Source organism: Synchiropus splendidus, chromosome 5 (assembly GCF_027744825.2).
Source record: "Synchiropus splendidus isolate RoL2022-P1 chromosome 5, RoL_Sspl_1.0, whole genome shotgun sequence".
Classification (NCBI taxonomy): domain Eukaryota; kingdom Metazoa; phylum Chordata; class Actinopteri; order Syngnathiformes; family Callionymidae; genus Synchiropus; species Synchiropus splendidus.
The window spans coordinates 6,612,035-6,716,927 of record NC_071338.1 but is presented as its reverse complement, the minus strand read 5'-3'; the positions used below and the strand labels follow the sequence as shown (position 1 = coordinate 6,716,927).

Sequence of the window (104,893 nt, the reverse complement as noted above, 5' to 3'; positions counted from 1 at the left end):
CCACACAGCGTCCTCAACTGCCTTCATGGAAACTGACGGGTTGCTTTCAAGAGTTCATCTGAGAAGGAAACTGTCACAGAAGAGCTGGTGAGCAAGAGAAATCCACCAACATATGGACAGTTGAAAATTTGTACTTTTGAGTAGGAGCAGACGTCAGCTTTTTTTTTCCAGCTACCATTAAAGAACCTGCTGACAAAGTGTCAGCTCGTCTTTACAGAAGTACACAGAATATTTTTACCCCATGTTTCGATGCCAACTGTCTGACTCGAAGAAATAAGACTCTTTTTTTCCAGATTCTTTTCAGAGACTGTGATATACTTTTTTTATTTCTTTAAATAACCAATGATATTGTTTGGTTTTCCAAAAGTTCAATGAATATTTCCTATTTAGAAGATAATGTATTCCTCATATATTATTGCTCTTTAAATATTAGCTCGTTGTAACAGTCAGTCGCTAGGGTGCAGTATGCTGTGACTCTGTCAGCACCCTAAACTGATGCATCATCCCATTGAATGGGTGGTTTTTTGAGAACACATCACTCATTCATGTGGACCAGTAGGCTCCTCCTGTGCCAACTGCTTGGTATCTGGTATCTGTTATCGTCCATTCTATGAGGGCCTCCTAGCTTTGCTATAACCATTCCTTGAGTATGGTTGGATTTAGGATCAGGCTGGACTGGGCTGTTCATACCATAATACCAATTTCATGTCACTTCTTATGAATTTAGGATCAGTAGTTATATATGCTACCTCATTTAGCCATGAGATTCAAGTCAGGGTAGCCAAAATGTTTGTTCTACCAACTAGGGGGCACAGTAATGCGTTTGAATGGGTAATGCGTACTATAAAACCGCCCATTAAATGTGTCGGGTGCTGTCAGCAGGGCTCAGGTCTGCATGTAAATATTGTCGATGAATGAACGGCAGGAGATTAGCCAGTGAATATGTTATATTAATGATTTTCAGCGGCCGCCATGGTCCTGCAAGCCGGGCTTGAATGGTGTCATCACGATCAACTATTGCTGTCTTTGCACAAACTATCATAGTCTTAAGTATACATTTCAAGTTTCACTTGTTGCCCAGTTCTCTACAATACAATATACAATATCAAAATGTATGATGAATAAATATAAATGAAATGAATCATATAATCTGGTGAACCTGACTGGAGCGCAACTACGCTCACAAAAGAGCGCCGACCTACAAAAAGCTCATTTCAATAAAAATAGTGCAATAATGGTAAAATTGCAGCAGTTGCACTCCTGCACTCATATTTAACATTCACTTTGAAATATCCCAGTTATATTTTTTGGGTGTCCAAATTATTTATTGACCAATCCTTCCTGTGGCACAGACCTGGAAAAGTTAACTGCTTCATTTACAATGATATGAATAATAATTCTGACCTGGTAACATGAGGCACCGCTTATCTTTTCTCAGTCCGGTCCACCTTTGACATCACCAGTTGGGACAACACGTATCCTGCTCTTCTCTCATCCTCTCTGCCTCGCCTCCCCACGGATGTAAAAGAAGGTTCGCTGAGGTTCAATTTTCCTGCATATTGTATTAGATGTTGTCTGGCCAGTGAGTTGAGCCTCTCTAGCTGTGTCCTTACAGTCACTACGAGGACACACACGTATTACTTTTGTAAAGCAGACATAATAGAGAGTGAGCAAGTGTATGCAGATAGAGGAACTCAGTGACAGTGATTCCTAACAGCTGAAAAAGATTGAGGAAAAGACGTTTTAACTGTCATCTTCTGGAAGATCCTTGATAATAAGTCCTGTATTACTGAGGTTAAACTGCAGGAGGCCTCACGGTATTTGAACAATGTGTATTTACAAGTTAAAAACGACACAGCAGAGCACATCATGTCATTGATGTTGTAACTATTGTAAACAATGACAACCATTCATTTTGTTCTATTTGATGGCTGCGATGGACAGCAGCACCTTTTTCATTGCTTGGACCTCCACCCTCTTACGGATGGCCGATCATTCTTAAGAGGGTGGAGGTTTGATGCAGCGCCACATCATGATCATCCCAAGCTTATGCTATTGTAATGTCCGGAGATCTCACACACACACACACATCCTAACCATTGCACTATGCTGATCATCCTTTGCAAGTCCTTTGATCATTGTCCATCAAGTTCTTGCGTCCTGGTTGCCCTGTGTATGCCCTGCGCCTGAATGTTTTCCTTAGTCCTGTGCCATATTTTGTTTGCTTATCTTTGCCTCCAGTTTTCTCTTGTGCCCAATCTGTTTGTGTGTTTTCCTCCCGGACTTTGGTCATTGTGTTTTCAATGTTGGGGACTCCTGTGGCTGTTTTGGACCTAGGGCCACATTCCATTTACGTTGGCTTATTCATTTGAGATAATATGGTGTCTGCATTCGTCCCATTCCTGTTCCTGGCTCTCCTCCTCTGTCAAATCTCAGCCACTCCATTCACGTTTCCCTGGCTGGTTAAAGAACTGAGAAAGATCCATACATAGAATTCCAACATATAACTTTTCCCCCCCAAGACATTCAGCCGCATCTGTTTGTCTAGCTTCCTCAAAACTGAAGAAATTAAAGACAAAAAATGCACAAAGCTTCTGATGTGAACCTTCATAAAAAAAGTATGGATAAACTGTTGGAGCAGAATTAGAGCAGAAATGTTCTGATGAAAGACAGGACTGGAGTTAGTGATCAAAGACTGGTTGCCATTCTGACATCAAAGCTGTGGACTCAATAGCACATCTCTCTGCTATTTACCAAACAAACTGCCTAGTTGAGGCTGTTTATTGCTTTTTCCTTTTTAAACTAGTCAGTGTGTGTGTTTGTGAGAAACCTGCTCACAGAGTTCCAAGAAACTCCCCTTTTGACCCTGAGAGACACTTTCTAAGCACATACACTTACACAGTACGAGTTGTCTCTTTCAATTATTAATGACATTCTCTCATCCACATCCTTCCAATTTATTCCAACAGGATCTTCAACATGGTTTCTTATTACCCTCATCTGTTCATGCTCTCTCTGGGTATCATCCTGACTGCTGCTAAAAATAATAAGTTGCAGCCCAGGCCACTTCATATACTACATGGAGGTACTCTGCGTGGTCAAAGAAATCGGGAGTGGCAAAAAAAATCCAGGTATTTTAAAGCACTGTGACAAGACAGAGTTGCTAGTTTTGGCTGACCATGACAACCGTCATTCCTTCCTTAAAAAGTTGTTTTAAAGTGGTGGACATCTGGCCCAATTAGCAGACTGTATTCCAGACACTGAGACAAAGCTTGTGAAGGCAGTCCTCAATAAAAGACAAGTGGTAAATGAATGAAAATGTAACAGTTTATTTTGTCAGATCCAAGGTGTAATCTGCTCTGTAGATGGACTGGCAATTAATGACGCCGTAAGATGCTTGCTGCTTCGTGGGTATGAGTGGGTTGCTAAACAGCTGCTGGTTGTATTGGCTCATACGATGAAAGGTTGGCCGTTTTGGGCAGGCCAAACTACAAGCTAGCAAGCCACAGCCTCCAGTAGATGGAGGTGTGCTGTTTAAAGAAATATGTTGTATGTCCAATCTAAAAATTCCTGTCAACTTGTAGATGTCTTAAATTGGGCACATACTCACTGGTAACGTACACGTACTGTGTGAAGGTAAAAAGTAGGTATCGTATGCCAACCTTAACACAGTATCAGCCACAATCTGTGACAGGAATCAGTCATCAGCAATGTCTGTTTTATAGAACTGAAGATACTGGTTCACTAATATGTTCTCTAGCTGCTTGATCTTAAATATTCAGGTTCAACAATCAGATATCGCAGTTTGTTGAAAAATGTTAAAGAGATAATATCAGTTACTTCCATTTTCATTTGACCCTTTCTTTTCAATAATATTTTCTATTGAGTGCTTTGGTGCACATAAATCCTATTCAAATGATTGTATCCATGAAACTGACATTACTGTACAAGAAGTTCCATGTTCCGTGAAAGTGGCCCGTTGTGTTCCAAGAGTGATTTCTATTCAAGTGTTGTTGTACACCTTTTGGTATGTTTGACATTGTTACACTTGTTTCTGAAGGAACTCAGTTATCCAGGTAACTACGCTGCATGAATCAAGTCAACCGGACTGGTATGAGTCAAATAATACCACATTTCTTACAACTTCCTGCCTCTGGATATTTTCAGTGATGTGAGCAGTGGATGAAAAAGTTGAAAAACATTGTGTTAACCATCAGTGTTGGCAAGAGTGTTGGCAACATGTTTCAACAAACCATCACCAACCATCATCACTAATACTATAAACAACAAGCCTGTGGTTGGTTTGTACTACAAACACAATAAATACTTTAAATTACCCTGGTAGATCAAATAAATAATTGTATCTTATGCGGTAGTGGTCTTGGTCTTTAGATGCCATGTTTTCTTGCAGGGGCATTGGCCAGTGATCCATAGTGATCTGTAGAATGAGGCTAGTGACAAGAAAGATGAAGACAGTGACAGCAGAGCCCAAGATTAAATGCTGGTAGTTGAGGCAGGAAGACAAGAAAGGAAGACAAGGAGACTCGGTGGTGCAATGACGAGGTCCAGGAGTGGATCAATAAAAAGAAGGAAGCGAAGAAACTGTGGGATCATCAGAGAGATGAGGGGAGCCGAGAGGTGTGCTTGGATTGACATCAGGCTAAGAGAGTGCTTTCTGTTGAGAGACTGGATAGTAAGGAAGGAAAGAAAGATGTATTCAGGATAGCCAGTTCAGAGAGATGGCAGGCAAGGATGTGCCACAGGGCAGGTTGATCAAGGACAGCGATGGAAATGTCTTATCAATCAAACAGAAAAATAGAAGGAGTGCTTCAGAGAACCGATGAAAAAAGAATAATGACAGTGAGATAGTGGAGTTGAAGAAATTAGCAATGTAGAAGTGAGGGAAGCTCTTAAGAGGATACAGGCAGGGAAGGCAGGTGGCCCAGAAACAACTTTCTGTCCTATCTTTGAGGCTGAGAGGATGCCAAGTGGAAGTGGAATCCATTTTCATGGGATTCTCAGAAGTGATGCAACTACAAAGGGATCAAGTTGTTGAGTCACACGAGGAAGGTGTAGGAAAGCGTGGTCGAGTCCAGGCTTTGAGGGAGCATCAGTAAGCAGCAGTATGGTTTCATGTTGAGAATGAGCAAATGAGGATGCTAACAGACAAGTACATAGAAGTTGACAGACGGTCGTGCAGGACATGTATGAGGACAGTGCTCCAAGCAAAACATTCTCACACTCATGGCGTCATATATTGACGCTAGGAAAGTGAGCTTTTGCGTCCTATACTGACGCCAAAGGCAGCCTTCATGTTGACACATGGGTGTTTAAATGGAGTTGATATGTATAACCCCTTATGTGACTCTCCTCCATAGTGATGGTGGATGTTTGAGGGGCTCTAAACAGCAATTGACATGTTACATGCTCAACTAAAGGAGTGCCATCCCTCACCTACAGTAGCCCTAACCTCCATCTTTCTTTTACGTAAAGGGCTGCCCACGGCGTCAGGATGTCATGGTCATGGGAGTGAGGATGTGTTGCAACCACCAGGTTGCACTTCATTTTGTGGTGATTCATTTCTATGTTTGAGACATTATTCATATCACAGAAAAAGTAGGAACATAGACATCATTAAATGATGGAAGGTCAGGCCCTGACAACATTAAATGCAAGTAGTTCTGTACTAGTTCACATGCTGCTAGCAGAGCGCAGCTTGTGTCTGTGCAAACCCGCCATCAAACATGCGATCTCAAATTTACACGCCGGTGTCTTACATACTGCTGGTTTCAAATGAATCACAGACCCTCAATTTGTGGTTCAAATGTTAATGTTATACACAAGCTGCTGAGTTTGTCCAAACAGAGATTATGGTAACTACTGTGCGTGACTGTTAACGCCAAGCAACTAACTCTGCTTTAACAGTCCCCTTGGAATTGAACTGTTAAAAGAAAGTGTGGTTGTGAGGTAACTGCTGAGATATTCAAATTTGATTGTACACCACACATACGACTAAACTCCCACCACACACTACATAGAACAACCATGAGAGTGTTGCATGTTTGGTGGAGAACACAGCCTCTGTGAGACAGGGTTTCACAGTGAGGAGTATAAAGTAAACCTTTGAGCCCTGGGGACACTTTCAATACATCTTGAACGTTCTGTTTGAACTGCTCTGACTTAACATGTTCCACCCAAACCATCGGCTTGTTTCCATTAATCAAGTTAAATAGATCCTCTGCCTGAAAACAAGCAAGATAAGTTTCTGTGTGATCGCCGGCACCACGTTCGGAATAGTTAGCAGATCACAATCTGGACGGATCAATTATGCCTCCACTGTTGTTACATTTACGCTTAAGAAGCAGCAACTGATCTCAGATGTGTGTTTGAGCCTGAGGGCAGCTTTATTCACATCACTGCAGCAGTCGTGCCGCTGAGTTGAAAGCTAACAGTCCAACTTTGGGCTGCTTCAGAATGACTTGGCTCAATGATAGACTAAGTCAAAAAGGTTCAGAAGAGAAGTTGCCAAGCACAGATTCGAAATACAATCAAGCTTCCCGGATCCTTTCATTGTCTCATTGTCTCAACGTGTTTAATATGGTGCAGGGACAGCCACATGCCCCTGCCTGCCCATCAAGTGTTTACTGTCAATGTGTTCTCAAGGTAGAGATGTATGAATGTTTTTTTTTGTCTGGTGTTAAGATTTTATGTGTTTCCCCTTACAATTTTCTACCATGCGCTTTCTCTTCTTGTGTTATCATAGTCTCCTTTAGCCCTCTTTTTTTAGCACTTTTGCAACTGTGGCCACATGGTTATCACTGCGAGTTATTCGTAAGTTGAGATTTTAGATTGATCTATACTGTACAGAAAGTTTTGTGGTCATTCTCCACTGGAGGTTTTGTCAGAGGCCCTCCGTTCAACCAATCCTCTTTGTGCTGTAATATACTGACATTGGAAAAGTGGAATTTTGTGTTTCATGCTGACGAAAAAGGCAGGCTTCAATGTAGAAAGTCACACATAGGTGTTTCAATGGACTGACAGTCAGAGTCACGTCTCAAGTCTTTGGTCACGAGTCCGAGTTCTTTGACTGGAATGAGCAAGCTATGATTTGGTGCCAATACGCAGCCTACATGTCACAGACCATTGTGTTTTCACCATTGTATTGACAACAATCTTTTGCTGCTCTTTATAATGGAAGAAGATTTTGTGTTGATATTTTCCAGTATGCCGTTGCCAAAGAGATCAACGAGGTGTATGCTACACAGAACCTGATACAACTGACTTCATCTCCAAGTGGAAAGCAGCCAAGCTAGCTGAGGTCTAGCTGAGGTCTAGCTGAGGCTAATATTAATGCTGTTGTTCATCACGTGACTGACTTATCTGGCTGCGTTTAGAGATGTCTGATACACTTGCCATGGTCGATGCAGCATCTTTGAATCTACACCCGCTGACATTGCAGTTGGCCCCCCGTTATTCACCAAACAACGGGCGGCCGGCTGCGCCGCCAATTTTGTCGTAGATTATCTTCTAACCAACCCTCAGAAATCACACTATCAAGTCATGCAGAACGAAGGCATTTATGAATGAATGAATGAATGTTTGTTTCGGTCTCCTCTAACATCTCGTGAATGGATTACATGACAATTTACATTTGTATGTTCATTGCATACAATTCTGTTCATATTCTTCATTCATTTCACAGAGATTGAAAAAGACAAGTGTGAAGAACAATTTCTGCCTCTTATTCCCGCTTCCCCCATTTTCCCGATGAGTGGTGTGACCAACAGAAGCTATCGTAAATCCACATCCACTCAAGCATTCAAAGGAGCAGAGTCCTAATGACCTCCATGGCTCCATGCTTGGTTGAGGTAGTGAGCAGAGAGTTCCATCTCTGAAAATGTCCATTAACAGAGTTTGCGAGGTCCCAAAGGAAAGAGGGTTTGGATTTAGGTCAGTAGACACTGACACCTTCTCCTTAGATCCATTCTTCTGTGTGAGTGTTTTTGATCACAATAAACTCGATTAAAACACTGCAAAAAGCGCAGCGACGTCCAGTGGCCTCTCCGTCATTGAAAGTGTGGTGAAGAAGTGGTTCTGCTTCTGTCTTTCATTTTCGAGCGAGGCACAGTGAGGGTTGAGGTGGCCACAGTAGCACCGACACCATGACAAGTTTCCACCCCCGGCGTGAGCACGCGAAGCCGCTCCTTCCTCATCATACATCTTTCATGGTGCAGACGCTACACTTGGACTTCCTGCAGACTCCCTGCTGCTTCTCTCTCACTATTAAATCATGAATGAGAATCTTCTCAGGGCCTGCTTCAAGTTATTTGACAGGAAGACGTAATAGTTAATATTCATATCGCTGTCTTTGAAATGCTCTTACATATCAGCTCCATTCATCAGACTGTGATGCGTCACACTGATGTATGACGCGTCTTATCGTTCCACCAGTTCTGTCGCTGGCTGATGTTTTTTATTTATTTTTATTTTTTTATTTATTTCACGACCACCATCTTTTCTGGATTACTAGCTAAAGTCTGCACTCTAGTGGACAGCTTCCATGACACCTCCCTGCATCACACAGCCTCAGATTATGAAGTGCATAGACGTTGAACATTTACTTAAACATGATTAGGAGACAGAACAAGGTCAGCCACTCAGATCCGGTTCAGCTGCAGCTCATCTTAAGACTGTTTCACATGATGAATAATCTCCTAATCAAAAAAACCTGTGGTGGTTTCCATGGAAACCCCATAAGCAAAGAAGCAAGTCATATTAGTGAATGTGTGTGCGACACCGTTGTGATGAGAGGAGCATCTGCATGTATAACCGCCTAACAATCTTAGAATAAACTTACAAATAAAGGCATTTTTAACATGAATCTGTGAGCCACAGTTCAGTTTCATGCAGCTTTCAGACACTCCAATGATCCTTTCTATCGCCTCCACCTAAATTAGAGCAGTAAACACCAATCCCTTTCCCCATCTTGGACAGTTTGACTGCAACAGTGGTTACAAATGCTTACAAACTAGGCTTTAATGCAGACTGCCAAGTGTCTTTTGTCTCACGAATGCTTTAGTATCTTAAGATCAGGTCTCATAAGCATCACTCTGCAGCGTGCTTGAGGTGGTCTTTGTTTTGTCTTCATGTTTGTGCTTCTATACACAGCTGAGATATCAGTCAACCCTAAAGCTGTTTGCCGGATATGTTTTCAGGCATGTTTATAGTTTCTACATGTTTCTAACAGTCGAGTCAGAAGATGTCACAATAAGATCAATGCCGTGTCAGACGCACGGAAGTTTTGAACAAGGTGTCTAAAAAATCTCGTTCTCAAAAAAAAAAAAAAGTTGTTTGTTGTTTGTTTAAAAAAAAAAGTTGTTCTGGTTAAGAAGTCAGAGAGAGCGGTATTGAGGCAGATTCGCCAAGTTTCTATTATTCACGTAAATAGCATTCACCAGCAGACTAGAAGTCAATAAAATGTGATCAAATGTAGCCCAATTAAACACACTTTCCGCAGTCAAAACCTGTTCATGTGAATTTTGAAATGCCTTTCATCCATCCTTGTGGTTTTATATTCAGTGTTTTATAGATATTTATATTTATTACATCAAAATTCAAAGTGTTTCTTTGAGCAAGCACATCTTCTCTGAACTTGTTGGCTACTCTCCCGCTCCACATTGTAGCCTCCATGCTAGCATCAAACTGAATCCTCCAGTAGAGGCTTGAGTGTCTTGTACAAACACATTGCAATCTTTTGAAGGTTCCGTCTTGGTTCAGTGCATAAGAAGATGAAACCCTCCTATCTCTTGAGCGAGAGGTCAAACAGACAAGGACCTCAGGGAGAAAAAAACTGATTCATCTCCACAAAATTTGCACATATTTCTTTTTCGCTCGTGCTCAAACAGCTTCTGTTCTTCGTAGTATCCCTAGAGTTTCCATCAAGAACGTCAGACAAGACTGGGTGGTGAGCGTCCGCCTGCCCTGCAGCGCTGACAGACCAGACTTGAAGTAAGTAAATTAAGAGGATAGTGCCAGGCTGTTTGGGAAGAAAACTGCTGATGTGGCGTGTCAACTCCAAGTGCAGCAAGATCCAGAAGAGATGGGCAAAAGACGCTTCATTAGACATTTGCAGTTGGATGGTGAATTCTGCATAGATTGACGAATGTCCAGTTTCCACCAAAACCTGCGTTTAAAAGTCCATTTGATTTATTTCAGACAAACAGTCCAACATAAAGTGAAGAAATAAAATGAGGGCTTACTGTATGCAAGGCTTTATGGTTCCCCACTGGAGGGAAGTGTTTCTCCTGCTGCGTTAAAGAGCACAACTACCTTCATTGAACGTAAATCGCCATATCACGAGGTTGATATGTTTATAATCACACAAATTAATTTTTGTGCTACTCATAAATCTCATAAAAGGTAGGGAGCAAGTCCCTCTTGAGACTTGCGTGAGAGATCTAGTGGATTTCTGACAGGAATATTTGCCCTGCACCCAGCGACGTCTGGAGATTTTTATTTTTTTTAACTCACAGGCTCCACCCAAAATAATTTTTAAAAGCCTTTTAGCCGAACAATATTCATCAATGCGATCCAGTCAAGCAAACAGAGGCTTCTATATCACAATTTTGAGGTCACCCTTATTTTGTCCAGCTATCTTCATGCATACATTACATATCACAGAAAGGAATTCATATATTCTTTTCTGTCGTGTGAATTTTTCACTCATTATACTGAGGTGAAACTCTTCTTTTTAAAAGATTCAATCAGAGCAGCAGGTAATTCCCTCCTTCGACCTTCGCAGACATTATCAGGAAATTCCTGGTGAGTCTATAGTAGCTTTGGATAATAGACATGTAATTACATGCATTTTATTTCAAATGTGATTATCACCAAAGGTGTTTTACTCGTGAAATGGCTCATGAAATCATTCTAATCCCAGTCTTTGTCTTCCAACCGTTCTTGCCAATCATTTTCCTTCAGAGGAATGTCACCTGCATCTCTAATCTCTATTTACAGCCTTAAAATTCAGGGGATGGATTGGGATGGCAAAAGAATCTGCACCGGCATTTGGCCAAGTAAGTTTGAGGTTTGTGCCCAACCAGAGGTTGAGATGGAAAATGTGGACTCCCTGTTTATCAGTCATTCATTTACTCATCAGTTTTCATGAGTAAATCATGCCTCATAGTGCGAAAGTGCAGCAGGATGAGCTTCTTGAACAATGCCCTCATATTCAGCGCTCAGTAGGTGGCGCTCTCAGCGCAAAAGTTACATGAGGCTACGTTAAAATGGTATGCAAAATCCAAAGATTAGTGAGCGATGAGTGCCATCTAGTGGAAGCCTCATCAGCCCATCACAGTGTATCATAGGTGGTGGTGTCGGTTCAAAATTCTTGACTTTGAATGGCTCATTTAATGGAGGCCCACAGCACTTTCGAAGAGAGCACTGTATACTAACACTGCAGCTGCTGAAATCACACGTGAGAGTGACCACCTACAGGTCAGAGACTTGTTCCTCACTGAAGTGCCTTTCCGAACTCTGAGATGAAGGCCTCAAAACTGTGCTCAAAGTGCTGATCTTACACTCAGCAAGCTGGGGTGCTAGCAGACACAGGAGAATGCTGACAAAAAACATGATAAGATTTATTAATACAACAGCAAGGATAGTAGCTTCAATAGATGGGGTAAAGCAGAAGTCGTAGTTTCACCTTGACAGTGCTTGTTTTGTGTCTGTTTACAAACAATTCACGTACTGCAGCGATGCTAGTTAAAATGAATAGCTGTTCAGGAGTGACAGCAACCAGCTGGTGAAACTGAAGAGAGCACCCCCACTGTCACGATGCTGTCACTTAAAACGGCAAGGAACAGCAAGAACACTCTGTTTTCTCTGGTTTAGTGTTCCATGTTTGTGTAAGAACATTATAAACTCTTACTCTGCATCTGACATGTGAGAGAAAACAAACACACGGACTGGATTTATAAGCAAAGCTGAGTTCCCACAAGGTCAGGCCGTTGAGTCCAGGTTTTGCTCAGGATCAAGTGAGTTCATTAGCAGAAAGAGACGTTTAGAGAGTTCTGGTCCGACCCGGCGAGTGGTGGAAGTGACGCCCTCTCCTCTGCGGATCAATAGGTCAGCCAGCAGGGAGATCTTCTCAGCGTCTGTCCGGCAGAGTTTGTAAGCCTGTGGAAAGAGAGGTGCTCAGCAGGTAGAACGCTCCAGTAAATGGCTCCCTCCCATCGCAGCATCATCGTGGCAGGAAGCAATGCAATGTTGAGTGGCACACAAACCTTGGCGAGCAGCTGAGGGGAAGGATAAGTGGCAAGGATGGCCGACGCCATATCTGGACTGACTCTGTTCAACTGCTGAATCTGCCTCTTCCACACCTGCAGCAGTCCTTTGCCACTCTTGTCCACCCGGTGTCCGCCAGCCCATTCAGAGTCCAGGTGGAATGTGAAGCCTGTTTTTTCCCGCTCCAGCCTGCAGGATAGGCGACACATCAGGGTACATGTGGCACATCGTCACGTCTTAAATAAGAGTGGCCATGTCTTCAGAATAATGATTGATTTTTAAAGTAAAGAAATCTCACTTGATCAAACGTATGCAACGTTAAAGTGGAAACAGTGAAAGAAGCAGAAAACACATAACGCATCATGGAGGTGGACATGATTATGGTGGTTTTCAGCATGCTGCAAGAAACATGACAAAAGGACATGAAACATGATAGAAGTCTGAGGCTCGAGGAACTGCAGTCGCGCATCCAGCCAGACACATGCTGGACTGCATGAGGACGGCTGCAGATTGGTTAGAGATTTACTTCTCATGATTAAAAACTTGTGTTTTTAAAGTCACCAATTCAGTAAATTTCAGTAACTTTCCACATGGCTTTCATGTTTTTTCTAACACTTTGTGACTGGCGATTTCTTTTTTTTTTTTGGAGAGGGGGTTAGGTGAATCTCCACCCTCAGAAAAGTCGTTTTGTAACACAAAAGCTATATTTGTGTAGAAATAAAGAGCACCCAGTCGGACTTACTTGAAGGGTCCTTCTGCTACTGCTTTGGTAGCCATGGCAATGTGTTCAGTAAAGTCCTTCCATGACGGCAGGAAGCGCACACAGACACCAGTGTGCATCTGTAGGTGGACCATAGCCTGATGACAGGAAGACTGTGTAGTACACTTCACAAGCAAACAGCCGTCTCACAACTGACCCACCTCCTCGATGTTGACCCGTGACACCTCTGGCAGAGCCTCCACACCATCAGGCTTCTTCTTCTTGGCTCCTTTCTTCGCCGGTCCTGGTTCGTCACCTGTGACAGCCTCTCTGAGCCTCTTCTGGCTCTGACCTTTGTGGTGTCTGAAGACGATAATGTGAAAATTCCAAATGTAAAAAAAGCTCCGTTTTTAAGTAATGTAAAACTTGCCAGACCTCTATTTTATTTAATTAAATTCCTGTTTATGATGGATATTTTTTATTCCTGCAGGAAATGGTTGTGATGATGTGAATGCTACAGGCTATACTTTACAAAGCAGGTACACTTGCTTCTTTGTGGAGAGAATTCATCTTCGAACTGTCAGCCATGAGCCACAGGCAACAACAAACATGTTGGCTCGATACAAGCTTAAACAAGCACAAAAAACACTGATCCAATAATATGTCTATTCTGCAGCAGTATTTTTATCATCCAGGTGAAGTGGACCAGAGCCTCAGATCCATATGACAGCTATGAGATAACGATCTAGAATCATGGCAAAGACAGGACGCCTTTTCTGGACATGCAAAAAAATATGGAGTTTTAATTTTGGAATTACACCACAATCGTGTGTTACTGTTAGGCATAGGACTTTGCTGTCAGAAGTGGGAAGAGGAAGAGAGCATGTGGATCCAATCGAATTCCCTCTTCAACGTGTACCTGAAGTACTTCTCCAGGTCGACGACCGCCAAGCTAAGGATCTTGTCAGGTTGTCGCCTCTGGTGCGCTTGCACCCATGAGGTCAGCGTGGGGCTGCACTCTGACCTCCCGTGCCTCTCTTCCTACATTGTAGTGCACAGATGATCGAGGGAATTAGAGTCAACAACAAACAAATTAGGAAGGTTTAAATGAAGTTTGAAGCTATGAAGCTATGAAGTACTCGTACTCAAAAAAGCTCCAGTATCTAACACTGATATACCTCAGCGTGAATGAATGAATGACACACCTGGACGTAACTGTGGATGAGAGTGATGAAGTCCTCCACGGTCATGTGCATCACCACGTGAGCTTCCGGCAAACACACACTGTCTAAAGTCTGATAGGGAGAGATAACATTAATCTGACATTCAGATTAAAAGATGTTTGTTTATGTCAAGTGGCAATATTGAGTTTTACATCAAAGGGCTCAGTATTCGCTCACACTGGATAATAATAATAATCAGTAATATTATAAATAATAGCGCAAAGGTTTGAGGTTTTGTGTATTTATTTTGTGTATATTACATATGTGACAGCAAGGTAAGTGTAACTCCAACATCCATGCAACCTGTTCCCGTGAACAGGTGTTCAGGTTCTGAAAAGGCTACTTCTGTTGTATTGTTCGCCAAGTATTTCAGCAACTGTCTACATATGCATAAGCTCATTTTTCTTTTACCTGATTGATACCTAAGGACATTACAGACGTTGTCACTCGCAGAATGAGCTTCCTCACCTGAGCGCCTGGGGCCCTCCTCATCCAGGTGATGCTTCGAGGCAGGGGCTGTTTTTCAATGGCACAACTGGAACCAAGCGCCTGTATTGATGCCAGTAAAGCTCCACCTCCTTCCAGCTGTAAGAGAGCTGAGAAGACATTCATACTATTCAGGATAAGATTTTCACGAAATCATGCCGTACATGTGTTCTTACCTGGATCCACAGCAACAACCATGTGCTTGATACACTCCTCAGGTCTTAAAGCTTTGGCAGCTTCCATCTGAGCTTTCCGCTCTGCTTTTTTGGCCTCATTCTCCAGTTTAAGCGCCTCCTTATCCCGTCGATGTGCCATTCCTGCCTGATTCCTCTTCACTGCCTCTTCCCTGGAGCCATGGAGTTCCTCAGCAGTCCTCTTGGTCGGCCGGGACTGAGCCTTCATATGTGCAATAGTCTGAGGCAAACAAAGTGGCTGGTACGCATGTGGTATGGTACTCTGCGCCATGAGGCCGTGACTGGCAGTGCTTGGAGCCAGAGGAGGCGAGGTTACTTTGGTTAGTCTCTGTGCCAGAGGGACATATGGCTCATCATCAGAGTCACTGCTGATGATCACTTCTACTTTTCTCGGGCAAGCAGAACTCTTGGCCTTGCCGGTACCGTTTACATGAATGTTGGGTCCTTCTGCATGACTCTGCGGAGATTGGTTGACGGACTGCATGGGCTTGAGGAAGTCATAAACTGGCAAGTCGTCATCAGTATCACTGTAGTCACTGCAATCCCCCATGTTGGTCAGTGAAATCTGCTGCTTAACCTGCATGGAAATACATAAACAGAGGGACGGATTATTTATTAATACGCCACCTATTGGACGATTAAGGGGTGTTCATAAATTTGGCTGTAAAGTGAGGAAAAGTCTCAAAATACGGCAAAACTAGTGGAATTATGAGCAATGGCTCGCACATAAAAACTGGAAGTTCAATAAACTTGACAGTTGACCAAAACATTCGAATGAATGTCGACGTGTTAAGTGCACTTGTACTGTAGAATAACAACAGAGCCCGAACTGTGAGCGTAGCCGGAAAACAACACCTACCTGACCTTTTCAAAATCCGCGGTAGTTTTATTCAGCGGGTAACTGACATCTACACACTATAGTGTCCGCGTGCTGAACGCCCCAAAAAGAACTGTCCCTGTGGCTCTCCCGAACTCCCAACCGAACCAAACCAACCGTTTGATTTACCCGGGCCGATAGCTAGTGGTGCGTTCACTTGTCTCAAAGTTATCGCGATTCTGAAGGTCGGTAATTATATTATTCGCCCCTAACCGCGATTAGTTATTTCTGACGCAGATATGATAAACTTAAGTTTATTCTGCGCGATTTATGTTCTGCAGCACAGTAATTACTCGACAAAAATGTTTTACATCTGATTACGATCCAATGCAAGTGAACGCACCATCACAATGAGGAAGTGAGGTAAGACTGACGTAATTGTCGTCATTCAAGATGGCAGCCCTGGCGTCCTTGATACCCAAGTGCAGAGCAGGTATAAACTGTACTGTTTTATGGCTGTTGTCTTACCCATTGTTATTGCCACGTTTCCCAAAACAGGCTCTCTTATACTGGTGTCTCTTAGATTTCTTTTTTCATTTGAACTCGCCTTGCTTTACCATCCCATGTGTATGTATTCAACCCAGAAGGTGTTGATATCATCAATTCAGTTCATAATTTCGGCGGTCTGCTTCTGTCAATCAATATTTTCACGAAAATGACAGCAAAATGTTTTAGATAATGCTTCATTCGATTATTTAAGGAAACTATTTGTAGTCAGATTGGTCAATACAAGAACCGATTTTTCAATTTTCTTTTCAAAAGTTGGTGAGTGAAGAAGAACGCACCTATAAATTTAACTTCTATGTTTCCAGGTCTGCTTGTACCAGCTCAGTGCTCTCGATTGGACTCTGTGAGGTTTGCGTCAAAGAAGTCCGGTGGAAGCAGTAAAAACACAGGGGGAAAGAGCCCTGGAAAGCGATATGGCTTCAAGAAACAAGATGGTATGTTGACTTTATGTGGGTTTTACTCGGCTCTGTTTTGATCTCTTCACCCACAGAATTCTTTATTTGCTACATCAGTCACCCATGTTAATATTATGTTATCACCAAATAAACCATTTATGGATTATTATTTCAATCAGAGTATAACACCTCTTTCTCTTGTGTAGGGAACTTTGTACATAGTGGCAACATCTTGGCTACTCAGAGACTAATGCGGTATCACCCCGGAGCTCATGTGAGTACAAACAGTCTTTTTTTGTCAGGCCGTCCATTTCTACCTTCTAGGCAGGGTCAGCTGAAGCTAATAACATAAGGTGAAGAGGGCCTTGTCTGGTCATCAATTCAGCCAGGGTAGACAGCGACTAAAAATCTTATTCAGAACACTGAACAAAATGCCACTCATTTAGGAAACCTCAGGAAACCTAAGCTATTATGAGCCAGATATGCAAGATATCTGACCGAGTTACTAAGATTCACTTGTGCCATTCAAACAAATGCTCCCTTTCAGCTTTAGACACAAATTAACTTGGAACATTGACTAGGGATGCAGAGTTATCTGCAGCAGTAAATTAAGAATTTTCCTAGAGCACTGTGGTCCACTGATATCTCATGCTCGAGAGAGGGAGGAAAGCGTGAGCTCTCTTGCATGTGTACATTTTAGCCAGACATTACATCAATTTAGCAATTGAAATGGTGTTGGCATCATTGATTCATCTAAATAAATGGTGTTGTAACAACATGTTATAATAGTGCTTGAACCGACCAGCACAGCAAGCTGATCATTTGATTTGTGTGTGTCACTGGGATAGTGTCTCCTGTAACTGGTGAGTCACTGTGCACACATTCATGAACATGACTGGGTTGAACCAAAAATACTTTTCTTCATCCAACATTATTTTTCATCATTGTGCTGAGGAGGAAGTGAGAGTTGGGAGCAGCCTGCATGCAGTGTGGGATGCGCATATATAATAATATAATTTTGAAAGTGAAAAGAGGTATTTTGTTCATACTGCAGTACAGTGAGGAAAATAAGTGTTTGAACACCCTGCAATTTTGCAAGTTCTCCCACTTAGAAATGATGGGGGGTCTGAAATTTCCATCACAGGTGCATGTCCACAGTGAGAGCCTTTTTTTTTTTAATCCTGAAATCCCAGTGTATGATTTTTTTAGCCATTTATTAGTACGATACTGCTCATATACTGCTCAAAATCATTGATACAGTAGCCTTTGTTTGCAAGAGGTCAAATGTTTCCTGTTAGCAGGGATTTTAGCCCACTCCTTCACACAGATCTTCTCTAGATCAGTTAGGTTTCTGATGATGCTACCACCCGCATGCTTCACACTAGGGATGGTGTTCTTGGGATGCTACTCCATTTTTGTCACATCTGACCACATGACCTTCTCCCATGACTCCTCCATAATTTCTAAGTTGGAGAACTCGCAGGGTGTTCAAATACTTATTTTCCTCACTGTATATACAGTTACCTTGGAGGGATTGGCTTCATACTGCGCGTGTTGATGCATAATGCCCATTAACTGCCACATGGTTGTATGAGAACAAACCAGCTGAAAGTATCAAATGCCATTTTTATACGCCGTTAAGTTATAATTTATGTGGCGTCGAAGGGAAACAAATTTTTATTGTTCATTGCGACGCGATGCTGTACCTTATTTTGAACGCCAGGTGTCTCTCGTGCACTATTTAAAAGTCGTCATTCTTGCTTGGCTTGTGTGGACCAATCTTTGACAAGATACTGAACTTATGAGGACCTTTTGCGTTATGCGAACATTTTGGACGGTCCACACCAAGTTTGAGATTGAAAATTATTATTATTAGGTTTGAGTTTGGTTCATATTCCTGGTTAAGGTTAGCCATTTGTTTTGGATGGTTAAGTTAAGGGTGAGAGGCTGGGAAAGGTATTATGGCGATGAGAGGTCCTCATAAGAATAGAGCACATATGTGCGAGTGTAAGTTAGGGTTTGTCATAGTATTCATGTCAGTGTCACTTTTATGGGTTGAATCTTAAATGTGTCTGCTGCTGAGTGTCATCATTTTAGTTCAGCATCTGCCGTTTCTACCACCAGGTTGGGATGGGGACCAATAAGACACTGTATGCTCTGGAAGATGGTCACGTCCGATTCACAAAGGAAGTTTACGTTCCACCACCACGCTCCCCGGAAACTACACGGGTCATCACCAAGCTGCCGAAGGGAGCAGTTCTCTACAAGACCTTCATCAATGTCGTGCCGCTGAAGCAGGAAGGCAAATTTAAACTGGTGGAGCTGGTGTGATCTTAGAGTCAGTCTTGTATCTCATATGTCCAAATGCAATGAGACAATACTGACTCAACCCCAGCAGCATCTTTCTGATATTGGTGGTTAATGTTTTTGGACTTCACCTGTAAATGTCATATGGTATTCAGTTGTAATACAGATTTCTGTTGGCCACAGTGGATTATTTTATGTCATTTTCTGAATTATTTTGAACAATAAATAAAACTATTTGTATAAATGTTGCTGTTAGCATGTTAGCATTTTTGTCATCAATATAGGCAGTCCTGTTTTCATGTGTGAAAAAACAAGTACCAATTCCGTCCACAAAATGACAGCTTTAGCAAACTGTTTTGGTGTTTCTTGGCCAGATAAACTGAGTGCTATTTTGTTGGCAAGACAAGTTTGCCAACAGCTTTCCAAAATCTAACAAAGAATTTTTCCGCAGAAAAGCTTATCAGGCCTTTTGTCTGGGTGCCGAGTGTTCGCACCTCCCGGTACACTGACACTGGTTCAGACTTCAAGACGGCGGATCGAAGTCTGGCAATGATTTCACATTCCATGTATATCATCAGGAGAATGATATACAGTCGGTACTACATGGCTGTCATGGTATCGATAGATGGATCTGCTTTCTATCTCATGCTTCTGGATTGTTTGTTCTATAAGGGTGTGTCAGAGTTGAGCTGCTGCCATTGGTAAGATAAAGTCTGAATGTTGCAGATAAGGTTTTCAGGTCTCTCGATTGTCCACACTGAAATGGTGGAGATTATAATATACCTGCCAGGCCTTGGTACTGCCACGTGCCATCTAGTTTAGCTAGCTAGTAGCTACTTTGAAAATGGGTGACTAATGGAGAGAAAGGTGCTTGTTAATATCTGGAGAATTAAAGTGTGGAACACTGACAGAGGATGCAGTGGGACCACAGAGGACAGAAGTGAAGGGCGCTGGATCAAGCAAGATTTTCAAAGATTCAAAGCATATTTATATTAAAGGCTGAGAGGGTGTCTGATGAGTGGAGGAAAAGTGTGGCAACTGTAGAGGGATCGAGTCGATGAGTCAAACAATGAAGGTGTGGGAATGAGTGGCTGAGTCCAGGCTTGGAGGAGAAGTCGGCCGAGTCCCTAGAGAGCAAGTGTGGTGCTCCATGAAGAAGTCATGGATCTGAGAAGCATGTGAGGGTTGTACAGGACGTGTGAGGTGAGTTAGACACTGGTGAGATGTGTTGGAAGGCTTCCAGGTGAGAGGAGGAGCTGGATTTGATCACACAGTTCCTCAAAGTTGTTTATAAACCCTCCAACTGTCACTATGTCCCTTTTCAATATTAACGTTCCACTTTAAAATCTGCCAGATCTTTTCAGCTATTTTCATAAGAATTTTTCACATTATACATATAATATATTTCACATGACATTCTACCTCACAGAGTCAACAGCCACCATTATATTGATTGTACTGTGTTGCAAATCTTTTTTCCTCACTTTGCACCTGTCCCTGCAGTCCCCCTTCATTCAGTATTGTCTTGTGCAATGCTCACATTTATTTCATAACCTTCATTTTCCAGGCACAAAAACTGTCCTCACTTTGACATCAGAAAAAACGTTGGTTTGTTACTTACTACGACTGGAGATTTTCATAATTTAGGCTGTAGTCTTCAAATTACAAAACAACAACAAATAAAGGACATCTAATCTAATTTAACCTGACAAAATGACAGTGGTGAAAATGTTTTACAATCAACTAGTTCTGTGGCCAAGTGTACCTTCACATTCCACTTACCTCACTTAAAAATTAAGTTGCAAAATGATAACTGACATCTGTCCATTATGTGTCACGGGGTGGTAATATTAAGGTAAACAGACAAGTAACAACCAAATAGTGTGTTACAAAAAGAGAGAATGATTTTCGGTATGTCAACCTTGGCTCCTGTGTCTTCCACAGATAACAACACACAGTTTTCAAATTACTTGCTGTTTGATCAAGAAAATATTATTGTTATTATTATTTTCCTGAAGAAAAGCCCATGGTGGGGTTCAGTGAGATGAGATGAGCGGATGTAGTCTTCAGCGGTCCTCCCCCTTCCACTTCCTCCTCCTCCTGCGGGCTGATGTGTCACGAGCATCCGTGTAAATGTGAAGTGAAGTGGGCAGGAGGAGCCAGAATCGGAGGAGGAGGAGGATGTGAGGAGCCAATTTCATCAGCATCCACTGCGTCAGCGAGCACCGGGACGGCAGGATGGAGAGAATGGAGTCCATGGAGCCGATTTCGGCCTCCTACACCACGGATTACCCGGAGATCCAGCCTGACGGCGGGTACCGACCCAGGCAGAGCAGCGACTCGCTGGCGAGGACGCCCCCCGCGCCCGCGTATGACGAAAACCTGCTGCACAAGGTTTGGCCGAAGCTGGCTGCTCGCTTTTCCGACTCTCCCTTCGTTCTCGTCAGCTGGACCACATCCGGTTGTCATGTTAAACATGCGTTTATTATTACATTATTACAATAGTTTCACATACATTTACATTGTTAAATAGATGTCAGTGATGCCGTTTTACAAAACAGAAGTTACCAGGAGCGAATTTAAGTTTGTTAGAGGAGAATGACGTTCTGATGTGACATTATCTAACGTTCATTGCTTGTAAATGAGTGACTATTGTGCCAGTTGTCCAGTGTGATTTTTATTCTGCTGATCCATAACATTGCCTTTAATGATCGCAAATTATTAAACAGTCATTAAATAGACGCTAAATTATGTTCAAATAAAACAGTCCGTGTACGCAACTATATCTTATGGAATCCTAACACTGGACTTCAAGGTGGAGGTCTGAGAAGTTTTCAGAATGCACAAATATGGATGAATGTATTTGATTCAATTCCAAGTCCCTTGAACTTCCTTTTTGTTATTGAATACACAACAAGATATGATTTGTCAAATGCAAATCACATTTGTATCTTTTTTTTTTACACAGCATACCCCCCTCCCTCCCACTAAATTATTATTAAGGATTATGGAAGTAAATAAACAAACAGATGTACGTGCGTTTACTCTTGATTTTTTCCAGAGGTAGAAAATTATAGGCTCTTGGATGAACCATGTTAAAGCTGGAGGGTGTGAAGCCTTCCATTCAAGTAACATAAGACTTCTTGCCAACAATGTGGTAAATATTACGATCTAGTTCAGATGTTGGTCATGTGGGACACCGATTACGGCTGACATCATGCAGATCATTGGATCTGTCAAGTGCATCAGAATGAATGCAAAAATGATCTTCCTGAAAAAGTACGCTCGGGGACCGGACCAAAACATGTGAAGAAGAGTAGCTGGGGATTGTTTACATCAGTCACAGGTGGGGTTGAAGTTGGCAAGCTTAGCTTTGGACAAATGGAATCTATAAAGAGCCGTGACTTGGATAACCAAGCTCCTTGAACTATTTAACAGAGTGTTCTGCCACATTCTAAAAGTAAATATAATCTGAATATCTGTTTCTGTACTGCCTTTTGGGACGGTGGGAAGCTGTTTTGTGTTCTGATTGAAGTCACAAAAGTCTGAGCAGGTTTGTAGCTGTGACACTTCTGACTGATGTACATGTATCCAGGTGCTGATTTATTGTTAAATGGTGGTCATGTGTCATAAACATGATGGTTGAACCAGATGAGATCACATTTTTATAAGATCAGAGAAGGAAGTTATGATCATCAGAGTCTCTGTTTTAATTCAAATCCATGAGATGAGTGCACACAAAAGAAGGCCTCAACCACTGTCAACAGAATGAGCTCACTTCAGTTTCACCACAGATGAAAGAACGAAACAATAATGGGGATGGCAGCTTGACTGGCAGCGCAGTGATTTTATCTGGATGAGTTTTTATTTATTTATTTTTGCTAGATTTGTGCCCTCCAATTCTGCCATTGTCATCTTTTCTTTCTCTCCATCTGTCATGTACATTAGTAAGTTCTGACTGTCAAGCATGTTGGCTCAAACTCTGAATTTACTGGTTTGTCTGTGTATTTTAAATCAAGTCTGTTGTGGTACGAGGAAAGAAGGATGGCTGATATAGGCTACACAAATTGTCTTCATCATTTTTGCCAATCAGACAATAAGGATAAAAATATGAAGATGAATAAATTGTACCTTTACTATGCATTTACCTCACTACTGTACATTCTCTCGAAAAAGCCTTTCTCTTTCTGACTTCTTAGCATTACTGCAGTCTTTCTCCAATATGTATAGCAATCCACAGATCAATGTTTCTCCCACAGGATTCAATTTAACACCTTTGCAATTTGAAATTTCCTTCCACGTTACTGTGGACACATGCGCTGTGGTGGAGTTATGACTGTTTCCTCCAGTGTTAGTGTGCCTCTTTTATTCTGTCCAGAACACTGTGTTCTATCGCACATAACAGCATTACTCATACCTGTATCGAATTTACTGGTTGACATTTCAACCGGTGGCACGCCGGTGGGCAGACGTGGCACCGCAACGGACCATTACTGTGATTGATTTGGTGTGACTAGATTGGAACACAAACTCTGCATGTCTGATGCTGTGAAGTTTGAATATGACTGCTGACAACTGTACTTTCATTTCCAGGAGATTGTAACAAGCAAACAAGAAAAGATTAGAGAAAAACAATCCAAATGACTGTCCCCATTGGTTGAGAATGATCGTTTCTGCGACTGAAGTAGCTGAGCCCGAGTCTCAGCTGGATAACTACGCTCCTCACTCCATCACTGACTCACCCACCAGAACCTATTTCAATCGATGATCGGAGATTTCAGCCAAGATTCTGACCTTGAAAAATATAAGGCCGGAAGTGACTCTGCCTCGCACAGAACGTAGAAGCTTTTTCAAAGATTTATTTTTGCTCCTCAATGTATCTGCATTAGTGCTGTCGTTGAAAGTGTAGCTTATCATTTCCCATTAAACTAATCCAGATTTCTATGGAACGCTTAGCTGTGGAATTTCCATAAGCTGTGGGGAAATATTTCCTCATGAATACAATCTAATTGTCCTTCTACATGATCCGTCTTATACCCACTGGCACTGTGCACATGACATCAGCTGGGTCTAATTCCTGAGCATCTGTGACATGCTTACCTAATTTTCTTCTCCATACACAGTGGTTTTCTGATGGCTGAGTGGTTTGCTACTGAAAACCTGTGTTGCCACGGTTACTGTCCTTCCCGCTATCGCCAATTACTCATATATGAATCTTGAAGCTAGAGTCAGTGACGGCTTGTATCGACCCAAATATAGCTCTAAACAGAGACGATGGACGTTGGCTGTCCTAGTGTTAGCATGTTGGTGTTTCCTCTGCTATTTGTGTTCGTCGTTGCTGCAGAATGCGCGTTACATATAAATATATAGAACACAAGTATATCATTTCCCATACTAATCAAGCATATTTTAGGAGGAGCAATTATTTAAGAATTTGTTCAGTCAGTTCCTCAAGCCACTGGTCATTACGGGGTTTCATTTTTCTGTGAAAAACATGCAGAAAACCGCCATGTTCATGTCCACCTCCATGATGTGTTATGCGTTTAAATACGTTTGATCACGTGAGATTTCATCTGAAAAAAGAGACAATTTTTCTGAAAGTATTATGGCTCTCACTGATGCCAAAATTAAGGGGCACCACACTTGTTAATATGTGGCAGAAACCATGCAATGAGTGCCGTCTAGTGGACTCAGAAAATAAGGACAGTGTTTCATGAAGCCTCACCAGCTAATTTTGTTGTTAGTCTTCTTGTGTTGCGACATTCACTCTCAGCAAATCGGTCTCTTCCACCGCAGCCTGTCTTGATCATCCCACTGGGTCACTCACATCCTCTCCATGTGCTCTTCTTTTACATGAATGAACCTCACACCTTACTGGTATCTCCCCACAGAGAGGCGTGATAGTTCAAGTGGCCCCTACTGTGAAACCAGATGTGGTTATACAATAACCATTACCGCGCATTAACAGAACTGTATTCACACATTGTCTTTCGTCTGTAACCTTCTCCCTTGTACTTGCAACAGTTGATAACAGACCAAGGCAACGTGTGATTAGTCCTCCGGTCCTCTGCTTGTATTTATGTGGCCCTCTTCAAGTCAGAATGAAAATGTGAAACTGATCACTGTTAAATGTTTCTCACAATAGTTTCTGTACAGTATTACTATCTCAATTCTAAGCATGAATTGTGTAGGATTCAGGTGTTACTTTTCTTTTCCCCCTTTATTTTCCTAATCTTCATTGTGAAGGATTCAGGTGTTACTTTTCTTTTCCCCCTTTATTTTCCTAATCTTCATTGTGAAGGATTCAGGTGTTATTTTTCTTTTCCCCTTTATTTTCCTAATCTTTATCTTCTTACATTGCATCATCATAGTTCATGGAGTATTGGCTTTAATTGACCATTTTGTGAAGATGTATTTCTCCTCAAGATTATTTTGATTTATTTTGTAAGAATGTGCCTTGCTATTTTTCATGCTTTGCACATAACCCTTCTGTTTTAGTATTTGTTACTTAAACATAAAACCACACATATCTATTGATGAACAATGAGAATCTTAAAATAAAATTAACATTAGTATTTACATTTTTGTTTACATTTTTATTTTGCTTTTTTCTGTTTCACTTTTCTTTTATTTATGATACATTTTTCCAATATTCTTCCGTTTCTTGTACATTTCTTTTGCTTTGAAGCCGTCTGGCTGATGAGGCTTTAATAAACGAACATCCAGTTCAATGAAACCTCACATGAGTTTCCAACAAAGAGTGCCATGTAGTGGGCTCTAAAAATAAGGACAGTATTTCATGAAGCCCGATCTGCCCATCACTACCTGACAGCAGGCCCAGAATGCATTATGGCTCCCGCGGAAGTTCAGTTGCCTGCCTTATAAGTTGTTTGTCTAGAGCAGAGATTCTTAACCGTAGGGCCGGGGCCCATGGTTGGGCCACGAGCGCCTCCTAGATGGCCGCAAATTTTTTGGGGAGCGTGACTGTCTTTAATACATTAGTCACATATGATGGCAGTGGTCTGTCACTGAATTGACTTGACAGCTGCAAATCTATGACCGCTTACAACAATGGAGGAGTTCTTGAAAAGAAAAAATGATAAAGAAAGTGATGGCGCCCTCCCCAACAGTCTAGCAGTTTTGAAAATTAATGAGAACATTTTATGGCAATACTTTCATTTACACTTTACTTATATCTTCTTTGGAGTTTAAATACAATATATTAGTTTTATTTCATGATATTTAGACACAGTTTTATTATATTTATTTTATTCAGTTTTTCAACAGTTTGCATCAAGTGTATTTTTTTCATTTTTTCTTTATTAAATTTGATGAATATGACTTGGTTCTGCTGCTGCTTGGACTTTTTGATGACAAATAAATATCTTTGCTATGATCACATGGTTTCATGCCATTTCACAAGTTTTTGGTTTGTTTACGTGGAAGTAGATTCAATATGGTTATGGTTCAGTCATGAATCAGTTCATTACTCGAATGGGCTCCGGGCCCATTTGTTCTGGGAGAGGTGGACTCCAAGATCAAAATGGTTAAGAACCCCTGGTCTAGAGCTTAAATCCCACATATCTGACCAAATCAGTGCAGGTTTATATCACCAGCATTGTCATCCAACTCCATCACCATCTGGAATCACTAAATATGTCATGTACTGGCATGGATTTCAGACGTTCTGTCCTCAAACGTCTCTCTAAATGTTTGTGATGACTCAGACAGTGAGGTTGGCTGACATGAGCAAGGTGATTAAATACGCATTCAGAAGTGTCTCCAATATTGTCGGAAATTTAATTTGAAAATTCCTCCATGTAACACTGTTTTTCCAAACGAAACGTTATCTGTTTAGCCGTGTGATAACTGTGAACAAGTACTGGGTTCTGGTATTGGATTGTACGCTATACATCCTGTGTTTTCAGGTGGTGTGTTATTGTATACATTCTAATGTATATGAAGGTGTTTGAGCCAGTGACTTGGGTAAATGCTCTTGTTGACATGGCAGGAATTTAGCAGGAATCATACCGAAATAAAAACAACATGAAAAGAACAGAGAACACACAAGGCAGCAAGCGGTTATATAACGTCTCCCTGCTTGAACTGGAACAAAGCATTTGCTCGCTCAGTGACTTTTGGGCAAAAACCGTCAAATTGATTTGAAAAGACTGAGCAGAGCCAGACTTGAAAAATATTAATGTCACGGTCCTTGGCAAATGTCCACGCATGATCTTATCCCTGTGCATCCGTACAAGCAGAGCTTTGCCTCACTGTTTTTCCAACTGAAAGAGCTTTAATGAAGAGGGAGGCAGTGTGGGTGGTGTTGGTCTCTACCACCACATCAGTCCTGCAGAGTGACAGGGATGGTGACTTCTCTATGCTCTTGTGTTGATTTTTGACATTGACTCGAAATCTTGACTCACTGGCGATGCCACTTTTCATTTCCAGTATGAATCGAGAGAAGGCGACACGTTTGCCTGAACTGCCACTTGCAGTTGGCAGCAGCAGTTTGTAGCTGAGTGACTTGCTCAAGGACATTGCACAGACACAGGGGGAGCGGAACGATAAAACCAGTGACATTTTGATGTATGGCCAAGACTGTTTCACCGTCAGCTGTGTGGCCAAAGTCCCAAATCCGCTGGTTTACATGCATGAGCAGTCCAAGGAAAGGCTCTTTGCTCAAGGATGCATTGTTGGTAGACTGATGCATTTGTATGGCTGGTCAACGTCTTGAGTATGGATGGATAAGATTTGTTGCCATGATGCCTCCAGCCAGGGGAGCATGAAACCTGCAGGCTGAATTCAGACAGATTCAGCAGCACCACCAACTGCAGAAGAAATATGCCTGAACATTAATACCCACTTTGACATAGTGTGTATAAAATGTGAAGCTTACTGAAAAACTAGGAAAGCCATTCCATGTTGTATACTAAAGCCTCCTGAAAAATATGTAAATGATTTTGCTTATCACAGAATGAAAATGAATCTCTACAAATGACAGTGAATCCTTCAATATCGAGTTGGGAAATATGGGCAATAAAAATTATATTTTCATATCATTCAACCTTGTTTATGCTCAATTTTTTTGTCGATTGTTTTCGTATATCAGTTATTGAGGCTAGTAAAAACTGGAGAAATCCCTGTTATAACAGTATGACATTAAACTGAGCAAATTGATCTTTAAAAATATTGTAACTTTTCATAAAGAACACAAGAACACTGTGGAAACGTAGGAAAATACAGAGCGCTCTTTAGCAATGCCGCGTCGGATCCGGTTAGGTTGGTGGCTAATGTGACTGACAATACTCTACAAAAAAACACCTAGAAACAACCAATCTAACAGATGAGTTTGATACATGTACTGAGTTTTAGCATCACACATTCCATGAAAAGCAACGCCTGCCACAACAGAATTCTCACGATGAACATTTTCCATTCTCTCTTCGGCAGTCAGATTCAGAACGTAGTGACCTCTGGTGGTCAGAGTGGAGACGTGCATCCCATCAGACTTTACTCACGATACACATTTTTTTAAGGTTAATTTCTGAGATTAACCAGTAACGTTCCATGATTGTTAATTGTGATGGTAAAATGTCCAGCAGCCTTCAAGAACTATGTACCTTTTGTCTCCTTTTTTTCTAATAAATATCTGAGAAAATGTCAGGTTTTTGATATTTTGTAAATATAACACGAGTAAATTGTATATTTACGTTAATCTGGGAACATAATGTCTTAATAAAGAAGTGTACATAATGAAAATTTGTTAGAATCAGAATCTGGGCGAGTTACGTTTTGGCTGGTGAAGGAGTTACAGTACATCAACTAGGCGGGTCACTGTCAGTCACCGGAAGCTTGACAAGGCCAAGGTGGTTAATGATGTTTATTATATTGGAAGTCAGTAACTGGTAGTTTCAACTTGACACATGTATGTTTCTTTGCAGACGATCCTGGTCGGAGACAGTGGCGTGGGCAAGACATCGCTCTTGGTGCAGTTTGACCAAGGAAAGTTCATCCCTGGGTCCTTTTCTGCCACAGTGGGCATCGGATTCACGGTTAGTGTATGACTATAATTGACCAAAAATAATTTGTTAGTTTACCAAGAAATGCTGAGTCATGTCGGCTGGGTTTTCATATTGCTGACTGCATGGTTTGGCTGTTGCCATGTTTAAACTGGACAGCAATGGTGCAGTCTTCTATGAGATAGGAGCATAATAACTTCACCAAGTGTTTGGATGAGACTGTGTGTTGTGAAAGTCAAGAATATAATGGACCTAAATAATTTTTGTCCACAATAAAAATGCTAATTAAATGAAATCAAATCTAAACAAGTTCATTGGCGTTTCTCCCTGAAGAGACTGGGACCATATCATATACTTCCATCGTGATCTTAGAGCCCTGAAACCAGGAATCAACTGGTTTTCAGATCCCTGTCTTTGAAATGTATTCTTTCATTTTGAAAAGCCATTTTCTATTTCTTGCAGAATAAAGTTGTGACAGTCGACAATGTGAAGGTGAAACTACAGGTGAGGAGGACTGTTCTCTTCCATCATCATCATCATCATCATTTATCACCACTTCAAACAATGAAACCGATTCATTGTGCTGAGTCTTGTTATAGTCTTTTTGTCTCCTCCAGATTTGGGACACAGCGGGACAGGAAAGGTTTAGAAGTGTGACACACGCATATTACAGAGACGCTCATGGTAAAAAAAACAAAAAAAACAAACTTTTAATCAATGTTTCTTGCTATTTCTGACCATGCAGCATTGTGTTGCTCTCTCTCTCTCTCTCTCTCTCTCTCCAGCCTTGCTACTTCTGTATGACATCACCAACAAATCCTCGTTTGATAACATAAGGGTAAGTTTCCTGTGTACACAGTGGCAGGAAAAACATTTCGGAGACCCTTAAAATTTGACACAATCACTAATATTAAAATTATAAAAAATAATTAAAATAAAAATGATAAAATATATTCAAACGTTGTGGCTATTATTCATTCTTTTCAGTCAATTCTTGACAGTCAGTATCAAAGTCAACAGATCAAATTAATATTTAATAACCCTCCCACTAGCTCACAGTAGAATGCATGGGGAGAACTTTTCACTTCCACCACTACATACATAAAGAACAATACTGAATTGTATTTTCTCTGACCGGTTCCTCAGGCGTGGCTAACAGAGGTCCATGAATATGCACAGAGTGATGTAGTCATCATGTTGCTGGGCAACAAGGTAAGACGGATTTTTTTGACCAGCGCGACCGCATGTCGAGACAGTCATAAGAGAAAAGAAGCTGAGGAGAAAAATGTTCGCTGTTTGCTTGACTTCCATAATTGAATCTATAATGCCATCATGTTCAACCATACACCAAAGTCAATTGTCTTCATAGCAGGTAACATCTATTCACTCTGGATGCTGCTTTACATTTTGCATACTGTATATTGAAACATGCTAAACTGTTTGCTGACATGGAAACATAAATGATTTGTAAAGACAGGAGAGGATGGTATGCGTCTTTGTAGTTCTTAAGTGTGTTCCCTATATGTTTACATTCACGGTAGTTTATTTTTGATTAACACCGTGTACGTGTAATTGAGCACATGTGTGCAGTGAACTGGGTACATTGAGGTGTAGCACCTCATTTCTGGGAAAACCAACACAACAATTTCACTCAGCTGACATTTCGAAACAGGTGTTTTAGTATGGGCATTTTGCCATGCTAGCGGAAATAATGACCTTAAACATGCATTTGCGACAAATCGAATGAAGCAAATTCTTGTAGTTTATTGGAGAGCAAAAAGAATTGAGGCATGGTGATCAGTTAAAATTTTACTTGCACAATAAATAAAGACACAGATGGGAACAGAGGGTGTCACAGGACTAGGGGAGAAACACCAACAGAAGTAGGAAGAAATTTGAAAACACAAGGCCAACGAGAATCGCACTGAACTGCTACACAATCACACAGCTGTCAGCACACACTCGTGGAAGCTACAAAGTGGACAGGTACTCAAGCACACCAAGCAGCAAAACAGAACAGAAGATAACATGGAGGACAGAACATAGTGAGTGAACGTAGGAAGAAGCAGATTGCAACTGTCAGAACTCACTCCTGGATACAGCAGGTGGTCTTGTTGGCAGAATCTGTCTCAGGTGTGTGTTATTAGCAGGTGATGCTCAGGGCAGAGGGTAGACACAAGTCAAAATCTGATATAAAGCCAATACAAAAGGGAAATCATGGTAGTAATAACTAAATATTGTCTTTGTAGGGTAAGTTAAAAAGAAGAGAGATTTGTTTTTTTTTTACATTTTGAAGCGCCGACTTGTTGTACACATGCAGACTGGTTTCCTTCTGAAATTTGGATAGAATAATTCAGGTTACTGTAGGTCAAGTTTCGTCAAGTCGTTGCTGACATTGCTGCTCTTGTTTTCGCTGAAATAGTTGTGTTGTTGGAATGCTATATAATGTCCTTGTGTAGGTTCACTCCACACTTCTCGCCATCGCTCATGTAAGCTCTCGTTTAACCAGATAAGTTTCCAACTTTTTGCGCCTGTTTGAATTTGCACATTATGTTTTAGTAACCTGCAACCTGTCAGCACTCTGTGGTTCATCCCACCGTGCAAGATTCTAGACATGCTATTTGGTATAGGCTCCTGGCATCGTAGTTAACCAGTCTCCTTACAAGAATATAAACAGAAGAAGAACTTCAGATGTTACAGAAACATGTTCCCTCTATTACTTGCGTCCCACAAAATACACGCGCATGTGTGTGTGATTCTTGCAGGCAGACATGAGCAGTGACAGAGCGATCAGAAGAGATGAAGGAGAGAGACTTGCCAGAGTAGGTTCTTCTTTCATGAGTGGACCAAAACGGAAACACTCTGCTCACTGGTTTGCTTGCTCTTTTTTTAATAGGAATATTCCGTTCCGTTCATGGAGACGAGTGCAAAAACAGGAGTCAACGTAGAGCTGGCCTTCAACGCCATTGCCAAGTAAGTTTTTAAATCTAAAAGGCTTTTGACAATTTCCTCTGTACAAGTGGCAGAAATTAATTTTCTTAGACGGGTGGTGGGCATCTCCCTTACAGATACTGTAGAAAGTTCTGTCACTCGGGAGAGACTCGGAGTAGATCCGCTACTTCTCCACACAGAGAGAAGTCAGTGAGGTGGTTCGGGCATCTCATGAGGATGCCCCCTAGAAGTCTCCCTTTGGAGGTGTTTCAGGCACGGCCAGCTGGGAGGAGACTGAGGGGTCAACCCATGACCAGGTGGAGGGATTATATGTGTTCACTGGCCTGGAGGTAGCTCGGAATTCCCCGGTCAGAGCTGGTGGAAGTTGCCGGGGGGGCAGGACCTTCTAAAGGTGCTCTGGCAACGGATTAGCCGATGAGTGACTCATGTATCAATCTAAAGTGATAAATCTTTGGAATCTTTGGAAAAAGGAGTTGTAGTCTTCATAAATTCATGGTTGTTAATTGGTGGATGTCTCCGCCCACAAAATAACAAGAATAAATGATGATTCTGAAAGGAGTTTGTGAAAATCCTGTCAAATGTATGAGATATATAAGTAGACTGCGGAGTCCATCCTCTGTTATGGTGTTCGCATGTAATAGCTCAAGAGCAATAATCCATGGAGAAATATGGAAATGTGTGAAGGCAGCAGTTCTTTCGCAGTAATCCGAGAAGTTAAAATCCTTAGCTTACTAAAAATAGCAGTATCTGTGGATGTCTTCTGCCTCCAGTCAGCACTGAGCTCAAAGAAAATGTGTTCACTCTGTTGCTTCATTCTTATACATATTCGCTTCAGCAGGAATTTATCAGCTCTTATTTCAGGATTAAAAGACACCACATTTTCCGGAGACTTTGTTAATCAGTAACTTCTGTACCCTATCAAGCCATTATTGTCAACAATTAAAGAAGTTATGAGCAAATTCCTTCTTATCTGATCTAGGGCGACCTCCTGAACCAGCTGGGTCAGCCCGAATCTGGCTTGATGCTTAATAGACCAACAGAATTCTACAAATTACGATCAGGCCTGAAATCTTGAAGCTGCTCTCACAATTAAAAAAAAAATTGTTTGTTGCTGGTGTCATGATGTGTCCCTGAGAGACCACGCTCAAGCTCTGTGATCTAGAGGAGACAGTAACAGCTTACTGTAACAGTAGGTCAACATTGTCCTTGTGATTTGATACTATCCTCTTTTAAGTTGAGATATTGTACACAGGTTTTTACCAATATATTTCAAGTATCAGCCCATTCTTTGTTGACTCCAGCTTCATCGTGCATTGATGCTGGTAACTCCAGGAGGCCTTTCACACCGTTCTGGTTCTCAACCCAGTGCCGTTCAGGACTCTCAGGACTTCGGTGCTGTCTGTCGAAGTGGGAGGGCTCTAAAATGTCAACACTCCAACAAAATGACAAGTCGCTCCGATTTGGACTGCCAACGCTCGCCCAGTTGGAGTGAGACAGTGGACTCCAACTGGAGTGGATGAGTCTTGTCACATGCTTGCACTTCCATGTCTCACACATTTCTAGCCAAATGGCTATATATATATATATATATATATATATATATATATATATATAGCTTCCAAAAACATGACTTTGAGGCAGCATACTGGCTATGGCACAACCCTGTAGATCACATGGTTGCCGGTTTCCATCCCGGGGATTTCCTTCATGCGCTCAACGGTTGCCTGACCTTTTATTGCTTTACTGACCATTTGTTTTTATCCAAAAACCACTTATACAAACATGATGTGGAGAAGTAGAAGACAGGATGCGTCCAGTATGCAATGAGTGCGTGTGTACTTTATATTGGTCATAGGTTTTTGCAGATGTGTCTGAGTTCAAATTACTGTCTCACCATCCAACTCAGAGCAAACTAAGCATCATTGAAATGAATTTCCACCACTTGGTCTACTTCCTTCTTACTGAGAATGCAACACACACGCCAGTGATGTCACAGTTTCCAACTTTTCAGGCTATGATCCAGTTCTTTTCCCTGTCTGAACACGCCAACTGGTTCAGCATTACGTTCCGGAACTGGCACGGCTCTGTGATGGGCTGCAGTCAGCACTCGACTCAAGATTGCTCACTTCATCCTTTGTTCATTGCGGCCAGTGAGAGCTCATAACTGAACAGTCTTGTCCTCTTCAGGGAACTGAAGCACCGGGCTGCTCATCAACCAAATGAACCCAAGTTCAAGATTCAAGAGTACATCCAAGGGAACAAGGAGAAGTCGGGCTGCTGTAGCTACTTCTGATGGCTGGAATCTTCCCTCCCCTCTGACTGGGCTCACCACAGTCCCGCCAACTCAATGCTGCTCACAAATGATGCCACTGCCAATCTGTTAAGACCAAAACCCCAAACTCTGAATAGTCTAGATAAATACAGGTTTTATTTTTTTACTTCCAAGATTTGTAAGATGTTCCATCCAATTAAGAGACATTTAATTTAAAACGTTAATTTATGATGCTGCATTTTCAAAATACCGAGGCTCCTTGCATTCACTTGACACAAAGCCACTGATGATTTTCGTTTCAGTTCTACAGTGTATCACATGTCTAATATTTAGGAATTGCTTTCAAGTCCTCTCAAAACATATTTGAGCTGCCCCCGGAGATGTTGGTCACATGCACATCATTGTAAATATGACCCATTCGTCCATGCCACTGACCTGAAAGTTGAACTTAACATGCAGCATTAGGTGGCTCACGCCATGATTGCTGCAACTCCTGACTTTAATTTCACATTCATAATTCCGATATTGATTCCTATATTTTTAATGATTTCCATACTGCAGAAAAAAAAGTGTTTCCTTCAGGTGAATGCAGCTAGCCACAGGACTATACCCTAATACAGCTTTGTCAAGTGTGCTGTGTTTACCGGTGCTTGTTGCAACTAAGAACATTATTGAACTGCCCTCATATTTATAATCTTAAAAGATATCCTTACATCTAAAAATGAAAGGCCGCACTCCATATGATAACTGGATCATGATAAGACAACGTACCTTTTATCTAGCAACACCAACACTTGACGTGAAAGCCTTATAAGTCTAGATATATTGGGATAATCCAGACCTCCAACAAGCCGCACACGCCCTCTCACACAGGGAAAGTTATTGTCCTGCATGTTGTATCATACCTGTAGTTTGATGTTGTCAAATTAAAATACATCACAGGAACAGCAGGTGTCAGTTGTGTGCCATAACTCGCTTGCACAACACGCAGCGTGGAGAACTTAAAGCCGGGGGTGCCAATTACATTGAGCGCAGGGCCATGTGGCGAATGCTGGAGGCCAGGTGTATCGTCTGTCTGTCATATTGCTTTCAAATTAACTGACGCATTCTTCCATACGTTAATACATCGCTCAGCATGTGAGGTGCCATCATTCTCAACAATAAACTTGGCAACGATGACTTGAACCTGAAAAGTTCCCATGATGCTTTGCAGCCCAGTCCTGCTGCAAAACTTGTCAGAAGTGATGTTGAGGAAGTGCCTCACGCATTTTTAACATGGTACATTGAAATCTCTGACAGTAGAAGCATTTGCATTGCCATATGGGTTCATGCTGTAGCAACTGCAACCTCTTGTTTTGAAAGAGTAATGTGGAGAAATGTAAAGACATATAGATGTTTTGTTTATTATCAGACAAAAATAGGTGAGGTTTATTATATCTTCAGTACATCAGACAAATGAAATAGTAGTCTGAATGCATATTTATGGTAGGAAGATCATTGAGAGTTGGTCATTTGTAAGTGGAAAAGTCTGGGCACCCCTGGTTTCAGCTCTGTGGCGAATCCTTCAAAAGGTGTGTGGCTCCTCATGGTAGTCTGGAACATCCCAAAATTTCACCATCTGTTTCTTGATCTATTGTCAAACTCTGTAAACTTTGTTGAACTGCGATAATCTGTTTTGGAGTGACTTTGCTAACAGCCAGCCATGTGTTTCTCCAACTCTGTTCCCACATTTCTCTTCCTCTTTTCATACCTTCCATAATTTTCTCTTCCTTCGTCAATACTTTCTCTATTTTTAGTGTCAAAGGTTTTTGCACTTTCCCCCAATGCCTTTTAAACACTCTGTTTTCATTTCCCCTGTCATTTATCCTCATTATTGTGTTGTGTTGATGTTCTTTGTATTTTCCTTTTTCCTGTTGGATTCAGAATATATATAATTATCAGCCATTCTTTGGACTATAAATGCCTTTTAATCTTTGATGTCCTGTGTAAGAAGTGCATGATGATGTCGCCGCAGCAGATCAATGAGTGTTGTCCAACAACAATATGCAATGTTCTTCTGAGAGTTGACTTTGTGAGAACTTGTAAGAATGAATGGTTTGTGCTGTTTGCAGTGATGATTTGTATTTTCCAGTCGCCTTGTACTGCAAAATGTTTTTGTTGGAATATGCTGCATTAAAGAATTAAATATTTTATCATGGATACAAGGCATGAGCAAAACTTTTCAATTCAATGATTTAGGTTTTTGAACTGGTTTCAATGGGTAATATTGAGTGTTTTTGAAAGAGTAGTGTGTGCTACTGCTTCAGACTATGGACATAGATCTGCATCTCTTCTCTGGAGCCCTAGATCTGACGTGGCAAAGAAAAAAATCATATTGTGCCCATGAAAAGTAAAACGTGTACACAAAATACCAATCCAAGGGATAATGTGCCAGCATTAGCCAATGTGGCAGACCCGTTTAAGTTGATATGTATGCGTTAGATATTCTTACAAAGCAAGTTGTTAAGTCAGTCGCCATTGCGTGTTGTGAGGGGAATGGATTGAATTGGGGCGGGGCATTGGCTGTCCTCTCTCTGGTGTTCTTTCCTTTCTCTGAATGTAGTTGCGGCTGCCATTTCAGTGGGACACCAGGGTCTGGGTCGCTTCTCAGGCAGATCAGGCTTCCTGTCAGGAGTATGAGTCCATCTCCACCAGTTTATTCTCAGCGGCTGGTGCTCTGGGCACACTCAGCCGTTAACAAGGTGTATGTGGCTTTGGGTGCCAAGGGGCTCAGAGTGCATTCTATGAGGTCCCATTTCTTCATCTGCTGATCTCTTTGGCAGTGCTTCCATAGAAAACATCTGTCAGGCGGCTGGTTTTCTGCACTGACCTTAGCTCGTGCTTACTTGACATGATGGACTCTTCGGTGGCTCATACTATCCTTTCTGGGGCTGCATCTTCATCCTTGGCTGAACCGGTGGGACATCGGACACTTAGTTCCTGTGGTATGATCTTTTTCTTTTAGGCCGTGCTGGGAGGAAACTTGTCCCACTAGCCTTCACCATGGTTCTTAAGCAATAGCGAAGGCCGTTAGCGGATGGAGCACATATGACATAGATATATGGGTTACGTAATGTAACTGCAGATCTATGAATATGTGCGTAGTCCCCTAACTGGCTGCCTAGCAGGCCTGTCTTCTGCAGCTGAATTCCAAAGGGGGCTATAGGTAGTGGGCAGTGCCTCGAGGTGGATTAACCAATAGCGAAGGCCGTCAGAGTGCTACCATATATTCATAGCACTGCGGTTACATTAAGTAACCCATACTTTCTCCAGTGTGCAGCAGAGAAACCGGAAGTTGTGCGGTTACGCTTAATTCTGAAGGCCGGCAATCCCCGGTGGATCCGAGCTGCGACTTTCTAACTTTGACCGTCGCTACAGCCGGCCGGTTCGAGAGGTCTGAAGGAGGCAGCGAACTTGAAGAGGAGGGGAGGTCCGTGGGCCGGAGCAGGCGAGAAGAGCTCGTTAATAGCCGTGGAAAGTTGAGAGGCAGTCACTTCAGAGGAAGTGGAGGAGCAACAGGTGTCGCTTTCCAACTCATTTGAGCTTCGCCAAGTGGTTTGGAACAAAACATGTCAGCGCTTCGACCCAGGCTGTGTGTGTTGGAGAAAGATGCCGACGGCTACGGCTTCCACCTGCGGGGAGACAAGAGCAAACTCGGCCAGTTCGTCCGGCTCGTAGAGCAGGACACCCCTGCCGCTGCGTCCGGGCTCCGAGCCGGCGACCGCCTGGTCTTCGTCAATGGACAGAGCGTTGAGGGCTTCAGCCACCAGGAGGTGGTCGCCATGATTCGAGCTGTCAGCGGACCCCTGGAACTCATCGTGGTGGATGCCGAGACCATGGAGCTGCTGGAGAAGCACAAGCTGAAGTGTCGGAGAGAGTTCGTCACCGAGGGGATTCCCATTCACGGAGGGGACGGCGACTCTCTCAGCAACGGCTCCAGCCGGAACGGTGATGCGTCGTCTGATCGAGTGAGTGTCAGCTCCGTTAGCAAGGTAAAACCAGCCTTTCTCCCGCGGCTTTTACAATGTCCAATTTCCAACTTTTAGGGGAAGAGTCCATAGACAGAAACCCGAAGTAGAAAGACGCAGATTTGTCATCTTAAGTACTAAACCAACATGGCACATTTCGCTTATTAAATCAAGTAATCTCAGTTAAAAGTTATGTCAACGTACATTTATCAATGTCTTTTGCCTGAGTTGCTCATGACGTGAAATCTATAAGCGTATATATATATATATATATATATATATATATATATATATATATATATATATAGAACAAAGCGAAACAAATGACAGTGATTTGTCATCATTTACAGCATATGAAGCCTGGGACACAAAAGCATGACGTTTCAGTTGACTGATCAGTAGTTTGGAGCTAGTAGAACCAGTCACCAAAAAACGTTTTCTAAAAGTGATTTTTACACAAAGTCTTATATTAAACATGAAGATGGCTTCATATTTTAATTTTAATGAAATAAATTGGTTAATTGTTCAACAGCGTTGCGTTAACACCGGCATATTTATACACTACCGGTACTTAAATGACCGTTCATTTATTTGTTCATAGAGACATTTATTACATAGTTCCAATTCAGCTTGGCCGGCCTTGCTAGTAAGAGATCACCTTTATTTTCACTAGTCCATACCTTAAGTGTGTGAATTGACCAAAGCTGCCCTCTATGTTCTGTGGCAATTTTTAGGAAAGAAAAATACTCACAGTCACATGTGCAACTGCAACCGGCATATTTGTGTATCATTTATCAGTGAATAAATCAGGTGAGTGGAGTGAAAGCAACGTAGACTTTGGTTCTACTGAGTGTGTGCAACCTCAAGTTATTTATGAAAAGTTGCCTGGAGCTTCAGTTGAAGATTTACAAATGACTTGAAGCAGCCAAAGGCTCTGGCTCGAAACGCGTTCCTGTTCAGACTCTCTCTGTCTGACCTCCTCTGCTACTCACCGATTCTCATGTCAGGTTTGACTTGTTGGACCAGAAGTTTTCTTTCTCAACCCATTCACTACCGGATTGACGGCTGTATTTTATTCCACAGCGCCCATGCAAATAGCTGCTGCAAAATTATTTCTGTTCTTAATGTGAATGCAAAGTGTTTAATAATAATAATGTGATTATTCAAGCCAGAGCAAAGTCTGGGCTCGGATTCAGGGATTATGTAATGGCCTTTTCATGTCAATGTGAGGCTGTGTGAAGTTTTCTCAATGGAGCAGCTGAGTATTTTTGGTTGACAAATGCCTAGTTTTTACTTATCTGCACCTCACTTATTTTCAGATGGGGAAAAAAAGCCACAGTAAGGATGTGACCATGACAGAAATAAAAAAAAAAAACCAAACGTATAAGTAACTCATGCCTTATGATTTAAAGATTCACTGTTATTTATGTTGTGATGAGGCTTGCTGGAACGACGACAGAATGGTACCTTCTCCATCAAAATGTGATTAAACAAGCTGTAGTGGAAATGGCTGCAGGCACAACTGCTTGGGGAGCTAGAAAGACCTACATTGAAGCTACATCCATATGGACTCGCACATTTTCCCCACCCTTTCAGTGCCGGTTTCAATGACATGCACTGTAAAAAGACACTTTCTGCCATCCACACTTATCTGCTTAAACGATTCAAAAAAGATGTAGTACATATGCCAAGACTGCAGAGGCGCTTCACTGCTCTACCAACAAATAAGAAGTCAGCACAGCGCCTGTACTGCAAATGAAGCTTGTGCGCTAATTATTAGTACTGGGTAACATAAACAAAACGATAGACAAGGGACACAGGAGTTTGCAGGCGACGCAGTTGAGTTTTGAGTGGACTCCTAGTCGTGACTTGGAGAGAGTGACACTAGAGAGTGGCTGGGGATGCGTGTTTTGAGTCTTTTAGCAGTGCTGTGGTCATCTTGACTCATTGACGCCACAGGGCATCATCAACTTGAATTTCAGTTCCACGAGTTCCTGTTTGGTTATGCTTTGAGAAAATAAACATTCAAAATATTACACTTTATTACACGTGTGTTTGTGACTGGCTTCTCTGTAGAGTGGTTGCTGCTCACATGTCCGCTGCACGCCTGTATCACAATGATGGTCTGCTGCTGAAGTAGCTGAAGCTTTCCTGTTCACAACAATAGTCTGAGTGTATACCACTCGCTTGTTCGCTGGTATGGCTGTTAAATGGCGACTTTCGGGGGCAGCCGAAGCAAACGGGACTGTAATATCATTGTTTTCATTAGTATTCGGCTCCACAGTCCACATGGTGAAGTGTATCCGTGTAGGATTGTTCACTCTGGGACCTGGTTTCAAAAAGTATCCCATACAGTGGGCGGATACGCCCATCTGCCGTCTCGACACAACGCCTAACCCAACACAGAACTTGTGCACATACGACCAGTTTTGTCTCCATGTGGACCTGGTCATGAATGTCATGTTGATATTGCTCAGGTACGCATATGACAATCGTCATCGGCGTCATAGCTCCGCTGAGCACAAATGGACCTAGATAAGCAGAGATAGCAGGGCTCCAAGGTGATGGGCTATGTGAAGCTATAAAAGCAACTAGTTGGAATCCTCCTTTAATATACAGTTAGCGTGTGAACACGCAAACCCTTTGATAGTGTCAAGATAAGCACTCACCTCCAAGTGCTTCTGCTGTATTTGATTAAATGGAACGACTAGTGAAACGCACAGGCAGCTCATCTTTTAATAAATTGGTATCATCACTGCTAATCATCGTGCTGTTGAATATGACTGCCCAAAATCGTATGGTGAATCATTACACATCCACGTGTCTACTGTGCTGGATCTTGTTGTTGCTGCACATTTGAGAAATCTCACCCTCAGCGATACTTTGTCCTGCAGTAAATATGTTACACGTTATCTCCGGGACAATAAAAGGTTGGGTGAGATAACAGCAAACCAACATGTCTTTCAAGTTGAAATACTTTACCTGGGCTTTTTGTCTTTCTGTGCACTTCAATTGATTGAGAATAGCTGTGAGGTGCTCCACACTGGCTGGTACATACAGAACATTTTGGTTTTGTAATGATGCCACGACAGTGTGCCAGTGTACACTGAAATGTGAAATGAAATTTTGCTTGCTGTGTGAGGCCACTGTGACAGAAGAAGCATATTGTGAAAACAAGAACACGGTCAAATAAAAGAGCTCTAACAGAAGACAGCAAACGCTGTTCCACCCCAAGTACATGAAAAGCAGTACTAGAATGAAGTAGTCATACTTGAGAAAGTATGTGAGAAGTTATGCTACAGGTGATTGTTTTCAAGTAGTATTTGATAGAATTGAATGGGAAGTTCAACACGAATTGGTTAATTATAAATGGAAGCTGTTTTTCGATGTAGAAAATCATATTTTCCCACAGCCTCTCTTTCCTCACCTGTGGACTGATGGTTTACATGGACTACAAAAAAAGTGGGTTAATAGCGTGTTTGCCTCTCAATTCTGCCTCATTGCATGTTGGTATTTTTGTGACTTTGAACACGTAAAAAAAATCCTGAGATTATGATACTAAGTGCTTTGGGCCCATTTTCAGTTTTTTTTTTTTTCTTGCTGCTGGTGTCTGTCACAAGAGAGTAGGGGTTCTTCTGTGTAGATGGCAGAAGTAGTCTAGCTCTTCCTCCTGTTTGGAAATTCAAAGTATATTTCAATTGATGCGTGTTTGACTCGTGCTTATGCCATCTTCTTCATTTCATACTTTTTTAGGGTTTTTTTGGAATTGTACATTTATGTGTGCGAAACATGGATCTTTAGGATCTAGTAACGTCACCCTGATGTGGAAAGTCTGTTTTCACAGATGAACAAGGCTACAGACAAACAACCTAGAAAAATACCACTAGTGTTTTTTTTTTTTCCCACTACACAGCTGTTTTCTTCATGTTGTCTGGTTGCTGTGCTGTAAGCACATGGTTCCTCGCTGCCATGCTGTATCTTTAATTAGGCATTTAATCTCGGCTGAGTGGGGCCATATGTTACTGGAAGTCTTGTTTTTTTTCTTTGCTTGTGAGCCTTAAGCTTCTTTGTCAAATACTGCAGTACTTTTATTTATAAAACAAATGGGTTTATTTGCTCTCCTGAGTGTGTAGTAGTAGTAAATGGTTTTATGAGAGCCGTGGTCAAAGTGTCCAAATGGAGACATGTCTTTTTCCCAACTTTTTTTTTTTTTTTTTAAGTTGTTCTAGTGACAGTAACCACCAGACTCATCTGGATGAATGTCTTATCCTGCTCAGAACTCTGTGGATATGACCGTGTCCGCTAAGGAATGGATGGGTGCTTATGTTTGTAGCATGGTACGCTGGTGGCATGGTGAGAAATGCTTGATCCTCAAATTGCTAGTTTATTTCATCCTCCGTTGAAATTATGTGTGTTTATTTTACAAAGGCAAACAATCTCTTTCATGTTTTTGATTTCAAGCTGAGTGTAAGTTGAGATAAATGATGCAGCCCCCATATGTATCAGTCTTCTCATACACTTCAGTCCCAGTGCTGCTGTACCGAGTCAATATTTTGCTCAAGGTCTTATGTCATTGCAGCCTCCTGTATTCAGTCACAAGAAGTCTGGTGCTGGTCTCCATAGAGATTCCTCACATCTACAAGTCTTTGTCCACAGTGTTTGCATGTGTGAAGTAAGGGCTGTGAGAAAGCAGGCCACCGGGTGTTTCTCAGCAGAGCTATGCTGATTTGTTTTCCTGAAGCAGTCTGCTTCATGTCAGTTTACCTGTTGGTGCACGCTTGCCCAACTGTCACGTGTCAATTCCGCACTAGTGTATCGTTCATGCATAGATGATATGCTGCGGGACTAGTGTCTGAAAACTTTTGATTCACTCAGCATGAATGAAAGAGTTAGGAAGCGTGTATTACCTTGCAGATAAAATGCGTCTCATCCCTAGAGTGGACAGAACTGAGAGAAGAGATTTGCCTGCTGGATTAAGAGTGGACTAAGCAGGCGAGGCCAGAAGGCAACATTCAGAGGCAGAGTGGGGCCAACATATGTCCTGTGAAAGTGAGAAGTAGAAATGGGGGTGGGAGGGATAATAATGCAGCCAAACAAGTGTCTTTATTAAGAGGCTCGCTGGCGAACGAAAGTCTGACTTTTCCCGAAAAGTGTGAGGCTCCTGTCACTATGACCAGATGGACTACCAGGCAGCTCCTGAAGCTGTGTGTCATTTGAAGAATCTAGTTTCACCAACTGCAACCTTTTCGGGTTGTGACAGAGTAATAATTGCCACCAATGACCTTGAAATTGTAGAAGGAACATTTAATGCCTCAAGTCCAGCCACAGCAACCATTTGTCACTATCATCTGATGTTCTGTCCTTCTCATACATCGCATTAGGATCTGTGCTCTGATTGGTTTATTCATTGCTAATTGACACTGGAGGTCAGGTTTGTCATCTTGAACTTCCTGGTACCTCACAACCCTCTCACTTGACCAGATGCTGCACTGCACCCTGCACTGAACCTTCTAATCGACCACATGTGGTCCTCAACCTACGAGGAGGAGGTGAGAGCATGCAGCATTCGCTCATGGTGCGTGAATCTATGGGCGTGTGTGAGTGTGTTTGACTCAGGGTCAACGAACATCAAGTAATAAAGGAAGACAAATCTGTTGTGTACAAGATAGCAACCCAATAAAATAATTATATCCAATATAATGCACATTGACGTTTGGCTTGTGGGGGTTCCAAGACAATGAGACCTCCTGGGTTCATGACACCTAGCAGTGGTGATGGGCCCATGAGACTTCATGAAACATTGGCCTTATTTTCACAACATATGGCCCACTCTGCTCAAAAGTCTCCATATTTGAACCACCATTTTGATCATATTTTTAACACAGTGACATCTGGTGGGTTCTGAAAATGAAAGCACTGTTTCATGACACTTCATCAGCCCATCACTTGCAACCAAGCTGGGGGAAAGGGAAGGAACAAAAAGGTAGTGTGTGATTGTTAGAATTAAGTTATTTCATTGAGAAAGCTTAACTTAACCATTTAGACACAACTGAAGCCACCAATTTAGTCACTCATATTCAATAACACAGGCCTAAATAACAAAGTGTGTAGTACAACACAACTCACAGTGATATGACAACTGAATCAAGGCTGTCTGTTAAAGTGAAGACTGCTTCTACACAGCAGTGATTCTTGAACCCAACCAGTGGGAAATTTGATGACATTAAATCATGAACAATTACAACGTGGTGATGGTCGAACGTGAGAGTCTGCCACATTCTTTCTATACACTGTAGATCCATGTTGCTGCATTGACTTGTCCATCACTCACAGACTCTTCCCGCACACACACACTGACACCTTCACGGCAGAATGATGGATTGTTCCTTGTTGGTCCCGACAACAAAGACTGTCTGCTCCACAGAGCTAATAGCTAACCTGACGTCTCACTTCAGAACTTTCTTGACACTCACAGACCAATCAGTTCAAAGTTCCTGGTTTAAAAGTTGGCTAAAAGCTCAATGCAAAAACTAATAAATGTAAAAAGGTGAAGAATAATTGTTGACATGAAGCTGCGGCAAACAATGTTAAAGATTTGTCGGGAAATTCCCCAAACTAGAACAAAAAGAGATTGTGATAAAATCGACACAAAATAAATTTTTAAAAATCTTGATTATATTTTTGCCATATTGCCCACCTCTTTCTGGAGATGGTTTTAAACAAACAGCAACTACAAGTGACGCAACTACAATTATTCACAAACGCTAAGGGATTTTTTCCAAAACTTTCAACTGAGCACAATTGTGCCTTGGACCTTGTCCACAATTGAGCACAACTGCTCACACTGCTCTATCTGAACACTGTCTCTATCTTGAACACCGAAGACAGTCTCAGTGTCTGCCAACAGGTTTATTGAGATGTTCTTGTTGTCTTAAAAATACTAAAATCAAGTACTAAGTACTCCCCAGGCTGCTTTGTTTTGATGCCGGCTTTGGACACCAGGGGAGGACGCCGCTGACAAACTCGCCTGGATGCAAGTTTATTAGTTAAAATATTGATGCTTGACACCACATGATCAATAAATGCATCGACTGAGGTAGGATGATGATAATCACCTTGCCTCACCTACTGCAGACCTCCTCTAGTGTTAGAAGAAACAGAACAGGTCCGACTGAGTCTTCTGTCGGACTCAGAAGTGTGAAACGGAGCAGGGAGTGCGGGCCATTGCCACTCAAAGTGGTGAGGAACGAATGTGTCCTGTTGTGGAACACTCGACATCAACTCTGCTTTAGAGTTGATTTAGTGTATTAAAAGCAAATGGCACAATTTAATTTTTTACATTTTTTTTTCGAGATTAAGCAGTTAAGAATGAGAATATAGAATATATTCAAAAGGTGCGACGACTGACATTTTGACAGTTTTATTCAAAGATACGAGGCATGTTTACGATAAACAAAGAGGACATTATGGGCTGAGATAGTGGTTTGCAAACATGCATTATCAAATTAAATGAGCTATATGCTTTACATGGTCAGGGCAGAGTCCAGCTCATTGTGCTATCAGCATCTACGCTGATAAAGCCACCGCGATTATGGCATCTGTTTTTTAACTGCAACAATAGATGTGGAAATAATTGGAAGCTTTGCCAGTTTGAAAACGGTCCTCGCGCGTCTCTGCTCCTTCCCGTTGCACTGTATGAATACCATTCTGGTTTCACACTATGAGAAACCCTATGATTTTCTATATTTGTACCCGCGGAGCGAGCCGGCAGACAAAACTTGGCAAGAGAGACGAGGCTGTGCCGTCTACTGCTGAATCATCAGGAAGCTTTGTCGTGTACACAGATACATTTTGTTGAGATGATAGAGAAGCGCTGACCCGCTGTGCTACTCTTGAGCAAGAAATGTCCTCTGAAGGAATGTTGGACACCAATGAACACTAATACATAAACCAAAATCCCTGCTCATGTGGTTGGTTGGCTTTTTTTCAGCAAGTGTTGCAATTTTAAATTGCCTGTTCAGGTCATCTCAGAAGAACTTTTGAGCTGAAGTTTTCATGTTGATCACCTTCCTGCTGACCCTGCTGAAGATTATTGCAATCGACTGGTGGCCAAGAAAAACTGGTTCCAAGATGAGACACTTTTTTTAGTAATACTAGGTTTTATCTTCAGCTAAATCCATCATGACAATAAAATAATCTTGATATTTTTGGGGTTTTTTTGGACTGGTATCTTTTGCATCTACTCTAAGGAAAACAAGCGAAGCAAACAGTGTTTTCAAATGAGTAACGGCCGTCTAATCCAATACAAAGTCGTAATACAAAATAGCCTTGTCTCGTATGGAATGTTTCCTCCTCAACACAAAACCATTAACCAACACCCTGCTTCATAAATGTGGAGGCGCAGTTAACCAGATGTTATCTTAAATGGGCGGGACTTGACTGAGTGTGCCTCAGTCTTGCTACTACCATTCTGATGCATATTCTCATTGTGTGGTTTCCTGTTCCCGCTGTAAATGTGACAACCCAGTGACAGTGTACTCACAAATCACACTGCATTTAAAAGACCATAAAGACCAAACATGAGCACACAATACACTGCCCGGTCAACACTGAAAGGTTATCAATGATTTTTTTTCCCATCTTTTCAGGGGATTTGATTTATTTTTATTATTTTGTATTTATTATTTTTAATTTTATCATGGTTATTACTATTATTGTGTTTTTGACTGCACATTTTCCTTAGAACTTTCCCACTGACCATGGCAATCATTCTGATTCTGATTCTGACCTGGTGCATTTACTTTGCTCCTCCCCCTCCAACTAGACCCCACTTTGAAGAAACAGGTCCAAAGGTGCTCACTTGCTGTGGACGATCAGACATAAGAGATGGTCAGAGCTAAAATACATTTGTGAGCCAGCAAGGAGAGGTAGAAATGTGCGTGCGTTACAGTTGAACTCCAGCTTAGCTATGTGCAGTACTATGCTACATGCGATCTCGCAAGCCTTACAGGCCAACAATCGGCTTTTGAATTACTATGCTTCTAATCTCACTTATGATATATGGCATATATGTTACATGTGGATGAATTTATGGTTGGCTGATTCCCTCTCTCTCTCCTGTCTCCACCTGGATGGTTACATCAACAGCACCATATCGTTCAGTTCCGTAACAGCGAGTCTCAGTCCAAAGGTTTGAACGCGTCTTCTTTCTTCCCCTCATGTTCGTCAGAACGGACCTTTGACCAGCACTAACCAATGAGTAATCGGCCACCTCTGCTACACATAAAACAGCAATATGTCATCCATTTTCTAAGCGGCCAACATGAGTGCACGGGGCGTGGCGGTTCCGCTGCGGTCGCAGAGCTGGACCCTCAGCTGGCATCTGAGTCACTGATAACTGTGGGCGGATCGTCCATAATGTGTCTTTTATTGGCAACAGTCCACACGTTTGCTGCAAAGCACCATGACAGAAGTACTGAACATGAGTGCTGAATCATCACTGACCTTGAAGTTGAGCGGCAGGTTCTTTGTCTAATCAGCTGATCCGTGTTTGCCACATAATTAAACAGAGCCATCAGTTGTTGGGTTTCACGTTCTTGCACATGCACATGCTCATTCTGCCGGTTTTATGCAGGAACTATGTCCTTCCCTTTTTCCTTGGTTTAGATGTATTCATTTGAATGAGACTGAAGTAACAATAGCAATGTTGCTGTCACAGGATAAGTGCCATTCACGACCTTCAACCAGCTGTTGAAGTTGCATCTATCCTTTCATGAATGTTGAGAACATTCTTTTGATCTTTGTGATGACTACAGTCAGCAAAAAAAAACCTCCAATCTCATCAACTGACTTTCCTCTTCTGCGCAGGACGACAGCTGCCTGCGACCACGTCTCTGCCACATTAAGAGGGAGGCGAATGAATATGGTTTCAACCTGCACAGTTTCAAGACCACACCGGGTCAGTACATCCAGAGCGTGGATGAAGGCTCTCCAGCACAGAGGGCCGGCCTCAGACCCAAGGACAGGATAATCCAGGTACACCTCCTCCTCAGTTTCAGGTCCGGAAAACACAATCCAAAATATTGGTTGGTGAGGTGGGCCTCACGTGGGAAGGTCCATGTGAGGTCCATAAATGTTGGAAGTGCGTGTGGCACCTTTAAATTAGGATTGACTTAATCCTGTTATTGTGTCTGGAGTTGGGCTTTTGCTGGGAGTGTGTTACTCCCTGGAAAATGTTTTCTATTTTATAGATAAGGTGAAAATGGAATCTAAGGTATTTGTGCGCTTTGTGGGAGGAATGTTCTGTTCTGCCAGTATATCCATGGTAGTGAGCATGTGTGGTGGTGGTGGTGGGGGGGCCCTAATCTCTCAGGGCCTTATCTCCCATGATGCTCCATTACTCTCAGCTGTGGGAGTGGACAGAAACTCTCTGTATCTGAGCTCTTACCGTCAGTCCATTTCATGCCATTCCTGACCCACTGACAGCTCACAAGGAGGGACTGCTCCAGAGACGTCCCAAACTGATACCAGAGTAAAGCGTGAACACACACTGCAGGTGTGTTACACTCAGAAATGTGGACATTCATAGAGATCTTACGATTTGATTCAGCTCATTTACACGTCTGTCTTGGTGTTTGACTCTCAGTTTCAACTTAACTTTCAAGCTTCCTGCTCTGTCTGAACAGACATTTCTAAAAGGAATTTTGAGGTGGAACAGAACTTGATTTGAGTTTGCAGAGATGTATGTCCATAGCGCTGCCTCATATAGTCTCAAATTTTAAGAAGTCTGAAATCCTCCCAAAGGAATGTGGTCATCATTCTTGTGTGTTGTTTAAAACATGAAAAACTGGGCCAACACACACACACACATCAGACCAGTCTTGTTGAAGCCATTTTAATTGTGGCTGACTCTTTGTACAGAGGCTTCATGTGAGCTCATAAAAAGGAAAAAAAAAATCACTGAGATTATACTTTTTGTTTTGTGAAACACCAAGTTGCCATGGTGACTGCTAAAAGACCGTGAGTTTCAGCTTTGCTTTGTGCAGTCGTCATTTGCACCCAGTTTTGCCCACTCATGCTTAATAACGCAGTGTTTCTTCTTTGTCCTTTTTCGGACTGTAAATGGCCTGGAATTCAAAGGTTGTCAGGATTGACTCAATCGTCTGTCATTGTAGTCGCTGAAGCATCTCCACCTGTTCTCACCAATGTGTCTAGTTCCTCTGCACTCCAGAGTCGCATGTGTAGCACGGTGTGATTTTAGATAGGAGCCTGTCCAGAGGACCTTTGTGGATGTGTTTATATGGTGCATGATGAGTCATGACACACCACCGCTGTAGCCAACCATTACATAACATTTGACTGATTACCAGTTATTAATTTTGTGTTGGTGACAGGTAAGTACAGTCAGTTATTCTGGCCTGAATTATTCAAAGATATGTGCATGTATGGAATCAGGTGTATGTCGGATTACAGGGTTGTCTAACTGTAAACACACACGCTGAGAAGACAAGGTCTCAGATGAGCATCACAGGTGCTTTTCTTCTGGCTCAGTGAAAATGCTTCCTGAGTTCCTTTAGCGACCAGCCATCCTGAGCTCGCTCTCTCTCATCTGTGGGTCTGCAGGTCAATGGAGTGTCCGTGATCGGCATGCAGCACTCGCAGGTCGTAGAGGCCATCAGGGCTGGAGGAGACGAGACCAGGCTCCTGGTGGTGGACGTTGAAACCGCAGAGTTCTTCAAGAGATGCAATGTTGAGCCAACGGAGGAACACCTCACTGGTAATCTCTTGTTCACTCACTGCCTTGGTTGAGTTCCTTACTGCCTTACTTAAACATCGGCTGATCCAACCATTAATTCCCATTGAGTTTTTAGTTTGTCTGATTTGATTTTGCTCAGAGAAGAAAACTACCGAGCTCCATCAAGCTACAGTCAACTGAGAGAAGATGAAACCCGTCACTGTCGCTTTGTGACGGATGGAAAGACGGAAGCCTCCAAAACCTGTTTGCTTTTCCTCAAACACAACTTAAATTTGCACAGACTTGTTGAAGACCTGTTGCGTCATGAACACAATCTAGTCATCCATTTGTGCTTGTAGAGTGGTTTTTAATCCAAGGGTCTACATTTGAATGCCTCTGCCACACGTGCTACCCAGGAAATCACTGTTTCCTGCGAAGTCGTGCGGGTACAGTACCACAGGCTTGTTTGGGAGCATGGAGGCCTGCAGTCCACATCCTCCTGCCAGATACCACAGTGGCCTCTCAGGTCCAGTACCCAACGGTCCAGAGCTGGTTTGGAAGGGTGCTGTGCAGGAGCAGCTGGCCTCATAATGCATCACCAACATCTGATCCTCTAATCTTGTGTTCTGTCCTCACGGTTCTGGTGCTGGTGTGTGTTGTGACACACTGAGCTTACAAATGGTCTCCTCTGCCCTGCAGGACCCCTCCCTCAGCCTGTGACGGACCATGCGGCCCACAACGAGGAGCATGACGAGGTGAGGGTCACGACTGGCGCCTCATCAGTTTGGCTTTTATCTGCATGGGAGCAGTGTAAACAAACACAGAGTACAGTCTGAAGGCAGCTCTCCCACTGATCCTGTCTCTCCTCTGCCCTGGTGGAAGATCAGTGTCCTGGTGTGGGCGCTCGTGTGCTGGCTGCTTCACACAGTCCAGCATTACTGTCGCTCTTTCTGCACCTCACTTTTACAGTGGTTTGCGCTGCATACTGAAGTAGTGCTGTGATGTGTTATTTGTTTTACTCTGATTTCTTGCTTGTAATACACCTATTTCAGCTAAGTAACCAGAGAAAACAAAAGTTGTTTTCAGTGTTTATCGTCCGTGGCCGTCAATGCTGACTCGACTGACCGGGGGTGACTGTCCGCATCAATGGTCGGCCTCTGCTGGTCTGCAACAACAGCAGCACTTTCTCTCTCTCTCAGCACACTCCCACACTCGCATTCCACTGACGACATGGGAAAAGTGGATTGGCCTCTTTGATGACATTATGGCTGACCCCGTCACCATGGCTACAGAGGGCAGGTTGTTTCTCCCTCCTGGAGGATCATGGGATTGAAGTGGCTTTTAGCAGTGGACTCGGGATTATGCTAATGAGTGAGGGCTAACAAGCTGAACTCTCTTCCCCTGAGCTGCAGCAACAACAACACAGTCACTAGTACTTCAGTGTCTTCCTAAGTACAGTCGCACAACTTCAGCACTTCTCTGTGTGTTCATGTATGGAAGAATCGTGTCAGTCTTGCTGTGTGAGGATTAGTATGAAGCACTGTTTGAGTGTGTCACTTTAGTTGTAGTGTATTGGTGTGTATGGTCAGTAGGCATTGTGTTTTGCGTTGTGGTTATGGACTGTTGTGGTGCATGTGTGACTTGTGCTATATATATATATATTTCAGTATATGTGTTTGTTTTTTGTGGTGTTAGTAGGAGTCGGTATGTGTGTGTTAGAGAGAGAGAGCCATGACCTCTGTGTGTTTGTAAGAAGTCATGTCGGCCAGTCAGCTTGTTGCTCTGCTCTATGTAGCATTGCTCTGCATGTGTGTTACTACAGGTCACCTCAGTGAGTGTCTCAGCTGCACTTTTGCTCTCTGTGTGAAGCTTGTTGTCAGAGAGCCACAGATTCCCCGTGAAAAGGAAGTGTCACTTTTCAAACAGCTTATTTTCCTGCAGTCTGACTTCCAACATAATCTGCTTTGAGAAATTCTTTGAATTTTTCTGTCATTTTAGTGATTTATTTTTAGAGACCCAGTTGAGTTCAGGACAAGTCTGTGTCTGAATTTCACGTTCATCAACGTGATCCTGACGTCAGATATGCTGTATATACATGGTTAATGTGTAGCGTGTGGCTGCCCCCTGCTGGACAGCTCGTCTACAACAACCTGAAGTTTCTACTCCAATGAGGAAACATTGTCTTCATTGTTTTCCTTTTCCCCATTGATGAACTGTAGTGTATTGTTCATAGAGGCTCGGCCATGGTCCTCAGAGACTGTCTTCCCGTGTTCCAGTCCTTTTCTTAATCCAGAGGATCATGACCAAGGTGGAGTGATTGGGGCAGAAGCTGGAAACTGGATCAGGGGTAGAGATGTTCACCTGGTCTGTCTGCACCAGAACACATGCAGGCGGGTCAGGGGTTTGTGAATGTAGCGCCTCAGTGGAACATGAATGTGTTTGAGCTCAGGACCTCACAGATGGAGCCACACATCTACCAGATTTCAGCGACACCTGAGTACTGGGCTCTTAGCTGAAACGGACCCACTTCTGTGTTCTGGTCAGCCTCTGGGTGACTGTCCTGTCTGAATGTGTGCCACGTGTCTGTGCCATGTGGGAGCTTTGTTACAGACCCATCCACAGCTCACTAACCCGACTCTTGTTCCAGGTGCCACATGTGAACCCCAAACACTCCATGGGGTCGGTGTCCTCCAGCTCCTCCTCCAACAGCTCCACAAATGCACAACAGGTGAGTGAGGTTCTCCTGCTGGCTTCAGGGACTCATGAAGTTAATGCTGTATGTGTGCAATGGTGGTGGGTCTGTTACTCAGGATTGGACTTTAACTTGAAATGGGCCGTTTTGATCTTTGCAGCACATAAAGTATATTTGACGCATGGTTCTGAAGTGTCACATTTCAGCTTCTGTAACTGTGCACAGGTTGTTTTGCACTAGATAATGACACAGGGAAAACATGTTTTCCTCTGTTCCCACTAGGGGGCGGTGTAATGCTTTGTTTGATGTCAGAACTTGAACGCAGCTTTCAGAGTTCAAGATAACTCACCGACTGGCGACGAATTGTGGAAGAGTCTGTCAGCCTTGCACAGGTTGACTGCTTGTTAGCGTATTAAAAGGCTCCCACAGAAGGCAGTGTGTGGCCCCGCAGCGTGTGGCCCCGCAGCTTGGCTCCGTGTCCTGGGGCCTCATGTCTAAACAGTGCATACGCACTGAAGAGCGCCACCAAGCGTTTTGCTGTCAAAGAAAACCTGTGAAATTGATTCATATGAGTGGAATGAGCAAAATAAAGCAAAATACAATTTTGACTTCAAGAAAAGTTCTTTGTGCTGGCTGACAAAACGGTGTACACAGCAAGACAGGAGTCACTGGCAGTGATGGGCTGATGAGGCTTCTCGAGACAGTCTCCTCAGTGCCATCTAGTGGGAACATCAGCCCCTCACTAGGAACTAGACTTCATGTCCGTGACGTTCACTAACCCCTGACCTGCGCTGTTCCAGTCTGCTGGAGACTCCCTGGCTCTGAGCGTGTCCCTGGCCCAGGCCCGGGAGAGGGCCCACCAGAAGCGAGGTGCCAAGAAAGCCCCCACCATGGACTGGAGCAAGAGGAATGAACTCTTCAGCAACTTGTAATGGGCACCGTAGAGTGTCTGAAACAGTGTTATCTGATGATTCCTCCTGGTTAATTTTAGCAGGTTGGTGAGCAGCGCCAACAGGAAGTTTAATATATTTTTAAGGAATAGAAATGTACAGTTTGGTGCGATTGAGATGAATTGCTGATTGTACGTGACGTTTTAAGAGTTGATGTGAATCAGCTGGTTAGAATGAAGGCTTTTGTATCGACTGGACATGAGACAGCAGCGCACTCTTCTGCCATGATTCTCTCTGAAAATCCTTTCTACTTTTAAAATGACAAATGCAACCTGGACAAGCTTTGCGAGCGCAGAGGGAGTGAGGCTGCGTGGACTTTGTCCTACCTGATTGTATCATGTCAATCTGTTCTTTTAGATGAAATAAACAATCAAAGAAATGGCTGGATTCTCTGTTTCGTTGTAGTCTCATGCACATCACTTCCACCAGTCACAGAGTGGGTCCTCTCATTTGAATTCACCAAAGCTCTACCTAGATTTTCTACAGGATGGGCAACACATCTGGTCATGTGACTAGCTCAGGTGGTGGTGGGCAGAAAACAGTGAATTCGGTTCATATGACTAGTGGCTAAATGTGACTGACCCAACATTTTTGAACACATTCATTCCCTGCGGTGCAGCATCTTTTTCACTCCCATGCGTCTAATAGGAACGGTCTTGTGCTACTGCCATCTGCTGTCCGTTTAAACTCATTACAAGCTCAATATTTAACATCAAATATAGTGATTAAATGTGTGTCATTTTGAGGTTAAAAAAAAATGGATGTGAATGATCACATTGTAGTCCAAATTATAAAATAAATAACAAAGCAACACTCTGGATTGTCGTGTTTATTACAGCAGTACGTCCACAGACCAGAATACTGAATGAACTCCGTAAAGTACATGAGAGAGAACATATAAAAACAATGACATCAACGCTTTAATACAAAAATATAGTACAATATTAAATATCTGTCCAAGTGGTCTTTTCCATTATTCAACTAGACACTTCCCTCAAACAAGCGCTGCTTTTCAACAGCAAATTTAAACCAGCAATTGCTGCGTGGATAACAAGGGTCCAGCAGCGGCTCAGGCGTCTCCGTCACCACACACTGGAGGGGTTCCGTATAGCTACTGAAACGCACAAGTTTTGCAAATGGGTACCATGTCATGTGACCTTCCAGTATGTTAAGTGGTCATTCCATCGGAGTAGGCACAATCCCACCTAACCTGACCCCGTACTGGAAGCAGGAAGGTCCAGTTGAGGCTACAGTCCAATGATATTGGTTCGTATTCCCTCCTTGATCATTGAAAGAAGCTGCTCCCGATACACAGCCAAGCTTGCGACAGTTTGAAACAGAACACATGGAGGTCACTTGAGCAGCCCATCGTCTGGACCAACACACACCGGTAGAAATGAATCGATCAATGAAATGGAAATAACAAAAGATCCTGCTTTGCTCGACCCCAAAGTTTCTTAAAACAAGAATGGAGTTTGAGGAGTTACTAATTCTATAGTGCTTTTTATTCTATCACTTGAGCAAATTCTGTTAAAACTGAATAAACCAGACTTGTACCATTCTACTTCATTTCATTTCCCCTCACATCCGTCGCTTTCATAGATGCCCAGGAATAAAAACAGAGCACAAAGAACTTATTAAAACCAAAATAGCAAAACGTCCCTGTTGTGAAATTCAGTAGTTTAAGAATTGTCATCAATTATAATGCGATTATGTAAAATCATGATTCATTATTGCCCCCCATCCCGTCCCCAAGTCCTGCCCAATAACACTTTTTTACATCGTCTTTCATTTCATCCATATTTCCGACCCATTGCTGATTGTGATTCTGAATAGAACCATGTCTATTGCAATGCAAATCTCTGGCACCTTCTGGCTTGAGAGGCTGACAGAGTTGGTGGGAGCAAAACAAAGCCTGTGCCAGACGCCGCTGCTTCATCACCTGAGGAACACAATACGTCAGATAAAAATGGTGCTATTTACATGAAGAGCAACAGCTCTCTGTTCACAACAACTATACAACGATGGTGACTCATTCCTGTTCACAGAGGAGTATTTACAGAGAGTACTCATGGTTGAATGCTCGGGACCATGCTCAGGTTTGACCCTGCTTCCCTAAAACATGCAGGTGTGGTTGGAGGCAGACGCTGAGCCGACCACAGCTGGATCCTGTCTGGAGAGATGACGGGAGCGACAAGTGCTCAGTTTTCACTGTCCGTTTTAATGGCAGCTCAGTCACTGTGTCACCTGCTCCCCGCACCACCACTTGCTGCACCTCCAGCTGTGGCTTGTGCATGCACACGTGGCCTTGCCTCCAAACAGAGGTGTTACAACTCTGGCCAACGTAAACTTGCTGCTTGAAGCACACACTACCTATAGGCTAGCGCTAACTCTACACCTCTAAAGCAACAAGCAATGGCGCGACCACACACGCACGTCATTGCTGGTGGGCCGATGAGGCTTCATGACACAGTCTCATTTTTAGAGCCCACCAGATGGCACTCTCAGCTCTAAATCGTTGGCTTTGAACAGTTGGCTCGATTAAACCTCTCTGGGCTCTGAAGGTAAGAACACTGTTTCATGAAGCCTCACCTTCAACAGGGGGTCAGCGATGGCGTCCCGCTGGCTCCCACCTGCTGCTGTATGAGCGATGATAGTATCAGTTAAAGGACTAGCACCAGTGTTCACACCTAAACAGGAGTTTATGATCAAGCTGACTACAATTCTGCAAAATAACTTACCTCATGAGCATCTAAATTACATATGTACACAGTAGCATGGCCGGCAACATAATTTACTAATGTCTGTTATTAATGGGCCAATAAAAAGCCCTTCCAACGCTCATACTGCAAGTCCCACAATGCATTGCATCAGTTGCAGCTCTCATGGCAGCGGAACAAGAGTTCAGTCTAGTGTGTCTTTCTTGGTTAAACAAGGTCAGGTTTAGACAGTTAAGCAACAGTGGGGCCCATGACTGAGAGTCAACTCTGACAAGTCAGTGACTTGTGCCCCGCAGAAAAAAAATCAAGCCAAAGCAAATACTTTCAAGAGATTTGTCTCCGGTAAACATCTCTTCTCTTTTACAGTTGAAAAAAAAAAGAATCAGGTTTGTGGCTTGAAGTCCTAATGATTATTATTGAGGCTCAACTGTGGCTCTAACTTTCAGTCACAGCAGCTTCACTGATCTCTGTTAAGTGCAACAGTGCAGAGTACAAAGGAGCAAGTGGTCCACAAAAGAAGGCGCAGGACCCTTAGCAGTCCCTGTGTCTCGAGCGCATGTTTCTCAAAGCGTGGTAGTCTCAGCTATTTTCCATCACCTCTAACCCTAAACATTCATTTGACTGGAGGCAAATCTAGAGAAGCTTCAGGCGGCTGTCCTCCACCCATCATCTGGACCATCAGCGTCCACACAGTCACTCCAACATGGCGTCCAGTTGGTCTGCGAGGTCGTCAAACATGTTGCCGATGTCGTCCAGGATGTTCCCTGCTGCCTTCACGTTGCTGCTGCTGCTGTCAAACACACACAAAACACATCTTCATTCTGAAGCACCCTCAGAGGTCTACACAGGCCTGGTGTCACTAGCAAACTCAAGGCACCGGCAGGACTCTCCCCATGGTTCAAGGAGAAAGTCCTGTGTGAGGACCTAACAAAACCATTGTAAGCCATTACACATGAACTCATATGGCCTATAATGACGATAGTTTTACTGTGGGAGATAGGTTCGCTGACGACAAGGCGACAAGGTACGAACACGAGGGCTCCCAAGTGTGACAGCTTCTCACCTGGTGAGACTTCCTTGCAGCAGTTTGCTCTCAGCCACTTTGAGCACAGCCTCCAGTGAAGTGCTCGTCTCCTCCAGCCTCTTCTGAGCCAGCCTCTCCAGGCCGGCGACGCCCGGGTGAAACACCTGAGCTTTGCCTTCACAGCCTGCCAGGCCTGGGATGCAGTGAGCAGGAGAGCAGGGCGCAGAATACGCAGCACCCGGGACACGATTGAGGTTATAGCCTGAAGGACAAAAGGCACCAGATCAGTGCCAGATTCTACTCTCTTATGCTCCAATACAGGTGGGGGTTTTGAGCCCTGTTGGGTTGATAAAGACAAAATAAAAGAGAGTACTACCTGGCAGTCTGGGCGAGGCTGGGCTGGGTTGGTGACGTGTCACTGCAGCGCTCTGCTCATTGTCCAGGTCGTACACCACTGTCTGAGGGTGTCGCTTCAGTTTAGGACTGGGTATACAGGTCTGTATACGAGTGCCTGGTTTTGGGGAGATGGTGTGAATCTGTACATTGCTCAGTTTGGGGATGGACGTTTGAGGAGGAGGTGCAGCGGTTGTGACCATCTTTTCGGGGGCTGTTGGTCCTCTGTCAGCAGATTTTCTTAAAGGACTCAAAGGTTTACTGGGCGTCATTAGCTTTGTTCCCTTTCCAGCAGAAGCGGTCCTCTGGAAAACACTTCCCTGGAAGTCATTATTATTCAGTAAACTGTCCTGAACTTGTTCAAGGTCATTGTTGTTCAAGCTGTTGCCATTTCTGAGGGGACTGTGGATCTTCTCAGGTGCCGGGACATGTGAACTTCCATGTCCTGGGAGAGTCTTTTGAGGGACGCTTGGTTTGCTGTGAATGGAAGTGGACAGCTTCACAGACATGATGGGTTTAGAGCCTTTTCCAAAGGACCCGTTTCTTTGGAACCCATTCAGCTGATCTTCAACATTGGGCGATCGCACTTTATTTGGCAGCTTCGGGTCTTCTCTCACAATGGATGGATTTTCAGCCTCAGAATAAATTGGTAGGATGGGGATTTGGGAATTTCTGGGGGAGGAGTTTAGGTTTGTTTTCAAAGGACTTGACGGTTTCCTTGAAACCAATGGTTTTGGTCCTTTTCCGAATGATCCATTTCTCTGGAACACATTTCTTTGTGCATCAACATTGTCACCGATGGCAGCCGGCGAAGGCGTGTGGTTGTGAGTTCGGTCGTCATTCGGACTTTCCACAGATGTGGACTGTTGTGCTGGACTTGGGATGGCTCTTTGACGAGGGGCTGGACTGCCCAGAGAAGGCTTGGGTTTAGGACTTGGAGGTGTAGAGGCCTTTAAGCCTTTTCCAAAGGAACCATTCCTTTGAAAGACGCTTCCTTGCCAGTCCACATCATTCGGAGTCCTGGTACCGTTTGGTCCATGCAGACCATTACTAGAGGAAACCATGTTGACCTCCTCAGGTGATGACATATTTACATTACCTCGATTCGGGGAAGAGGCCATATTTTGCAGGTTGGCTGGTCTTTCATTCATTGTCTTTTTCAGAGGACTAGGAGGTTTACTGGACACTGAAGTTTTTACACCTTTTCCCATGGAACCCATTCTACAAAAAGCATTTCTTTGAGTATTCTCTTCATTGTGGTTCCTGACAAAGCAGTCAGAGAAGTGGTCCTCACTGTCAGGGGTGAAGGGCCCCTCTGGTGTAGAAGGTTGTTGGTCTCTGGATTTATTGCGCCTTTTGACCGTGTCCGATTCTTTCAGATTGAATTCGGGCGGGTCCAGGTGGCAGGGACTTTGGAGTGGACTCTCAGGATAACCACAGATTTCTGCATCTGTCAGAGGAGCCACTGCCACCCTGGGCCTCTGCTTGATGGTCAAATTACCTTCCTCTGCAAAGGGAAGATGGCTTACGTGTTGCTTTTTCAAAAGAGGGACATTTTCAACAAACTTTTCAGCTTTCTTTGGGTTTTCTTCGTCCTGATGGACACCACTTCTACCCCTCTGTCTTTCCTCTGTTCTTTCACTCCCAGGCCTCCTGAGACCTCCCAGTCCTAATGCGGGAACAGGTTTGGAGTGCTGAAATGGTACGTGAGGTGACCTGGGCAGAATTGGGGAGGACACCGGCAAAGACACAGGTGACACTGGGCTCTGTGGGGGCGGAATGTCAATCCTCCTGGAGGGACTAATGCAACTACCCTCAAGCATAGCTGCAATGCTTTTCACACTGGTTGCGCTCCAATCGGTGACATCCACTTGATCTTTTTCCACCTTGTGTGTCGGGCTGTTGCTTACTGAACTCATCCTCAGCGGCGGTGGAGGAGGCGGCCCTTTACGTCGTGAGCGAACTATGAAAGAGTGGCTTCTATTAAAGTTACCCTGAGCGCCTGCAGAGCTCGCATGCACCCGTCCCGGCCGGCGAGAAAGAGTGGCATATGAAGGCAAAATAACTGACGAAGCGGAGTTAGTCGGAGGAGCACGATCATCATCGTCATCTACCTCACCGTCGGACAGCGCACATCGATTTGAATTTTGGTCCACCTTTTTGGAAAGGCTGTTTTTGGTCTGAATCCTGGAGTCTTGTCTTGGGCTGAGTCCTGGCATCGGGACAGCACCGGCACAAGGTAGCTGTACAGCACCAGGTGGAGGCTTGGACGTCCTGCGTAGAGTGGAGGTGAAGCCCCCGAGCGGAGTGTTAATGGACCTCGCTGAGGGAGAGGAAGGAGCAGTGGGCGAATCATAGCATAGGTGACTGGGTCCGACAGGAGACTGATAGTGTTTAGCTGCTGGTGTGATATCAGAGCAGGCGTAGTGAGGCATTTTGTTCGGCGTTAGTGGGGGAGTTTGTGGCATGTTGGATGTTTGGCTGTGGTTTTCCCTCATATCTGGTGTTCTCTGGCCATTTCTGCCTCCAGGACTGCATCCTCCCGGCTTGACTTTCTTCAATTTACTGCTATCGAGATTTTCCTCACAAACTCTTTGAGTCCTCGCTGGAGGTAAAAAGGAATATCCCGGGTTTGACTGTCCAGAATTCTCTGAATTTCCAGAGCTATTTGATCTCAAGCTAATGCTCTCTTGACTGACAGAAACAGAGCACATCTCAGCGGCCCCGGCCGCACCCATCATAGCGTTCTGTAGCTCGGCGCTGAGCTCACAATCTTGAAAGGAGAGCAGAGCTCTCGGGGGATGAGGGGATGGGCTACTGGTTTCAGCTGGTCTGTCACACTGCATGTGACCATGGGCAGTGAAGATTGGTGCGTGTTCAATAGCCACCAAATCGGGTATCTTCTCCTGCAGAGTTGCTCCTCTGTCCAGCTGGTTACGGTTACGTTGTATGTCATTGAGTTTCTTAACTGCGATCATTAGCTTCTTCTGATGACCTGTCATTGACCAAGACAAGTCATTAGACACCAAGCAGATATTGGGAACCAAGTCTAAAAGCTTTTGGGAACCTTCTACATTCCACAACTATAGAAACTGCTAAAAATCATCCACAGTGCAGTGGAATTATACGGGTGGATGTAGCCAGGATGCACAGATGGAGGCGCAGTGGATGGGTCTCCGCTGCTGAAGCCAGCATGAATGGACTCTTTACCCAGTTTGGTGATGCCTATCTCCTGCAGGTCCTCCCAGGTGATGTCTCTGACGATGGAGATGGAGTCGTAGCCGTTCTCACGCAGCCGCCTCTCGTACTGAGGAAGCCCAATCACACTCAGCCACTCCGCCAGTTCACTCTGGAGAGAAAAGAACACAGCCCAAGATGTTTACACCGCAGTATTAGCACATTTTAATTTTAATTCCATTGAAAATGTGGATGTGAGAACAGCTATTGCAGTCAGAATGCTGATCAGCAATCACCTGCGTCACACATTCACTGGATATCAGTCAAAAAAATCTGACAGGTTTGGATTCCTAAATTTTAGACCTGTATTTTAAGACAAAAACTCTGCATTCTTTATAAACCCGCAAGAATCCCTGTTTCGTTATTGTCTTCTCTTTCACTGATACCCCAAACAGCTCCCTCGAAGCTACACTTTGTTTTGGTCAAGGTTCGTTTTTCCTGGTACACCATGTGTTTTGTGAGTTAAGATATCAAGCAAGAACATGACTTTGGTTTGGAACAAGTTTTTGCTGTGTTTTCCAGCCTGGAGTGTTTGTTTTCCTTCATGAATGAGGAAACAGGATCATCTGGGATTTCTATTTCAACTCGACAGATCTTCAGAGGGAACAGGGGCTGGGAGTGTTTACGGCGGATTGGAACAGTGTTAAATGTGCCTTTTATTTAAATCAATACGTAGCACAGAGGGTGGCTTTCTCTCACTGTTGTGACTTTGCTCACATATTTTAGACATTACTGAAATGGAATATGACGGTCTTCTACGTCAATTCCAATTTTTGTGCAGAACAAAGAGGTGAGAGCGGGGCGGTCGCTCTGCAGGAGACTGACTTGCTCTGGCACAGCACTACGGGAAATGCTGAAAGACAGTACAAGTATTTGTTTTTCCTACCGGCACATAGTCAGGGACCCACTCAGGGATGCTCAGTTTCCTAATCTCAGCTGAGATCTTCTTGCGGTGCCCTGGTTTGGTCACACCGATGGCGGTGAGGTCCTGCACCACAGACACACAAGCGAGGATAAGGCACAGACGATCCTACAGTACACTGGGCCTTTTTGGAGGACACACACCTCTGGGGTCATTCTGCTGATTGTGGGAACGTCGTATCCTGCATTGATGAAGTTGGACGTGTACTGCTCCAGCTGGCACTCACGCAGCCACTGATATATGGCCTCAGAGTCCTGAAATGAAAAAAACAAAACTTGCTTCACTCATCCTACCTTGGTTCTTCAATTTTGAGTATTCTTTACTAACGTGTTTTAAATAAAGACCTCTGTGAGTGTGTTTTTTGTGTCATGTGTTCTGATGCTTGAACATGACATGCAAGGATGTGATGCTGTGTGGACCCGCAGCAGGTCCCCAGCCCTGGAGTCTCACCTTCCCCTCTAGGATTTGTGCAGGTCTTTTGAAGCCCCCCTGAGGAATTCCATTCACCTTGTTATGAATGGCACCTAGAAGACACGCGTTACTGAGCAATGGCTGAGATCTGCAGTAAATCAGGTGCGAACCTTCCATTCAGATGCATTTGTTCAAACAAAATTCTGATCAGCATTTAAGGTTCCAGGAACCATGCAGTGTCCAAACATGACAGGCAGGGCAAAAACAAGAAATCTTAATTGTAAGTCATTCTATGGAGGTAAATAAAATGAAATTAATGAAGTAAAGTAACACAAAGTGTGAAGAAGAAGAACATTTCTGACCTGAGCATTTGTTCTGGTTTCTTCTATCTGTTTTCCTTAACAATGAATCCTGCTCACCAGCAGATGGCATCAGCTGAAGTCATGGGGAATTTAATAACGAGAGAAAAGAAACCCATCAACACTTGGTTGTAAAATCTCCAGTGGGACACAAAACCCAAGTTTCTTTCCGAAATGACAATGTTCTGTTTGACTTTCAAAGTCATGAGTGAACACAAATCAGTGTTTTCATCACACACACCCATAGACGTGTCAAGAGGAATCCATCTTGTTTAATGTGTTAATACTTCCCAGCTACTCTCACCGTGCCATTGTCCCGGTGCTGATGTAACATCCCGTTCTGTCTGCGGTCACTTTCTGCGCTCTGACCGCTGCCGGCACTGCGGCTGCTTCCTGCACTGTCAGCGCTGTCGATGCTGCTCCGGTCACCTGAGCCAAAATCATATAGGAGATGGGGTATGACATACAGATGAAACAGGGAGTCACAGGAGGACGGATGAGCACAAATCCTTTCGAGTCTTTTCATTTCTTTACAATACAGCTTTGTTAACCATGTACCATCGGTAACAGACACATGCACAGATAGGCTCCTACTGGTGCTTGAGCACTAGTGCTGAAGAGAAAGCCCCATCTGCACACCATCCACCTCGTTTCTTTCCATTCATAAATATTTGAGAAAACAAGTTGTTCTCTCGTCAACTCTGCCTCAATATATTTTGATATCTGACAGGGCATTTATTTGAGTTTGGCCCCTCCCACTCCTCCTTTATGCCCATATTATTCCCATGTTGTTCCCATCTTCCATGCAGATATGCCACCAATAAGTTTGACTTTAGTGAGGTGACTACATGTGTCAGTGATGTGCGATGTTCCCTCAAGTCTTTATTTCATTTTTGTATGCACCGAAACACTACATATGAGGTCCACCCAGACTGATGCTGACAAACACTTTGAACTTAATTTACAGTTCAATAAATCACTTACACACATATTTACAGTTGGACATGCAGGTTTCATGTTCCTGATCACGTTCCTTTTGGTCCCATCCTGCTCCCAGCTTGTATCAACTTCATAGTATTATCGGAGTGTGGATTATGTTAATATGCACAGGAACCTGTGGCGGGCCTGAAAGGGTATTTTACTGAACGTATTTGTTCCTTGGCTTTGTGAGTAAAAGCTCCGTTGTGTGGACATCTGCATTACAAGGCCGCTTGGGTTCTTGTCTGCTCAGGACAAATGTTCCTGGCAAGGTGAGGGATGATGACTACAGGTTCAAGAGGCTGCTGTGAAGTCAGCAGGTCCAGGGGCAGGGTAGGGGTCCACACACTCTTACCAGAGGGGGAGCTCCTCAGGACCCAAATGTCCTGAAACGGGGGAGCAGGACTAGCTGGGCCTGAGATGTGACTGCTTGGTGGAACACCTATCGAACACACACACAGGCTTTAGACACTAAACACTTCACAAGACTGGAGGGACTGGCTGCTGGAGGCTGGAGCTTAGGGTTGGAAATGTAGGACTCTGCTAATATGAGGAGTGGGAAGCAAGTGGCGTATTGTGATCTTTGTAAATGACATGAAACATTTAAGTGGGTCTTTTAAAAACAAACGTATTTTAATATACAGCTAACTCGCCGTGAAGAGAGTTTGAGCTCTTAATGTGAACATGAAAGAAAAAAAGTAATTCTTCTTTTCAAAAGACATATGATGACGTTTTGACAGTCAAAATAAGACGGAGATCCCTCTTGAATGTTTGTGCATTTAAATGTAAAATGCGTAGGTAAAATGAGTTTGATGTTGGACAGCTAAATTAACACGGACAATGAACAATCATACAGCAGAAAAGGTGAAAGCGTGCCACGTAGACTCATTAGTGCAAACTTCGACACAAGTTTAAAGCTCTGGTCAAACCTTCATCAAGAGACTTTCACAGTCTACAAGCTTCATCATCACATCATCAATGACAGTTACGTAAAAAGGGTTTCATTCAATTTCTCTGCTTTGCCTTCCAGAGGCCACTGATGGTCTGTGTAACTCACATGTTGTATTGAACACACTCTCTGGCATACATCGTGTGATTGTGTATGTGTGTCTATGAGTGAGGGTTTCACACACTGAGATGGCACTTCTAGCTAACCAGGCAGAGTCAGACACCAGGGACTTCTCACCAGCCTGCATTGCAACAGACTCACAAAAGTGTGGTACCTCCCCAGATGTGAGCAGTTCTATTCACAGAGTAAGAAACTATTATTATATATTTATATTATGTATTTCCCTCAGAGATGCGTGATACATTAATGGGACAAATCTATCATCTTTTCAGAGAATGAAATGGGTCTGCCGAACTGGAAAAGTGACTGGCATCTCCAGAGGAATCCCACATTCCCCGCATCTCACAGACAGCACTCCTGTGACCTACCTATTTTTCGACTGACAACCTCCACCACAGAAGACGGGAAGAAGCCAACATGGTCTGTCCCTCGCTGGGTGTCATGCAGGCAACCTTTCCAGCGGCCATCTGCATGTTGCTCCAGAACCTGTGGACACGACATGATGGGGTTTAGGAAAGAACCAAATACAGTCAGGTTAAGCGAGTCGAACAAACAAGTCAATCAAAAAAAATCAAAACAAAACATTGCATCAACCAGTGAACACACCAAGCTGAGCTGAACAAGTCAAGCCAAACAGCCCAGACAAATGAAGCGACCACATCCACTACTCGCACAGCTAACAGCCAACACACGGACCAAAATGTGCCAAACTTTGTTCCAGCACTCTCACTTGTTTTAACATTTCAGAAGATGCCCCATAAAGTCATCAGCCTATAGCACATTCTCCACATCCACATTCTTCAAGCTACACCGACGGTTCTCTTCCAAGTCCTCATGTAATGCATATGTGAACCTCATCATTGTTTTTCTTTTCCTTTGTATCTAGATGTCTTACATTCTTCAGCCAACAAGAGAGACCCTGTCTCTTCTCTCTATATATCCACACCACTTGAGTCTGGCCTCAACTTCATTTCCAAACCTTACTCCATGAGGTGTCCGTCTAATATACTTGTTTCCAATCCTGTCCTTCCTAGTCACGTCCAATGAAAACCACGTCATCTTCAACTCTGTCCACCTTGTGGGGGCTTCCCTTTCACTCTAGCTGCCACAGTCATCCCCACCTCCTCCACCCTGTCTGCACTCTCTTCCTCACACAATGCCACACATCCTCTCGAGAAGCTCACCATTAAAAATTATTAGTAAATATTAAGTATCAGTATTAGCATTTTCACAGATTATTTTTGCTCCACCACTTCCTCTTAGAAAGATACTTGTTAATGGGTCATAATACAATTAAAAGCAAAATTGTACTCAATTGTATATTTTACAGAAATGTTTGATGAGCAGTCATGTGACCAGCATACATCAGCAGTGATGAAGAAACATTCCGTGGTAAACTAGCTGCGATCAGGAAAAACAAAACAATGAAAATACATAAATCATAGAGAAAAGTTGACTTAAAAAAAACCATCTTAGCGGGGCAAAGACAGGAACTACACTCCTCTGTCACGATAAAAGTCTTGTTTCCTCTTGTCTGAATAATTAAGTGCACTGAAGAACAGGCACAAACTTGCTGGCGTCACTTATGCTCCTAATGTAGAGTGTCTGTACAGTCTTTTTGCTGAACTCTCCCAGTTGCATCTGAAACTTTTAAAGGAACAAACAGTGTCATTAGAGTGGATGTGTCATCATGTCTGCAGAAACATGCAGGAATGAATCAGACCGCAAACATGCACACATGAATGACTTGGAGAAATAAAACACAACAGATAAATATGTTTCACAAAAGCACAGGGGAGATTTAACCTTTTAGGCGCCAGAGCTTTTTCAATGAAACTGGATGGAAGTTTTATGTCACTATATCAAATGGCAGTACCTTGAAAATGGTCAGAGATATAGGCGGACAGTAAATGAGAAAACTCTTCAGTGTCACCCAAAGTTTGAGATGGAAGTAAATTCACTCATCTAAGTATATTGCGATGTCACCAAGGCCCATAAGGAATTACATTACTTTTATATACAGTACGTTTTTCTGATCCACTGGTGATGCCAGGGTGTGCAGCACACCTGCCATCACTTAAAAGAGAGCTGGCAAGCTTTCAGAAATATGGTCTCTTTTATAGATGAAATCTCACCTGATCAAAAGTGGAAATGTTGAAAAAAGGGATAACTCGTAATGCATCATGGAGGTGGACATAAACAAGACTGTTTTCAGCGTGTCTAACGCGGAAAAATCCTGAAAGAAACATCACAATGACTGAAGTCTGTTGCTCGCAGAACTCAAGACCCACACCGACAGACCATATGAGGACGGCCGCAGACTGGAGAGAAGTCTACTTCTCGTGATTAAAAACAAGTGTTTTTATTGTGACAGACTCAGTAAACGTCAAAACTTTACCCTAGCCTGCCCTATAATTTCAAAATCTCCCAGCAAAAACCCTGGGCGCCCTTCCTCATCTCTCAACCGGCGATGATCATGGCCGAGGACTGTGAACCAATGCTTCCTGCTTTGCTATTCACAGGATATTTTCTCCCTCGGCTTCTACCACACCTTTCTCTACCACCTTTTCTCAGTCCCACTCCCTCCGGCGCAGTTTAGACCATGCTTCGACCACGTCACCAGACACGCGAAGCACCAGTATGTGCTGCTTGTGGACTGTCACGACAAACGGACTTGCTTTCATTGTCATCTTCATCTTCTTCGATCTTCGACAGAGTTGTAGTAACTCCATCACTGCTACAGAGGTAGTAACTACATCAGACACCATATTTGTTGCTTGGCTTTTGAATTGTTGCAATGTTGCGTATTGGACTTTTGCACAATGGCGCAAAAAGGGTTGTATTCTGTTTGCTGTACTGACTTATATATATATATATATATATATATATATATATATACACACACAGACAGATAGATAGATAGATGACGTTCATACCATCACAAGGTCTCCAGTTCGGAGATTCAGGGCTGTGGGGTCATGGAGATTCAAGTAGTCCTTTATTGCTTTGACACGGAGAGCACCTGATGCCTCTGGAACAAAATTTTGATTACAAATTAATGGTGGATATGAACAAGAGGCCATCTTGTCTATAGCAGAGGTCCTTGACCTTGGTTCAGCAAGGAAATCGCTTGCAACCTGACAAACGCTGAGCATTTTCATTTGAAAAAAATCCACTAACCACTGCATCAATGACGTGACTCAATGAGCTTTTTAACAGACAAATATTGCATTGTCTTGCATACATTCCTCTTATCATTATTCAATGACAATTTAGCGACCAGCGCACACCTCAATGAAACTATGATCCTCTTTAAGAATAAATCAAAAGTAACTTGAATAGAAATGAAGATTTGCACAGACAAAGTGGGACTCGAATATGAATATGCAATTAATTTTGCTCACTGAATGATTGCAAACACATGGCACTGGGGAAAAAAATGAGGAAAATGTCCAACCTCTTAGCAGTTCCTTAATTTCCCTGCCCGCTGATGAGGAGGTGAACTGGTTGACGATTTCCAGAGCGGTCTGATTGTAAGTGTTTCGGATGTTGACACTTATCCCAGCCTGGAGGACACAAAGACAGACAAGGCACCACATTCAGAACACGGTCCTCACAGACGAGGATGTTGCTGAACTCCAAGGCAAAGTTCGTACGTCAAGCAGTAGCTGCACTACTTCAGTTTTCCCATAGAGGGCGGCCTCGTGTAGAGACGTTCCCACTTTGGTGGATCTGTTGATGTCGATGCCAGATCTCAGCAGCAACCTGGAGAATGAAACACACACGTGGCTGGTTTGGAAAGCATGCTGACATTCTTCCATGAAAAAGTTTATTCCATTTTTGTACATCTTGACCTCTCTGACAAGTGCCATTATTAAATAGAAAACGTTGCATTCAATCTCCTTGTTTTTTTTAACCATGTTTATTCCATTATTGTTTCAGTTATTTAGTTAAATTACCAATTTAACTTTCATTAAATCATTTGAAATGTGAGGTTGACTCTGACCAAGTGTTAAAAACTTAATGAAAGCAGCTATAATGTGAACTCACTGTATGACTTAAAAACCTTCAGAGCACCAAAACACTAACTCTCACTCTGGGACCAAACCTGAAGTTATAATTAGATATGTAAACTCAAACAAAGACACATGCGCTCCATTCCGAGCTCTCGAAACAATCTGGTGGGAGTTCTGCCATAAATATGGATGTGGAGGTCGAGGGAGAAAACAAACAAACATCACTGCTCCCCCAACTGCTTATCCCCTCCTCTACTGCTCATTATGCAAACAATGATGACATCACGCGAGGCTTCCCTACAACTTGCAGACAAAGTCCTTCACATTCAAAATGTATAAAACATTTTCTTGCGTTCTAGTGGAGCTTGACAAGGGTTTCTGTCTACAGTGCTCACTCCCTCCATCCTGCACTTTTATATGTAATTTATATCCACTATAACAGTATATTTCATTCACACTCCCTTCCCCTCTTTATCACTCCCACTATAACTCCCAGCTGTGGTGCGTACACCTCTCTATCAGTAGACCCAAACCTTCCCTTCCATATTTGCTTTCCTTTCTTTTTCCCCGGTACTTTCTCTAGCCTTTTCTGCTCTCCCTCCCCAGTGGAGGGATGAGGTTTTTCTTTCTCTCTATTGACACCCTACCTTCATCGCTCTTCCTCAAACTGTCCATCTAACTTTCCCGTCCACGCCATCCTCCCCTCTTCTCAGCCTCGATTGCATCATGTCTCCATCTTTATCTCATTCTGCTTCCCTCTTGTAACTTTCTTTTACTCAATGTCTTACGCCATCTTGCACTGTCTTCCGAGCACCATCTCCACAGCTCATCTATTCCTCCCTCCCTCACCCTTAGTTTGTAACATCTCTCATTAGTACCTCATGTCTCCCTTCTCTCCATGGTACTCTCCCCAACCCTGACTTCAAATTCAGTCCTGTTATAAAAAACAATTACATAACTGCCAAAGAAAGATCCTTTCACCAACATGAGAGCACTAATCGCTGTCTTCCTTCCTTTTCTATGGCATCGGAATGCATGACACAAGAGCTGTGTAAAAATCTAAAAACACATTTACACTCCGTTCATGTCACTGGCAACAGACACCTAATTCAAATGGAAGCAGACGTCTATGCTTAATTCTGTATTTGTGTAAATAATTCCTAACATTCAAATAAATAAAGTTGCTGTCACTCACTTGATCACATCTTTGTGTCCATTCCTGGCAGCAAGGTGCAGACAGGTGGACGCTGGAGACTCCAGACTATCCTGTCCTTTGTCTCCTTCTAACAGAGCAGAAACTTTGTTGCTGTTGAGAAGCAGCTGTGCCACCTGCACACAAGGTAAAGCATGTCGTTTCACCAAATATCATAAGCAGTTTGAGCAGCACATCTCAAATAGAGGGCACACAACCTCTACGGGGGTGTGCAAGGTGATATCATGGTGAAGCTTGCTTTTTTTTTTTTTGCCAGATGCACACAGATCGGTTAATGGAACAAGTTGTGCTTGTTCACATCAAGGCTTTATGATAGAGGTAATATATTTTCCATAACCTCAGTGTGAATGAAATCCCTAAATTATTAATATTTATCTGTTTCAATATTGTGATATATCCATGATGGAATTTCTTGCAACATATGAAGACATCACAAATATCGCGTATCGTGGGCCAAATATCACTATAATATTGTTTGATATTGTGAGCTACCGCACATGTGAATACTTTCAATAGGAACAGTGCAGAATGTCTGTATATATTTGCCCCAAACTGGTGATGAAAAGACACATACCTTTAGCCTGCCAAACTCACAAGCCAAATCTAAAGGAGTCTTCTTGGCCACGTTAAGCAGACAGGGATTGGACTGATGCTGGAGCAACATCTCCGACTGAAACAAACACGCACACACACACATCATTTCAACACAAGAACCGAAACAAAACAAATACATGCTTGATTTAAAAAAAGAATCTAGTATCAATACATGGAGTCACCTTCCGCAACAGGCTAAATAAGGGATTCATAACCAACGATATGGTCATTTCTAGACAAAGATGTCACTTATCAAGGACACCATTTTGCACACTAAGTGAGGTCCGTGTGAGTTGTAAGGGACGGGAGTGCAACATGAATCTGGAAACAAAGACAAAATGTCCACACATCCTCACTGGTGTAGAACAGTACATTGATGTAGGGAAAGTGGACTTTAGTGTACTATAATGACGCCAAAGGCAGCTGTCAGCTGAAGCACTTGTCCGTCTTTCTGTGGCATATCCTGATGCTGAGGGTAGCACGTCCAGAAAGAAAGACAGAGGTTGGGTTAGGTGAGCCATGGGAAGGCACTCATTTCGTTCTACATGTAACATGCCAATTGCAATCTGAAGCCCATCAAACAGCCTCAAAGAGATCGTCCAAATGCCCCCCCCCCCGTGTCTCCCGCTCCCCAAACACGCCTTGTTATTTCCTAAATCTGTCTTACAAAAATTTTACATAATCAGACGAGAAGAAAAACAAAATAAAAATCAATTCAAATAATAATTCACTTCCACTGTATTGAATTTTACGATGGTTATGGTATATATTCACACGAAAAGAGATTACTGTTTCTGATTGTCGTATTAGGCTAGCGCTTCCTCTAACAACCATTCACTGTTGATGGAGGAAACTAGAGAAAAAAGACAGCAGTCTAATATTTCTCTGACTCAGCAGAACCTGCTTGCAAACAATCTATTTTACATTTTTAAAAATGGAATAAAAACCCCATTATGTGGTGGGCCCTGGGTGTCAATGCTAATATCCAAGGTACAAGTAGCTATCCATGTGAATCAGAGTGGAGGAGTCAGGATACAGACGGTTATATGATAGGTGCAAACCAGTGTTGCAGACATTCCTGCAGGATAAAAGAAGTGTCAAAGGATAAGGAATGCGTGTGTTCCGTGCTCTCAAACTCATGTGACAATTCGATGTTGGTGAATTCAGGGTGTTGCTGCTGGACAATACACGCTGACAGACAAAGGGAGTAGGTTTCACTGAAGACGGAGGTAACAGGCAGTGGCCTGGAACTTTGCCTCGGGCGACAGATGTGTGTGAATGTCTACTCACCACCTCATAGTGTCCGTACTGAGCTGAAAGGTGTAACGGTATCTGCCCATCAAGGGAGGGAGAATTGACGGACGCCCCGGCTCTGAGCAGCAGTAAGACAGAGGCAGCTTTACCCTGCCAGGCTGCGTAATGGAGGGGCCGCATACCTGAGAGAGAGGGGCTGGAGTTGAGTCTGGACAACACTCCATAAATAGGCAACTTTGTATTTCAGAGAGATGACGGCATATTGCAAAGCCAGTATTCATACCATTGATATCCTTGATGTCCACTGTCGCCTGGGCTTCCAGCACAAGGGACAGCAGCTCTGTGGTTCCTGTCAGAGCTGCATGGTGCAATGCCGAGAAACTGGGGAAGAGATAGCAGAGTCCCGCTTAATCAAAGGTAGAGAATTCATGCTCAGCTCTCCTGGCTGTTAGAACGTCCAACCACACTTTCTGTGTGTTGAATTAATAAGAGCGTTTTGTGTATGTGGGTAAAATGTCACAGTGACGCCAAGAGAGGCCCGAGGGGATGTGTGAACTCTGCATGATTATTTATTTGCGCACACCAACAACACATTACAAAGAATATTCTAATAAGCAAAATTTAAATTACAATCTTGAAAAAGTCTTAATTATAGATAATATTAAGACAATAAATTTAGTAAATCCACCAATCGCTCATGAGAACTGCATTTGATCCGTCTAAAGATCTTCTGCCACACAATTTGGGGTAGAAAGGAACAAAAAACAAATGCAGGACAAAACATTTACCCTTGATTACCATTTCAATAAGCTGCCTAGGAAGGAAAAAATGGTGCGTTATATACATATTACAATTAGTTATTAAAATGATCTTAATGATTCACAGCTGGAATACTCAAACAGTGTCACAATAGATTGGGAGTGCGTGAAATATCTTCAAGCAAGTTATTGTGGACTGTTAAAAACTGCAGAACTGCAGAACCGCAACTGTCCATGAAACTTATTAGGTGCATGAGTATAGCACTAATTCACAAATAAACAACCTCTTGATGAGTGTGAACGACGTGTGTGGAAGATTCTAAATGAACACTGAGTCAGAAAAGGCACCTATGAGTAAAGACGAACGTAATTTTCTGTCTGTCTTCTGTTTTTATTCTAACCTTCATTTTTTTACTACAATGAACAGCCATACAGTATTTTTTTCCCGGCACCTTCCCAGTACTAACCCTAAAGGTTCCCAGAAACTAAGTTGGAAACCTGAGGTCTTACTGTGGTGTTAACGTTACCAATATAACTTTACTTTGTCATGGTGTGGGAGAACCATCATGGTTATAGCCTGCCTTTACAGTGGCTTTGGCAACATCATATTTCTCCATTTTTTTTTGTTTTGTTTTGTTTTGTTTTGTTTTAATCTCTTTCGCTTACTTCTCACACGAAAACCAAACTTCCTGGGGTGAACTTGTATCACGTGTGACTGGCTAATGAGTCAGTTACAGGTTAGAACATGACGTTCAGGTGTGCACATCCCACGCTCCTCTTACCCATCTGAGTCCTGGAAGTTTATGTTCAGCCTCTTAGTGGAGCCCAGCAACTCTGGAAAAAAAAAAGAAAGATAGGTTTGAGGAGAGGACTGACACTGATCTTCTCCTCACAACACCAGAAATCCCTCGGTTCCTTTACGGCCAGGTATTACTCCTCATCACTGCCTTGGCCATATCAGAGTTTTGACGGGGAGGAGAGCTGTCTTCACCTCCTCGAGCCTCTTTCCTTCCTTCCCTGTCAGCACATTTGACAACCTCACGCCAGCCAAATTATCCTGTCATACCTTTCCACCACAACTGCATTTGCAACTCATTGTACAGAACTTTATAATCGGTGTGCGTGTCTGTAGAAACTTGCCATGTACTTATGTTTTTCCACAGGATCACATGCTTTTAAGTACACATAAGCCATGGTGTTAACAACATACTTCATGGATGCCTTTGTGTTTACATCACTAGAGCTGCAAACACAAGCCACAGTAATGGTGACTGCTTGATGACATTAACAAAAAAACAGCAACAGTGTCAACTTCTTTCATAAAGGTACATATAACCAAAGTGTCCTCAATGAGGTATATATATATATACATATATATATATATATATATATACACACATCACATCATCTCATGAAAAGCAAAACAAAGGAGATTCAAATTCATAGTTAACACTCCTGCAGTGACTGCAGTCTGAGCCGAGCTTACGGCAGCCGCTGGTGAGAAGATCAGACAGATTAGCTAAACTACTTTATTTGGTGATTGCTGTTGATTCTTCAGTGGTGTGAAATCTTGTCATGTGTTACGCAACTCCCAGTGGCACCGGTCTCAAGTCAATCTTGGGAAGTAAAGCAAGAATTTGTCATCTTTTTCCATTTCATTTCCACTTCCATTTCATTTCTTTCACTGACTTGAGGGTTTACTCAGAGCTGACTGGACACGATCATATTCTGCTTTCCTCACAGGAACCCTCGCATCAGGACAACATGGTAGCAGTCACAGATCAGACTTGTAGGTAGATGTAGGGTTCCTGCAAGTCTTCGAGCTACAGCTGGTGACATCACAGACTATTTAGTGAAGTCGACTCTGCATAATTCCAGTGCACAGTTAAGCTATAAACAGTGCTAAAATTAAGTTTCTCTTGACAGGAGACAAAAGTGAAAGCATTAAGCCACCATGTTTTTTTTCCGACAAGACAATTGCATAATCAACCAAATATATTAGATGGATCTAAATTATATTTTTTTTTTGCTGAAAAAGAACACCTCAAGCATTTACAAACTTTGGGTAGATGATTGAAATTTCTCTCAAAATTCCATTCCCAACCATTTCCCTGAAATCGGGATGAAGGCAACAGGTAATGATGCCCATGCCCCCATACAAAAGTCTGGTACTTTTATTTCTGGGCACTTCAGGATTTAGAGCAAGTCGATCTCGAAAAAGTGAAACTGAGTTTCTGTTTCAGAAGGTTAACTCCTCCGGATCAGAGGGAATAACTGTGGCAGCTAATAAAACCTGGTCAAGCATCACAGAATTTCTTTCACTTTTAGACCCTACACCTTATTTATTTCAATCGTTGTATTAATAAAAGCCTTATTTTTTGCTTTTTATTCACAAAAATTGAAATTGTTTACTATTTGTATTATCATAATCATCAATATTATTTTTGCCACCATACGTCCATTCAGGAAACATTCAGAGATGGTTATGTTATATATGTTGGACACACATACATTTATGGTGATAATTATCGTTATCGCCTAAATGACAACATTTATCATTATATATTTTTTGTTCATATCGCATCCCTGGTGTCCAACATCCAGCCAGCCAGCCAATTATTTGAGTTCACGAAAATGAACTAACTAAACTGTCTCAACTCTCTATTTCAGCAAAAAAAATGAGCAATAAAATGAGTCCCTCAAGAGCAGGATCTGAAATTATGTCATGAAAAGTGAACAAAACTTTAAGATTGCAAATGCAGTGGACAAACTTCATGATAAATTAATTACTCTTAAGGGTTTCATGAAAATTATGAAAATGCAGGAAACACATTTTTATTCAAATACTAACCTACTTTTCGTGAAGCGTTAGATTGGAGCAGCTCACGTAAGTGACGTATGTGTGGGAAAAACACATCAATCCCAGGCTCTAGACTGTCGGTAGGTACACTACAGGCCAAATGTTTGGACACGCCTTCTGACTCAGTATTTCTTCTTTATTTTCACTACTTTCTGCATTGTAGATGCATACTGAAGACATCAAACATATGATGCAGGAAATAAGAAATTATGTAGCAAAGAAAAAAATGTTGAATATCTCTAAATATGTTGCATATTTTAGATGACTCAGAGCAGCCGCCATTTGCTTTGTTGGCAGCACTGCAAACTGTTCTTCAGGAGCTTCATGATGAAGTGGCCTGTTGGAAAACCTTATCAGGTGACTACAGGTGACTTATCAAAAAAAAAAATCTAATATACAGTAAAACATGTTTTGAATAATTACACACTTATTTGTTTACCACATAATTCCATATGTGTTCATGCATAGTTTCGATGTTTCTGTGAGAATTTACAATGTAAATAGTTGTGGGAATCAAGAAAATGCATGGAATGAGTGGTGTGTCCAAACTTTTGGCCTGTACTGTATATTAAACTCCCTTTTTCTAAAGGGCTTGTGAAAGTCCCCTACCAACTGAGTCGCTGATGCACAAAGTTTAGACTGCAGAAGTCACAGATTTAGCCCTGCATTTCCTGCAGACTTGCTGTTCCACAGACCATGATTGTAGTGCTCAGGGTTCCCTTAGGTTGTCCAGTCGCCCACAAAGTTACCCTTACACCTTAAGTATTTTAAGGTCAGACATTCTGTAAACAAAACACTCACCAGAGAAACACAGCCTGGACTGGCGAATCTCAGGCTATACGGAAATCAGTGTATTTTTGGGTCAGAATATGGCACAAACAACTTCAAAGCCTGAATCCCTTATGCCTTCTGACAACAGCCCAGGCTAGTGGTAATGATATTATGGTGTGCTGGGACATGTTTGACGCACAGTGGATGATGTTGTGGGTTTGCAGCACTAGCTACAATGTCATTGTGGCAGCAATACTAAGACAACCAAGTGACAGAAACAAAAACATTATTTCAACAGGAATGGTTGAAAAGAGGTTATGAATGTTTCTACAGATTTAGCAAAGACTGAGATCAAGACTGCTCCAGTTGCTGCGCTGACAAGGACGGAGGTGGGGCTGCCGCGGCTCTGAATACATGATATCCCAGAAACTGTCATTTGGAAGCATAATAATGAAAGAGGTTGTGCTGGATCTAATTGGGGTTCCACTGGAGCGTCGCTTAAATATTAAATGCTGTCCTTCTTTCTGGTTAAATAATTCATCACACGACAGTTATTTTAGGCTGAGGAAAGTTTTCACAACTTACACTCATTATTTAAATTCCATGCTATGACGGGAAGCATATAAAATGTGTTTAGCGTAACTCTGTATAATTGATATTTACATCAAATAAGTCCTCCAGAGAGCTGGCACTCGGAGAAAGTCATAAAAAGAGAGGCCTACAGGCACAAAAAGCTACATTCCAACTGAGACAGAGCAAGGGGCTGGGCGTGGGGGGCTTGCCAAGACAGAGTCTAAACTGTCCCGATGGTATGAGATGAACAAGGCCTTTCAGGAAATGTAGTTCCAACATGACTTGGAATTCCGAACACGCCCACCGCAAGGTTCTACTACTGCCTCCGCGCCCTTTCCCCCTTCAATGATCTTTCTTTCAGACGGACACAATAACATGTTGACTTGGTGTGTGACTCCTTTTGACTCCTCCTGTTGGGACAGACACATCTGTATTAGGTTTCCCAGTTGGCCTTAGTTTGTTTGCACAGAAATGGTTGCCACAAGAGAAATTTTACCCAAAGGCTTGGGGTTTGGATATCCTCCTTTTTTTCTTTTCCCACAGAGAATTCTTATTCTCGCTTTCTTCTCTGCATGGACGGTTGATGCAGATGACAAATGGTCCATAGTTAGAGGTCAAACTTGATCCGTTTATGGCTGCGTACTCATTCAATCTATGCTCGGGCATCGCAGTAACTATTAATATAATTTACTATTTCTACCACTTCAGAGGTCAGACTGTGGGTGTGAAAGCAGAAGCAAGGCATCATCTGCAAAAAGCAGCTGTGAGATCCTGAGGCTGTCAGATTGAGCAAAGCCTTCTCATTTCTCCAGCGCAGGGGAGATTTTGGCCAATAAAGTTATGTCAACAGACCACAGAACGCCGACGCCTGATAGCTGCCTCTAGACATATTTCATGTCATTTCTAAATTCTCCTGATCCGGGAAATAAGACAGATAAGGAAAGAACAGGGGCAATTAGTGATCTACTGTTGTACAGCGATGCATCATTGCTTTTGTGATGTGAAGTGACAGGTCCTCCCACCGCTGCAGTGATTCCTCCCTCTTCCACACAAGCACACACATTCATCAAGACAACAAATCATGACTTTGACATCTTCTGAACCTCAGACACAGCACAGATCAGGAGCCCTGTAGTAGGTTCAAAAGCCAAACTTCAGAATCTAGTAGACAAGGATATCAACAATTCTTTACATTTTAAGTTAAGTTACAGTACGTACAGAAGTACACTTTGTGGTTGTGTGTGTTGGTCTTCTTTGCAGGTGGGTTGATGAAAAACATTATGGGTGCGCCAATCCATTGAACAGTCTATTTCCCAAATTTTTAGGAATAGCCAATCTGCTGAATATTTCATGTAAAATCACTCTTCTGTACTGATCCTATCTTCCCAAAGGTCAGAAAACCAGTCACTGCACTTAACTCCATTGATTGACTTGCAGTACGCGTCAACATGCAACACTGAAGTCTGACTTTGTCGTGAACATTGGTCACAAAAGTCACTTTAATACAGTCTCTATTTGACGCCTTGGGAATGAGAATGGGTTGTCTATACTTCAAAAATCAAGGGTCAACTTAAAAGTATTTGAAATGTGAGTTTTTAATAGGGTAATAAAAAAACACACAATAGGAATGGATGGACCTTAAACAGTAAAGCCCCAAAACAGGTGGCCAGGCACATTTATGTTTATATGTTACTGTACGAACTCATATGTGTGTTCCTGACCATTACATGTTTTTGGGGGACCCATCACTGCATACAGTAATATCAGAGGCAGCCAGCTTACAGCCAAGTTCCTGCCCATTTCCACCACGCTCCCAGAAGGCTTCCAGCCATTTTCCAGCGGGTAGAACGACCTCCCCCCATTTCTCACAGGTGTGTATCTTTAAATGTAAGCCTCACCAACTCATTGAGTTCCAAGGTCTGTCCCGGGGAAGCTCTTATAAAACACAAGCCCCATAGTTCTTCCCTTGTTCTAGGCCAGAGATGGCAATAAAAGGCCAGATGTGGTCCTCTGAGAACATCCATGTGGCCCTGCAGCGCCACATTACTTCTAATGGGATGGCAGCACCTATAAAGCCAACTGCGGCGAAAATGTTTATTTTTGATGTATTTTCTTTCTTTTTTGTCTGCAATATTTTTCTGTGTTAAGTGTTAATGTTACATAAATTACTTATTAATAACTAGCAGACCGAGTACAACAAGAACAACAAAAAATGATTTAATACATTTTCTTTTAAACTTGCAAATGATAAAGACAAAAGATATACATCCACAGTTAGTGAGAATGAAAGAAATTCTATATGCCTTGCGTACGCTCATATCATTTCTGACAATGCGGGTATGATGTGGTGTGCAGAACACATCCAAAAGTAGGCACACTTATTTGAGGAGCAGCTCTGTTCATCAATTCTTCATTAAAAGCCAGCATCTGGGTCTTGAGCAGAAAAAAAAGCCCACCACATCAAAACATCTTGAGGCTGCAACATCTAATACATGAAGCCCATTTGTTGAAAACGTAGTGGAATATCCTGCAGTGCTGCTGCAAACTAGGTCAAACAAATTCAATATTTGTTGCCACTGAGCCAGGAGGGAAATGAATCCGGTGATCAGTCGAGTTTGTGCGTGAACCATCACAGACACATCTTTACATCTGAAACAAAGTGGTGAAACCTTGAGGATTATGTAAGACTGCAGAAGAAAAAAAATTTCGGCCGTAGTGCTACGAAATACAGAAAACTTTCTGTCTTTTGCTTAAAATTAGATTCCTGTAGAGCAGCTTTGCACCAAAACCAACGCCAAAAAGCCAGAAGATATTTAGTTAAGTTTGAATAATTCTCAATGATTTGGCACTCCAATCGGTCTCACAGCTGGGCACTTCTTGAAAAGAGAACATTTTCAGATGACTGATTTCAGTTTGGATAACAAGTAGACTAAGTACCCAAGTCTTAAAAGAGACAAGCATGGTAGAGAGCATGGGGCAGTTGTGGCCTGAAGCCATCCTCTTTTGGTTGGTCAGCAGGAGCAGTACAATTCCAATAAATACACAGAATTAGCAAAATGGACTGACACATCATTGACCGTTTTTAATACTGTAAAGGTTTGGTAGAGGCCATGCAGTGATTCAGGGTCAGTCTCACAACCAATGGGAAACACCTCCAAGATGATTAGTGTGAAAATATATGCATTTCTTCTAGCAACCCATTCTCACTCCCAAGCAACTATTGTATTGTCTGTCTGTCCTATGTCCACGACGAAGTCAGCCTTCAGCGTTGCAAGTTGGTGCCCTGGTGTTTGAAAGGAGTAAAAATGATGCCACTCTATGTGACGTTCTAAAAGGGCGGAGACAAAATGTCACTCTATGCGTGTGGACAAGGACCTCTACTGCCAACACACACCCTCTAAAAAGGTGCATACTGTGCCAGAATCATTCACACAAGGCAGCACATACAGTAGGGGAGCGCAATGGAGAACGATAACCGACGCGGACACTTGCCACAGAGCGCATGGCTAAGTACATACACGTGTAGTCACTCAGCAACAAATGATTGAAACATGGCATGTGTGGCAAGACAAGATGAGAAGTAAATAATCCATTTAAAACAAAATCCATCCACAGGGGCTAAGACAATGACGAAATGTATTGACATTTTCATTAACATTGACAACGGCACCTTGTGCTACAAGAACATTTTAACGCTGGTGCTACCAAGCCTGAAGTATTTCACTGAAGTTGTCTTTCCCATTTTTACTAGTAATAGTATGTGGCAGCCAGCTGTAGGAGGGAGTGCTGTTTATAGGGAGTGAGATCCCACTTCGTTTCTCAGTTGGATCGCGACAGGGTTGGCTATGAAATGTTCCGGATTAGGTTAGGGGTATTTGTGGGGGCGGGGGGAAACTCTGCCATGGTTTCAGAAAATCTTGGAGGGGTACCTGATTATACTAGTTTATTGTTGGTGCTTTTGGCAACTTTCACTAAGTGACTGTAGCATTAGCCACCAAGCCATCAGTTCCGACATGGTACATGACGTTTCTGTGACTCACTTTCAGCATGCTGGAGCAGAGAAAAATAAAAACCAGAACGAGAGAAAGATGATGCCAATTCTCCTTACAGAGGCTTTTTCATTTTAAAAACAATGTCAAAAAATCGAGAATAATCAATATCAAACCATATGAAAAAATATATTGTGATATTATTTTAATGCCATATCACCCAGCTTTAGCTGTTTTACAACCTGATGTATTCTACCTTATCTATCACTTGTAGTTTGTTTTCATAAATGAACTTATCTAGTCATCTAGATACCGGCGGATCATGTCAACCAAAGAAGGAAAACAGTAGGCCTGAACTCTCACAAACAAAGAAACGCATCGACTATTTGGAATCCAAAATAGAAAACCTGGAAAACCAGAGTAGATGAAACACGATCAATGCAGGAAATGTGACCAGGTTAGCTACAGTTAGACGCAAATTGTTCATTAACCCTGGAAAGGGCACACCTAATCAAAACAGACCAGTTATCATCTGTTTTTTGAAATATCAAGACAGAGTGCTTGCAGTGGGCCTGGAACATAACAAACTATCACTGTAAAAACACTGTAAACTTAACATATGATGATGCAGCACCTTTCGTAAGTTTTATATTAAAATTACATTAAAATTCGTTTTTTAACAGTTTTCCTGTTCAAACATTGAAACAGAAGTTTGACCTAGTTATAGATGTGAAAGTCTTTAAAGTAGTTTATTGGAAAGAGAGTTTTTCATCATATTTCATTTATAGGGTAAATATAGCTGGTGTTTTTGGGGTTTAGGTTGTCACAGTTTTAGCTGCTCCTCTGTAAGGTGGATCAGCATTAGCCTCACAGTTCAGTTTGAAATGTTAGTTATGTTTTTTATTAATGTTTGCCTTTCTCATTTTTGTCAAGTTACAACACAAATCAAGATTATGAATAAGCTGTGCCATTTGTTTTATGAAACAATTCACATATGAAAAAAACACTTTAGACCTTAAGAATATGCAGGTAAGCAGTCAGAGGATTAAAGCCATTATGCAAAGTGAAACACATCATAAATAACATTAAGAAACGTAAATCGAAAATAGTATTTCTTCAAGAATCTCATCTGACAGCATCAGACATTAAATCTGTTCAAAAATGTTGAGGCCTGGTGTTACATGCATCATATAACAATTATGCTAGGGTGTTATCATTTTGATCCATAAGGAAATCAAAACAATACAGGACCGAACTGGTAGATATATAATTGTCCAAGGTTATATTCATTCACACATATTGAATCTGGCATGTTTATATGGACCCAATGAGGACAACCCCAAAATACCACAGACTGCACTTTAAGTAGTTAAAAAAGCCCCATCTCAATTGGGCAGGCACATTGTGTTATGGCTGTGTGACGTGTTCTCCTCTACAGATGTCTGAACATTTGATTTGCTTTATTTGGGACCTGCTACCTGTTATCAGAAAGCACTGATAACTGGTAACATTAGAGTAAAAGTGGTCCCATAAAAGAAGGAAAAGAAACATGTTGAGACAAAACTATCCACGGATACACTCCCTCAGTTATTTGTGCAGACAACTGAATAAGTCAGCACTAATAAAGCCTCTGGAGCTGCAGGTAAGACCCTGGTCGCTTTAGAACAACAATGACCTGGATAACTGAGACACTTGCAGATGCATGAAAATGTTTGAATATAATTTATTCAAAGGCTGTTGATTTACCTGCTGGATGTCTGAGAGCTTCATTTAATAATACAAAGGAAAATTACAGGCCTTTTATTCGTTTCTGTGATGATCTTTGATCTTGTCTTATGGTGTTGAATATACACAAATAGTAAAGATAAAGCAGATGTGCTTGTTTGTAGTTATTTGACATTAAAGACCTTGAATTGGGGATGTGCTACACACCCTGAAGCAGAACAATAGAAGAACTAAAGGAGCCTACACCAGCCACATGGGGTGAATGGCAGGGACACCCTGGATGATTGTCAGATATCAGTCCGATACGTGCACATACTGCACAGAATAAATCCTTTTTTGATGAATAAACATTACTCATGACCAGGTTAAACCTCCTCAACAGAGGAACACCACAAAATAATTCACCAGTCTGCTCCTCAAACTAACCCTAATGGAACACATAAAGCTCAGTAGGAGTTGATGATCTAAGTAAAAGTTGAGATACTCCAGAAGCTGGCCGACATTGCTGCCTTGCAATATCACCAACGATAACAATATTGTATGCATCATTATCAATTGCACGAGACATCTCTATCATAAAGCAATTTAGTCCCTGAAGGAAGGAGGCACACTAAGGTCACACAGGTTAGTCATCTCAAATAAAGCCTGCAGAGGTTGAAAAAAAATTAAATTAATACTGAAAAACCATAAAGCGCTTTCCACACCGCTGATGACGTCAATAAAAACCCTCACACATAGTCGGACTCCAGGACATTCCATTTCTTTCATTTGTTATTATTTTGGCATTTTCTTGATACCATAAAGCACAAAGAGTCAAATCACACTCTTGCCAGGTTGATATTAAGCTAACATGCTAACAATATATATGTAATAATACAGCATCATATAAAACTTTAAATACCATGTAACTATTGAGCGGCTCTGAAGTTTCATCAGAAAATGACTTGTGCGTCTATTTGCCAGCTTGGTTTTCTTGACAGATTTTCCATGACAGGAGATCAAGATGTGGATTTAGATGAATACATACAGTGCAGGCGAGGAAGATGATGCACATTGTTCACTGTAATTGCTTTATCTCTAGGCATGATTTGAAAACCACCTTTACTAAGACAACAATGAGAAGAACAAAAACTGTGATATATTTTGTGACAACATAGATATATTTCCTACAGTGATACAGGTTGTTACTGGTTGTCATTTGAGCAATAAAGGAGCTAAGTGTTTTTCCGCTATAAAAATAAACAACAAAAGCCAAATAAATGGGTCTATAGTTGTGTTAAGAGAGAAAAGAAAGAAAAAAGAAAGAGTAAAAAACTGAACAGGGAGAAAAAATAGAATTAGGTTGACAATGATAAACCTATTATACTTAGATGCCAAGCCCAAAACAAGAGCATTTGCAAAATAAGCCTCAGACTAAAACTCATTAGGTCTAATTGTTGCACTGAGATTAATGCACGGGGATATTTTTGCCGACCACCATGCTAGTGAAGCACATAATCTTTGTCTGCATGCATAAATACGTCCTGCCAAGTCTAAATAATCCACTTCCAGCTTGCTCATGAATAGTTGCAGGGCGTGTGGTGGCAGAGCCAGCGACGTGATGCTTGACACTCAGAAGACTTCAGCCACAACATGTTTGAATGATGTTTTGTTTTTGAGTAACTGGAGATAAGAAAATGACTACAAAGAAAGCGCATGCCAGAGCTGTTATATAGCAGCCTGGAGCCAGTAATAAAAGGGTAGATGGCAATGTGCATCTCTCTCTCTTTCTTTCTCACACACACACACACACACACACGCACACACACTAATACCTTTGATAAATTCAGACGTAGACTGGTTCCCCCATATGTCATGCAAGGGGAGGAAGGGGGATTAATGTGTGTACACTGCGGTAGACTAGTTGAACTTGAAAGCCCCTACATGCTACTTTGGCTGTGTCCCAAGAGCCTAATGAAACGACAGAGTGATTAGCCCAGTTAGCTGGTTAGCTCAGACTATCAGAGCGTCCACGGTGACAGATGGGTTATCCCTGATTGACTGTATGGGAATGAAGCAGGGAGGAAGCCAGGATTAGGAATGAATGTTGGCATGTTTAGTGGGTTACGGCAGGCAACATAATGCAGGAATAGTCAACAGTATTACACCAGGAAAACAGTGCTAGACTGTAAGCACATGCATATTCCCTGTCAATGAGCATCTATTAATGCTGTTCATTAAACTCAATATGAGTGGGCAGCATCAGCTAAAACACAGTGCATGAATTCTCAGGCTGAACTCCTTTTCACTCTGCACGTATTCTTACAAAACAGCATAGCAAGTCATAATAGTAGGTGGCACCTCAGGCCATGCATAGATTTGATGAGCACTTGGTTGGTTTCCAAGTTGCGAGTGCACCAATGGGTCAAAAAAAGAGATGGCCCCAAGTTGAAATCTGCTTGCAGTAACTTTTAAATATTTATATTTTTGACCACTGTCTCACTGCAAGTACTACTTGTTGCACATTCTATAAAAACAGAGGCGCACTCAAACCACGGAATTGTTATTAACCCCTAGCAGATTCATTCGGTCGTTCAAAAAGCCGGTTAATAGAACCCGCAAAGAATGAAGAGAATCATGACACACTGCAAATAATTCATATTCGATCAGATGCAAAGGAATCCGTCCGCTTTAATTGAGGGTTTTTATGATTAAGGATGGAAAAATCAAACCTTAAGATATCACTTAGGTTTGGTTTATCACAACTGCGTCCAGCTTCTCCAGCCACACCCAGGCCTGATCTCTGGAACACAATTCAGGGACAAATGAGAGAGAAAGCGACTGAGATTGATCAGCCTGGAAGAGGTTAGAAAGCCATTTTGAAAACTCTGAGACTCTTCCCTCACTTGTGGGAACCTTCCTACACATGCCGGCAGACTGACAAAAGTTCCCTCAAGAGTGCAGTGATGACTCATCCATGTCACAAAAGACTCCACAACTACATTCAAGTCAAGTCGCACTTGAACACCGACTTTAACCGAGGTCAGTGTTCATCACTGCACCATAAGACAGGGATGAAATGGCCTGTGTGGCACACATCCCACCGCAGAACAAAAAGAATATTAACCATCCAATCATAGTTTTTTGCCAAAAATCATCTCAGGGTTTCCACCACATGTAAATGATCAAGGCACACTGCCACTGTTTCCAAAAAAAAAAAAATTGGCGGGAAAACTGCATTCTGATGATCCTTAAGACTTCTTTTGGGGCAATACTCTGTTGACCAACAAGACAAAAGTTCAACATTTTGAGAGGTATGTGTCCCACCGCATCTGGCGCTTGCGACAGAGAATGTCCGGCCATCTGCTCCTGACCTCAAGCTGAAACCAACTTGGGTTCAGTAGTGATCCAAAACACACATGCAAGTCCACCACTGAATACTGTGATCAAGGAAAACCATGACTTTGGATGGCCTAGTCCCAGCGCTGACCTGAGTCCAACTGAGATTGTGTGTCTTGTAACCTTAAAAATGTTGTTGGTGAATAAGAACAATTCTGCGAAGATGAGCATCAGACTTCCTCCACAGCGCTATGAAAGACTCACTCCAAGTTATTGCTAACACTGAAGCTACAGCTGAAACTGCTGAGTGTGGCCCAAGCAGTCATTAGGTTTAGGGGGCAATCGCTTTCACACAGTTTTTGTTATCAGCAATCGCTCACTATAATGACAGTGGACCAGAAGACGCTGTGCTAATCATGCAGTTGTTAGGTGTTGTCAAAGTACAGTGCAGCACGGGAGACACTGCAAGAGTCACAGATCTGCTTTTCACTGATGCTGCAGCCTTATTTTCCTTTATTTTACGCACTGTTTCTCCCTTTGTTGAAAACACACTGGGGAATAACTGGAAGACATAAATGCAACTTGATCCTAGCATCCTAAAAAATATAGTATCATCATATATGAGCATCCTTACTTCAGACAGATACGCATCACAATATCCACATCTCAGGCAGCAATAATGTTATTATTTTGAGCCTTCAAGAGAAACATGATTGTGAAAAGGCTTTGTGTGGCACTATTCTTCAGACACCTTTAACAAAACCCTTTCTGACCTGAGAAAAACACTCTTAAACACCACTTTGGTAGAACATGTCCCCTCACAGGTGTCTCCCATTCCAATGAAGGATGGTCAAACTACTCTTTCATTACCTGGCTTGGGACAAGCTACCAATCACAGCCTGCTCAACAGGTTTCAGTGGTTGAACATCAAACGCATTTCCAATAGAAATCAGTGCTTGTCAAAGCCATAACAGCATACTGTATGCTGCATGCATTGTTTAGCGTGTTGACTGTGGTAAATCAAAGACATGGAGCACAGCTTAATACAGTGTTCCTGTTTGATAGTAACCAGCTACTGGACATGAAGAGGTCATGATGAGGACAGCAGGACATGCTGTTTATCAGTCTATTCGCTGTACCTGCAAATATGTGTCCCTATTACAGTATAATGAACTGTACTAGCAGGTACATTATTAATCTTCACTTCTGAGACACACAGCTTTAATATCACATGCAATGCTGCAATATTAAAGCCTCTTACTGTTTTCTGCATTTCCGATGGTAAATCCACCTCCACTCAACAAGCTGTCTAACAAGAGCTAAGAACTCAGGGGATGGAAGAGTTTATATGAGTTAATGAACTTGTGTTGTCATTCTAGCAGACTGTGAGACTGCGCAACAGAGCCAGTGGATGCAATGATCAATGAAGAGACAATAACCTCAGAACACAGCAACCCGCTCATGTAACACACATTGTGTAGAAGAGGCGCTCAGAATTTTTTACATATACACAAGTCATAAAACTTGGATCGGGCCCCTTTGAGTACATGAAAGGTGTCATGGCAGTAACGACATCCAGCTGTGCGTAGGGGAAAAAAAAGAAAAGAGCTTTTCTGACTGAAAATCCCAAGGACAAAAAGTTTCAATATTCCAGAGAAAATAAACCATCCCTCATCTTAGGTTTGGGTTTTATTTATAGCACGTGGCATTTTAATGCTGTTGGAGTGCTAATGTTCTCTCTGCATATTCTCCCTCAGTCACTGGCCTTAATAATGCTGTATGCAGTGTGTGTGTGTGTGTGTGTGTGTGTGTGTGTGTGTGTGTGTGTGTGTGTGTGTGTGTGTGTGTGTGTGTGTGTGTGTGTGTGTGTGTGTGTGAGAGAGAGACAAGCTCCTTCTAGACAACAACAGCTCGTCATGTTTCAGTGAGCTGGAGCAAAACTGAAAGAGCATTTCTTAACTTCACAGCCAACATTGTTCTTACATTTCGGCAGCTTGCACATCCTGTCATTTGCCACGATGCTTCTGAAAATAGTGCTCTCTCTCATCACCTGACCTGAAATCAGATAGCAGGCTGGAGGAGATGAAGAGGGGCTGCTAAAACCTTACATGCTCACACAAATGAGCTGCAGTTCGTCGCTAAGAAGATTAGCTTCATTTTGAATCGACTTACTTTGAAATTATGCTGAATCTGATCCCCCCCTCAGAAGTACGCTGGTTCAAGAGTACCGTCCTCATGAAAGCACAAGAGAGGACAGAATCTGCTCTCCGACTTCTCACAGACATTACAACCATACCAAAGTCACTAATGGACAAGGATGGGGTTGTTTTGGGGCTTAAAAAATAAAATAAAATCAGCACAAGCCTAAATTTATCATTGTAAAGTGACTACTGATGCCATTAACATTACCATTTGGAAGAAAAAAAAAGAAATATTTTAATCCATGGCTACGCATTGCCAGCAAAAACAGCAATAAACTGTAAACTTTACTCGCGAGTGTTTCTGTGGCACATGGTGACTTAAGAGATGTGCAACAGCATGCCTCCACTCAACAACATTCTCACTATGTGAGAACAAATAATGGTGATATGAAGTTACTCCATTCCCTTGCATCAATAGGTTGATGAAGTGAAAACTGATGCTTTAAAGGGTGAATGAATATTTTAAAGCCTCACATTAAAAACAAATCTTGCAGTTTATCACATTATATCTGACAATATTTCCATATATTACAAGACTGCTTTCACGACTGATATTTTGCCTTTTACTACTGCTATACAAGAGTGGCAGCATAATATTCCCAGGCACAATGTGGACACAAACTTCACCAGAACAAAAGGCTTTACTGTAATCATACAGAAAATCTCTGGGGTGAAATACAGGCAGATGCAAAGGTCAAACTGTCTTCGCTCCAAAGGCAGGGGTTGATGTTTTGACATCAGGAAAAGGCCACCTCTTTTCCATACAAACCGATGCATAAAATAAGAGGAATATTTTAGTGCGGCGGTACAATACTTCAGGCCAGAAAATGGAATGGCACGACTAAATTTTAGATTTTGAACCAAGGAGATGAGTCAGTTGCTGGGATTTTATATTTGATGCGGCTGTATGTACATAATATCTGGTAAAGTTAACAAACAAAGCATCAAAGGTAAATGACTGAAAGTTAAACAATATCGACACAAAACTATATACACATTATAATCGTGAACAAATACAGCACATACTGTGTATACAACATAGCAAATGAATACCATTGCACTCGCTTACAATACTTATGGTTATCTACTGTGTCTACGAGCAAAGGCAAATAAGGTAGAGTTGTGAGTGAGACTGTAGTCCTAACTAAGTGAGAATACAGAAATAACTGTCAAAGCAAATGCAAAAAATGTGTAAATAAAAAAAGAATACAATAACAACAAAAACAACAATTATTATTATTATTCCTTTTTTATTTACATATTTTCGACAAAGTAATGTATGTTTTGTTCTCTACAACATTTACCTTTTTCTTATTCTGTCTTCATCAGGTAAAAGAATCTCAGCATTCAAACGAGACAAGATTTTTTTTTGGAATGTAATTACACAAAAGATAAATAGGATGAGGTACCAGCAGGAACAGTCTCGTAATAGCCTGCAATAAGCTTGAAAACATCAAAGCCTTTCTTGGTGAACGACAGTGATGCTGCTCTCTCAAAATAGGTCACATATTCTTAAATTTCTCCCAGCAACAATTGCAAGACTTAAAATATAGCATGATTGTATTAAATTATTAAATTAGACACATAATGCTCAATGAAAGGTTTCGATCATGAATCGAACAAACTTTTGCACATGCAAATAGATTGAAGGCTTGTTATCTCTCCATTTTCATGATATTAAGAACTGTCGGTGAAATGGAAGAAGTGTGAAGAAGGCTGAAGGAGGAAGCTGAAGGTGCTGGTTTATGGTGCACTGCAAGCTGTGAGTTGGAATTTGGATCTGCGAGTAAATTGGATTCTCCTTCAGTATCCGTTATGTTAGAAGTTAGAGACAATAACTTAATGAAACCGATCACACACAACTCAAACCAGCAACACTGGCAGCAGCAACAAATTTACACCAAAAACAGACTCCCAAAGTGGTTCATTCGGAAGGCAGTCACACACACTAAGTGCAGTGACTCAGAATCTGCTCTTTCAATACTCTCATCACAACTTTTCTTTTAATCTTTTCAGGGCTCTCAATAGTGGGAGCATGCATTTCCTTATGTACCCAACTTTTTGGCAAGCACCCAACTTTGTTGCAAGGTGCATCACTGCATCCAAACGATTGTGAGGAGGTCTGCTGATAGAAGTATTGTATATAACGTACTGCTTTTTTGTTTTATCAACCTATCCTCACTCCCATGGTGTGGGCGTTCCAGGCGGGGCGGCATGGAACCTCATGTGCAGCCGCATGGCATGGCAGGAGATGGAAAAAAAACAAGTTTTTCTTCAGTATAGCACCAGCCGCGAATGTGGATTGCATGTCGCGGAGCATCACACGCGATCACAGGAATATTTCAATTTATTCAGAAACCTGTGAGTTTATTAAGTAAGGAAAAGTGTTGGATGACGATGACAGCTCCAACGCACTGATTCGGGACCTCCGAAGGCTTCTTGCCACCTGCCGAACTTCGATTGCGCCTTTTTTGTCAGCAACTTTGCCAAGGTCAATATATTTCACGCCATGGGAGTGAGGATGGGTTGGTACTATTGATAAGTCACTGAACAACTTCAGTCACTCACACGCTAACATTCTCAACCTTCACCTCCCAGTCCTGTCTCAATCAGCCAATCACCACCCTTGTCACCACCTCTATAACAATACAAACACACACAATGAGTCAACAAAAGAGTGCCAAAAAATCAATAATAATGATATTAATAACAATACAGAAACAGAACCCCCACATTAACGGTGACCTTAAAAAAAGATCCATGGCAGATTCTTCAGATTAATCATAGCCATGCAGGCTGACAGCCGCCTACCCCTGACCTTTGGACTTTGTCAAAAACAGAGATGGACCCATTAGTCTGATGAATTGGGAAATATGGTGACTTTTGGTTCATATTTAGACATGAGGTTTAACAGTGGTGCATTCCTGTAAACTTAACCATATCAGAATGAAGGTAAACAGTAGTCTGCATCAGCATCAGTGTCCTCTTTGTTTAGTATTCAAATCTGGTTATTTTTACATCCATGTGAAATCACCTCTAATAGTTTGGTACTCACTCGCTTTGTTGCACTTCAGTCGGGAGAGAAGCTTGTGAGCCAGCAGAAGATCTCCACTTTTCACTGCTGCCAACAGCTCCTGCTCCTTTCCCATGATGATACCTAAGCAAGTGGTCCGGACTCCCCCTTTCTGTACGCTTTGTTCAGTTGGTCTCTTGCATGGAACTAAGTATCAGCTGCTTTCTTACGGCAGCTTAAAAAATAAAAATCACATCATCTACTTCCGAGGCTTGAGTTTTGGTCCATGTTCTCTGAAGGGTTCAGTCTGCGGTTGGGTTTGAAGTTTGGCAAGTACCTGTCTTCATCAGCCTGGTGCCCTCAATGTTGAATTCCATTTTTAGTAATTTGCTGCAAAAAAAGACAGAGAAAGGTTTAGCCACAAAAGAAGTTGTTTCACAGTGCAGCCAATATGAATGATTAGTTGACAGGTTGTACTGTGACAATAAAAAAAAAAAACAATAAAAAAACTCCATGAGCAAGCGACAGCTTGTGGTTCTCCAGAGGTTGGATGATAACAGTACTGCTCTTACAAGAGTAACGGTTGCTATAAGTGAGTTGCCAAAGCGCACAATTAAACCTCAGATTTAAGGTAATGTGTTGTCTGAATCAGTTGGTTCAAACTAGATCACCGTCACAAGAAGCACTTCCTAAATCACAAGCAAACCTTGTTCCACTTCTGCCCTAGTTGGAACTGTTGGCCAAACACATCCTGGCACCCTTGGTAATCTTGCATGCATGCGCAGAGGCAGATGCCAGGGTGTATCTCTGCACTGACACCAGATCTTGGAACATGTCCGGCACTGTGCCAGACAGCCAGCAAGTGTACAGCACTGATCTGCCCCACACCAGCATGAGACACAAACAGCATAGAACATGTTGGTCAAGTGGAACCTTCATCAGACACAGTAAATGACGAGAACGATCACGTTTAAAACACACATGCAGATCCCAGTGTGCCGCTGTGTGTGCGCCGCTAAACCTTCCAGTTTAAAGTGAGATCAATGGTGTCCACTCAAGTGTCCATGTAGTTCCTATGGTTAAACTATCAGGAGTTGCTGAGGTCATGCATCTACAGTAGAGTATAAAATGACATTCCAAACTGAAAACCACCTGCTGTTAAAATGTTGCCAGGCCATCACAAACTTATGAGATGAACTCCATACAAATGAGTGCTTCAAAAGTAAAATGGTTGGGTATGTAGCATCTTGGCTTGACACTTCCATTTTGACCAAGTTAGTCATGTGATCAGCCCATACACAAATGACAGCATTTTCTGTTAAACGCGCTTCATTTGTGTCTAAGAGGAAAGGGAATCCTGTCTCCCAAAAATCAGTGCACATTTTTCAAATATACATGCCACCATGTTTCAACTATATATCTATTAAAGCTGTACTCAGTGTTATATAGGTACATTTCAATTAACCAGTGGCTCACTCTAGCGGAAGAGCACAGCACTGGGCTGGCAAACGTGATAAACAAACTCTAAATTATTTCATAACATTGGTAATCGGTAAGACAATATGATACAGAAATGATTTAAGAGTAGTACAGTGATGTAGACATTGGATTTGTGAATCCATAAATCCATTTCTCCTCGTGGCAGGCTGGTGCAGTTCACACAACAATTATAGTCATTAAGCAAATGACCAACTGGCCAATTACAGATTCTTTTCTTCTTTTTGCTTTCCCAGCAAAACTATTTTTGACTGCTTTGATGAGTGAAGACACTGACCTTCAGACACTGAGCCTTTTAATGAGCAGAAAGTGACACACTAAGGTGCTCTCAATTGACAAGTCATTTTCAGCAGACATCATCTCGGCTTCTTCCTGGTAATGAGCTCCTGAGCGCTAGCTAGCGCTTGCTGCAGTTGGAGCAGCGAGACAAGTTTAGCGGTAGGTGATGAAAAAGTGCTTCATCCAGCCCACCATCTGTGAATACACAACGGTTGTTGATGTTTTATGAAGAGCGCACTATGAACATACGTCTCGTGGTTTGCTGCACTTTGTCGAGCGTCGGAGCAAATAATAACAAGGCTTCAAAAGTAACAGTGATACACATGAAAACCTCACATGGTGCAAACAAAGCTAAATTTGATCTCAGATGACAACGTTTTTAGAATAGACTGCTAGAATACCTGTATGTTGACACACCAATAAACATTGTACCATGTCACAGGTGTCACCATGGCTTCACTTGTTTTAACCACTTTGTCATCTGACCACTGTTTATATTTCATGAAATGGGCCAGTAGACTTTAAAACATAAAGAATAAGAATCGAATTCCACATGAATCCATTCAAACATGACAGCTTTGGCTCTCATTGAAGATTAAATAAGCTGAGGGTGATATGAAAAAATGTCTAGCACAATACTATATATTGCTCAGTTCAGAACATCGTGAACATGTAGAGGAATCTCTTGCCGAATTGATGTGTTATGCTGAGAAGACAAGGTGTGTGCATGTACAGCGAATCCCAACCCGCCCCTGTCGCGATTTGTTCTTGACTTTCAGGTGACTCAGATGGAAGATTACAGGCATAAATAACATGTAAAGAATAAACGTGTGGACTCAGCTTTGACGAGGTTCGATCGGAGCAGACAAGTTAGCAGAAGTCACATTACTGTGAAGTTCAATTGACATTGCATCATTAAAAACAAACACAACGTGTGTTGTGTTGCTCACAAAAGCAGTTCTCATTTGTTTTTTCTCACAAGCAACTTTCCTTTTTAGTTTCATGCGGAACCGTGTTCATTGATACACCAATGCAGTTCACTCAGAATACTGAGCCAGATTGCCTCCAAATCCACTGCCACTTGTCTCACACGCCAAGTTGACAACTGTCAGGACGAGTCCCCCGAACTAAGCCGAAGACACTCACGCTGCCGAGCGCACGGACATTGAACTCGTGTGTTCCGAAAAAGTTCTGTCTACGTGGACTAGTCGAAACGAGAAGGTCGGTCTCACCTGTGGACGATGAAATGTAGATAGGCAGCGTCGCTGTCAGCTGAGCCAAGGAGCTCGAGCAGCTCGCACTTGGGATGCAAAGTTCCGTATGTCCCTGGTTACTTCCGGCTCCCGCTTTCAAAGTAAGAAACACGCCGGAACAGCCTCAGAGGTGTTTTGCTTGAAATGTGTTACGTAAATCAAATGATTTTGTTATAACTGTAAGAGAATGCGTCTTTTAAAATGCTTTTTAGTACGATGCTTTATTTTCAAGTAAGTCTTGCCTCTGAATTACTCATTGGGAATTTTGTTTGGTTGTTAGTTTTTAACAAACCCGTTTTATTGAGATGTTTTGGATGTAAATTTTAATATGTCGTTTGGTTCAAATTCAAAGCGGCATTGTGCTGGACTGACGAACAAAGAAATAACTGTCACTTTTTTTTATTTGAGGAAACACTGGGAGTGATTTTTTTAATCTCGTATCGCTCTCTCGTTTGACTCATTTTACAATAACACGACGCTTTTGGTGTTTTGCTTTGTTCCATTATTAAGCGTGTTGTTGTTCTCTTTCATCGTGCTCAGTGGTGATACTTTGATTTTTCCCCACCAGCTGAAATCAATGACGATTTCACTGGCTCATCTCATCCGCTGTCCCGTAACGATCCGAGAAGAGTCTTGGACGACATCTGCTGGACAGATGCTGTTCCTACAGTATTTTACAGAAAGCTATCAATAAAGTCTGTGCTGTTCTCACAAGGCGGAATAATGAATTAAACATTCTTCAATCAACATTGCGGGTGCAAATAATTATTTTGTAGAGATAGCACTCACTTTCTTACATGTAGAAGTTATTGGAAAAAATAGGAAGGGAAATGAATCTATTCAACATAAACCTGTGATAAAAAAAAAATACATGGTCAACAAAAGCAGAAGAGTAGAAAAAGCTAGTTTGTTGGGTGTAGAGAGTAAATGTGAAGTCTAAAAACATCATTGTTCCTTCCACAAATTACAACCACCAACCAGCTTGTCCTGCTTGTACGGACCAACTGTTGAACCTAGAACATCATTTGTGTCAAGCAGTGAAGTGAACCGGAGAGAAAAAGAACTCCAGCATGTGCTGGTGGAGAATGAGGTGTAGATTTATGGTTAATCTGATTCAGCCTCCCAGTTAAGTTGCAGCGCTCCATCACTGATGTCTGCCCACATAGATACTGTAGTTCCAGGCACTGTTTATTGACTTCCACAGAGTGTAATATCGAGTGTTGTGTTTGTTTCACTTTGAGCAGAGCGCCCCATTCAATTACACCATCCACAGATAGTCGTGTCCTGATAAAGCTTCGCTAACAAACATAGATAGAGCTGCAAGCTTAGTGTAAAATCTTTGCTTGTTCTGTTTTAGCCATTTATTTCCACACAAAAAGGAAGTTATTGAAGTATGGTTGAAGAAGAGAACAAAGACACAAATAGATCAAAGAAATAGATGTGGTTTTATTTATTAGACCATTGAGCCCCATCATCATAGCTGTGCCCCTCCAACTCCCCATTCATTGTCAGTGTCATTCACTGGCCTAGTGAGAGCAGATGACACTGTGCAAAGAGGACAACTTGACAACTGTGAGGTGTGAGTATGATTTCCAGGCTCTATTCACCCTTACACTTGAGCGTAGGCTTGAAACTTGACCACACATCTTTCCTTACTCCCGCAATTCAAATGTGACGCTGCATACCAATCCGGCACCCACGACAAGAAGTGACTTCACCAGTATATGACAAGTCAGGGCTGCCATACCTGTGATCATTTACCCAAGTTGTATGATCTTGAAAATGTATTTCATTAATGAAATGCCATATAAAATGCAAGCAGTGACAGAGCGCTTGATCTGCCAGTGGCACGCACACACCTGGGACTGCCTCAACAATGAACAACACCTGCTTATACTGTATGATGTACTATTCCACTGCTGTGTGTCAGATCCTCTTAGGTCCAATGCAGGTAACTCTGTGTTTCCACCATGAGCAAATTTTGGTTGCTCTTTGTTATTTACTTTTTTATCTCCCTTTTTTGACCAATACGGTACTTTCTGTTTTCTCTGACCTTGTGTATTTTGTGTTTATGAACTGCTTCTCCACAAGTGTGACCTCCATGTGATTGTGTTCTGATTCTTGTTTGATCTGTTTCTTCCTGGTTCGGTTCGTCCCTCTGTCGTCCCCTGTATAATTTCATAAATTCACTTGTGTTCTTGTTGTTGAGTGTCTTTCCTACTGTTTACCACTGGCATGTTCTCTCCACAAACATGCTCTTCTCCAGCTGTTTTGTTGATTATTTTGGACAAAACAAACAAACCTTTTTATGCAGTACACAGCCACACACACACCCAGCTTCATGGACTTGGTAAAATGTCATAGCCATTTTTTATCCATTATTGATGTGAATGTATTTCAATTTTATTTTGTATACGTTATGCCATTTGTGTAACTTGAATGACAACTTCTTGTTACATTGCATACAATTCAGTCAATATTTTTTCTTACAAGATACAGAGATTGAAAAGAAGCAGAGTGAAGGTCAGTTCTAACTTCAGCCACTTATTCCCACTTTCCCTATTTTGTGTTTGTGTTGTTAGGTCCTTTTTGGGTTGATACCCTACTATGGATCTTTATAGTCTGTGTGTGAGATACATTTCCTTGAACATCTCCGTGGTTACATTGTTAATTCCATTTGAATGGGTTCCACATTGTCACTCCCATGCAGTTTCAAAGTACATTGGTGTCAGTGTGGTTCTGGAAGTTCCCTCTAACTACAGCACTAGTTATCCTGCTGCTAATTACTGTCTAATGTTGAACAAACTGAACTTGACTTGGACTTAATATTGGGAAAAACTGCTTCAAGAAAGATCAAATTTAATGGGGCACCACTAGATTAACCAACAGGAGCTTAAAAACAATCGTTTGAAAGCATTTCTTCTTTTGCTATAACAGGACTTTGTTGATTTCCTGTGTGAGAAAAGAAGAAAACATTCCACTTCCACTTACAGTGATTCCTCTTCCCGACCTCCATTCACCACGATAAAAGCTCTTTTTAATAAAACATGAGGCGATTATTAATACCAGATTGCAATCTGTTGCAAGCTAAAAGCAGATCCCGCTCTAAAACCACTCAGTAATATAAAAAGTGAAATCAGCTCCAAAGGTGAATTGGACTTTACAAACCAGCGGATTCTCTTCCTCTCAATTTAACATTGGGTTCACTTCATCGTGGATCAGGGTTGCAGCCGACTGAGCAAAGTATACAACTGACAGACTTTACTCTATAGAGCTCATTCATATTTCAGTGACATTACAATTCCATTTTAAAATCTTGCAAGTCGACCTGCAATATTCATGTTTGACTCAGATGAGGTTTGGAACATGGTGGTGATGGACGCGCTTGAGTTCTACAAGGAGCAGTTCATACACAGAGCTATCGTCTCCTGGGTGGTCCAATGGTTTCAATGATGCATCTTTGTAGATGTATGATGTGAGCTGGTGGCGAACGGTGCTATAGGTCCCAGCACTCGCTGCAACCCTGAACAGGACTAAGCAGCAGTTAAATGAAGATGTACGAATCCTGTTGCCAGGTTACATCATCACCTTTTTTTCTCAAGAGCAAAAGACGAGTCACACATATTCAACATGTTTATCCAATTTTTCTTGTTCTTTTGAGGGCTCCTTTAAGCTATCAGCTTTATTTGTCCTTGACAAGATGATCAGAAGGTCATGTTGGCCATGCATGCGTCTCCAGCTACGGGGTCTCCTGGATCTTCAAATGTAGTCCCCTCCTCAAGTGGAGTGATGCCGTTTTTGGAAGGGAAAACTTCAATTGTTCTCTAGACAAAAAAAGATCTATTGTGATTTGATGAACTTCACAGCATGCATGAGTGTGTGCTACATCTGACCTCCATGCCAATCGACACCTGTTCTCTGGACGTGGAGAAGAGCGTCTGATAGAGCCGATACTTATGAAAGAAACTATTAACACAGAAACCAAAGGGTGATTTTAACAACATCGCGAAACACGAGATTAGATGGCCTTTTATTATTTTTCTATATTTTTACGATGTGATTCTAGGCACAATTATTTTTGTTACGTGCACAAAAAAGGGTCATGAAAAAGGACAGCACAAAAGATCAACAGGTATAATAATAATAATTGATGTCCTTAGTTTTGCCAAAGAGAACATTTTAATCTTGTGTCAAAATAATAATTATGAAGGTCTACACATCAGGCTGTGCTTGTACCAAAAATATGCCCTCTTTATTGGTACGGTATCTACTTTTCTAGAGTATAGGTTTTAGCATGATCAAATCAAATATTTCCAACACATTATCTGGAATGAGCAGTAGAATGTACACGCTAGCATTCTACCTTTTGAATCCCTGTCGCTTGCAGTCATACTGTCAGCTTCATAATGAATTAAACAGAACCATACGTTTGTCCATCTACTCAGTACATTCATGGTCCATTAAATATTGCATGCAAGAGTCAACTGATGTCTTTTACATGAGCGAAAACAAGGCATTCGAACGCCACTGACCTTTCTTTGACGTATATAACAAATGCCGCTGATTCTTGTTTTCCCAGAAGTGGGGTTGCTCCTTCCGCAGACTGTGAGCAGTAGCAGGCAGGCGCGAGCGCTTTGACAAACTCCATCATGTTATCCACAATGTCCATCTGCTTCTCTAGATAAGGAAACACACAGTTTGCAGCGGTACTAGTGAACAACTGAATGGATCAGGTTAGTTACATGCAGAGGAAAGCTGCAGACTAATTGTGGTCTGGCAGCAATTACACAACACAGTGTACTTACACCATTACATATAAAGTTACCGTTTTTTTCGATATATATTGCTATTTGTACAAAATTCGTCAATGTGTTTTTCTTGTACATGGGTGGGAGTCACTGCAATACAAACACAACTGACTGTCAAAAATTGCACAGTGCCGTAAAGTGGTCTTGGTTTTGTGGTATCGGGGGCCATTTTATGAGTATGCGTACTCAAGCTCGGTATCGGACCAATACCCGGTGTAGGTATCGGTGCATCCCTAGTGACAATGATGATAGTACTTTAGGAACTAAACTTGTATGTTTAGAACAATGATGACCTTGACCGTGTACAAATGTGATGTTTAGGACCAACCACTGCTTTTAGAAAGTGCAAGAGCCAAAACAATAAATGTGAATGATGGAGCAAGATTGCAGAATTATTGTCCTTTGTTCAAAAGAGAAAGAAAGGAGTATTTTCTGCTCACCCTTGATGTTTTCCAGCAGCATGTGCAGAACCGCTAACGTGAAGGAGATCTGTGTGACGCTGAAGCTCTTGGATTTGGCCCACCAGAACACACAGACGTACTCATCCAGCAGCACTGACTCCTTTATCTCTGTGTCTTGATGTTGGAAACTCAGAAGCTCCTTCAGCTCCCTGCGGATGACAAATAAGTTGAAATACAGTAGTACATGTACATGATACACCGTCTCCATTAATAAAACACATGCATTCATGTAAATATACGTTACTCAAACCTATAGAAAAAACATTTAACCACCCCACAATTGCTCTCAATCATAGGATAGCAACACTGTGAATCATTTTCAACACTGCAAAATTACCTTTTAGCAAGATCACTGGAAAAGGTCGTGCATTTCCTTAGCACTAATGGCACTATGATCGGGCATCTACAACCCAAAGCTGCTTGGAGTCTACTGTACAAGGCACCAAGAAGATGTTTAATGAAAACATTTCATTTCTCATAGCTTTGGTATTTGCAATGTGTAATGTTGGATTGTAGACCTCTGATCCATCCAAGGCTAAACCTTGAGAATAAGGAAGGCTGATGATTAAAAAGCACCAAAAAAACATGCTCTTCACAGAGTGATCAGGTTCACATTGAGCACGCAATACACTTGAGAGGGTCTGGATGTGCATTAGAGAGTGTTCCGCTTCCAGCAACATCCTGCAGAATAATATGATTTGGCAATGAGTCGAAGAGTGTGAGAAGGCCTATCCTTAGGTCGGAGGCAGAGGGCTCCAGCTTGGCCAAAGACTGCTGTTAGGTGCCACAATGAGGTTCACACTGATGTGTCAGGTCTGGCGTGGTGAAAGTTATTGATGCCATGGACTGGCCTGTTCCCCAAACCTCAATCCAGTCGGGAACCTTGGGGTCATCATGTATTGTTCCATCCACCACTGTGTGCCACAGATTGTCCTGGAGCTGACTGATGACCTGACCTGAGGGGGGCCCTCTGGAGACCGCTCTTTCTCTCCTCAGAGCAAGTCCAGATGTTAGGACTGAGTGGAGGATTCCATGCAGGCACACACACAGGTTTGTCACACTATCTTCGTGGGGAACACTCATTGCCACAATACTTCCCCCAGCCTCTCACCCTAAACCTAACAATCCAAAACAAATGGCTAAAACTTAACTAGGACTCTTAACCAAACTTAAACCAAATTATAATGACCTTGTTATTTTGAAGATTTCATCCTCAAATTGAGGCTTGTGTGTCATTCCGGCCGGGCCAAGCCCGAATGAACGACATGGGCCGTCCCTCCTGCGGACCCACCACCCACAGAGGGAGTCATAGGGGTCGGGTGCAAAGAGAACTAGGTGGCTGTCGAGGTCGGGGGACCCGACGACCTGGTTCGTGTGGACATTCTCTGGCTCTTGGAACATGGAATGTCACTTCGCTGGGGGGGAAAGAGCCTGAGCTTGTGCAGGAGGTTGAGAGGTACCGGCTAGATATTGTCGGTCTCTCCTCCACGCACAGCTTGGGCTCAGGAACCCAGCTCCTCGAGAAAGGCTGGACCCTCTACTTTTCTGGAGTTGTCCGTGGGGAGAGGCGGCGGGCTGGCGTAGGCTTGCTCATAGCCCCGCAGCTCTGCAGCTTCGTGTTGGGGTTTACCCCGGTGAACGAGAGGGTCGCGTCCCTACGCCTACGGGTTGGGGACAGGTGTCTCACGGCGGTCGCGGCTTATGGGCCGAACAGCAGTGCAGACTACCCGGCTTTCTTGGAGTCACTGGGAGGGGTACTCGATAGTGCCCCAAACGGGGACTCCATTGTTCTACTGGGAGACTTCAACGGCCACGTAGGCAATGACAGCAAGACTTGGAGGGGCGTGATTGGGAAGAACGGCCTATCTGATCTGAACCTGAGCGGTGTTCCACTACTGGATTTCTGTGCCACCCACAGTTTGTCCATAACGAACATCATGTTTGAGCACAAGGGTGTCCATAAGTGCTCATGGCACCAGAACACCCTTGGCCGGAGGTCTATGATAGACTTTGTGATCGTGTCATCTGACCTTCGGCCACGTGTCTCGGACACTCGGGTGAAAAGAGGGGCAGAGCTGTCAACCGATCACCACCTGGTGGTGAGTGTGATCCGCTGGCAGGGGAGGAAGCCGGTCAGACCGGGCAGGCCCAAACGTATTATGAGGGTCTGCTGGGAACGCCTGGCGGAACCCACTGTCAGTGGGGTCTTTAACTCCCACCTCCGGGAGAGTTTCTCCCAGATCCCGAGGGAGGTAGGTGACATGGAGTCTGAGTGGTCCATGTTCTCCTCCTCCATTGTCAGTGCGGCTGCACGTAGTTGCGGTCGTAAGGTCTCCGGTGCCTGTTGTGGCGGCAATCCCCGAACCCGGTGGTGGACACCGAAAGTAAGGGATGCCGTCAGGCTGAAGAAGGAGTCCTATCGGGTCTTGATGGCCTGTGGGACTCCTGAGGCAGCAGACCTGTACCGGCAGGCCAAGCGTGCCGCTTCCCGTGCAGTCTTGGAGGCAAAAACTCGGGTCTGGGAGGAGTTCGGAGAGGCCATGGAGGAGGACTATTGGTCAGCCTCGAAGAAATTCAGGCAAACCGTCGCCTCAGAAGGGGGAAGCAGTGCCTCACCAGTACTGTTTACAGTGCGGGGGGGAGACTGCTGACCTCGACTGGTGATGTTGTCGGGCGGTGGAAAGAATACTTCGAGGGTCTCCTCAATCCCGCCACGTCTTCCATTCAGGAAGCGGGGACTGAGGACTCAGACGACTCTCTCATCACTCGGGCCGAAGTCACCAAGGTTGTTCGTAAGCTCCTCGGTGGTAGGGCCCCGGGGGCGGACGAGATCCGTCCTGAGTATCTGAAATCCCTGGATGTAGGGCTGTCGTGGCTGACACGTCTCTGCAACATCACGTGGCAGTCGAGGACAGTGCCTCTGGATTGGCAGACCGGGGTGGTGGTCCCCCACCGGAGGGTGTGTTCCAACCACAGGGGGATCACACTCCTCAGCCTCCCTGGAAAGGTCTATTCCAGGGTACTAGAGAGGAGACTTCGGCCAGTAGTCGAACCTCAAATCCAGGAGGAACAGTGTGGTTTTCGTCCTGGTCGTGGAACACTGGACCAGCTCTATACCCTCCATCGGGTGCTCGAGGGTTCATGGGAGTTCGCCCAACCAGTCCACATGTGCTTTGTGGATTTGGAGAAAGCGTTCGACCGTGTCCCTCGCGATGTCCTGTGGGGGGTGCTCCGGGAATCTGGGCTACAGGGCCCTCTGCTAGGGGCTGTCCGCTCCTTGTATGACTGGAGCAGGAGCATGGTTCACATCGCCGGCAGTAAATCAGACCTGTTCCCGGTGCATGTTGGCCTCCGCCAGGGCTGCCCTTTGTCACCGGTTCTGTTCATCACTTTTATGGACAGAATTTCTAGGCGTAGCCAGGAGTCAGAGGGGATCCGGTTCGGGAACCACAGAATTTCAGTTTGGGCTTCCCTGCTCCGAATGCTGCCTCCGCGACCCGACCCAGGATAAGCGGTAGAAGAAGGTGAAGGTGAAGGTCGAAATCCAGTCCTCTATCAGTAATTAATATTGGCACCACATGATCATTCTTGTACTATGTTCTCAACACATCCCACTATGAAACCAAAACGCGTCATTGCTTTAGTTTGTCATGTTGGACTTACCTCACATATTGCTTGAACTTGCCTTCATTAATTCTAACAATGTAAGAATCTTAACAACGTCATTTTGCATTGACATGCATCTTTGCGTGTTAAAATATTTTCTGGACTTTCTCAAGAAGTTCTTGCAAAAGTTATGCAGAGAGATGGAGTCTCTTGGCAGATTGTATATGCATAGGAAATAAATTACATGAACACAATAAATAAATACTTGTCCCTCTCCGAATTTCCAACTGTTCGACATCATGATAATTTGATGTTTGATTTCCTTTTATTTTATTTATTTTTTATTGTACTTGACAATATTTGGACAACGTGCATGAGAGGTTTTGCAAAAACTAGAAACTACCGCCAGATGATGCTGTTCACATCAGCTAACGTGGTCAACAAATGTTGAAGTTCAGCTGAACACTTGCCAAGAGAGTTGACACTTACGCCTCGACTTCCGCCGCTGTTTTATCCAGCAGTTCCTGTATCTTCTGGTGTGAGACTGCGTCCCACTGTAGGTAAACGATCACTTCTTCTGCTTCCTGTCAGCAGAGAAAGAAGTAAAATCTGACGCGCGAACGCACATCAAAACACCATATTGAAAAGACGTAATTACCTTCTTTAATTTTTGCAAGTCTTTCTTTTCACGACGTCTTCCAGCCATGTTGACGCTTTAGCCGTTGCCCTGGCAACAGTTTCACGCTCGCGCCTGTGGAAACTGCAGGTTGAGCGCATTTCGCTTTCAATTTTATCTGCCAGAAACCACTATGAAAGCATTTTTAACGTTCAATTCCTTTGAAAGAACATTAAAATGGTGAGATCTTCTGCGTCGTGGTAAAATGAGATATTTTATACTGTGAACTGGCAGTTGCACTTGTGAGTCTCTAAGGGCAATTAGGCACAGAATTCAGACAGAACAACTGACCTGGACTCCCTGTTCCACACAATCAATTCATCTTCAACTGCTTGTTCTGTCAAGCCAGGGTCACACAGGTGCAGGAGCCAATCCCAGCTGACGCCTGACAAGCAGTGAGGGGGGCCAGTGGTAGTGTGTCTTTCACAGAGGCAGCGACCGCTCACACATCAACGCCCTATACAGGTGACATGCTCTTTAAGTCCTTGGTTTAACTGGACGCTTCATTTGTTCTGTGAGAGTTTGTTAGTGAGAGGGAAACAGAACAACGCAAATTCCCCAGAAATGTCATCTTCATATATAATGAACCACCACAGTCTTCTACCACACACAATACGAGCAGGAATAAGTGAATGCAATTATCCAGTTCTCTTAACAAATACAGCTTGACACACTTGACAGTAACTGGGTTTCGTTTATGCCACTGACATACTTTTTTTTTTACCAAATTAAAGTTTTAAACAAGACGCTTTACCGTCAATCTGCATATTACATTTTCCAGCTGTGGCCATGTCACAAAGATTCACCAAAACACTGCACACTGCTTTGTTCTGCCTTCCTGACCCTCTGTGTTCATGTCAGTGGAAGAGAAAGCTGTTGTTTGGCCGTTCAACCCAGGGCCTCAGAAGTTTACAGCCAAGTAATGAACTCGAATGTAAAGCCGTCTTTATTCATGCGCTCTTTATATCTTACTTCATCACTTTGCACTGGATGTTTTCCCTTTGATGTTACATCATATCAGGTTATAAAGTATGATCCCTTCATCATGCCATTATCGGTGGCATTACAAGATCAAGTTTTGTCACCATAGCAGTATGTAAAATGTTTCCGTCCGTAGTTGTCTTTCCACTTGATTGACTTCACATGTAATGCAAAAAGATCTAAATTTCTAGGGCCATGTTTTCGTAATCACAATAAATCTGTACATTTTTTATTTGGAGAGTTTTGAAATATTTTGAGAGTTACATTTTCCTTGTCAATTATTATTATTATTATTATTATTAGTTTTTATTTTTCTTATCTTTTATGTGTT

At 42.6% G+C, this 104,893-nt stretch overlaps 6 protein-coding genes across 21 annotated transcripts; 3 read left to right on the top strand and 3 right to left on the bottom strand.

Annotated features, from left to right (window-relative positions):
• Positions 1–11,637: 11,637 nt before the first annotated feature.
• On the bottom strand, positions 11,638–16,068 carry eme1 (essential meiotic structure-specific endonuclease 1). Of its 2 annotated transcripts, none has more exons than XM_053865670.1 (9): positions 15,748–16,068; positions 14,871–15,465; positions 14,677–14,804; positions 14,191–14,280; positions 13,905–14,026; positions 13,207–13,348; positions 13,028–13,143; positions 12,285–12,474; positions 11,638–12,177 (listed from the first exon to the last, which is right to left on the bottom strand). In XM_053865670.1, exons 2-9 carry the CDS (start codon positions 15,436–15,438, stop codon positions 12,001–12,003), a joined length of 1,533 nt encoding a protein of 510 aa, XP_053721645.1. In that variant the 5' UTR covers positions 15,439–15,465; positions 15,748–16,068; the 3' UTR covers positions 11,638–12,000. The 2 variants fall into 2 exon arrangements, with proteins under 2 accessions (XP_053721645.1, XP_053721646.1); XM_053865671.1 differs by having other exon boundaries at positions 15,753–16,068.
• On the top strand, positions 16,060–19,205 carry mrpl27 (mitochondrial ribosomal protein L27). 2 transcript variants are annotated; one of them, XM_053865672.1, is made up of 4 exons: positions 16,060–16,198; positions 16,578–16,706; positions 16,874–16,941; positions 18,792–19,205. In XM_053865672.1, the coding sequence occupies exons 1-4, from the start codon at positions 16,159–16,161 to the stop codon at positions 18,996–18,998; spliced, it is 444 nt and encodes a 147-aa protein (XP_053721647.1). In that variant the 5' UTR covers positions 16,060–16,158; the 3' UTR covers positions 18,999–19,205. The 2 variants fall into 2 exon arrangements, with proteins under 2 accessions (XP_053721647.1, XP_053721648.1); XM_053865673.1 differs by lacking the exon at positions 16,060–16,198 and adding an exon at positions 16,251–16,332.
• A 1,889-nt stretch (positions 19,206–21,094) lies between these two features.
• Positions 21,095–36,413, top strand: LOC128759423 (ras-related protein Rab-37-like). Its single transcript, XM_053866356.1, has 9 exons — positions 21,095–21,368; positions 28,919–29,029; positions 29,459–29,500; positions 29,614–29,680; positions 29,782–29,834; positions 30,143–30,208; positions 31,762–31,818; positions 31,893–31,969; positions 34,136–36,413. Exons 1-9 carry the CDS (start codon positions 21,213–21,215, stop codon positions 34,239–34,241), a joined length of 735 nt encoding a protein of 244 aa, XP_053722331.1. The 5' UTR covers positions 21,095–21,212; the 3' UTR covers positions 34,242–36,413.
• A 1,184-nt stretch (positions 36,414–37,597) lies between these two features.
• Positions 37,598–53,980, top strand: nherf1a (NHERF family PDZ scaffold protein 1a). 2 transcript variants are annotated; one of them, XM_053865281.1, is made up of 6 exons: positions 37,598–38,227; positions 48,095–48,262; positions 49,850–50,003; positions 50,661–50,716; positions 52,609–52,689; positions 53,454–53,980. In XM_053865281.1, the coding sequence occupies exons 1-6, from the start codon at positions 37,829–37,831 to the stop codon at positions 53,583–53,585; spliced, it is 990 nt and encodes a 329-aa protein (XP_053721256.1). In that variant the 5' UTR covers positions 37,598–37,828; the 3' UTR covers positions 53,586–53,980. The 2 variants fall into 2 exon arrangements, with proteins under 2 accessions (XP_053721256.1, XP_053721255.1); XM_053865280.1 differs by having other exon boundaries at positions 37,599–38,251.
• Positions 53,981–54,433: 453 nt separating this feature from the next.
• Positions 54,434–94,111, bottom strand: LOC128759203 (caskin-2-like). 3 transcript variants are annotated; one of them, XM_053865984.1, is made up of 21 exons: positions 94,010–94,064; positions 92,776–92,972; positions 91,044–91,391; positions 73,334–73,385; positions 72,077–72,174; positions 71,830–71,975; positions 70,520–70,615; positions 69,928–70,061; positions 68,373–68,481; positions 68,174–68,282; positions 67,653–67,747; positions 65,085–65,202; positions 62,974–63,098; positions 62,673–62,745; positions 62,350–62,423; positions 62,043–62,153; positions 61,864–61,965; positions 60,951–61,089; positions 57,724–60,735; positions 57,387–57,609; positions 54,434–57,113 (listed from the first exon to the last, which is right to left on the bottom strand). In XM_053865984.1, the coding sequence occupies exons 3-21, from the start codon at positions 91,135–91,137 to the stop codon at positions 57,017–57,019; spliced, it is 5,007 nt and encodes a 1,668-aa protein (XP_053721959.1). In that variant the 5' UTR covers positions 91,138–91,391; positions 92,776–92,972; positions 94,010–94,064; the 3' UTR covers positions 54,434–57,016. The 3 variants fall into 3 exon arrangements, with proteins under 3 accessions (XP_053721959.1, XP_053721958.1, XP_053721960.1); XM_053865983.1 differs by lacking the exon at positions 92,776–92,972 and having other exon boundaries at positions 94,010–94,111; XM_053865985.1 differs by lacking the exon at positions 92,776–92,972 and having other exon boundaries at positions 54,434–57,110; positions 94,010–94,111.
• A 2,361-nt stretch (positions 94,112–96,472) lies between these two features.
• Positions 96,473–104,528, bottom strand: cabcoco1 (ciliary associated calcium binding coiled-coil 1). Of its 11 annotated transcripts, none has more exons than XM_053865636.1 (8): positions 104,336–104,528; positions 103,873–103,959; positions 103,564–103,656; positions 103,395–103,489; positions 99,279–99,448; positions 98,563–98,707; positions 97,924–97,996; positions 96,473–97,854 (listed from the first exon to the last, which is right to left on the bottom strand). In XM_053865636.1, the coding sequence occupies exons 3-8, from the start codon at positions 103,609–103,611 to the stop codon at positions 97,735–97,737; spliced, it is 651 nt and encodes a 216-aa protein (XP_053721611.1). In that variant the 5' UTR covers positions 103,612–103,656; positions 103,873–103,959; positions 104,336–104,528; the 3' UTR covers positions 96,473–97,734. The 11 variants fall into 11 exon arrangements, with proteins under 11 accessions (XP_053721611.1, XP_053721605.1, XP_053721603.1 ...); XM_053865630.1 differs by having other exon boundaries at positions 103,564–103,665; positions 103,873–104,093; positions 104,336–104,527; XM_053865628.1 differs by having other exon boundaries at positions 103,564–103,665; positions 103,873–104,038; positions 104,336–104,527.
• Positions 104,529–104,893: the final 365 nt, after the last annotated feature.

Coding starts and splice junctions, on each gene's coding strand:
- eme1 (XM_053865670.1), bottom strand. CDS start 15,438: ATGGGGGATTGCAGTGACTACAGTGATACTGATGACGACTTGCCAGTT. Junction 13,349..13,904: donor GACCTGGAGAAGTACTTCAG/GTACACGTTGAA, acceptor TATCGTCTTCAG/ACACCACAAAGGTCAGAGCC. Junction 13,144..13,206: donor CACGGGTCAACATCGAGGAG/GTGGGTCAGTTG, acceptor TCCTGTCATCAG/GCTATGGTCCACCTACAGAT.
- mrpl27 (XM_053865672.1), top strand. CDS start 16,159: ATGGCAGCCCTGGCGTCCTTGATACCCAAGTGCAGAGCAG. Junction 16,199..16,577: donor GATACCCAAGTGCAGAGCAG/GTATAAACTGTA, acceptor CTATGTTTCCAG/GTCTGCTTGTACCAGCTCAG. Junction 16,942..18,791: donor GGTATCACCCCGGAGCTCAT/GTGAGTACAAAC, acceptor TTCTACCACCAG/GTTGGGATGGGGACCAATAA.
- LOC128759423 (XM_053866356.1), top strand. CDS start 21,213: ATGGAGAGAATGGAGTCCATGGAGCCGATTTCGGCCTCCTACACCACG. Junction 21,369..28,918: donor ACGAAAACCTGCTGCACAAG/GTTTGGCCGAAG, acceptor GTTTCTTTGCAG/ACGATCCTGGTCGGAGACAG. Junction 29,835..30,142: donor CCTCGTTTGATAACATAAGG/GTAAGTTTCCTG, acceptor CCGGTTCCTCAG/GCGTGGCTAACAGAGGTCCA.
- nherf1a (XM_053865280.1), top strand. CDS start 37,829: ATGTCAGCGCTTCGACCCAGGCTGTGTGTGTTGGAGAAAGATGCCGAC. Junction 48,263..49,849: donor CCAAGGACAGGATAATCCAG/GTACACCTCCTC, acceptor GTGGGTCTGCAG/GTCAATGGAGTGTCCGTGAT. Junction 50,717..52,608: donor ACAACGAGGAGCATGACGAG/GTGAGGGTCACG, acceptor CTCTTGTTCCAG/GTGCCACATGTGAACCCCAA.
- LOC128759203 (XM_053865983.1), bottom strand. CDS start 91,137: ATGGGAAAGGAGCAGGAGCTGTTGGCAGCAGTGAAAAGTGGAGATCTT. Junction 65,203..67,652: donor GAACTGGAGACCTTGTGATG/GTATGAACGTCA, acceptor TCGTGTCCACAG/GTTCTGGAGCAACATGCAGA. Junction 62,154..62,349: donor CACAAATCCTAGAGGGGAAG/GTGAGACTCCAG, acceptor TTTTCATTTCAG/GACTCTGAGGCCATATATCA.
- cabcoco1 (XM_053865636.1), bottom strand. CDS start 103,611: ATGGCTGGAAGACGTCGTGAAAAGAAAGACTTGCAAAAATTAAAGAAG. Junction 98,708..99,278: donor GCTGCTGGAAAACATCAAGG/GTGAGCAGAAAA, acceptor TTCCTTATCTAG/AGAAGCAGATGGACATTGTG. Junction 97,997..98,562: donor GTTATATACGTCAAAGAAAG/GTCAGTGGCGTT, acceptor CTGTGTTAATAG/TTTCTTTCATAAGTATCGGC.